At 44.7% G+C, this 144,179-nt stretch overlaps 8 protein-coding genes and 6 pseudogenes across 8 annotated transcripts; 11 read left to right on the plus strand and 3 right to left on the minus strand.

The window, feature by feature from the left end:
* The first annotated feature begins 14,392 nt into the window (after positions 1–14,392).
* Positions 14,393–15,004, plus strand: LOC109746656 (putative ripening-related protein 4). Its single transcript, XM_020305772.1, has 2 exons — positions 14,393–14,472; positions 14,527–15,004. The coding sequence occupies exons 1-2, from the start codon at positions 14,393–14,395 to the stop codon at positions 15,002–15,004; spliced, it is 558 nt and encodes a 185-aa protein (XP_020161361.1).
* Positions 15,005–16,861: 1,857 nt separating this feature from the next.
* LOC109746657 (putative ripening-related protein 4) lies at positions 16,862–30,559 on the plus strand (annotated as a pseudogene).
* A 1,244-nt stretch (positions 30,560–31,803) lies between these two features.
* On the plus strand, positions 31,804–32,415 carry LOC109746658 (putative ripening-related protein 4; annotated as a pseudogene).
* Positions 32,416–33,688: 1,273 nt separating this feature from the next.
* LOC109746659 (putative ripening-related protein 4) lies at positions 33,689–34,300 on the plus strand (annotated as a pseudogene).
* A 1,315-nt stretch (positions 34,301–35,615) lies between these two features.
* Positions 35,616–37,393, plus strand: LOC141020644 (putative ripening-related protein 4). Its single transcript, XM_073499391.1, has 2 exons — positions 35,616–35,634; positions 36,203–37,393. Exons 1-2 carry the CDS (start codon positions 35,616–35,618, stop codon positions 36,814–36,816), a joined length of 633 nt encoding a protein of 210 aa, XP_073355492.1. The 3' UTR covers positions 36,817–37,393.
* A 1,291-nt stretch (positions 37,394–38,684) lies between these two features.
* On the plus strand, positions 38,685–39,296 carry LOC109746660 (putative ripening-related protein 4). Its single transcript, XM_073498708.1, has 2 exons — positions 38,685–38,764; positions 38,819–39,296. The coding sequence occupies exons 1-2, from the start codon at positions 38,685–38,687 to the stop codon at positions 39,294–39,296; spliced, it is 558 nt and encodes a 185-aa protein (XP_073354809.1).
* Positions 39,297–41,844: 2,548 nt separating this feature from the next.
* On the plus strand, positions 41,845–65,418 carry LOC141022168 (putative ripening-related protein 4). The gene is made up of 2 exons (XM_073498309.1): positions 41,845–42,380; positions 65,231–65,418. The coding sequence occupies exons 1-2, from the start codon at positions 41,845–41,847 to the stop codon at positions 65,340–65,342; spliced, it is 648 nt and encodes a 215-aa protein (XP_073354410.1). The 3' UTR covers positions 65,343–65,418.
* Positions 65,419–66,639: 1,221 nt separating this feature from the next.
* LOC109746661 (putative ripening-related protein 4) lies at positions 66,640–67,251 on the plus strand. The gene has a single exon (XM_045228752.2). The coding sequence runs from the start codon at positions 66,640–66,642 to the stop codon at positions 67,249–67,251; it is 612 nt and encodes a 203-aa protein (XP_045084687.2).
* Positions 67,252–69,121: 1,870 nt separating this feature from the next.
* LOC141023083 (putative ripening-related protein 4) lies at positions 69,122–69,517 on the plus strand. Its single transcript, XM_073499392.1, has one exon. It carries the CDS (start codon positions 69,122–69,124, stop codon positions 69,515–69,517), a length of 396 nt encoding a protein of 131 aa, XP_073355493.1.
* Positions 69,518–70,340: 823 nt separating this feature from the next.
* LOC141022450 (putative ripening-related protein 4) lies at positions 70,341–70,937 on the plus strand (annotated as a pseudogene).
* Positions 70,938–71,568: 631 nt separating this feature from the next.
* On the minus strand, positions 71,569–72,421 carry LOC141023084 (uncharacterized; annotated as a pseudogene).
* A 10,958-nt stretch (positions 72,422–83,379) lies between these two features.
* On the minus strand, positions 83,380–85,001 carry LOC109746680 (aspartate--tRNA ligase 2, cytoplasmic-like). Its single transcript, XM_073498709.1, has 3 exons — positions 84,059–85,001; positions 83,777–83,887; positions 83,380–83,681 (listed from the first exon to the last, which is right to left on the minus strand). The coding sequence occupies exons 1-2, from the start codon at positions 84,203–84,205 to the stop codon at positions 83,807–83,809; spliced, it is 228 nt and encodes a 75-aa protein (XP_073354810.1). The 5' UTR covers positions 84,206–85,001; the 3' UTR covers positions 83,380–83,681; positions 83,777–83,806.
* A 4,323-nt stretch (positions 85,002–89,324) lies between these two features.
* On the plus strand, positions 89,325–90,456 carry LOC109746681 (probable glutathione S-transferase GSTF1; annotated as a pseudogene).
* Positions 90,457–90,614: 158 nt separating this feature from the next.
* On the minus strand, positions 90,615–91,395 carry LOC109746675 (non-specific lipid transfer protein GPI-anchored 5). The gene has a single exon (XM_020305786.4). The coding sequence runs from the start codon at positions 91,325–91,327 to the stop codon at positions 90,818–90,820; it is 510 nt and encodes a 169-aa protein (XP_020161375.1). The 5' UTR covers positions 91,328–91,395; the 3' UTR covers positions 90,615–90,817.
* Between the last annotated feature and the right edge of the window lie 52,784 nt (positions 91,396–144,179).

A 144,179-nucleotide genomic window follows, 5' to 3' on the forward strand; every position in this document is an offset into this window, starting at 1 on the left:
GGCACATGGCATGGGAGGTAGCGGTAGCGACGAGTCTTCATCGTAGGAAGGATGTCCCGAAGGCGAGCTATCGCCTCACGGACAGCCATATGCATGGCATGCCTCTCCGTAGGCATGGCCCTTCCCACAAAATGGAAGTGGCGAGCAGCAGAACGTCCTCCCTTGAACTGCACCACAGCTTGGTGCATAGACACTTCGTCACTGAGCTTGTGCTGGTAGAGTGTGAATTCCGGGCGAGCTGCTGGCCCGATCGCGAGCTTGGTGATGGAGACGAGGAGCTTGACAAACCCCTCGGGCACGTTGGTGAACACTCGGTTCTCACAGCTGCTGCCAGCCATCTACAAAAGTAGGCAAAAATTCTGAGTAGTCATGTCATAAATTTATGATGACCAACAAAAAATAGCTACAATTGCAAAATGCTGAAAAAGCACAAAAACGCTAATAACCGATTAGCGATCGCACCTAGTGGCTTCCTACAGTCAGCCTGGCTCTGATACCAAGCTTGTCACGACCGGTTTTTCAATAAAATAATTATTGAGAGACCAATCCCTTTTACGGACCAGCGAGGAAGAATTCCTTCTCACTGGTAGACAATATCTTGGTCACAGAAGAAAAATACCAGGTGTACTAAATATAATACAAGGTTGAGCAGAGACTGCCCAACAATTTATTACATGCCCGCCGCTAAAACAAGACGGTGGGTAGGGTGGCAAACTACTAACTCACGATAATAACGGTGGTGGAAATATCATCGCGAAGCGAGTGATATGATTCCAGAAGACTACAACTCTTCGAGCGTCGGAGTGAGGCTCGAGAAGACTTATAGCGGGTGGCGGAAGCGTATACAATACAAGTGACCAATATCCGGGATCGCGCAGGACTGACTGGGACTCCTCTAGGCATCGGACGCGCTATCAAACTCTTCATCCAAGAGATCGCCTTCGTCAACATCTGGCCAAATCAACAAGCCAGGTGAATACTATGAAAGTACTCGCAAGACAGTTCGGACATAAGGTATAACAAATGTAAGCATGAAGCACATGAACAAGTTAACCAGTGCGATCAGACATAGAGATAATAAATACTGGGTGCCAAGCGAGGGCCTGAATGACGCCTCGAGCGGAAACTGCAGAATAGTAATACTGGTGCCAAACGAGTGTCTGAAAGACTCCTCGAGCGGAAAATGCGGAATAATAATACTGGTGCCAAACGAGTGTCTGAAAGACTCCTCGAGCGGAAAATGCGGAATAATAATACTGGTGCCAAACGAGTGTCTGAAAGACTCCTCGAGCGGAAAATGCGGAATAATAATACTGGTGCCAAACGAGTGTCTGAAAGACTCCTCGAGCGGAAAATGCGGAATAATAATGCGGGTGCCAAACGAGTGTCTGAAAGACTCCTTGAGCGGAAAATGCGGAATAATAATGCCACAGTCGGGTGTCGAGGCGACACCACATAAAGGGCTTGCAACAGAAAATAAAGACAGTGCATGCCACAGTCGGACGTCTGTGCGACATCACATAAAGGGCTTATATTTAAAGGAAGAAACAAGTACACGCCACAGCCGGACGTCTGCGCGACGTCACATAAAGGGCTTATATCACAGCTCAATAATACAATCGTTCGGGAACATAAATTATCACAAGCATGCGACAAATATAAAGTTAGTCCATCCACAGGAATAACAATAAAACTGGATTTACCACTTGAGCTTGTTCACCGGGGACAAGTTTTTCACACGGATAGATATGGATATAATGTTTACACTACTTGATCATGGATACGATGATTTGGAAAGAATTGACTCTCCAGAGTTTGTACTTAACCACAGCCAACGGATTTCAGTAGTCACGGGGACTAGTTCCGTCTACGGTGTTTTGGAAGAAACACGTCTAACCAGTACACACCCAATTCAACCATCCGAAGCCAGGGATCACCCTCGGCAACATTCAAGAAAAACCTTGAGACGGGGAGGCTACAACCTCGCGTAGCATGGGATCAAATTTCTATACGCGCGCTTTAAGGGGGTGCCCCCCCCTCTCGGTCCCAACCGGAAACACCCATGTCCCCTGATCGGATGACTGGCTTTAATCCTGGGCCAAGGTACCATCATCCTGGCCTCTCTGTTTGGTGTGTACATGGAAAGAGGTTACCAACTTGCTAAACCGCATCCTGGCAATGAGACATGTGGTAGCACGGAAAGGGGAAAGAACGGTAACGTGGCTCCAACCACGTTAACGTCGGAGAAAGTCGGATGACGCAAGGCTGGTATGCTACAACAGTACCACCTTGCTGCCCTTCATGTCACCACATGATTAGGCCATCTCTCATTAGAGATCATCGCAACTTTGGAACATGCGGGAAAGGAATGATAACGTGGCTCCAACCACGTTAACGTCGGAGAAAGTCGGATGACGCAAGGCTGGTATGCTACAACAGTACCACCTTGCTGCCCTTCATGTCACCACATGATTAGGCCATCTCTCATCAGAGATCATCGTGACTTTGGAACAACCGGGTCGTTGCCTTACAAGCAACGAGGTATTTACCGACACTCATATGCCACGCACAAACTTTCACGCGAACATGCAAAACACCTGTCATATCAAATGTTCAGAACATGCTTGCCTGGTTCGGAGAAGTCGGAGTCTAGCTCGGCGAAGTTCGCGGCTCCTTCACCTCTTCCGGAACATACGGCAATCACGAAACGGGTAATAACGTGAAAACCAACACTTGCACAGAAACTTTTCCAAATAATTTTCAAATAAATCCCATAAAAAAACTAGACAAAATTTGAAGATTGTCAGAAAAAGAATCACTCAAAAATTCCTTTTTATTAAAAAGTTATAAAGGTTTCTGTCCAGGGACTTATCTGTAATGAAACAGAAGAGTTCCAGGGTTTTAACTGAGAAAACAGAAAACGCTTCGGTTGGGAATGCGTAAGCGCAAAGGAGAAAACGAATTTGCCGAAGGCGCCAACAGAAAACGGTTCGAAGGAGAATAAAATAGAGGCTGACAGGCGGGGTCCACTTGTCAGGTTCAAAAGGCTCGCCGGCGCCCGAAGACTGCGGTGGACGCCGGCGTCGAACCACGGCGAGTTAGGAGAAACGGAGGGTACCAAGAGCTTCAGCGTCTTCTTCCGCGTCGGTGGGTGGTGGACTCGTCCAACGGAGCACCACGTCGACGGCGACACTATCTCCGGCGGACGGCGGCTCGGGTGAGGATGGGGGACTCCGGTGGAGGGCTGCAAACAATGAATTGAGGCGCGGGTCAGAACGAGGGATGCAAGGTGAAGCTACTGGCAAGAGAATGGGGGCGGAGGAGCACACACGGGGGCGAATCGGGCTGGATCCCGTGGCGGGTCGCGGCGGCCGGAGTCGAGGAAGGAGACCTCCTCGAGGCTCTTCCAGTGGCTAGGCTTGCTCTAGGGGGAGTGCAGGGATGGTGGGTGCTCGAGTTGAAGCTCGGGGCCTCTATTTATAGGCAGATCGACGGGGTGGCCGTGAACGGAGAATCTCCGGCGAGCGATTACGGCGGAGCAGTGGATTGGCAGGAGGTTTGAGTGGCCAGGCAGCATCAGTGGAGGTTACTGGAGTCGTTTCACAGCTAAACGGGGTCGGTCTTGGCGTAATGGCGTCGGTCCACGGTGAGGTGACCGCACGGGCTCAACAGCGGCAGAGAGCGCGCTCCGCGCCCTGCGGTTCATGACGAGAGCGGCAGCGCGTTCGGGGGAGTGGAAGGCCACGCGGCGAGCTCCGGTGGTTTGGGCAGCGCTGGGTGGCGTCGTCGGCACCGTGTCTCCCGCTGGCGCCCGCAAAGCCGCCGCCGGCGTCGGTCACGGGGCAGCGCACCTTCTGCTGCTCGTCGCTGACGCCCGCAAGGCGCCAGGCATTCGTGCGGTGCAGGAACAAGAGGGCGGGGACGAGGAGCAAGGCGACGCGGTGGTACTGGCGAGATCGACGTCCTTCTCTGAACAAAACGACAGCAGGCCACTGCAGTGTTCTCTGAACTTTCTGAACTTGACATAGACAGTCCACTGCAGGTGTTCGACAGAAAGATTTTGCAATGAGATGAATTTTTCTGGAGCTGTAACTTGGTGAGGTGACCACTCAATGCACCCAGAGGCTGCCTGATTTTACTTGGAATTTTTGGAGAGGGTTTTGAATGAATTTCACCAAATTTGACAAATCTGGTTCAAACTTGCAGCAGGTGTAGTTTGAAAATTTTGAACTGAAGACCAGTGGATCTTCATGGTTCTTGACTGAGGGTTCAAAGGACTAGGAGGGGAAAAAGGTTTGGTGGCAAAAATCAAAACAGAAAATGGAGTTCCTTTGTAACTCTCCAAGTGCTAGAAGAGAAGGCAGAAATTTGTTTGAATAAGATTTAAATGGAAATAGATACATGGGGAGGTTCAACTTGCTGGATTAGGTGTAAAACATGATCCAAAGGTGAGGGAAGAGTTAGGGGAGAGGATTTGCACTAGGGCCATGGCAAGAAGGAATTTGTTGAAAGTGGCAAAGGACTTTCCAAAAGCCATAGTGCAAATTTCAAGGAGATTTTCAAAAGTCATTTCCCAAGTGAAAATATTTTGTCTTGAGTCCAAGTGAAAAGCAAGAACCTCCAAGACCAAAGACAGATCTTGGTTGAATCCAAATAAAACTTTTGCCATAAAGAAAATATTTGAGAGTGAGAGTTCTCTTGAAGAAAAATTTAAATCACTCCCCTCAAGTCAAATAAAAATCTTTAAAAAAAATCCAAATAAAAACTTGGGTGTCACAAAAATCCACGGTTAAAGAAAACGAGATATTTCTACGCAGATACAGTAATTTAGAATAAATTCTAAATTACTAAAATACGCTGGTCGCACCCGAGAGCACAGTGCTCTCTTTGGCTGACAAGTGGACCCAGGGCCCACTGTCGGCCTCTTCTCCTACCTCTGGCTCTCTCTTCTCCTCCGCGCGCTCTCCCGCGCTTCCTCCACCGGCGATTCCTATCTCGTAGGGCATCGAGGCCGTACCGTGGTAGTGCGCGGCGTGCTTGCTGCCGGTGCAGTGTGCACTCACCTCGCGGGCCAGGGCGCTGTCGGCACTGCTCGCGGACTCGCCTCCGAACACCGGCGGTCGAGCGACGAGTGGCGCTGGTGGACCTCGCCCACAGTACACCGATCTCGGGCTATAAAACGCTCGCGGTGCTCCTCTCTTCTTCCTCACACCTGGCCTCGCTTCTACTTCTCCTTCCTTCTCCTCCATAGCTGCTGGCAGGAGCTCGAGCCGAGGGTCTAATGGCGGAGGCAATGCCGGACTGGTATGTGGTCCTGGTGTGTGGAGGTTTGGCGGTGCTGCTGGGGTTCTCTGTGCTCCTGTGCGTGATGATCCTGGATGATCGTCGTGATGCTGCCGCTCGACTGTTAGCTCTTCGCGGTGGCGGCGATCACGTGGATTAGGCGCGGCATCGGGGCTGACTGCTGTCGGAGTGCTGGGGCAGCTCGCGCTCGAATGAACACTCACAAATCTCTCTTACTGAGACTGTGGTGTCCTCGAGTGTGGTTAGACAGGCGCAAAAATGTGCTCAAGGATTTGTAATAGTGCTCGAGGTCGAGTGGTGGCGGCTGAGAGTTTGCTGATACGATGTTGCGCGAATAAAAATCTATGTCGTGAAAATATATACGCAGCAGTGACTCGGGGAAAGAAATCATCCTCGAAAACATGTTGCGAGAGAAGAAATAATTAAAACCTAACTAACACCAGTAAAACTGCTCACAAAACATGAACTAACGAAAATCGGATCCGTCGCACAAAAATTTTCGAACACGCTGCAACACACAAATACAAGTACTGGGACAATAAATACATCGGAGGCACTTACAAGGTGAACGGCAAAAAGACAGGGTCCTGAGAAAATGCCTCTGGCACTGGGGCACACTCCTCTTCTATCGGGGGAAGCGGGTTGACCAGCCGATGAATGCGCCCTTCTTGGTCAGGCCTCAGTGGTCTGCCAATAGCGATCCAAGGATTTAAATCAGCGAGGCTCTGGAGATAACCCATTACCCGCTGAGTTAAACGCTCCTGGGCGATAACGTACTGGGCAAGGTTGGCCAGTACTGGATCTCTCTCAATGCGCCCACCGGGAAAAGATGCAACTTCTCCGGGTGCTGCACGACTCGGAAAATAATAGTATCCTCGCTCGCTGGCATAGGGCACTGCGAATCGAAGACGAGTGAGCGCCTCGTATGCGGCAGCTTCTATAGCCATATGCGGAGTCGGCATGGATTTCCCCACGAAGGAAACTTCCGTTGGGTCTTGGTTTGGGTACGCGGGAGGGATGTGCACCACTGCCCAATATTTCGAGGTGGAAGGTGTGATCCTTGATTTGAGCAACTCGTACTGGGGTGGACGGGTGGCACTCATGGTACTGCAGGTAAAGTCCCACAATAATTTGACAAAACTGCCCGGGGTTGCGTCTGGGGTTCTCAGATAAATACTGGGGGTCAACATGGCAAGGAATGGCTGTGAGTGCTGCGCACAAGGGTGAGGGGTGCTCGGCAAGGTCACGAAGTGGCCTTTATATAGCACCGGGGCTGGGTTATCTATCGGGGTGAAGGGTAACTGGCTGCCGATCCTGTACTCGGGTCAAAACCACCGATATACATATCACATAAATGTGACGCATTACTGTGGGTGCTGTCGGGGTTGGTCTAGGTGGCTGCGCCCGAAACTTAAGAATGCAACTGTACGCTAACGTACACATGCACAGCTACCACTCCAACAATAAGGGCGCTCAAGCAGACGGCATGAAATAAAAGCGATACAAGACCACATCATTACAAAGCGTAGGAAAACTAAGGCTCGATACAACTCGAGCGACTTAGTCTACTACGTTAATGTCTAAGTGGGCTGGCCTTGCGGACGCCGATGCTTCTCCACGGTTCTCACCGTCGGGATTTGCTGGCTGAGGCTGAGGGGCTGCAGGGTCGGGGAAATGGTGATGACCATCGCGGGGGTTGTTGGCCACAATCCCGTTGGAATGGGTTCCCAAAAGGCGACGAAGCGCTTCTGGGGTCACCAAAGCACTTTGGCTGATGGCCGGCGCAGACCTCAAGGGATCGATCGGGTGTCCGAACAGCACGACTGGGTTGTCGGTGTCGGGCTCCGTGTCTCTTCTCGCCGGGGCTCGGCGAACCAGCTCTCCACGAGCTGCGATCAGATCGAGGGTGACCTGATCGAACAGTTGCTCTAGTGCGCTTACATAGCGCACCAGATGCAATAGCGCAGGATCTGTCTCGTGATCTCCGTTGGCAACCTGGGGCGGCCTACCATACCCGTCACGACAGGGGTAGTAGTAGAACGAGCGACAGTTAACTCTGGGCGACAAGTGCCGGAGTTGAACTATAGCTTCTCGGGCTGCCAGTTGGATGGCTTGTGGCTCAAAGGAAGTTGTCCTTCCAGTGAACCTGTAGGGGCATTCTGGCGACAGACCCCTACCGTAGATGTGCACAGTGGCCCAGTACTGACAGCTCTCACCGTACATGGGTCCCTGGTACACAACATACTCAGGAGGCTCCTCTAACGCATAGGCACGGCGGGTGAGGTTTGCGAGCACGGTCACAAAACCTCCAAGGTTGGTCGCTGTGGTCTCATTGTGAACAATGGGGCCAGGCATCGTGGCTTGGTTTGGGGGAAAAGGCTGTGCTGTGCTGTGTTTGAGGCTAGCATGTCCTTTTTATAGGGAAAGGGGACGGAGTCTTACTCCACACGCTTGCGATAGAGACTGGTTGGGTGTCGGTCACTGGCGCGTGATCGACGGGCTAGGCTGATAGGTTGGGCACCGTCCGCCGAAAAGGGCGTCGGGTCACTGTGGGGCTATCTTACGCGAGAAGCTTGGCCGGGACTAGGTTAAGGTCTGGTGGTTTGGTTAACCTAAGTTTATTGACCTGGCTAAGATAGGATTAGCCAATGGTCAGCCTGGCTCTGATACCAAGTCTGTCACGACCGGGTTTTCGGGATATAATTTCCCAGAAAAACGGCCCTGTGCCCACCAGCCCCAGGATTACTGTTAGCTGATGAGGCACCAACTTGATACAAGAATTCCAAGCGAGGTACAAAAATATGTAGTACAAGACCATTAGGCCTGGGAGTACAACACTTGGTTTCTAATGGTTGAGGGCGGAAGCGGTTGGATACATCTGCGTCTATGGGAGTCCATTTCCCACAAGAACAGCTGACCAGGATAACTCCTATCTTCGCGAGGCTGCAAACGTCAACACGTAGGTTCCGAGGTTGTCACCGCGATGCTTATCTCCAAGCAAGGAATCTGGCCAAGAAAATAGCCAGGGACAAGCCAGTGAGTACGTTTGAATGTACTCGCAAACATTAAGAACACGGATATAATATATCAATCACGCCCCGGATTACTATGTGATCACACGTCTGTCACGAAATATACGAAAATCCAAGATGCACACATGTGGTTAAAAAATAATCCAAAGTAAAGTACTGGGTGCCAAACGAGGGTCTGAATGACTCCTCGAGAGGAAACTGCAAGAATAGTAATACTGGTGCCAAACGAGGGTCTGAATGACTCCTCGAGAGGAAACTGCAAGGATAATAATGCCGCAGTCGGGCGTCGGGGCGACACCACATAAAGGGCTTATAAAAGATAAATGAACAACAAGCATGCCGCAGTCGGGCGTCTGAGCGACACCACAGAAAGGGCTTATAAGAGAATAATCACGGTGAATATCCAGGAGGTAGAACCATCCCAGGGATACTCAATAAAAATACATAATATAAATGGTTAGTCCAAAATAATAAAGATCACAATCCATATGCGCCATAATCATAAACAATATTTAGTTCAGTCGTTTCTCCATCCGAAAACCGATAATCTGGTCTAATCAAGCCGTATCTCCATCCGAAAACCGTTACTATGATCCAGTTAGCCGTGTCTCCATCCGAAAACCGTCACTGAGTTCTAGTTAAATCGGTCTCCATCCGAATACCGTTGCTAGATTCAACTCAGACTGTGGTCCTTACTCAAGAACATGACTATCCAACAGGATATATCCTCTGCAGAGGGATTACCATTTTCCCACGAGTGACGGGTTTACTTAGTCCATCGGGACTAATTCCGTCTACGGTCTTTTAATTGAAAACACGCCTGACCTGCACACACCAGCTTAACTCACCGGTGTCTGGAATCACCCACGACACCTGCCAAGCAAAACTCTAAGTGGGGAGGCTACAACCTCGACGTAGCATGGGATCAAATTTCTATTCGCGTGCTCTAAGGGGGTGCCCCCCTCTCGGTCCCAACCGGAAACACCCATGCCCCCGGACCAGGTGTCCTGCCTACCGGATGCACCCGGTATCTTCCACCATGGCCTCTCTGTACGGTGTGTGCTTTGGTAAGGGGTTGACAACCTACTGAACCATACCCCGTCTGCGACCGGGGCAAGTGGTGATACCAACAAATAGGGAAGCTACTGATCAAGACTCGATCTACGACCGACACAGGTGGTCCAAGTATCCTCCAACAATATTACCACTTGTGAAATGAATCACCACTCCTCAAGCCTCACCATGCCAGACCGGACATACTCGTCTCGACGAGGGACTAGGGACAAGCTCGTGTCTACCCAAGACCACGACTCTCCCGGCTTCCTTCCAGTATGCATGAGGAGCTTACGAGGATGATCCAAGTCACTAGTGTATCCATCTCTGATCACAAAACAACTCCAAAGTGTGCTCATGTACGAGACTATGCCGATACATAATGCTAACGCATACTCCAAGTCAAAAGGTGTTGTGATCGTATCAGAACACCACAACAAAATATTATGCCAGAGTTCAGAAATGCTTGCCTTCAAGAGTATGCAAAGGATGCACTTTTTGGAAGCTTTCCCTTTCCTCCAAAATCCTATTTTGCAAAATATACAAATAACAAATATTTCAAACACAGTACCAAAAGTTGTCTCAAATATTTTTGAAATAAATCTTAAAATAAACTAGATGAAATTTGAGAGAGGTAGGAAAAAGAATCAACTCATTTGGAGCTCTATTTTAAAAGTTATAGCTGGTCAAAGTCTGGTCAAACTCTGTTTTTTAAATAAAACCAGAAAAGAAAACGATTCAGAAGAAATACGCTTTCACAGTAGAGGAGACGCACTCGGGAGTTTTGCGCCTTCACTTAAACAGAGATAGGATGGTCGCGCGGGTCACTGACAGTGAGTCCAGAGGGCCCACTGGTCAGGTTTGACCGTTCTTCCCTCCTTCTCCTCTCTTCTGCCCGACGGGGGCGGGGCTCCGGCGATCGCCGTCGACGAACGGCAGCGCCTCACGGGCATCCAAGGGCGGGGATGGAACGGCCAGACCGAGGCGGTCCCCTAGGTGGTCGCTGGGCCGTCGAAGGTGGGAGGAGTCGCCGGCGGCGAGCTCCGCGGCGGAGGGGGCTACAGTGGCGAAGTGATCTTTGGGCTCCGGTGATCCCTGATCGAGCTTGGGTAGTTGGGCAGCTCCGCATGGACTAGAGGAAACTACTGGTGGCGTTGGTTGGGCGAAAGGGTGGCTGGCTGCGACGTATCGCACCGGAGTTTGGCGGCGGCCGAACTGGCCGGAGTTGGTGAAGACGGTCCTCTCCGGTCAATCTACTGCTAGGGGAGCTCTACGAGGAGGGTCTGATGTCGCCTGAGTGCTCGGAGGGGCTCGGGGTCCCCTTTTATAGCGTGACAAGGCTGGCTCCGCGGTGGCAGAAGATAAGATCGTCGGCGACAGCCGTTTCTGTAGCTGCAGGGCGTCGTGGCGGCGACGAACGCGTTCCGACGAGCTTTGGGATAAGATCGAGCTATTCCCAGGGGCAGCTGGCGCGCTGGTGTGGTTTGGGCGGTGCCGAACATGGCAGAGGCCGCTGCCGACGCCGGCGTGCCGCCAAGGGCGCTGCCAGCGGCGCTGCAGGGCGCCAGAGATGCCGTGGAGCAGGGAGCGGGCTAGTGCGCGGTTCAGCGATGCAGTAGGGGCCAGGGACGGGTCGCGTCGAGTGCGGCAGTGCGGCGTGTCGGCTCAGTGCGCGCGCGTGCAAAACGTGCGCTCTAGGCGCGCCCAGAGCACGCACGGCAGGTGTTCGACGCAATGCCAGCGCGCTCTTGAGAGCTTGGGTGAGGCTGGCAAAGAACAGAACAAGGGTAGGGGTGGCTAGGAGCTCAGTGGACAAGGTTGTTGGGTCATTGGAGCAAGATCACAGTGCAAACAAAGAACTCATGCCAAAACAGACTGTGCACACCAGGTGTTCGACAGAATGCCAAAAGCACTTAGGCAACTCATGGAGTGGCCAAAGTCTCCAGATCAGGGTCTCTTTAGATGCAGGAGATGGTGGTAAGATCACTTGGGCAAAACAAGAAACTTGTTAGTGCAAGTTTTGCAAAACTCCAGTTTTGGACAGAAAGAAAAAGGGTTTAAAGCATGCACTTAAAAACCTCTAATGAGTCCACTCTCCTGGACTTAAGGGTTTTGAAGGGAGGGCTACAAGTAGGAAAAAGCTCAGGGTTACTAGAGGAAGGAAAAATATGGTTGCAGTACAAATCACCAAATTGGGCCAGAATGCAAAAGAGGTTGATCCACTCAAATTTTTCAAAGAACATCACTGGGTTTTTGCTTGAAGATGAATTGTATGCATCGACTGACATCTCCAAACACTTGGATGAATTTTTAAAGAAATATTTAAATGGGTTGTAGTGCAAAAGTGCCTACTGGACCAGATTGGAAAAGTTGGTGTAGAGCTCAAAATCCCCAATGGCCAAAAGGTATTTTTGCATAAAAGTGATGTGGGAACATCACATGTCATCCCCAAATTTTGGTGGAAATTTTAAATGCATTTGTCAAGTGGTTGCAGTGCAAAACAGGCTCCAAATGCAAAAGAAATCATTTTAAAAGAATAAAACTCTGAGAAAATAAATCTTGCAACATTTGAATCCACTGATAAATAATTGTTTCATCATAGAGAGTATTCAAGTTCAACATCCACTCTTTGAGATTTTTTCTACTTGAAGTAAAAATCCATAATAACAAAAGGGTAAATCTTGACAAATGGAAAAGTTTTATTTCCTGGCAACATTTTAATAGATAAAACAAGGCCAAAATTTTGGGGTGTCACATCATACGGATAGTATAAACTAGTTAGTTAGTTGCACTACTTTCCCGTGAATTTCATTCACTCGGTTATTCACAAATGACTATTAGTGGAAGCTCCATGCCAAAATTCCATTCAGTGAAACAAAGAAGGCGATTGTTTAAAAATATTTGTTGCACGCCCAATTGTTATAAGCCCGAAGGTTGCAGAACACCAACCATCGGTTGGTTGCAAAACCAAAGAAAGAGACTCAATTAGTGCAAAAGAAATTCAAATATATTGTAAAAATATCCAAACTTTTGTGACTTATTAATATCATTATTATTTTCTATGTGAGGTGTATATAAACCCACGAACTAAAGGGTATTTCCCACCAGGGCATGCTCTACCATATTTGATGATTTACAGGTAACATACTTATATTTATACCCAATAAAAGAGAATTCAAAATTCATTTGAATTCTATGGGCGGTAAAATACCGAGATTTCTGAGTTTTTCCAAAAACCGATTCTTTCGGTGCCTCCCAAAAAAACACCTGGTATGGAGAAGGGTGTGAAAGGTAGCTGCTGGAATTACAAAGCCCTTTGAGTAACACCAAATAGAAAATTACAAGAAAAATTGGATACAAGGTTAATCACAAGTGAGTTACATTTGTAACAATTCAATCTATCTTTATGTCATTCTGACGTACATCACTCTTGATATAGATAGTCTCAACTAGTTACTTACACTACTTCACTGTGCTTGTCATTCACTCGGATCTTCACGCATGTATCCACCTCGACTATTAATGGAAGCTCCATGCCAAAAGTTCATTCACTAAAACATAGACATATATTTCACTATTTATACACAAAAACATTGAATTCTTCGGGCGGTAAAACTCGATGATTTTTGAGTTGTTCCTAGAATCGGTTCTTTCAACGCCTCTTGGAAAGAAACACCAGTATTAAGAAAAAAGAGAACCCAAAGCGATGTGGATGGAGATGGTGAAATTAAAAAGCGCTTTGAGTACCACGAAATTACAAATTGCCAGTGAATATACAAAGGGAAACTCTAGTGCATTACATCTGTAATAATTTAATCCGGTGGTGTATTACTTTGATGTTGCCGAGCTACACCTTAATCTTGGTGGATTCCATCCCATATATAATATAAGAAATCTGGAAACCTATGTCGCTCATACGGATAGTATAAACTAGTTAGTTAGTTGCACTACTTTCCCGTGAATTTCATTCACTCGGTTATTCACAAATGACTATTAGTGGAAGCTCCATGCCAAAATTCCATTCAGCCAAACAAAGAAGGCGGCTGTTTAAAAATATTTGTTGCACGCCCAATTGTTATAGGCCCGAATGTTGCAGAACACCAACCATCTGTTGGTTGCAAATCCAAAGAAAGAGACTCAATTAGTGCAAAAGAAATTCAAATATATTGTTAAAAAAATCCTAACTTTTGTGACTTATTAATATCATTATTATTTTCTATGTGAGGTGTATATACACCCACGAACTAAAGGGTATTTCCCACCAGGGCATGCTCTACCATATTTGATGATTTACAGGTAACATACTTATATTGATACCCAATAAAATAGAATTCAAATTTCATCTGAATTCTATGGGCGGTAAAATACCGAGATTTCTGAGTTTTTCCAAAAGCGATTCTTTCGGTGCCTCCAAAAAAAACACCTGGTATGGAGAAGGGCGTGGAAGGTAGCTGCTGGAATTACAAAGCCCTTTGAGTAACACCAAATAGAAAATTACAAGAAAAATTGGATACAAGGTTAATCACAAGTGAGTTACATTTGTAATAATTCAATCTATCTTTATGTCATTCTGATGTTACCGAGCTAGACCTTAATCTTGGCGGCTTCCATCCCTATATATAATACAAGTAGGAAACGTACAACACTCTTGATACAGATAGTCTCAACTAGTTACTTACACTACTTCACTGTGCATGTCATTCACTCAGATGTTCACGCATGTATCCACCTTGACTATGAACGGAAGCTCCATGCCAAAAGTTGATTCACTAAACGAAAGAAGAGACGGTTGTTTACAAGTATATGTTGCACGCCCAAATGTTACAAGCCCGAAGGTTGCAGAACATCAACCATCTCTGGGTTACAAAACCGAAGAAATGAGACTGAATTAGCTGTTCCTTGGGGCTTGGGCCCTATATAAAGAACATGGATCAACCAATATATCCTCACAAATGCACAAGCACAAATTGCAGATTTGGAAGCAAGGTGAGTACCTCACAGACATGGCTAACTTGAAGAAGCTATTAGCTATGTTTGCTCTCGTGATGTTCCTGTCACAGTTCCGCGTCCATGGTGTCTCCGTGTCTGTGGGCAGCAGCGCGAACGTTACTACATAGACCAAACATCTTCGCGGCAGGTGCCACATCAGTGGCTTCCTGCATGGAAAATCCGGCGACTGCAACAGGGATCACGGCTCGGTCTGCTGTAAAGACGGTCACCGCTACCCGCAATTCAGGTGCTCACCCACGGTGTCGGCCGATACGCCGGCGATCCTAACTCTAAATAGCTTCGCACGAGGTGGAGACGGTGGCGACAAATCGTTCTGCGACAACCGCTTCCACAAGGACACCAAGCTGGTGGTGGCGCTGTCCACGGGGTGGCTGCGCCTGGACGGCAAGCGCAGGTGCAACAAGATGATTCGCATCAACGGGAACGGGCGTGCCGTGCTGGCCAAGGTCGTCGATGAGTGTGACTCGGTGTACGGCTGCGACGCCGAGCACAACTTCGAGCCACCGTGCCCATACAACGACGTAGACACGTCGCCGGCCGTGTGGAAGGCGCTGGGGCTCAAGGAGGAGATTCGAGTGTTCAAGATCACTTGGTCTGATGTGTGAGCTATGCCATGAAGACCTTGCATTAAGCTATGTACACGCAGACATGCGGAAACGTAGATGTGTGCGTTGTCCTCTTGGTGGTGGAGTTGCTGCTAATTAAAATAAGCCACGACTCGCTTGTATTTTATATTTTCACAACTTTATATATTTGTCCTGTCTCGGTGCTATATTTATGATTCACATGTATATGATATTTTTCTTGCTTTATGTATTTACCTTGTTTCCGTGCTATATGTATTATTTACGTTTATTTAATATTTTTTGAGATTTATGTATTTGCCCAGTTTGGGTACAATATGAAATGAAATTGGCAAATACATCAATTTTTAGTTCAACAAGACCTTGCATATATGACTGAATACACACACACAAACTACCATATGTGATGTTATTCTGGTCATAGACATATATTTCACTATTTATACACAAAAAAAATTGAATTATTCGGGCGGTAAAACTCGATGACTTTTGAGTTGTTCCTAGAATCGGTTCTTTCAGTGCCTCCTGGAAAGAAACACCAGTATTAAGAAAAGAGAGAACCCTAAACGATGTGGATGGAGATGGTGAAATTAAAAAGCGCTTTGAGTACCACGAAACAACAAATTGCCAGTGAATATACAAAGGGAAACTCTAGTGCGTTACATCTGTAATAATTTAATCCGGTGGTGTATTACTTTGATGTTGCCGAGCTACACCTTAATCTTGGTGGATTCCATCCCATATATAATATAAGAAATTTGAAAACGTATGTCACTCATACGGATAGTATAAACTAGTTAGTTAGTTGCACTACTTTCCCGTGAATTTCATTCACCCGGTTATTCACAAATAACTATTAGTGGAAGCTGCATGCCAAAATTCCATTCAGTGAAACAAAGAAGGCGGCCGATTAAAAATATTTGTTGCACGCCCAATTGTTATAAGCCCGAAGGTTGCAGAACAGCAACCATCTGTTGGTTGCAAAACCAAAGAAAGAGACTCAATTAGTGCAAAAGAATGTCAAATTTAATGTAAAAAAATTCCAAACTTTTGTGACTTATTAATATCATTATTATTTTCTATCTGAGGTGTATATACACCCACGAACTAAAGCGTATTTCCCACCAAGGCATGCTCTACCATATTTTATGATTTACAGGTTACATACTTATATTTATACCCAATAAAATAGAATACAAAATTCATTTGAATTATATGGGCGGTAAAATACCGAGATTTCTGAGTTTTTCCAAAAACTGATTCTTTCGGTGCCTCCCAAAAAACACCTGGTATGGAGAAGGGCGTGGAAGGTAGCTGCTGGAATTACAAAGCGCTTTGAGTGACACCAAATAGAAAATTACAAGAAAAATTAGATACAAGGTTAATCACAAGTGAGTTACATTTGTAACAATTCAGTCTATCTTTATATTATTCTGATGTTACCGAGCTAGACCTTAATCTTGGCGGCTTCCATCCCCCAGATATAATACAAGTAGGAAACGTACATCACTCTTGATACAGATAGTCTCAACTAGTTACTTACACTACTTCACTGTGCATGTAATTCACTCGGATGTTCATGCATGTCTCCACCTCGACTATTAATGGAAGCTCCATGCCAAAAGTTCATTCAACAAAATAAAGAAGAGACGGTTGTTTAAAAGTATATGTTGCACGCCCAAATGTTACAGGCCCGAAGGTTGCAGACCATCAACCATCTCTTGGTTACAAAACCGAAGAACGAGACTGAATTAGATAACCCAGTTGTTGTTCCTTTGGGCTTGGGCCCTATATAAAGAACATGGATCAACCAATATATCCTCACAAACGCACAAGCACAAATGGCAGATTTGCAAGCAACGTGAGTACCTTACAGACATGGCTAACTTGAAGAAGCTATTAGCTATGTTTGCTCTCGTGATGCTCCTGTCACAGCTTCGGTCCATGGTGTCTCCGTGTCTGTGGGCAGCAGCGTGAACGTTACTACAGAGACCAAACATCTTCGCGGCAGGTGCCACATCAGTGGCTTCCTGCATGGCATATCCGGCGACTACAACAGGGATCACGGCTCGGTCTGCTGTAAAGACGGTCACCGCTACCCGCAATTCAGGTGCTCGCCCCCGGTGTCGGCCGATACGCCGGCGATCCTAACTCTGAACAGCTTCGCACGAGGTGGAGACGGCGGCGGCAAATCGTTCTGCGACAACCTTTTCCACAAGGACACCGAGCTGGTGGTGGCGCTGTCCATGGGGTGGCTGCGCCTGGACGGCAAGCGCAGGTGCAACAAGATGATCCGCATCAACGGGAACGGGCGTGCCGTGCTAGCCAAGGTCGTCGATGAGTGTGACTCGGTGTAAGGCTGCGACGCCGAGCACAACTTCGAGCCAACGTGCCCATACAACGACGTAGACGCGTCACCGGCCGTGTGGAAGGCGCTGGGGCTCAAGGAGGAGATTGGAGTGTTCAAGATCACTTGGTCTGATGTGTGCACTACTAGGAAAAGGCCTACTAGTGGCGCACCAGTTTTGCCTACTAATGGCGCACTACTGGTGCGCCACTAGTACCACGCCACTAGTATTAAATACTAATGGCGCACCACTGGTGCCCCATTAATATCTGGTATACTAATGGCGCATCACGCCGTGCGCCATTAGTATAGACCAACATGCGCCATTAGTGTGCCTCCTAGGTGGTGATATTTACACAGGTGCTTTGCCATACTAATGGCGCACTGTGGGGTGATGCACCATTAGTATCATTTGGTATACTAATGTCGCACGTTGGGGTGATGCGCCATTAGTATGAATATTAGGGATTATTTTTTTCTTTTCTGATATTTGCACAGGTAACAAAATATATTATTGGACAGAATATAGACAGCACCACACGGCAACAGTAGATTCATCGAATACAATAGAAGAGTAGTCTCCGAATACAATTCATCATATTAGTCTCCGAATTCAAAAGACCGAACAAAGATAGAACATTACAAGTCTCGAGACCGCGAGTAGCGAGTTTGTCTTCACATTACAAGTCGATATCGATCATCTAAACTACCATCACATAGAAGAGAGTTGCGGTCATCACGATGAGCATCATCGCGATGAAACTGGTCTTCATCCGGTTCCTCCAACGCTCCCTCCTCTCTCCCGCTAGATAGCGCACGTATCTAGATTCCGCCTCCGCCCTAGTGGTGTACCCTTTGTAACTGTTACCGCTGAAACGGTGAACCTGTCTCCGACACTCCTCCCAGTCATCGTAGACTCCGGGAACCTTACCCTTGTACACAACATACGACGGCATCTCTATGCACTAGCCAAACAACAGACAATACATAAGCAATATATAAGTACACAACAAAAGGATCGGAAGAGAAAAGCAAGACATTAATAGCACGATTCATGGTCCTACTAATAAATAGCATCGATTACATCTAAGTTGAACGATTGTCCAAACCAAAGAGACATACAAGTTCATTAAAGTTTAATTACAACATGAGCTAATCGATGTTTCAGAACTACACATAGCATCACTACTTTCGACTCAACTCATGGGACCGGAGCGTGGATGAAGCCGCCGTCTGTCGTGATGGTCATGAAGTCGCGGGCGTTGTCAGCCTGCATTTGTAGCGTTGTGTCTATCTCACTGTTGGACGGTTGATATTTGAGGTAGAACTGCCCCGAGGTACGAAGGACATCTTGATGGATGATTTCTGCAAACTCCGACTGGATGCGAAAGAATTCTTGTCGGATGTCCGCGTCCTGGATTGCCGCCAAGCTTGCAGCCCAATCTTTGAGATTATTTGGTAGTAGAAGGTGATTATGGTCCCGTACGATCGCCCGCATGTGATGGAGGGCGTAGTAGGCATCCTTCTGACCGCCAGGCGGCTGCTTGACGCAGGGGAACGTTGTATTGTGGGTGAACACGTGCCTGCCGTACCTACGAGCTGGCCTCTTAAAGGTGCCTCCAGATGCGGCGTAGCCGGGGAGAGCATCATCAAGAACTTTCTTGATATTTGTGTAGTCTATCTTGGAGTCACGGTCTGGGTCGTAATACGTGGCCATCGAATATTTCGGGCTTAAGAGGATGAGTGTGCAATGTGTGTCACTGCACAGAACACGGAATGTTAGAAAAAAAAGAACGATCGAAATCTAAGAAATCATATGTTACGGGGCGGTTAGGGGATGACTTACTCGGGAAAGTAAGGCACGAGGAAGTTATCCTTATCTGGGTTTGCCAGAATGACGCCTTCGAGGTGTGAACTCGCGACTTGCCGGTCCCCAGCGCTGCCCAAGATCTTGGCACGCATGTAGAAGGGGTCGACTATCACAATGTCCGGGGTCTTGTCTCTAATGATCCGCATCTCCATACTCAGCGAAAACAGCCGAACGAAGGTGTAGTGCAGCGGATGAAGGTTAAACATAGCAAAGATGCCATCAAACCGTAGGACGATCGTACCCCCGACGACGCTATCCACAAAGCCCTTGCCCTCTGGCACCTTGGCCACGAAAACCGGGTATGCCACATCATTCTCTCTGAGACGCCGCTTCTCCAAAGAAAGAACACTGTCATGCAGACTCCGCATAGCACCGGTTGCAGCATTGGGCATATTTGTCGGGTAGCATCCCCCTACCCGCCACATGCACCCTCCTCGAGATATCCTTAGGTGAAGGTGGCCCGTCCTGAGCACGGATCATACTCGGTGCCGGCTGCCTCGCACCGGCGCCCTTGTTAGTCTTTCGTTTCCATCCCTTCTTCTTGATCTGCTGTAATGGGATCGAGTTCTGCTCACAGACCGCCTTCTTGAGCGTGTTGGGGCTAATAATATTTCGCACCTTAGCTATCTGAGGCTCGGTGAAGGCGGCAGCTGGAGGCGTCTCCTGAGAACTGAACGCCAGACGACGCCTGTTGCAATTGGGTTTCTCCGCCGTACCAGCTAGATTGCGGTCGTCTTTTTCAGGGTTGGGTTCTTGAGAAGGAGGCCCACAGAACTCGTCACCGTACCCATGTTCGGAAAAGTACTTATCGACGTTGGAAAATGTACCATCGTCGTTGTCGTCGTCGTCCGGATCCTGTGCCATATGCATGTCCGGATCCTATGCCATAGGGATGTCCGGCATGTCCGGTAGCGTTGCGGCGTTCTTGCCATGGCTTGGCGCTGGCACGACTGGCGGTCTTGTCTGTGGGGTGGTGTCCCCCGCCCCCAAATGAATCTGGCTCTTTGGCCAAAGCAGGGGCCAGCTTACGCAGGCGTTGAGGGTCATCACATCATCTTCGTCGGCCCCAGCGGGTCGAATCGGAGGTAACAACTCGTCGCAGCTTGGCAGCACCCGAACCAGTTCAACCCTATACAAGGTGGGTGGCATCGGATTACCGTGGAACACGCGGTTGCCCGGTTGAACGATTTTGCCCTTGGCGACATCGACCAACTCGCCGCCCACGAAGTGCAGGAGAGTGCAAGGAACGTCGGTGGTGCCCTGCGAAAACATGTAGGGCGTCAGGGATGCCCAGTCAAAGGCAAGGAGATGAAGTCATCGGCCGAGAGGCTTAGTTACCGTGATGCCGTCGAGCTCGGCTAATGTCGAGGCACCGCCAACGGCGGGCGTGCAACTGACGGAGGGGCCGCTTGCTGGCGAGGTGCCGGCCGGCGTACACCCGGGTGCATTAAGGTCCAATGCCCGTGTCGGCGCCGGAGACACGAATACCGCCTCCGCCGAAGACACCAATGGCGCCGTCTGCGCGTTGTGCGAGTTGCTGGCCGTGAAGCTGGGAACCGGGGGAGGCCCCTGTTGGCCGCCCGCAATCCACGTCGTCAGCCCCTGAATCAAGGTAGGCACCATGGCGGTGAGCGTCGTTCCCAGTTGTTGTTGCACTTGCTCTTGGACAATCTCTGGAATCCGTGCCACTTGTGCCTTGAGTTCTTGAACCTTGCGCGATTGGCTTTCCGAGCTGGTCTTTTTCTCCTTTCGCCCACCAGCGGTATAGTATGACGACCATTTTGTGGACAAGCCTTTGCCGGCCACACGACCAGCTGACGACGGCTTACTGAGCTTATCCTTGTTTTTCATTACGTTCAACGCCTTATTTAAAGGGGTGTCAAAAGGGGAGCTTTGAGACGACCCCGCGCTACTGCTTTCAGCCTCCTACAGAAGGAATGTGAACCATTTAGAAATTTGGCTTCATTAATTAGAATGCAACCATATGGAGCTAATTACACGGGGGTGTATTCCTTACCAGAACAAGCTCAAGTGCCCTGGTCTTCGGATCCGTGGTAAGCTCCTTTGTTACCGGGTCCTCCTTGTACCGGGCCCTGACAAAGTTCCTGGTCTGCTTGTCAAGGAATTTCTCGAAGCGGGGCGGTAGGCCTTGCTCGGCACGCTCCGCGTCCTCCTTGTCCCATATAGGCTCCGCCACTCTGTAACCGCCGGGACCGAGTTGGTGGACCCCTAAGTTCAACTGCCACATTTCTTTCCCCCACTGACTTGATTCGGAGGTTGCGCTGCTCTCGCACTTGATCTTGAACTCCTTGTAGTCATCTTCGCTGATCAAAGGATATTTCGCCTTGATCTTCTCATAACTATCACCTTTTTCAATCATTGCCTTCACCGTGCTTCTCCAAGTAGACAGGGCCGTGCTCATCCTCGTGAGGGCGGCACTGTTCACTTTATTCCCTGAGAGGCGTGTGTTTGCAAAGTCAGCGGGGAACTTGTATCGTTCGTGCAGCTTCGTGAAGAGGAGGCTGCGCAAATTCCCTCGGTCCTTATGCCTTAGGTTCTCGGTGTTGATCGAGACGGTGCTCTGGAGAATGCACCCGAGCTGAACCGAGTACCCCTTGACTACTTGTTTGGGCGCCGTTGGATGCCCGTCGAGTTCACTTCAGTAAATTCCTCCTTGACGGTGCCGAGCATGCTCGGGCGCCGGTCCTTCCGTTGCCTCTTCGGTTGGCTGCCATCTGTGCGTGCGCCGCCATCATCAGTGGTGGCATCCTCGGCGGCACCATCTGTGGTGTCATCCCCGAAGCCACTAGGGGTTGTGTAGTCAGGATCGGTGTCTTCCGCGGCGTCCTCATAGCGGTGAGGTTCTTCCTCCAGCTCCTGGGACAGCTCCCAGAATTGCTTGCCGCCCGAACCACCGGCCTCATCGTTGTGGGCCATGTTTCGCTCTAAATAGGAAAAAAGTTTGGTCAAAAAGTTGGTTATTGTCAAGGAACAAGATCATGGTCTCATCATTTAGGGTTTGTCGACACCGAGGCATCATAAAAGCTAAGCTTTTATCATTTAGGGTTTGTCGACGCCGAGGCACCCTAAAAGCCTAAGCGTACATCATTTAGGTTCTCATCGACACCGAGGCACCCTAAAAGCTAAGCTGGGAAGGAGAATTCTAAGTTGGGCCTAATCACTTGGCTCTATTGCCACCTATGGTTTAATGCAGCAAGAATAAAGGGGCAGTTGATCCTAATTAATTAAGTACTAAGACCCCGGCCCATGCATTAGTCACAAGTACCCCATATGTCCTATTTTTAGCAAAGTCATGCTAAAATTCACGGAAAATTTCAGCATGACCTTTGCTGAAAATAGGACATATGGAGTACCCGAATTTGCCGAAACGGAAGTTAATCAACATTCTAGCAAACTCAAGGGCCTCTCGGGGTACCTGCAAAATCATCACGACACGATGGTCGGAGACAAAACCCAGCAAACTAGCAAAGTTACTGACGTGTTTACAGAAATTGTTTTCGGTAAAAGATGATCATCATCTTTACAAGTCTTTCTCAATGGGATCACAAGTAATTCAGAGGCATCACAAGTAATTCAGAGCATCACAAGGCATTAGTAGTTCAGTACATGAACAAGTTTTACAAAGCACATCAATATGTACTGTATTTCATTGTGGAGTGATATACAGTATGTTACAGCAAAGAAACAGCTTAATCCATGCCTCAGCTTATCAACAGTCATTACTTGTCAAATACAGAAGAAGGAACAATTTATTTGTGACATAGTTCCAAATGATGACAGAATAAAGCAACACCCTGCACTAGCCTAAAAACAAGTGAAGTTTCACCCATATAAGAACAAGTGAATTCTAGTCACATTGACACTCCTGGTTTTCTACAAACACCAAGTACTAGGGCACACAAAAGTTCTGAAATTTGTGTGCCTAACTGAATTAACTGAATTTTCAGTAACCGAATAAACTGAATTTTCAAAACTGCAAGAAGCCATTTAAAAAAATCCTCTCATCTCATATGAGGAGTGTTAATCCTAAGACTAATAGTTTGTTGTGCAGTACAGCTACAGTGATGCCCTGTCCATTTGTCCCTCCCCAAATAGATACTATAGTAGCACTGTTGATGCCCTGTTCTTGCTGAACTTTATGACAGTATATACAACAACTTATCCTCTTAAGCCAAAACAACTTTGTAAAAGCCAGATGCAACTTGTTGAGCTAATTTTGTGCAGAACTCCTTGAGGAACTAACAGCAAGGAGTGGCTAGAACTACAAACAGTGGCTAGAACTGCAGATTTACAAATTAAAGGACACAAACTCAAGCAAGCTTCCTGAACAATACCCTGACAGAAAACATAGGACAAGCAATGAATTTCTATAACTAGCAGAGATCATGTGCAGCTGCAGTGACTATCATTTGTATTCTTGTTGCTATAACTTGCCAAGTTTATGTCTAGGAAAGGAGTATGTAAGTTTGTATTCTCTTCTCTTCTCTGAATGCACTCCTCTCTCCACAAATTCAGAATCAACACAAATCCATATTGATATGCTGCTGCGTCTGGCTGTCAAAATCCGCCATCACCAAGTCTACAGAGACTGGCGTTGAACCTCAGCGAGCTCATTTTTATCCCATGACCAAGAGGCCAAATAAATAGACGCTTAGCCAAGCTCCCAAACATATGCTTATTTTCTCAAGAGAAAGACAAAACACTGCGGCATTCAAATTCAAAATAAACAAATAAATGTACATATGCTGCAAATTATATGTTTGCCTCAAAAAAACTGTAACACGCTCTTCAGCTAAATAAAACAAGAAACTTATATGGACCATAAAAACACGCACCTAGCAAAATTAAAAGGTTGGCTATGTATGATGAACATGATGAAACAAAATTAGGAGGTTGAGTATGTATGATGAACATGATGAAACAAAATCAATGGTCCTAGGTTGTGCTAAGCTACCACCACAAACTAAACAACGCCAGAACAAAACATAAAAGACAGTATCCATCCCCTCCACTACTTCTGTAATTACACCTCAGTGACAAACTACCCTCACCCGGCAAGAAAGCTCGTCCTAAATGGGCAGAAGAGGTAAATTATCTCTAGTTCCAATCTGCACCAAAGTAGGAACCCAATCTAACAATCATCAGTTACAAAAAGGGCAACAATGTATAGGTAGCACAGCCTGCACATGTCAAATCTTGTTGCTAAATCTTCCTAAAACTTGCCAAGTTTATTGCTTACTAAGGTAGTGAACTGATCAGAACTTCAGAACAGTGAGCTTTACATACTAATTTCAGAGGGATTTGAACCTAATTTGACCTAAATTCGAGAGGGATTTGACCTAAACCTAGCAATAGAGAGAAGAAGAGCGCATGGCCGGGAGGGAGGAGAGGAGGAAGAGAGGCAGAGGGAGGAGGGCAATGAAGATTACCTGACCACGATGAGGTGGTGGCCGGAGCGGAGACGATGGAGGGCGGAGACGGCGAGCTTGGGGGAGGCGGGGATAGACGGCGGGGAGGTCGCGAGGTGCTCGGGCCTCCTCTCCTGGTGGACGTGGGGGCGTCGTCGGGGACGAAGACGTCGACGCTGTGGATGTTGCCGCCGCGGGAGGCGATGCAGTCGGAGATCCGGGACGGTGAACTACGCATGGAGGCCAGGGGAGTCAGTGAGGGGGAGGGGGGCTTACGGGCGGAGGAGGACGGGCGGAGGAGGAGGGGGCTTACGGGCGGCGGCGTAGTAGGGGCGGCGGCGCAGTAGGGGCGGTGGCGCAGTGGGTTGGGTAGTGGGTCGGAGAGATGTGAGATTGGGAGAGAAGGACGAACGCGAGATGGACAACACACACAAGGGGGAAGGTTAGTAATGGCGCACCATCTAGGGGTGCGCCATTAGTAACTTTTTTTCTGATAGCAATGGCGCACCCCCCTCTGGTGCGCCATTAGTAACTTTTTTTCCTGATAGCAATGGCGCACCCTCCTGTGGTGCGCCATTAGTAACCTTTTTTTTCATTATTTTTTGTTGCATCTAATAATTTGTTTTTTATCAAATTTATTATTTTCATGAGGACTAGAACAGAAGATATCATCAAATTTGTTTTTTTTTGAAAATATCATCAAATTTGTTTTTTATTTTTAATTGAAGATATCATCAAATTTGTTATTTGAAAATATCATCAAATTTGTTATTTAAAAATATCATCAATATTTTTTTTGGATTTTTAGTTGCATTCCTTTGTGAATTGGTAAAACATTTATGAATATTAAAAAATATCATCAAAATTTCAAAAAATATTAATGAATTCTAAAAGTGCCCATGAAATTTAAAAATATTCTTGAGTTCAAAAAATATTAACAAATTCAGACTACGATTACAATCGAGAAATTAAGGCTACAATTTAAATACAATCGATCTTAGCTAGCTATCTGTTCGCAATCTTCTTGCCCTTATTTTTCGTAAATGGAGTTCTTCTCTTCAACGGACGTCCTTTAGGTAGGGTGGTCCTGCTTCTTCTTGTGGTGTATGCTGATACTTCATCGTCGTCGTCATGTTCCATCTTCGGGTCGCCGTACTTGTCGAAGTCTTGCTCATTGGCGACTCCATCCATTCCGATGATCTTACTTTTGCCTCTCCTCACGACAACACGACTGGGCTTTGACGGGTCGGTAATGAAGAAGCATTGGTCCACTTGGGAAGCCAGTACCCATGGCTCATTTTTCGCGGTGACGTTCGCGCCTGCGGTCTTGGATTTGGCTTTGGGTATAACCATGGTGGTGAAATACCGGTCTTCTTTTATGACGCTCTTGGCCCATCTGACACGGAACATCGGGACCTTCTCTCCAGCGTAGCTCAGCTCCCAGATCTCCTCGATCCTTCCGTAGTATCTGTCCTTGTCGTTACCGGTGTAGGATTCCATCGTTACGCCGGAGTTCTGATAACCATCGCTCTTCATGTCCTTGTCCTCGGTGTAGAATGTGTAGCCGTTGATATCATACCCCTCATACGTCATCAGGTTGTGCTCGGTGCCATGTGACAAGGCGAATATGAGTTGTTCTTCCGCGGAAGAATCCTCATGTAAAGGGTATGACAGAAGCTTCTGCTTGAACCAACGCGTGAAACATGAGTTGTGCTCTTTGATTATATCTCCGTCCGTCCTCTGTTGGCCTCGGTCATTGTACGTCTTCTCAATAAAGGTTTTGTGCTCTACCACCCAAGAATCGACCACGTCTATGTGTTGTAGCGCGACTAGGTTTGCTCTTTCAAAGTCGGCGAGTCGACCCTCGAAGTCGACATGCATTTCGCGGCGACCCTCACGGTGACCCCATCCAGCGAGCCTGCCGAGGTGCCTGTTGACGGGCAGACCAACGGGGTTCTCGATGCCTAGATAATTCGTGCAGTAGGAGATGCACTCTTTGGTCAGAAAGCCCCTGGCTATGCTTCCCTCTGGACGTGACATGTTGCGAACGTATCCTTTGATGACACCATTCATCCTTTCGAACGGCATCATGCTGTGCAGGAACATCGGCCCGAGTTGGATGATATCCTCCACGATATGGACCAGCAGATGCACCATAACGTCGAAGAATGCGGGCGGGAAGTACATCTCAAGCTCGCATAGTATCACCACGATCTCTTCCTGTAGCCTTCTAAGTTGCCTCACGCCAACCGACTTCCGAGAGATGACGTCGAAAAAGTTGCATAGGCCAAATAGCATTCCACGGACGTGCGCGTCCATGATCCCACGGATTGCAACTGGAAGTATCTGCGTCATCAGCACGTGACAGTCGTGAGACTTCATCCCGCTGAACTTCTGCTTCGCTGAGTCTAGGTATCTGCTTATCTTCCCCGCGTAACCGTAAGGAAGTTTTACTCCTACGAGGCAGGTGAAAAACTGATCGATCTCCTCCTGACTTAGAGTGAAGCACGCGGGAGGGAAGTCATTTCCGGTCTTCTTGGCCTTTTTGCCTTTGCGACGACTTTCCGTGTCCTGCTTCGCCTCATCATCATCATTAGCGTGAAGCTCCTCCCTGATGCCCATTGAGTTCAAGTCTGCCCTTGCTTTCGGCCCATCTTTGGTCCTCTCTGGCATGTTGAGCAGGGTACCAAGTAGACTCTCGCACACGTTCTTCGTGATATGCATGACATCAAGGCTGTGAGGCACACGGTGGATCTTCCAGTACGGCAAGTCCCAGAAAACAGACCTTGTTCTCCATACCTTCAGCAGCGGCTCTGGCTCCTTTCGCTTCTTTCCCGGCTCTGGCGCCTTTTGCTTCTTTCCCGGCAGTGGGCAATCTTTCCAATTTTTCAACAGCTCGTCTATTTCCTCGCCGCTCCTCGTACGCGGGCGTCTTCGGGGTTCGGTTTCACCATCGAACAGATCCTTGCGTTTCCTCCACGGGTCATCGTCGCGAAGCGACCTTTGATGTCCCATGAACACGGTTTTCGAAGACCCGGGATCTCTATCTAGCTGGCGATACGTTGTGTCATCCATGCACCTGACGCATCCAGAAAATCCGTGGACCACCTGCCCGCGAGATATCTGGAAACGAGATAGTCGTGCACCGTCGTGAGCAGTGCGGCTCTCATAGGGAAATATTCTTTCTCTGCGGCGTCCCACGTATTGGCTGGCGTTTTCCACAGCGTGTCTAGCTCCTCTTTCAGCAGCCCCAGATACAGATTGATGTCGTTCCCTAGTTGTTTCGGCCCTTCAATTAGCATACTCATGTGAATGTACTTCCTCTTCATGCACAACCAGGGGGAAGGTTCTACATCCACACAAACACAGGCCAGGTGCTATGTGTCCTTCTCTGGCTGCCAAACGGATTGACTCCATCGGTGCTCGCGCCCAACACGATGTTCCTTGGATCCTTCCCAAATTCTGGGTGTTCGAAGTTCAACGCTTGCCACTAGCTCCCATCCTTAGGGTGACTCAGCATCTTGTCTTTTTTATTTATCTCCGGATCATTTGCGTCATCTTCTCGCTTCTTCTCCTCCCTATCCGCGTGCCAACGCAGGAGCTTTGCTACCTTAGGGTCCGCGAAATACCGCTGCAGACGAGGAGTGATCGGAAAGTACCACACCACTTTTCGAGGAGCTTTCTTCCTCTTCTTGTATCGAGTGACGCCGCACACCGGACATATGGTAGACTCCGCGTGCTCGTCCCGATAAATGATGCAATTGTTCATGCACACATCGTATTTCACGTGCGGTAAATCCAGAGGACACACGATTTTCTTCGCCTCCTCGAAACTGGTCGGGCACTTGTTCCCCTTGGGAAGACGTTCGTGCGAGAATGACATGTTCTAGTCGAAGCATGCGTCAGTCATTTTGTGTTTTACCTTCATCTCCAGAGCCATGAGCGTTACTTTCAGGCGGGTATCCTCGGGCCTGCATCCTTCATACAATGGAGTAACCGCGTCTATCTCCAGTTGATCCAGCTTGGCTTTCTCTCGGGCGGCAGCTCTTGCGTTATCCGTCTGCTTGAGAAGCAGCTCTTGAATATGAGGGTCCTGCACCCAGCCCATCGATGGTCCATCGTCGTCTGCTCCGCCGCCATCTTCATCTTCATGATCATGCCCTTCGTCTGCTCCGGCATCTTCCTCATCATCATGTCCGGCATCTTCTACATGATTACTGTGTACAGCATCACCGTCGTGATCATGTCCTGGAGATTCTTCGTCTTCTCGCCCGCCCGAGCCGCGGTGGTTGTCTTGCTGCCCTTCCTCATTTCTTGCCCGGCCCCCATGGACGACTTCATAGTCATCTTCATCACCTTGCCACCGATAGCCATCCATGAAACCACGCAAGAGCAGGTGGTCCCGCACCTGCCCGGAATCCGGGTCCGCAATAAGGCTGTTCAGCTTGCATCTTCGACACGGACATCTTATCTCCGTCTCATTCTTTTGAAGCATCTCGGCCTTCGCGGAGCTCAAAAACCTATTCATGATGCCTTCGGTCATCGTGCGGACCATGGTCGCCTGCGGGGTAGGGCAAAATGATATTTTAGAACCAAGAAAAAATTTGGCATGACTTTCCCTGAAAATAGGACCAAAAAGAATGCATAGTACCAAAATTCTCGCCGAAACGGAAATGAATCAACATTCCGGCAAAATATTGGCAACTATCGCATTTCAAATACCGGTACCTGCAAACACAAACATATATGCAACACCACAAACATACATAGATCTAGCTAGGCCATAAAAAGTGCATGTGCACGTTGTTGGAGGGAGAACAACATAAAGATAGCTTTCCCCTTACTTACCTATCAAAAAAAGGTAATTTAACCACTTAATTTGGATGAATTTATGGTGCAAATGAGGTGAGGAGGAGGAGGCAGCCGAGACAAGCTTGGAGGAGGAGGTGGAGAGAATGAAGTGGGGAAAGTGAGTGGATAGGTGTGGCTGTCCAAAATATCTAGCTGGTCCCAGGTTACTAATGGCGCACCACCTACAAATGCGCCATTAGTAACCTTGGTTACTAATGGCGCACCTGCTGGTGGTGCGCCATTAGTAGTTTCGCAAAAAAAAATACACTAATGGCGCACCAGCCTCATAGTGCCCTGGTGCGCCATTAGTATGTTTGGAAAAATAATATTAAAAAAATTGTTACTAGTGGCGCACCAGCACATGGTGCGCCACTGCAATATAGTAGTGGCGCACCACATGTCTGGTGCGCCATTAGTGGCCATTTCATCTATAGCCCTTTTCCTAGTAGTGGTGAGCTATGCCATGAAGACCTTGCATTAAGCTATGTACACGCAGACATGCGGAAGCGTAGATGTGTGTGTTGTTCTCTTGGTGGCGGAGTTACTGCTAATTAAAATAAGCCACCACTCGCTTGTATTTTATATTTTCACAACTTTATGTATTTGTCCTATCTCGGTGCTATATTTACGATTCACATGTATATGATATTTTTCATGATTTATGTATTTACCTTGTTTCCGTGCTATATGTATTATTTACGTGTATTTAATATTTTTTGAGATTTATGGATTTGCCCAATTTGGGTACAATATGAAATGAAATCAGCAAATACATCAATTTTTAGTTCAACAAGACCTTGCATATATGACTGAGTACACACACACACAAACACACACACACACTACCATATGTGATGTTATGCTCGTCATAGACATATATTTCACTATTTATAACAAAAACATGGAATTCTTCGGGCGGTAAAACTCGATGATTTTTGAGTTGTTCCTAGAATCGGTTCTTTCAGTGCCTCCTGGAAAGAAACACCAGTATTAAGAAAAAAAGAACCCTAAACGATGTGGATGGAGATGGTGAAATTAAAAAGCGCTTTGAGTACCACGAAACAACAAATTGCCAATGAATATACAAAGGGAAACTCTAGTGCGTTACATCTGTAATATTTTAATCCGGTGGTGTATTACTTTGATGTTGCCGACCTACACCTTAATCTTGGTGGATTCCATCCCATATATAATATAAGAAATATGGAAATGTATGTCACTCATACGGATAGTATAAACTAGTTAGTTAGTTGCACTACTTTCCCGTGAATTTCATTCACTCAGTTATTCACAAATGACTATTAATGGAAGCTCCATCCCAAAATTCCATTCACTGAAAAAAGAAAGCGGCTGTTTAAAAATATTTGTTGCACGCCCAATTGTTATAAGCCCGAAGGTTGCAGAACACCAACCATCTGTTGGTTGCAAAACCAAAGAAAGAGACTCAATTAGTGCAAAAGAAAGTCAAATTTATTTTTAAAAAATTCCAAACTTTTGTGACTTATTATTATCATTATTATTTTCTATGTGAGGTGTATATACACCCACGAACTAAAGGGTATTTCCCACCAGGGCATGCTCTATCATATTTGATGATTTACAGGTTACATACTTATATTTATACCCAATAAAATAGAATACAAAATTCATTTGAATTCTATGGGCGGTAAAATACCGAGATTTCTGAGTTTTTCCAAAAATGGATTCTTTCGGTGCCTCCCAAAAAACACCTGGTATGGAGAAGGGCGTGGAAGGTAGCTGCTGGAACTACAAAGCGCTTTGAGTAACACCAAATTGAAAATTACAAGAAAAAATAGATACAAGGTTAATCACAAGTGAGTTACATTTGTAACAATTCAATCTATCTTTATGTTATTCAGATGTTACCGAGCTAGACCTTAATCTTGGCGGCTTCCATCCCCCAGATATAATACAAGTAGGAAACGTACATCACTCTTGATACAGATAGTCTCAACAAGTTACTTACACTACTTCACTATGCATGTCATTCACCCGGATGTTCACGCATGTCTCCACCTCGACTATTTATGAAAGCTCCATGCCAAAATTTCGTTCACTAAACTAAAGAAGAGATGGTTGTTTAAATGTATATGTTGCAGACCCAAATGTTACAAGCCCGAAGGTTGCAGAAAATCAACCATCTCTGGGTTACAAAACCGAAGAAACGAGACTGAATTAGATAACCCAGTTGTTATTCCTTGGGGCTTGGGCCCTATATAAAGAACAGGGATCAACCAATATATTCTCACAAACGCACAAGCACAAATTGCAGATTTGCAAGCAACATGAGTACCTCACACACATGGCTAACGTGAAGAAGCTATTAGCTATGTTTGCTCTCGTGATGTTCCTGTCAGAGCTCCGCGTCCATGGTGTCTCCGTGTCCGTGGGCAGCAGCGCGAACGTTACTACAGAGACCAAACATCTTCTCGGCAAGTGCCACATCAGTGGCTTCCTGCATGGCAAATCCGGCGACTGCAACAAGGATCACGGCTCGGTCTGCTGTAAAGACGGTCACCGCTACCCGTAATTCAGGTGCTCGCCCCCGGTGTCGGCCGACACACCGGCGATCCTAACTCTAAACAGCTTCGCACGAGGTGGAGACGGCGGCGGCAAATCGTTCTGCGACAACTGCTTCCACAAGGACACCGAGCTGGTGGTGGCGCTGTCCATGGGGTGGCTGCGCCTGGACGGCAAGCGCAGGTGCAACAAGATGATCCGCATCAACGGGAACGGGCGTGCCTTGCTGGCCAAGGTCGTCGGCGAGTGCGACTCGGTGTACAGCTGCGACACCGAGCACAACTTCGAGCCACCGTGCCCATACAACGACGTAGATGCGTCACCGGCCGTGTGGAAGGCGATGGGGCTCAAGGAGGAGATTGGAGTGTTCAAGATCACTTGGTATGATGTGTGAGCTATGCCATGAAGACCTTGCATTAAGCTATGTACACGCAGACATGCAGAAGCGTAGATGTGTGCGTTGTTCTCTTGGTGGTGGAGTTGCTGCTAATTAAAATAAGCCACCGCTCGCTTGTATTTGATATTTTCACAACTTTATGTATTTGTCCTGTCTCGATGCTATATTTACGATTCACATGTATATGATATTTTTCTTGATTTATGTATTTACCTAGTTTCCGTGCTATATGTATTATTTACGTGTATTTAATATTTGTTGAGATTTATGTATTTGCCCAGTTTGGGTACGATATGAAATGAAATTGGCGAATACATCAATTTTTAGTTCAACAAGACCTTGCATATATGACTGAGTACACACACACACACAAACACACACACTACCATATGTGATGCTATGCTGGTCCTAGACATATATTTTACTATTTATACACAAAAATATTGAATTCTTCGGGGTGGTAAAACTCGATGATTTTTGAGTTGTTCCTAGAATCGGTTCTTTCAGCGCCTCCTGGAAAGAAACACCAGTATTGAGAAAAAAAGAGAACCCTAAATGATGTGGATGGAGCTGGTGAAATTAAAAAGCGCTTTGAGTACCACGAAACAACAAATTGCCAGTAATATATAGAGGGAAAGTCTAGTGCGTTACATTTGTAATAATTTAATCCGGTGGTGTATTACTTTGATGTTGCCGAGCTACACCTTAATCTTGGTGGATTCCATCCCATATATAATATAAAAATTTTGGAAACGTATGTCACTCATACGGATAGTTTAAACTAGTTAGTTAGTTGCACTACTTTCCTGTGAATTTCATTCACTCGGTCATTCACAAATGACTATTAATGGAAGCTCCATGCCAAAATTCCATTCATTGAAACAAAGAAGGCGTCTGTTTAAAAATAATTCTTGCGCACCCAATTGTTAGTTGCACTACTTTCCTGTGCATGTCATTCACTCGGATGTTCAGGCATGTCTCCACCTCGACTATTATTGGAAGCTCCATGCCAAAAGTTTATTCACAAAAATAAAGAAGAGACGGTTGTTTAAAAGTATATGTTGCACGCCCAAATGTAACAAGCCCGAAGGATGCAGAACATCAACCATCTCTGGGTTACAAAACCGAAGAAACGAGACTGAATTAGATAACCCAGTTGTTGTTCCTTGGGGCTTGGGCCCTATATAAAGAACATGGATCAACCAATATATCCTCACAAATGCACAAGCACAAATTGCAGATTTCCAAGCAACGTGAGTACCTCACAGACATGGCTAACTTGAACAAGCTATTAGCTATGTTTGCTCTCGTGATGCTCCTGTCACAGCTTCGCGTCCATGGTGTCTCCGTGTCCGTGGGCAGCAGCGCGAACGTTACTACAGAGACCAAACATCTTCGCGGCAGGTGCCACATCAGTGGCTTCCTGCATGGCAAATCCGGCGACTGCAACAGGGATCACGGCTCGGTCTGCTGTAAAGACGGTCAGCGCTACCCGCAATTCAGGTGCTCGCCCCCGGTGTCGGCCGACACGCCGGCGATCCTAACTTTGAACAGCTTCGCATGAGGTGGAGACGGCGGCGGCAAATCATTCTGCGACAACCGCTTCCACAAGGACACCGAGCTGGTGGTGGCGCTGTCCACGGGGTGGCTGCGCCTGGACGGCAAGCGCAGGTGCAACAAGATGATCCGCATCAACGGGAACGGGCGTGCCGTGCTGGCCAAGGTCGTCGACGAGTGCGACTCGGTGTATGGCTGCGACGCTGAGCACAACTTCGAGCCACCGTGCCCATACAACGACGTAGACGCGTCACCGGCCGTGTGGAAGGCGCTGGGGCTCAAGGAGCAGATTGGAGTGTTCAAGATCACTTGGTCTGATGTGTGAGCTATGCCATGAAGACCATGCATTAAGCTATGTACACGCAGACATGCGGAAGTGTAGATGTGGGCGTTGTTCTCTTGGTGGTGGAGTTGCTGCTAATTAAAATAAGCCACCACTAGCTTGTATTTGATAATTTCACAACTTTATGTATTTGTCCTATCTCGGTGCTATATTTACGATTCGCATGTATATGATATTTTTCTTGATTTATGTATTTCCCTTGTTTCCGTGCTATATGTATTAATTACATGTATTTAATATTTTTTGTGATTTATGTATTTGCTGAGTTTGGGTACAATATGAAATGAAATTGGCAAATACATCAATTTTTAGTTCAACAGGACCTTGCATATATGACTGAGTACACACACACAAACACACACACACACACACACACACACACACACACACACACACACACACACTACCATATGTGATGTTATGCTGGTCATAGACATATATTTCACTATTTATACACAAAAACATTGAATTTTTCGGGCGGTAAAAGTCGATGATGTTTGAGTTGTTCCTAGAATCGGCTCTTTTAGCGCCTCCTGGAAAGAAACACCAGTATTGAGAAAAAAGAGAACCCTAATGGATGTGGATGGAGCTGGTGAGATTAAAAAGCGCTTTGAGTACCACGAAACAACAAATTGCCAGTGAATATACAGAGGGAAACTCCAGTGCGTTACATTTGTAATAATTTAATCCGGTGGTGTATTACTTTGATGTTGCCGAGCTACACCTTAATCTTGGTGGATTCCATCCCATATATAATATAAGAAATTTGGAAACGTATGTCACTCATACAAATAGTCTAAACTAGTTAGTTAGTTGCACTACTTTCACGTGAATTTCATTCACTTATTCACAAACGACTATTAATGGAAGCTCCATGCCAAAACTCCATTCATTGAAACAAAGAAGGTGGCTGTTTAAAAATATTTGTTGCATTCCCTATTGTTATAAGCCCGAAGGTTGCAGAACACCAACCATCTGTTGGGTGCAAAACCAAAGAAAGAGACTGAATTAGTGCAAAAGAAAGTCAAATTTATTGTAAAAAAAGTTCCAAACTTTAGTGGCTTATTATTATCATTATTATTTTCTATGTGAGGTGTATATACAACCAGGAACTAAAGGGTATTTCCCACTGGGGCATGCTCTACAATATTTGATGATTTACAGGTTACATACTTATGTTTATACCCTATAAAATAGAATTCAAAATTCATTTGAATTCTATGGGCGGTAAAATACCGAGATTTCTGAGTTTTTCCAAAAAACCGATTCTTCCGGTGCCTCCAAAAAAACACCTGGTATGGAGAAGGGCGTGGAAGGTAGATGCTGGAACTACAAAGCGCTTTGAGTAACACCAAATAGAAAATTACAAGAAAAAATAGATACAAGGTTAATCCCATGTGAGTTACATTTGTAACAATTCAATCTATCTTTATGTTATTCTGATGTTACCGAGCTAGACCTTAATCTTGGCGGCTTCCATCCCCAAGATATAATACAAGTAGGAAACGTACATCACTCTTGATACGGATAGTCTCAACTAGTTACTTTACACTACTTCATTATGCATGTCATTCACTCGGATATTCACGCATGCCTCCACCTCGGCTATTAATGGAAGCTCCATGCCAAAAGTTCATTCAATAAAATAAAGAAGAGACGTTTGTTTAAATGTATATGTTGCATGCCCAAATGTTAAACGCCTGAAGGTTGCAGAACATCAACCATCTCTGGGTTACAAAACCGAAGAAACAATACTGAATTATATAACCCAGTTGTTGTTCCTTGGGGCTTGGGCCCTATATAAAGAACATGGATGAACCAATATATCCTCACAAACGCACAAGCACAAATTGCAGATTTGCAAGCAACGTGAGTACCTCACAGACATAGCTAACTTGAAGAAACTATTAGCTATGTTTGCTCGCGTGATGCTCCTGTCACAGCTTCGCGTCCATGGTGTCTCCGTGTCCGTGGGCAGCAGCGTGAACGTTACTACGGAGACCAAACATCTTCGCGGCGGGTGCCACATCAGTGGCTTCCTGCATGGCAAATCCGGCGACTGCAACAGGGATCACGGCTCGGTCTGTTGTAAAGACGGTCACCGCTACCGGCAATTCAGGTGCTCGCCCCCGGTGTCGGCCGACACACCAGCGATCCTAACTCTGAACAGCTTCGCACGAGGTGGAGACGGCGCCGGCAAATCGTTCTGCGACAACCGCTTCCACAAGGACACCGAGCTGGTGGTGGCGCTGTCCATGGGGTGGTTGCGCCTGGACAGCAAGTGCAGGTGCAACAAGATGAGCCGCATCAATGGGAACGGGCGTGCTGTGCTGGCCAAGGTCGTTGACGAGTGCGACTCGGTGTATGGCTGCGACACCGGGCACAACTTCGAGCCACCGTGCCCATACAATGACGTTCACGCGTCACCGGTCGTGTGGAAGGCGCTGGGGCTCAAGGAGCAGATTGGAGTGTTCAAGATCACTTGGTTTGATGTGTGAGCTATGCCATGAAGACCTTGCATTAAGCTATGTACACGCAGACATGCGGAAGCGTAGATGTTTGCGTTGTTCTCTTGGTGGTGGAGTTGCTGCTAATTAAAATAGCCACCACTCGCTTGTATTTGATATTTTCACAACTTTATGTATTCGTCCTGTCTCGGTGCTATATTTACGGTTCACATGGATATGATATTTTTTTTTATGTATTTACCTTGTTTCGGTGCTATATGTATTATTTACGTGTATTTAATATTTTTTGAGATTTATGTATTTGCCCAGTTTGGGTACAGTATGAAATGAAATTAGCAAATACATCAATTTTTAGTTCAACAAGACCTTGGATATATGACTGAGTACACACACACAAACACACACACACTACCATATGTGATGTTATGCTGGTCATAGACATATATTTCACTATTTATACACAAAAATATTGAATTCTTCGGGCGGTAAAACTCAATGATTTTTTAGTTGTTCCTACAATCGGTTCTTTCAGCGCCTCCTGGAAAGAAACACCAGTATTCAGAAAAAAAAAGAGAACTCTAAACGATGTGGATGGAGCTGGTGAAATTAAAAAGTGCTTTGAGTACCACGAAACAACAAATTGCCAGTGAATATACAGAGGGAAACTCTAGTGCGTTACATCTGTAAAAATTTATTCCGGTGGTGTATTACTTTGATGTTGCCGAGCTACACCTTAATCTTGGTGGATTCCATCCCATATATAATATAAGAAATTTGGAAACGTTTGTCACTCATACGGATAGTCTAAACTAGTTAGTTAGTTGCACTACTTTCCCGTGAATTTCATTCACTCGGTTATTCACAAATGACTATTAATGGAAGCTCCATGCCAAAATTCCATTCACTGAAACAAAGAAGGCGGTTGTTTAAAAATATTTGTTGCATGACCAATTGTTATAAGCCCGAAGGTTGCAGAACACCGACCATTTGTTGGTTGCAAAACCAAGGAAAGAGACTGAATTAGTGCAAAAGTAAGTCAAATTTATTGTAAAAAAAGTTCCAAACTTTTGTGACTTATTATTATCATTATAATTTTCTATGTGGGGTGTATATACACCCAGGAACTAAAGGGTATTCCCCACCGGGGCATGTTCTACCATATTTGATGATTTACAGGTTACATAATTATATTTATACCCAATAAAATAGAATTCAAAATTCATTTGAATTCTTTGGGTGGTAAAATACCGAGATTTCTGAGTTTTTCCAAAAACCGATTCTTCCGGTGCCTCCCAAAAAAACACCTAGTATGGAGAAGGGCGTGGAAGGTAGTTGCTGGAATTACAAAGCGCTTTGAGTAACACCAAATAGAAAATTACAAGATAAATTAGATACAGGGTTAATCACAAGTGAGTTACATTTGTAACAATTCAATCTATCTTTATGTTATTCTGATGTTACCGAGCTAGACCTTAATCTTGGCGGCTTCCATCCCCCAGATATAATACAAGTAGGAAACGTATATCACTCTTGATACAGATAGTCTCAACTAGTTACTTTACACTACTTCACTATGCATGTCATTCACTTGTATGTTCACGCATGCCTCCTCCTCGGCTATTAATGGAAGCTCCATGCCAAAAGTTCATTCAATAAAATAAAGAAGAGACGGTTGTTTAAAAGTATATGTTGCACGCCCGAATGTTACAAGCCCGAAGGTTGCAGAACATCAACCATCTCTGGGTTACAAAGCCGAAGAAACGAGACTGAATTATATAACCCAGTTGTTGTTCCTTGGGGCTTGGGCCCTATATAAAGAACATGGATCAACCAATATATCCTCACAAACGCACAAGCACAAATTGCAGATTTGCAAGCAACGTGAGTACCTTACAGACATGGCTAACTTGAAGAAGCTATTAGCTATGTTTTCTCTCGTGATGCTCCTATTACAGCTTCGCGTCCATGGTGTCTCCGTGTCCTAGGGCAGCAGCGCGAATGTTACTACAGAGACCAAACATCTTCGCGGCAGGTGCTACATCAGTGGCTTCCTGCATGGCAAATCCGGCGACTGCAACAGGGATCATGGCTCGGTCTGCTGTAAAGACGGTCACCGCTACCCGCAATTCAGGTGCTCGCCCCCGGTGTCGGCCGACACGCCGGCGATCCTAAATCTGAACAGCTTCGCACAAGGTGGAGACGGCGGCGCCAAATCGTTCTGCGACAACCGCTTCCACAAGGACACCGAGCTGGTGGTGGCGCTATCCACCGGGTGGTTGCGCCTGGACGGCAAGCGCAGGTGCAACAAGATGATCTGCATCAATGGGAACGGGCGTGCCGTGCTGGCCAAGGTCGTCGACGAGTGCGAATCGGTGTACGGCTGCGACGCCGAGCACAACTTCGAGCCACCGTGCCCATACAATGACGTAGACGCGTCACCGGCCGTGTGGAAGGCGCTGGGGCTCAACGAGGAGATTGGAGTGTTCAAGATCACTTCGTATGATGTGTGAGCTATGCCATGAAGACCTTGCATTAAGCTATGTACACGCAGACATGCGGAAGCGTAGATGTGTTTGTTGTTCTCTTGGTGGTGGAGTTGCTGCTAATTAATATATGCCACCACTCGCTTGTATTTGATATTTTCACAACTTTATGTATTTGTCCTGTCTCGGTACTATATTTACGATTCACATGTATACGATATTTTTTTTGATTTATGTATTTACCTTGTTTCGGTGCTATATGTATTATTTACGTGTATTTAATATTTTTTGAGATTTTTGTATTTGCCCAGTTTAGGGATGGCAATGGGTACCCATTACCCGCGTACCCTGTGGGTAAAAACCCTATTAGGGTAAGGGTATGGGACAAAAAATTACCCATGGGTACTTAAATGGGAAAATATCATACCCATCGGGTAGAGAGGGTACGGGTATGGGATCGTATAACCCATGCCCGCGTACCCATGTACCCATCTAAAATGTTGACAGGTGGGTTTCCGTTAATATCCCAATGTATTCATTTCCCTCCTAATCATGCTAGGTAAAAACTCTATTATGTATTCAAATTATCTCTAAAATTTATCATGATTTCGTGAACTTAAAGTGTATGCATATGTGTTGTTATTTATGATTATGTGTTGTTGTTTAACATTTTTATATGTCACTTCATAGGCAAATACTTTTGTTTATGAGAATATGTTGTTGTTACAATATGTTGTTGTACATTGTTGTTTAAGATGTGTTGCTATTAATAATTTATGATTATATGTTGCTTTTTACAACTATTTTCTACTCAATTGATGTGTTCTAAACGCGGGTACTTTTACCTGCGGGTACCCATAAACCCTGTCGGGTGACGGGTATGGGAAAAAATTGTACCCTTGACGGGTATGGGTATGGGTGATGGGTAAACTCACGGCGGACGGGTAAGGGTATGGGGTAGCTCCATCCGTACCCATACCCTGCGGGTGCCATCCCTAGCCCAGTTTGGGACAGTATGAAATGAAATTGGCAAATACATCAATTTTTAGTTCAACAAGACCTTGCATATATGACCGAGTACACACACACACTACCATGTGATGTTATGCTGGTCATAGACATATATTTCACTATTTATACACAAAAACATTGAATTCTTTGGGCGGTAAAACTCGATGATTTTTTAATTGTTTCTACAATCGGTTCTTTCAGCGCCTCCTGGAAAGAAACACCAGTATTGAGAAAAAAGAGAACCCTAAACGATGTGGATGGAGCTGGTGAAATTAAAAAGCGCTTTGAGTACCACGAAACAACAAATTGTCAGTGAATATACAGAGGGAAACTCTAGTGCGTTACATTTGTAATAATTTAATCCGGTGGTGTATTACTTTGATGTTGCCGCGCTACACCTTAATCTTGGTGGATTCCATCCCATATATAATATAAGAAATTTGGAAACGTATGTCACTCATACAGATAGTCTAAACTAGTTAGTTAGTTGCACTACTTTTCCGTGAATTTCATTCACTCGGTTATTCACAAATGACTATTAATGGAAGCTCCATGCCAAAATTCCATTCACTGAAACAAAGAAGGCGGCTGTTTAAAAATATTTGTTGCACGCCCAATTGCTATAAGCCCGACGGTTGCAGAACACCCAACCATCTGTTGGTTGCAAAACCAAAGAAAGAGACTGAATTAGTGCAAAACAAAGTCAAATTTATTATAAAAAAGTTCGAAACTTTTCTGGTTTGTTATTATCATTATTATTTTCTATGTGAGGTGTATATACACCCAGGAACTAAAGGGTATTTCCCACCGGGGCATGCTCTACCATATTTGATGATTTACAGGTTACATACTTATATTTATACCCAATAAAATAGAATTCAAAATTCATTTGAATTCTATGGGCGGTAAAAAACCGAGATTTCTTAGTTTTTCCGAAAACCGATTCTTCCCGTGCCTCCCAAAAAAACACCTGGTATGGAGAAGGGCGTGGAAGGTAGCTGCTGGAATTACAAAGCACTGTGAGTAACACCAAATAGAAAATTACAAGAAAAATTAGATACAAGGTTAATCACAAGTGAGTTACATTTGTAACATTTCAATCTATCTTTATGTTAATCTGATGCTACCGAGCTAGACCTTAATCTTGGCGGCTTCCATCCCCCAGATATAATACAAGTAGGAAACGTACATCACTCTTGATACAGATAGTCTCAACTAGTTACTTTACACTACTTCACTATCCATGTCATTCACTCGGATGTTCACGCATGCCTCCACCTCGGCTATTAATGGAAGCTCCATGCCAAAAGTTCATTAAATAAAATAAAGAAGAGAGGGTTGTTTAAAAGTATATGTTGCACGCCCAAATGTTACAAGCCTGAAGGTTGCAGAACATCAACCATCTCTGGGTTACAAAACCGAAGAAACGAGACTGAATTATATAACCCAGTTGTTGTTCCTTGGGGCTTGGGCCCTATATAAAGAACATGGATTAACCAATATATCCTCACAAACACACAAGCACAAATTGCAGATTTGCAAGCAACGTGAGTACCTCACAGACATGGCTAACTTGAAGAAGCTATTAGCTATGTTTGCTCTCGTGATGCTCCTGTCACAGCTTCGCGTCCATGGTGTCTCCGTGTCCGCGGGCAGCAGCGCGAACGTTACTACAGAGACCAAACATCTTCGCGGCAGGTGCCACATCAATGGCTTCCTACATGGAAAATCCGGTGGCTGCAACAGGGATCACGGCTCGGTCTGCTGTAAAGACGGTCTCCGCTACCCGCAATTCAGGTGCTCGCCCCTGGTGTCGGCTGACACGCCGGCGATCCTAAATCTGAACAGCTTCGCACGAGGTGGAGCCGGCGGCGGCAAATCGTTCTGCGATAACCGCTTCCACAAGGACATCGAGCTGGTGGTGGCGCTGTCCATAGGGTGGTTGCGCCTGGACGGCAAGTGCAGGTTCAACAAGATGATCCGCATCAATGGGAACGGGCGTGCCGTGCTGGCCAAGGTCGTCGACGAGTGCGACTCAGTGTACGGCTGCGACGCTGAGCACAACTTCGAGTCATTGTGCCCATACAATGATGTAGACGCGTTACCGGCCGTGTGGAAGGCGCTGGGGCTCAAGGAGGAGATTGGAGTGTTCAAGATCACTTGGTATGATGTGTGAGCTATGCCATGAAGATCTTGCATTAAGCTATGTACACGCAGATATGAGGAAGCGTAGATGTATGCGTTCTTGATACGTCTCCAATCTATCTATCTATCTATCTATCTATACCTATACTAATTAGCGACTCCCATGAAATTACCACGTTAATCAGTAATTAGGACCGTTAATCTGGTGGGACCGAGTTATTACGGTGTAGATCAACCCATCTATCTAATCCTCAACTTTTTTTTTCTTAATTCGGCAAAAAAATTGCAATCGCTTAAAAAAGAGTCGTATACCGGTTCTAAAAACAGAACCCTAAGTAGTCACGATCCAAACTCCCATCTCAGAAAAATTGTTGGCCAACACAACGTAAAAGATTAGATATTGCACGCTGCTAAAAAAAGATTTGATGGTGCACGCTCCTTTTTTTTCTTGGCTGTTGCAATCCCTAACGTGAGAAACATGGTTTCTTCAACCAATAAAACAGACCTCCATCCTAGATCTAGCGGGTGCTTTTCTCCTCCCTTTCGTACACGACCCTTCCATGGCGCTCTCAAGCTAGGCGACCGCTGGTCTCCTCTGCACGACGCTTCTGTTCGGACTCTCCGCTGCTATCCTTGAGGTGTGTTTTTCTTCTGATCTCTACTCCCATCTCCACAATTCCTATTGTCTACATACTCTCTCTTCTTTCTCTCTCGATGTCAGGTCATTGCCATCCTCTCAGATTTGTACAAAAAGCTCTGAGCTCATGTTGCTGCCGCCACAGGAAGTGCATCATACCTCCTATCTTCTCTCCCATGTTCTCACGGAGGCGCGCGTGTGTGCGCATCTCGCTGGATTTGCTACATGCTAGGTTCCTGCAGGAGCGCATTGAGAATGAGAGTAATCATTGATGCCATCATAGATGGAAGGGGACGGCCAGGATAAAGGTAATCATCACAAGAAAAAGTTCATCGCGACTAGACGTCCACCATACATGTTCCTCCCAAGCGGCATGACCTAGAACTTGCCACCGACTTCAATTAGGACGTGCTGATCACCAGCTATCCTCTGAGCGCAAAGGGGTCAGCATAAATACCATGCAGCTTTCTCCCAATTCTTCCCACCCCCTTCTAAATCCTGGGAGTTGCTCTCTATTTGTCAAGGAATTGTGAAGTTTGGTTTCTCACCTAAATCCTGGGAGTTGCTCTATGTGTTCAAGGAATTGTGAAGTTTGGTTTCTGGCCTAAATCCTGGGAGTTTCCCTCTATGTGAGGCTTTTGATAGTTGCGCATATAGAATAAACATCATCTCTTGATTTAGAGGTGATCGAATTTATGGGTTTGCTTATCAGTTGGTGCATTCATATAGTTAATATGATAAATGTATGTTCCGATAAAATTTCAGAATTGATACCCACACGACAAGCTATCTGTTCTATTGCAGAAGCATGGAAAATTAGAACGCCAAGTTTCATCATCTTAATGTGTTTATGTTTCTCTTTGTATTTTGTAGCAAGTGGTAACTGTTACTGTTGCTTTTATCCCAACAGGCATGATCAATGATTGGTGCTTCGTTTCTCAAGTAAACCAAACTGTTGTATTACATGGATTATCCTAATTAACTAGAGAGGGTTTTGTCATCTTCATGTCTTTCTCTCCCTCCTTATACCATGCAGCAAGTGCTAATTCTACTCACAAATAAACTCAACTGTGTGCTGATTTGATTTCACATATATTATGATGTCATGGTTTTTAGGATTTTTTTTCTGGATCTACCAGATCAGATTTAGGAGCTACCTACTATGTGAGGCGAATATCAAAATGATCTACAAAGAAACTGACTCCAAAAGTAGTTTACCACATCGAATTGCAAGGTAAAGCAAGAGAAACTAGCAGGTACGTGATGTTAACTTTTCTTTCTATTGTGTCGGTTTTGGTTCAGATTAAATATCCTTGCATGATGTGCAATTTTCAATGGAATGGTGCGTTCCTCAAAATTATATTTTTGTTTTACGATGCAGGATTCAGCAGAACCACACCTAGATATGGAGTGGTTCATGGCCGTAAAACATGGCTAACCTGTTATATGGCGTTCTGAATCCGAGTGTCCATCCGTTATTGCACTATTAGTTATTTATATGCAGTGTCACTGCTTGAAATGCTTCTTTTATAATTGTAATACTTAGCAATGTCGTGTCGCTACCTATCATGGCTGGGGATTCTTGGCGTGTTTGATCGTAGCATCACCTAGCGTTTGGAGGGCAATGTCGAACAAGCTCACGAGTGATATTGACTCTGTTTCAATTATCTTATGTTGAAATTTTTGTAGCTTTGAAGTACCTATGGCCCTGTGTTCGTTAGTGTTTTCTTCTTCTGAAAACCAGTCTAATTGTAACTCTGCTAATACTGATACGGTAACTCTGTATTGCCAACTTTCATATTTTATATATTTGTTATCAAATGAATTTACGTCTCATGGTCTTCCCTCTTCCCATGTTTGCATGCAGCTAACTTGGTATCTCTTTGCTGCAATATGTCACAGATTGAGCTGCAGTCTGAACTTTAAAATATGGCATGCTATCCAGGGTTTGCTATAATAGTAGGATACTACGATTTATATTGTACTTGGTTGTATCCCTGTTGTAGTATTTTTAGGCTTTCTCTAGGCTTTGTTGTTAGTTGGGGATCATGGTCATAGACTCGACTGTACCATAGGTATTGATTCAGTGTCCTTATATTTGCAAGTAGTAGTTACTCAAGCATCAACTTATGTTTTTTCCACTGTTTTGCTATGATACATTACAGCCCTCAACGTCTGTATTCTGCATACAGTGTGGGGCTGGATTTGGAGAACACCATCGAGAAACATGACACTCCAACTGTCCAACATAAAACATCTTCTACCCTTAAGGTTTTTCTTATTAGTGTATTTTTAGTTTTTTTACTTATGATTATGCACACATGCCATGTTTGGAGATAGTTATATTATATACCTACGAAAAAGAGTCCATCATGGGTGATCCGAGGAGTACCATAAATAGCCTTTTAATTCATATAGCATTGACTCCCATGCATTCGATCTGATATTCTAAAAGGTACATTTAACAACTTATTTGTTCAAATTTTCTACACATTTGGCTCAAGTATCAAATTTGAATGTTGAATTTGTCTTCTTAATATTTTGACCTATTTTGCAATGAGGTAAAATTCAGTTGTTTACTTTTATGCCTTATTGTCCTCTGAGATCTAGCCTGCTTGCGTCATTGTGGTGTCACGGCCGGGGTATCCCAACCTTTGAGACTCGGGGTGCAACAACATAGGGTAACTGTGAGAGAACCTAGCTGGCTGTCGTGGCTTGCTTGGGTAGGAAACGTGAGTTGTATGTGCTGGCCCTGCATAGTGGAGTTACGGACGATGATGATGCACTGCAACGTGTACACCACCGTGTACTGGCCAGTGCTGAAGTTCAATTTATTAGGACGAACAAGACTGCAACAGACAAGCAATACTTTGTACGTGACAGTTGCTAAAATTGAAACCCTGTTGCCGGAGAAACATAGTAACATCAGCCATGTTTTGTCCGGTGCTGAAATCATGCATGTATTTTGATGTCAATGATGTGGTTGACAATTTAATACTCACCGCAGGTACTCGCTCCTCCTCCATAAACTGTCCAGTTTCATATCTGTACCAGTTCAGTCTGTTGGACAGCTATTGTCCTAAAGATAGTAACTCTGTCCATCCTATATCTTTTGCTTTGTTTGTTTCTTTACAAGAAACTTAACGTGGTTGATGTGGCTCGGCAAGACTCAATTAGTAAATACACAAATGAAGATATTAGTGAGTATTGTCAGATTTTTTGTACTATCTTATCCTTTCATTGACATATGTATATTGTGAGTATAGGAATCGACCAGTTCTATAATATATAATAGGATAATACAATTTTAGTGTAACATATTTGGTAACCATACGTATATGCAAGTTATATGACAAAGAATTTATTCAAAAGAGTAGAACATTTTTGACACATGGTAACAAATATGCATTGTTGTATGTTATAAGTCTCAATGATCAATTACTATTTAAATGATTGTTTCAAACAAAAATTGTAGATAACAAATGTTAATAGAAGTAATCCCTCGGTTCCAGAATGTAGCTATGTGTTTGATCTCTCTCTCTCGTGTTCTTGAGGTGGTACGATCTTGATGTATCGCGAGCTTTGCTATTATAGTTGGATCTTATGATGTTTCTCCCCCTCTCCTCTCTTGTAATGGATTGAGTTTTCCCTTTGAAGTTATCTTATCGGGTTGAGTCTTTAATGATTTGAGAACACTTGATGTATGTCTTGCATGTGCTTATCTGTAGTGACAATGGGATATCACGTGATCCACTTGATGTATGTTTTGGTGATCAACTTGCGAGTTCCGTGAACTTATGCATAGGGGTTGGCACACGTTTTCGTCTTGGCTCTCCGGTAGAAACTTTGGGGCACTCTTTGAAGTTCTTTGTGTTGGTTTGAATAGATGAATCTGAGATTGTGTGATGCATATCGTATAATCATACCCACGGATACTTGAGGTGACATTGGAGTATCTAGGTGACATTAGGGTTTCGGTTGATTTGTGTCTTAAGGTGTTATTCTAGTATGAACTCTATGATAGATCGAACGGAAAGAATAGCTTCGTGTTATTTTACTACGAACTCTTGAATAGATCGATCAGAAAGGATAACTTTGAGGTGGTTTCGTACCCTACAATAATCTCTTCGTTTGTTCTCCACTATTAGTGACTTTGGAGTGACTCTTTGTTGCATGTTGAGGGATAGTTATAAGATCCAATTATGTTATTATTTTTGAGAGTACGTGCACTAGTGAAAGTATGAACCTTAGGCCTTGTTTCCTAGCATTGCAATACCGTTTGGGCTCACTTTTATCACTTGTTACCTTGCTGTTTTTATATTTTCATATTACAAAAACCTATATCTACCATCCACATTGCACTTGTATCACCATCTCTTCGCCGAACTAGTGCACCTATACAATTTACCATTATATTAGGTGTGTTGGGGACACAAGAAACTCTTTGTTATTTGGTTGCAGGGTTGTTTGAGAGAGACCATCTTCATCATACGCCTCCCACGGATTGATAAACCTTAAGTCATCCACTTGAGGGAAATTTGCTACTGTCCTACAAACCTCTACACTTGGAGGCCCAACAACGTCTACAAGAAGAAGGTTATGTAGTAGACATCAGTTGTTCTCTTGGTGGTGGAGTTGCTGCTAATTAAAATAAGCCACCACTCGCTTGTATTTGATATTTTCACAACTTTATGTATTTGTCCTGTCTCGGTGCTATATTTACGATTCACATTGATACGTCCATTTTGCATCATGCTTTTATATCGATATTTATTGCATTATGGGTTGTTATTACACTTTATGTTACAATACTTATGCCTATTCTCTCTTATTTTACAAGGTTTATACGAAGAGGGAGATTGCCGGCAGCTGGAATTCTGGGCTGGAAAATGAGCAAATATTAGAGACCTATTCTGCACAACTCCAAAAGTCCTGAAACTTCACGGAAGTCATTTTTGGAATTTATAAAAAAATACTAAGCGAAGAAAATACCAGAGGGGGCCCACACCCTGGCCACGAGGGTGGGGGGAGCGCCCTACCCCCCTGGGGGCGCGCCCCTGCCTCGTGGGCCCCCTGGCAGGCCTCCGGTGCCCATCTTTGGCTATATGGTGTCTTCTACCCTGGAAAAAATCATAAGCAACCTTGCGGGACGAAACACCACCGCCACAAGGCGGAACCTTGGCGGAACCAATCTAGGGCTCCGGCGGAGCTGTTTGATAATCCCCAAGTGCAAGGAATCATCGTAGCAATTTCCAAAGGTGGAAGTGATAAGTATGGAGTGTCGAACCCACAAGGTGCTAAAGGTAAGATCAATATTCTCTCAAGCCCTATCTGCCACTGATACGACTCTACGTGCACCGAACGTGTGCTTCCAACTAGAAACGAGAAATAAAACTACGTTGTGGGTATGAAGTGGATAACCTTGTATGATATCGGAGAGCTAAAATATAAAAGTAGGTGCTGTTATCATGAAGTTAGAATATATTACCAAATATTATAAATAGCGAGTGTGGAATAATGGTGGATCGGTGTGCGGAATTGTCCTAGGCAATTGTTAACAAGACCGATAGTTGTCATTGCAATTCCATATGAGGGAGAGGCATAAGCTAACATACTTTCTCTACTTGGATCATATGCACTTATGATTGGAACTCTAGCAAGCATCCGCAACTACTAAAGATCATTACGGTAAAACCCAACCATAGCATTAAAGCATCAAGTCCCCTTTATCCCATACGCAACAATCCCCTTACTCGGGTTTATGCTTCTATCACTCAAGCAACCCACTATAAGTGAATCATGAACGTATTGCAACACCCTACAGCGGGAATCCCTCACGCTTGCGCGACACGGAGGGCACCATAGGACAGCACCAAAATAAAACATACAACTCGTACCAATCTAGATCATCAATCAACCCAAAGACAAAGGATATCTACTCAAAACATCATAGGATGGCAACACATCATTGGATCATAATATGTGGCATAAAGCACCATGTTCAAGTAGGGATTACAGCGGGGTGCGGGAGAGTGGACCGCGTAAAAGAGATGAGGATGGTGGTGATGATGGTGATGTTGATGAAGACGATCACTGTGGCGATGATTCCCCTCCCGATGGCACTCCGACGCCACCGGAAGAGAAGAGGAGAAGTTCTCCCCCTTGTGCTTCCTCCTCCATGGCCTCCGGTGATGATGGCCCCCTCCGGCAGGGTGCCAGAGAGGGCCTAGATTGATTTCTCGTGGCTACAGAGGCTTGCGGCGGCGGAACTTCCGATCTAGGTTAATTTTCCGAGGCTTCTGTATTTATAGGAATTTTTGGCGTCGGTCTCACGTCAAGGAGGTGTCCGAGCTATCCACGAGGCAGGCCCACGCGCCCAGGGGTGGGCGCGCCCCCCACCCTCGTGGGCAGCTCGGAACTCTTCTGGCCCAACTCCGATGCTCTGTGATCTTCTTTTGGTCCATAAAAAATCATCAAAAATTGGCACATCAATTGGACTCCGTTTGGTATTCCTTTTCTTCAAAACTCAAAAACAAGGAGAAAACAGAAACTGGCATTGGGCTCTAGGTTAATAGGTTAGTCCCAAAAATCATATAAAATAGCATATAAATGCATATAAGACATCTAAGATGGATAACATAATAGCATGAATACTTCATAAATTATAGATACGTTGGAGACGTATCAGGATCCCCAAGCTTAATTCCTGCTCGTCCTCGAGTAGGTAAATGATAAAAGAAATAATTTATGAAGTGTGAATGCTAGCAGGTGCACAAGTTTGATCAATTATAATTTCAGTCACCTTTTCTAGCATCATTATATGTCATAACAGTAGCTCATCTCATAAAACTTCTCATGATAAAGTAACAAGCTATTCACATGTTAAAGTATGGATCATAAACTTTCTTGAAAACTAACAAACCGTGTTATCAGTCATCAAACAATTACAATTCATCTTATTTTCAGGAAGAGTCTATGTCAGAGCTTTGATTTAGCAAACTCCACATACTCAACTATCATTTAGTCTTTCACAATTGCTAACACTCACGCGATATTTATGGGTTCAAAGTTTTAATCAGACACAGAGAAAGATAGGGGCTTATAGATTCGCCTCCCAACCTTTTACCTCAAGGGTAATGTCAACAATAATAGTTCATGATGCCTTACATCCAATTGGATATATATATCAGAATCTTTCCAACACAATGTGCTTGCCAAAGGATAAAATGTAAAAAAGGAAAGGTGAAAATCACCATGACTCTTGCATAAGGGTAAGAGATAAAAGTAGAAGATAGGCCCTTCGCAGAGGGAAGCAGAGGTTGCCATGCGCTTTCAGGGTTGGATGCACAAAATCTTAATGCGAAAGAACGTCACTTTATATTGCCACTTGTGATATGGACCTTTATTATGCAGTCCGTCGCTTTTATTTCTTCCACATCACAAGATCGTATAAAGCTTATTTCCTCCACACTAATCAATCATACATATTTAGAGAGCAATTTTTATTGCTTGCACCGATGACAACTTACTTGAAGGATCTTTCTCAATCCATAGGTAGGTATGGTGGACTCTTTTGGCAAAACCGGGTTTAAGGGTATTTCGAAGCACAAGTAGTATCTCTACTTAGTGCAAAGAATTTGGCTAGCATGAGGGGGAAAGGCAAGCTCAACGTGTTGGGCGATCCATGACAATATACTTTATTTCAGATATAAGAAAACATAACCCATTACGTTGTCTTAATTGTCCAACATCAACCTTTTTGCATGTCATATTTTAATGAGTGCTCACAATTACAAAAGATGTCCAAGATAGTATATTTATATGTGAAATCCCTCTTCCTTCAATATTCTTTCATGATTTTTTCAAGTGACCAATTCTACGTTTGCTAACTTTCAATAAGTTTACTACCTATAATTATTGTCTGTGAAGTCATTACTCCCCATGTTATAAGCATATGAAACATATATAAATTCAGATTTATGGCATCAACTCATTCTACCAATTACTCATAGGATGTACGTGAAGCACATGAGCAAATGACAAACTACTCCAAAAGATATGAGTGAAGAACACTGAGTAGTCAAATAATTAACTAGCCATGGGAGGATTCTTTTTCATTCAATATTTCAGATCCAATGATTTTATTCAAACAGCAAGTAAAACTGAAAATACGCTCCAAGCAAAACACATATCATGTGACGAATAAAAATATAGCTCCGAGTAAGGTATACCGATAGTTTTGAAGACGAAAGAGGGGATGCCTTCCGGGGCATCCCCAAGCTTAGGTACTTGAGTCTTCCTTGAATATTACCTTGGGGTGCCTTGATCCCCAAGCTTAGGGTCTTTCCACACCTTATTCTCCTCATATCTATATCTCACCCAAAGCTTGAAAACTTCAATCACACAAAACTTAACCAATCTTCGTGAGATAGGTTAGTATGATAAAGAGTAAACCATTCACTTTGGTACTGTTAAGGACAAGTTTCATAATTGTTCTCACACAATGCCTACTGTACCATATCATTTCTACAATTTATATTGAGAAATATAAGTCATAGAAACTAGAAAACAAGCAAACTATGCAATGAAAACAGAATCTGTCAGAAACAGAACAGTCTGTAATGATCTGAACATAAACCATACTTCTGCTACTCCAGAAATTATGAAATAAATTGGTGGACTTGAGGAATTTGTCTATTAATCTTCTGCAAAAATAATCAACTCAAAAGCACTCTTCTGTAAAAAATGACAGCTAATCTCGTGAGCGCAAAGTTTCTGTTTTTTACAGCAAGATCACATTGACTTTCTCCCAAGTCTTCCCAAAGGTCTTACTTGGCACTTTATTGAAACAAAAGCTATAAAACATGATTAATACAGTAGCTTAATCATTTAAACACACAAAAACAGTAAGGGCAAATATTGGGTTGTCTCCCAACAAGCGCTTTTCTTTAATGCCTTTTAGCTAGGCATGATGATTTCAATGATGCTCATATAAAAGATAAGAATTGAAACATAAAGAGAGCATCATGAAGAATATGACTAGCACATTTGAATCTAACCAACTTCCTATGCCTAGGGATTTTGTGAACACATAATTTATAGGAACAAGAATCAACTAGCATAGGAAGGAAAAACAAGTATAACTTCAAAACTTTAAGCACATAGAGAGGAAACTTGATATTATTGCAACTCCTACAAGCATATATTCCTCCCTCATAATAATTTTCAGTAGAATCATGAATGAATTCAACAATATAACCATCACATAAAGCATTCTTTTTAGGATCTACAAGCATAGAAATTTCTCTACTCTCCACATAAGCAAAATTCTTCTCATTCGGAATAGCGGGATCACTAGTTCCTAAAGTTGACACTCTTCCAAACCCGCTTTAGATGATAGTATTATTCATACTCCAAAATATATAAGTGAAGTTCATGGAGCATTCTACAATTAATATAGACTAACCAATATCCAAGCTCAAAATATATAAGTGAAGCACACAAAGCATTCTATAAAACCATACTCAAAAGATTTAAGTGAAGCACAAAGAGCAATTCTACAAGATCATACTTAAAAGATATAAGTGAAGCACATGAAGTATTCTATAAATCAATGCAGGGCTATCTCATGCTAGCATGGTTCTTAAAGGAAAAACAAAAACACAAAGGACACACACCATGTGAACAAAACAAAAAACCGAGGTATACCGATATTTGTTGAAGAAGAAAGATGGGATGCCAACCGGGGCATCCCCAAGCTTAGATGCTTGAGTATCCTTTGAAATATTTACTTGGGGTGCCTTGGGCATCCCCAAGCTTGAACTCTTGTCTCTCTTTATTCTTCTCATATTGATAACTCCTCGTTCTTCGAACACTTCATCCACAAAAACTTTGTGAGATCCGTTAGTGTAATAAAGCAAATCACTACCTTTAGGTACTGTAATGAACTCATTCTTTTTTTATATTGGTGTTGAACTTACTGTATTCCAACTTCTCTATGGTTCATACCCCCCGATACTAGCCATAGATTCATCGAAATAAGCAAACAACACACGCAAAACAGAATCTGTTAAAAACAGAACAGTCTGTAGTAATCTGGAAGTTTGGTAAACTTCTGTAACTCCTAAAATTATGAAATAAATTTGACAATTTAAAAAAATCGTACAGAAGTAATGTGAAAAACGTTTCAGACCCATTTGACTCTCCAGTAAAAAATGTAAAATCACGCACTATAGCCAAAGTTTCTGTTTTTGTTCTGCACATAGTAAACAAGCAATCTAATCATCCTAAAACCAAAGCTTGGCACATTATTTTTATATACAATGAATATATACAAGGGGATAATTATTTACAGAGAAACTTCCATGAAAAATTCTACATTGTTTCGGTGAGCATGAACACAAGTGATCAAGGTCGACCCTCACTTCTTCAATGCATAACTTTCCAATCACTTCTCTTTTTGAAAAACTTTTTAGGCATGAGAGGCAAGTAAAAAAATTGTATTTTCATTCTTTTAAATTTTTTGTATGTTTCACCCACAACTAAACAGAAACAAAAAGTAAAAACAAAATCTACTTAGTGAAGAAAGCAAACAAGCACACACGAGAATATCAACCCCACGCTATTGCTCCCCGGCAACGGCGCCAGAAAAGAGCTTGATAATCCCCAAGTGCAAGGAATCATCGTAGCAATCTCCAAAGGTGGAAGTGATAAGTATGGAGTGTCGAACCCACAAGGAGCTAAAGGTAAGATCAATATTCTCTCAAGCCCTATCTGCCACTGATACGACTCTACATGCACCGAACGTTTGCTTCCAACTAGAAACGAGAAATAAAACTACGTTGTGGGTATGAAGTGGATAACCTTGTGATATCGGAGAGCTAAAATATAAAAGTAGGTGCTGTTATCATGAAGTTAGAATATATTACTAAATATTATAAATAGCGAGTGTGGAATAATGGTGGATCGGTGTGCGGAATTGTCCTAGGCAATTGTTAACAAGACCGATAGTCGTCATTGCAATTTCATATGAGGGAGAGGCATAAGCTAACATACTTTCTCTACTTGGATCATATGCACTTATGATTGGAACTCTAGCAAGCATCCGCAACTACTAAAGATCATTAAGGTAAAACCCAACCATAGCATGAAACCATCAAGTCCCCTTTATCCCATACGCAACAATCCCCTTACTCGGGTTTATGCTTCTGTCACTCAAGCAACCCACTATAAGTGAATCATGAACGTATTGCAACACCCTACAGCGGGAATCCCTCACGCTTGCGCGACACGGAGGGCACCATAGGACAGCACCAAAATAAAACATCCAACTCGTACCAATCTAGATCATCAATCAACCCAAAGACAAAGGATATCTACTCAAAACATCATAGGATGGCAACACATCATTGGATCATAATATGTGGCATAAAGCACCATGTTCAAGTAGGGATTACAGCGGGGTGCGGGAGAGTGGACCGCGTAAAAGAGATGAGGATGGTGGTGATGATGGTGATGTTGATGAAGACGATCACCGTGGCGATGATTCCCCTCCCGATGGCACTCCGGCGCCACCGGAAGAGAGGAGGAGAGGTTCTCCCCTTGTGCTTCCTCCTCCATGGCCTCCGGTGATGATGGCCCCCTCCGGCAGGGTGCCAGAGAGGGCCTATATTGATTTCTCGTGGCTACAGAGGCTTGCGGCGGCGGAACTTCCGATCTAGGTTAATTTTCTGAGGTTTCTGTATTTATAGGAATTTTTGGCGTCGGTCTCACGTCAAGGAGGTGTTCGAGCAGTCCACGAGGCAGGCCCACGCGCCCAGGGGGTGGGCGCGCCCCCCACCCTCGTGGGCAGCTCGGGACTCTTCTGGCCCAACTCCGATGCTCCGTGGTCTTCTTTTGGTCCGTAAAAAATCATCAAAATTGGCACATCAATTGGACTCCGTTTGGTATTCCTTTTCTGCAAAACTCAAAAACAAGGAGAAAATAGAAACTGGCACTGGGCTCTAGGTTAATAGGTTAGTCCCAAAAATCATATAAAATAGCATATAAATGCATATTAAACATCCAAGATGGATAATATAATAGCATGAATACTTCATAAATATAGATACGTTGGAGACGTATCACTGTTCTGTCGGGGAAACTTCCCTCCGGGAAGGGGAAATCATCACCATCGTCATCACCAACGATCCTCTCATTGGGAGGGGGTCAATCTTCATCTACATCTTCACCAGCACCACCTTCTCTCAAACCCTAGTTCATCTCTTGTATCCAATCTTTGTATCCAAACCTCAGATTGGTACCTGTAGGTTGCTAGTAGTGTTGATTATTCCTTGTAGTTGATGCTAGTTGGTTTATTTGGTGGAAGATCATATGTTCAGATCCATTATGCATATTAATACTCTCTGATTATGAACATGAATATGCTTTGTGAGTAGTTATGTTTGTTCCTGAGGACATGGGAGAAGTCTTGCTATTAGTAGTCATGTAAATTTGGTATTCGTCCAATATTTTGATGAGATGTATGTTGTCTTTCCTCTAGTGGTGTCATGTGAACGTCGACAACATGACACTTCACCATTGTTTGGGCCTAGAGGAAGGCATTGGGAAGTAATAAGTAGATGATGGGTTGCTAGAGTGACAGAAGCTTAAACCCTAGTTTATGCGTTGCTTCGTAAGGGGCTGATTTGGATCCATATGTTTCATGCTATGCTTAGGTTTACCTTAATACTTCTTTTGTAGTTGCGGATGCTTGCAATAGGGGTTAATCATAAGTGGGATGCTTGTCCAAGTAAGGGCAGCGCCCAAGCACCGGTCCACCCACATATCAAATTATCAAAGTAACGAACACGGATCATATGAGCGTGATGAAAACTAGCTTGACGATAATTCCCATGTGTCCTCTGGAGCGTTTTCCTTCATATAAGAGTTTGTCCAGGCTTGTCCTTTGCTACAAAAAGGATTGGGCCATCTTGCTGCACCTTATTTACTTTCATTACTTGTTACCCGTTACAAATTACCTTATCACAAAACTATCTGTTACCGATAATTTCAGTGCTTGCAGAGAATACCTTACTGAAAAACCACTTATCATTTCCTTCTGCTCCTCGTTGGGTTCGACACTCTTACTTATCGAAAGGACTACGATAGATCCCCTATACTTGTGGTTCATCAAGACTCTTTTCTGGTGCCGTTGCCGGGGAGTGAAGCACCTTTGGTAGGTGGAATTTGGTAAGGAAAAATTTATATAGTGTGCTGAAATTTACTGTCACTTGTTACTATGGAAAACAATCCTTTGAGGGGTTTGTTCGGGGTATCTTCACCTCGTCCGGAACCACAATTAGCTACCCCTCAACCTACTGAACCTACTGAAAATGTTTATTTTGAAATTCCTTCGGGTATGGTAGAGAAACTGCTAGCTAATTCTTTTACAGGAGATGGAACATTGCATCCTGATTTACACCTAATCTATGTGGATGAAGTCTGTGGATTATTTAGGCTTGCAGGTATGCCCGAGGTTGTTATCAAGAAGAAGGTCTTCCCTTTATCTTTCAAGGGAGAGGCATTGACATGGTATAGGCTATGTGATGACATGGGATCATGGAACTACAAGCGATTGAAATTGGAATTTCATCAGAAGTTTTATCCTATGCATCTTGTTCATCGTGATCGTAATTATATATATAATTTTTGGCCTCGTGAAGGAGAAAGCATCGCTCAAGCTTGGGGGAGGCTTAACTCAATGTTATATTCATGCCCCAATCATGAGCTCTCAAGAGAAATGATTATTCAAAAATTTTATGCTCGGCTTTCTCTCAATAATCGCTCCATGCTCGATACTTCTTGTACTGGCTCTTTTATGATGAAGACTATTGAATTCAAATGGGATTTGTTGTAAAGAATTAAACGCAACTCTGAAGATTGGGATCTCGGCGAAGGTAAGGATTTAGGTATAACACCTAATTTTGATTGTGTTAAATCTTTTATGAATACCGATGCTTTCCGTGAATTTAGCACTAAATATGGAATTGACTCTGAGATAGTAGCTTCTTTCTGTGAATCATTTGCTACTCATGTTGATATCCCTAAGGATAAGTGGTTTAAATATAATCCTCCCACTGAAGTAAAAGTAGTTGCACCTATTAAAGTTGAAGAAAAGAGTATCACTTATAATGATCCTATTGTTCCTACTGCTTATGTTGAGAAACCACCTTTCCCTGTTAGAATAAAGGATCATGCTAAAGCTTCAACTATAGTCAACAAAAGTAATATTAGGACACCCAAACCCCCTGAACAAATTAAAGTTGAACCTAATATTGCTATGGTTAAAGATCTCTTGGCTGATAATATTGATGGGCATGTTATTTACTTCTGTGATGAAGCTGCTAGAATTGCTAAACCTGGTGCTAAGGATAAACATAGACCTGTTGTGGGTATGCCTGTTATTTCGGTTAAAATAGGAGATCATTGTTATCATGGCTTATGTGATATGGGTGCTAGTGCCAGTGCAATACCTCATTCTTTATACGAAGAAATTATGCATGATATTGCGCCCGCTGAGTTAGAAGGTATTGATGTTACAATTAAGCTTGCCAATAGAGATACTATATCACCGATTGGGATTTTTAGAGATGTTGAAGTCTTGTGTGGGAAGGTTAAATATCCTGCTGATTTTCTTGTTCTTGGTTCCCCACAAGATAGCTTTTGTCCCATTATATTTGGTAGACCCTTCTTGAACACTATTAATGCTAGGATAGACTGCGAAAAGGATGTTGTTACTATTGGTTTGGGTGATATGTCTCATGAGTTTAATTTTGCTAAATTTCATAGACAACCTCGTGATGAGAAATTGCCTAGTAAGGATGAAATTATTAGTCTTGCTTCTATTGTCGTGCCTCCTAATGATCCTTTAGAACAATATTTGCTTGACCATGAAAATGATATGTTCATGAATGAAATAAGGGAAATAAATGAAGTATTCTTTAAACAGGGTCCTATTCTGAAACACAACTTTCCTGTTGAAATCCTAGGGGATCCTCCTCCTCCCAAGGGTGATCCCGTGTTTGAGCATAAACCATTACCTGATACTCTTAAATATGCTTATCTTGATGAAAAGAAGATATATCATGTTATTATTAGTGCTAACCTTTCAGAGAAGGAGGAAGAGAAATTATTGAAAACTCTGAAGAAGCACCGTGCTGCTATTGGATATACTCTTGATGATCTTAAGGGCATTAGTCCCACTCTATATCAACACAAAATAAATTTGGAGAAAGACGCCAAACCAGTTATTGATCACCAACGATGGCTAAATCCTAAGATGAAAGAAGTGGTAAGAAAAGAAATATTAAAGCTCCTTGAGGCAGGTATAATTTATCTCATTGCTGATAGTCAGTGGGTAAGTCCTGTCCATTGTGTCCCTAAGAAGGGAGGTATTACTGTCGTTCCTAATGATAAAGATGAATTGATCCCGCAAAGAATTGTTACAGGTTATAGGATGGTAATTAATTTCCGCAAATTAAATAAATCTACAAAAAAAGATCATTACCCTTTGCCTTTTATTGATCAAATGCTAGAAAGATTATCCAAACATACACATTTTTGCTTTCTAGATGGTTACTCTGGTTTCTCTCAAATACCTGTGTTAGCTGAGGATCAAGAAAAGACCACTTTTACTTGCCCTTTCAGTACTTTTTCTTATAGACGTATGCCTTTTGGTTTATGTAATGCACCTGCTACCTTTCAAAGATGCATGATGGCTATATTCTCTGACTTTTGTGAAAAGATTTGCGAGGTTTTCATGGATGATTTCTCCGTTTATGGATCCTCTTTTGATGATTGCTTGAGCAACCTTGATCGAGTTTTGTAGAGATGTGAAGAAACTAATCTTGTCTTGAATTGGGAGAAGTGCCACTTTATGGTTAATGAAGGAATTGTCTTGGGGCATAAATTTTCTGAAAGAGGTATTGAAGTTGATAAAGCTAAAGTTGATGCTATTGAAAAGATGCCATGTCCTAAGGACATCAAAGGTATAAGAAGTTTTCTTGGTCATGCCGGTTTTTATAGGAGGTTCATTAAGGACTTCTCAAAAATTTCTCGGCCTCTGACTAATCTATTACAAAAAGATATACCTTTTGTCTTTGATGATGATTGTGTAGAAGCATTTGAAATACTTAAGAAAGCTTTGATTTCTGCACCTATCGTTTAGCCACCTGATTGGAATTTACCCTTCGAAATTATGTGTGATGCTAGCGATTATGCTGTAGGTGCTGTTCTAGGACATAGAGTTGATAAGAAGCTAAATGTTATCCAATATGCTAGTAAAACTCTAGATAGTGCCCAGAGAAATTATGCTACTACTGAAAAAGAATTTTTAGCAGTTGTATTTCCTTGTGATAAGTTTAGACCTTATATTGTTGATTCTAAAGTAACTATTCACACTGATCATGCTGCTATTAAATATCTTATGGAAAAGAAAGATCCTAAACCTAGACTAATTAGATGGGTTCTCCTACTAGAAGAATTTGATTTGCATATTATTGATAGAAGGGGAGCTGAGAACCCCGTTGCAGACAACTTGTCTAGGTTAGAGAATGTTCTTGATGACGCACTACCTATTGATGATAGCTTTCCTGATGAACAATTAGCTTTTATAAATGCTTCTCGTACTGCTCCATGGAATGCTGATTATGCTAATTACATTTTTGCTAAATTTATACCACCTAGTTTCACATACTAGCAAAAGAAAAAGTTTTTCTATGATTTGAGACATTACTTTTGGGATGACCCACATCTTTATAAAGAAGGAGTAGATAGTGTTATTAGACGTTGTGTACCTGAGCATGAACAGGAACAGATCCTACGCAAGTGTCACTCCGAGGCTTATGGAGGACACCACGCTGGAGATAGAACTGCACATAAGGTATTGCAATCCGGTTTTTATTGGCCTACTCTCTTCAAGGATGCCCGTATGTTTGTCTTGTCTTGTGATGAATGTAAAAGAATTGGTAATATTAGTAGATGTCAAGAAATTCCTATGAATTATTCACTTGTTATTGAACCATTGATGTTTGGGGCTTTGATTATATGGGACCGTTTCCTACCTCTAATGGGTATACACATATTTTAGTTGCTGTTGATTACATTACTAAGTGGGTAGAAGCTATTCCAACTAGTACTACTGATCATAACACCTCTATCAAGATGCTTAAAGAAGTTATTTTTCCAAGGTTTGGAGTCCCTAGATATCTAATGACTGATGGTGGTTCACATTTTATTCATGGTGCTTTCCGTAAAATGCTTGCTAAGTATGATGTTAATCATAGAATTGCATCTCCCTATCACCCACAATCTAGTGGCCAAGTAGAATTGAGTAATAGAGAGCTCAAATTAATTTTGCAAAAGACTGTTAATAGATCTAGAAAGAATTGGTCCAAGAAACTTGACGATGCATTATGGGCCTATAGAACTGCATATAAAAATCCTATGGGTATGTCTCCGTATAAGATGGTTTATGGAAAAGCATGTCACTTACCTCTCGAACTAGAACATAAGGCATATTGGGCTATTAAAGAACTCAATTATAATTTCAAACTTGCCGGTGAGAAGAGGCTATTTGACATTAGCTCACTTGATGAATGGAGAACCCAAGCCTATGAGAATGCCAAATTGTTTAAGGAAAAAGTTCAAAGATGGCATGACAAAAGGATACAAAAGCGTGAGTTTAATGTAGGTGATTATGTTTTGCTATACAACTCTCGCTTAAGATTTTTTGCAGGAAAACTCCTCTCTAAATGGGAAGGTCCTTACATTATCGAGGAGGTCTATCGTTCCGGTGCCATAAAAATCAACAACTTCGAAGGCACAAATCCGAAGGTGGTGAACGGTCAAAGAATCAAACACTATATCTCAGGTAATCCTATAAATGTTGAAACTAATGTTATTGAAACCGTAACCCCGGAGGAGTACATAAGGGACACTTTCCAGAATGTTTCAGACTCCAAAAAGGAATAGGTATGTGGTACGGTAAGTAAACCGACTCCAAAACAGTTCTAAGGGCAATTTTTCTCCGTTTTGGAATATTTAAGAAAATAGGAAATTAAGAAGTAGTCCGGGAAGGACACGAGGCTTCCACGAGGGTGGAGGGCGCGCCCTACCCACCTGGGTGCGCCCCCCTGCCTCGTGGGCACCTCGTGTGCTCTCGGACTCCATTTTCTTGCACGATACTTCTTTTGGTCGGTAAAAATTCATTATATAATCTCCCGAAGATTTTGACCACCGTATCACGCAAATATCCTCTGTTTTTGTTTCGAGCTGTTTCTGTAGCAGATTTGGAGCAAGATGTCATCTCAGGATTCCGACGGAGAGAGCTATGTCTCACACCTCATTGCTGACCCAAAAACCTATGGGGATCTATCTCCGTGTGGTCGAACTATGGATGAGGAGGAGGATGCTCATTTGATGAGGATCAATGATTCAAGTTCGGAGGAGGAGGATTTCCCTCTACCTCAACCTAGGGATATGCACGTGAAGTTCAAGAAGTCTAGTCTCCCTAAGAGGGCTAAACTGTCTAACAACCGATCTATTCCTTCTCGTTTTCGGCAGAAAAGCAAAGGAGATTTATGTGACAAGATCTTGAAGCTGGAATCGGAGGTCGATGATTTAAAGGAGGAAATTGCTCTTCTCAATTACAATATGAAGAAGCTGAAAGCACAATTTACATCATCAACAACTCCATCATCACCACCCCCGAGGAAAGAGATATAATCACATGGGTATGGGCACTCCCCTTGGCAACTGCCAAGCTTGGGGGAGTTGCCCCGGTATCGTATCACCATCACACTCCTATCTTTACCGTTTTTCTTAGTTCGATCCTTTTGGTAATATCTTGATCTAGCAGAATAAAGTTTAGTATGATCTAGTTTTGAGTTTTGCTTTATGATCTTTCTATGTAATCGAGTCCGTGAGCTATAATAAAGATTAGTGTTGAGTCAAGGGCTTGATTAGCTTGCTTTGATCTTCAGGGAATAAAAGAAAAGGAAAGAATAAAAAGAAATAAAGAGATCATATTGATTTTATGAAGAGTAATGACTTCACATATAAAGAGTATGATGCATAAAAGTCGTTGAAAGTTGACAAACATAGCTTTAGTCATCGTTGCAATTAATAGGAAGTAATAAGGAAAGAGAGGTTCTACATATAAATATATTATCTTGGACATCTTTTATGATTGTGAGCACTCATTAAAATATGACATGCTAAAGAGTTGATGTTGGACAAGGAAGACAACGTAATGGGTTATGTTTTCTTATATCCGAAATAAAGTATATTGTCATGGATCATCCAACATGTAGAGCTTGCCTTTCTAGCCAATTCTTTGCACCAATTCTTTGCACCAAGTAGAGATACTACTTGTGCTTCTAAATACTCTTAAACCCAGTTTTGCCATGAGAGTCCACCATACCTACCTATGGATTGAGTAAGATCCTTCAAGTAAGTTGTCATCGGTGCATGCAATAAAAATTCCTCTCTAAATATGTATGATTTATTAGTGTGGAGAAAATAAGCTTTATACGATCTTGTGATGTGGAAGAAATAAAAGCGACGGACTGTATAATAAATGTCCATATCACAAGTGGCAATATAAAGTGACGTTCTTTTACATTAAGATTTCGTGCATCCAACCAAAAGCGCATGACAACCTCTGCTTCCCTCTGCGAAGGGCCTATCTTTTACTTTTATCTTTTACCCTTATGCAAGAGTCATGGTGATCTTCACCTTTCCGTTTTACATTTTATCCTTTGGCAAGCACATTGTGTTGGAAAGATCCTGATATATATATCCAATTGGATGTAAGTTGGCATGAACTATTATTGTTGACATTACCCTTGAGGTAAAAGGTTGGGAGGCGAAACTATAAGCCCCTATCTTTCTCTATGTCCAATTAAAACTCCATAATCATAAGTATTGCGTGAGTGTTAGCAATTTTGAAAGACTAAATGATAGTTGAGTATGTGGACTTGCTGAAAAGCTCTTATATTGACTCTCTCCGATGTTATGATAAATTGCAATTGCTTCAATGACTAAGATTATAGTTGTTGGTTTTCAATGAAGTTTCTGATTCATACTTGACATTGTGAATATATTATTACTTAAGCCTAAGAAATCATATGACAACATTCATTTATGTTGTTGTTATAAGAATGATCATGATGCCTTCATGTCCGTATTTTATTTTATCGACACCTCTATCTCTAAACATGTGGACATATTTATCGTTATCGGCTTCCTCTTGAGGACAAGCGAGGTCTAAGCTTGGGGGAGTTGATACGTCCATTTTGCATCATGCTTTTATATCGATATTTATTGCATTATGGGCTGTTATTACACATTATGTTACAATTACAATACTTATGCCTATTCTCTCTTATTTTACAAGGTTTATACGAAGAGGGAGAATGCCGGCAGCTGGAAAAGGAGAAAATATTGGAGACTTATTCTGCACAACTCCAAAAGTCCTGAAACTTCACGGAAGTCATTTTTGGAATTTATAAAAAATACTGAGCGAAGAAAATACCAGAGGGGGCCCACACCCTGGCCACGAGGCTGGGGGCGCGCCCTACCCCCTGGGCGCGCCCCCTGCCTCGTGGGCCCCCCGGCAGGCCTCCGGTGCCCATCTTTGGCTATATGGTGTCTTCTACCCTGGAAAAAATCATAAGCAACCTTGCGGGACGAAACACCGCCGCCACGAGTCGGAACCTTAGCGGAACCAATCTAGGGCTCCGGCAGAGCTGTTCTGCCGGGGAAACTTCCCTCCGGGAAGGGGAAATCATCACCATCGTCATCACCAACGATCCTCTCATCGGGAGGGGGTCAATCTTCATCAACATCTTCACCAGCACCATCTTCTCTCAAACCCTAGTTCATCTCTTGTATCCAATCTTTGTATCCAAACCTCAGATTGGTACCTGTAGGTTGCTAGTAGTGTTGATTACTCCTTGTAGTTGATGCTAGTTGGTTTATTTGGTGGAAGTTCATATGTTCAGATCCATTATGCATATTAATACTCCTCTGATTATGAACATGAATATGCTTTGTGAGTAGTTACGTTTGTTCCTGAAGACATGGGAGAAGTCTTGCTATTAGTAGTCATGTAAATTTGGTATTCGTTTGATATTTTGATGAGATGTATGCTGTCTTTCCTCTAGTGGTGTCATGTGAACGTCGACAACATGACACTTCACCATTGTTTGGGCCTAGAGGAAGGCATTGGGAAGTAATAAGTAGATGATGGGTTGCTAGAGTGACAGAAGCTTAAACCCTAGTTTATGCGTTGCTTCGTAAGGGGCTGATTTGGATCCATATGTTTCATGCTATGGTTAGGTTTACCTTAATACTTCTTTTGTAGTTGAGGATGCTTGCAATAGGGGTTAATCAGAAGTGGGATGCTTGTCCAAGTAAGGGCAGCGCCCAAGCACCGGTCCACCCACATATCAAATTATCAAAGTAACGAACGCGAATCCTATGAGCGTGATGAAAACTAGCTTGACGATAATTCCCATGTGTCCTCGGGAGCGTTTTCCTTCATATAAGAGTTTGTCCAGACTTGTCCTTTGCTACAAAAAGGATTGGGACATCTTGCTGCACCTTATTTACTTTCATTACTTGTTACCCGTTACAAATTAACTTATCACAAAACTATCTGTTACTGATAATTTCAGTGCTTGCAGAGAATACCTTACTGAAAAACCGCTTATCATTTCCTTCTGCTCCTCGTTGGGTTCGACACTCTTACTTATCGAAAGGACTACGATAGATCCCCTATACTTGTGGGTCATCACACATGTATATGATATTTTTCTTGATTTATGTATTTACCTTGTTTCAGTGCTATATGTATTATTTACGTGTATTTAATATTTTTTGAGATTTATTATTTGCCCAGTTTGGGTACAGTGTGAAATGAAATTGGCAAATACATCAATTTTTTGTTCAACAAGACCTTGCATATATGACTGAGTACACACACACAAACACACACACACACTACCATATGTGATGTTATGCTCGTCATAGACATATATTTCACTATTTATACACAAAAACATTGAATTCTTCGGGCGGTAAAACTCGATGATTTCTGAGTTGTTCCTAGAATCGGTTCTTTCAGCGCCTCCTGGAAAGAAACACCAGTATTAAGAAAAAAGAGAACCCTAAACGATGTGGATGGAGCTGGTGAAATTAAAAACCGCTTTGAGTACCACGAAAGAACAAATTGCTAGTGAATATACAGAGGGAAACTCTAGTGCGTTACATTTGTAATAATTTAATCCGGTAGTGTATTACTTTGATGTTGCCGAGCTACACCTTAATCTTGGTGGATTCCATCCCATATATAATATAAGAAATTTGGAAACATATGTCACTCATACGGATAGTCTAAACTAGTTAGTTAGTTGCACTACTTTCCCATGAATTTCATTCACTCGGTTATTCACAAATGACTATCAATGGAAGCACCATGCCAAAATTCCATTCACTGAAACAAAGAAGGCGGCTGTTTAAAAATATTTGTTGCACGCCCAATTGTTATAAGCCCGAAGGTTGCAGAACACCAACCATCTGTCGGTTGCAAAATCAAAGAAAGAGACTGAATTAATGCAAAAGAAAGTCAAATTTATTGTGAAAAAAATTCCAAACTTTTGTGACTTATTATTATCATTATTATTTTCTATGTGAGGTGTATATACGCCCAGGAACTAAAGGGTATTTCCCACCGGGGCATGCTCTACCATATTTGATGATTTACAGGTTACATACTTATATTTATACCCAATAAAACAGAATTCAAAATACATTTGAATTCTTTGGGCGATAAAATACCGAGATTTCTGAGTTTTTCCAAAAACCGATTCTTCTGGTGCCTCCCAAAAAAACACCTGGTATGGAGAAGGGCGTGGAAGGTAGCTGCTGGAATTACAAAACGCTTTGAGTAACACCAAATAGAACATTACAAGAAAAATTAGATACAAGGTTAATCACAAGTGAGTTACATTTGTAACAATTCAATCTATCTTTTTGTTATTCTGATGTTACCGAGCTAGACCTTAATCTTGGCGGCTTCCATCCCCCAGATATAATACAAGTAGGAAACAGATATAATACAAGTAGGAAACGTACATCACTCTTGATACAGATAGTCTCAACTAGTTACTTTACACTACTTCACTATGCATGTCATTCACTCGGATGTTCACGCATGCCTCCACCTCGGCTATTAATGGAAGCTCCATGCCAAAAGTTCATTCAATAAAATAAAGAAGAGACGGTTGTTTAAAAGCATATGTTGCATGCCCAAATGTTACAAGCCCGAAGGTTGCAGAACATCAACCATCACTGGGTTACAAAACCGAAGAATCTCTGGGTTACAAAACCGAAGAAACGAGACTGAATTAGATAACCCAGTTGCTGTTCCTTGGGGCTTGGGCCCTATATAAAGAACATGGATCAACCAATATATTCTCACAAACGCACAAGCACAAATTGCAGATTTGCAAGCAACGTGAGTACCTCACGGACATGGCTAACTTGAAGAACCTATTAGCTATGTTTGCTCTCGTGATGTTCCTGTCACAGCTTTGCGTCCATGGTGTCTCCGTCTCCGTGGGCAGCAGCGCGAACGTTACTACGGAGACCAAACATCTTCGCGGCAGGTGCCACATCAGTGGCTTCCTGCATGGCAAATCCGGCGACTGCAACAGGGATCACGGCTCGGTCTGCTGTAAAGACGGTCACCGCTACCCGCAATTCAGGTGCTCGCCCCCGGTGTCGGCCGACACACCGGAGATCCTAACTCTTAACAGCTTCGCACGAGGTGGAGACGGCGGCGGCAAATCGTTCTGCGACAACTGCTTCCATAAGGACACCGAGCTGGTGGTGGCGCTGTCCACGGGGTGGTTGCGCTTGGACGGCAAGCGCAGGTGCAACAAGATGATCCGCATCAACGGGAACGGGCGTGCCGTGCTGGCCAAGGTCGTCGACGAGTGCGACTCGGTGTACGGCTGCGACGCCGAGCACAACTTCGAGCCACCGTGCCCATACAATGACGTAGACGCATCACCGGCCGTGTGGAAGGCGCTAGGGCTCAAGGTGGAGATTGGAGTGTTCAAGATCACTTGGTCTGATGTGTGAGCTATGCCATGAAGACCTTGCATTAAGCTATGTACACACAGATATGCGGAAGCGTAGATGTGTGGGTTGTTCTCTTGGTGGTGGAGCTGCTGCTAATTAAAAAAAGCCACCACTCGCTTGTATTTGATATTTTCACAACTTTATGTATTTGTCCTGTCTCGGTGCTATATTTACGATTCACATGTATATGATATTTTTCTTGATTTATGTATTTACCTTGTTTCGATGCTATATGTATTATTTACGTGTATTTAATATTTTTGAGATTTATGTATTTGCCCAGTTTGGGTATAGTATGAAATGAAATTGGCGAATACATCAACTTTTAGTTCAACAAGACCTTGCATATATGACTGAGTACACACACACACACAAACACACACACACTACCATATGTGATGTTATGCTCGTCATAGACATATATTTCACTATTTATACACAAAAACATTGAATTCTTCTGGCGGTAAAACTCGATAATTTTTGAGTTGTTCCTAGAATCGGTTCTTTCAGCGCCTCCTAGAAAGAAACACCAGTATTGAGAAAAAAGAGAACCCTAAACGATATGGATGGAGCTGGTGAAATTAAAAAGCGCTTTGAGTACCACGAAACAACAAATTGCCAGTGAATATACAGAGGGAAACTCTAGTGCGTTACATTTGTAATAATTTAATCCGGTGGTGTATTACTTTGATGTTGCCGAGCTACACCTTAATCTTGGTGGATTCCATCCCATATATAATATAAGAAATTTGGAAACGTATGTCACTCATACGGATAGTCTAAACTAGTTAGTTAGTTGCACTACTTTCCCGTGAATTTCATTCACTCGGTTATTCACAAATGACTATTAATGGAAGCTCCATGCCAAAATTCCATTCACTGAAACAAAGAAGGCGGTTGTTTAAAAATATTTGTTGCACACCCAATTGTTATAAGCCCGACGGTTGCAGAACACCCAACCATCTGTTGGTTGCAAAACCAAAGAAAGAGACTGAATTAGTGCAAAAGCAAGTCAAATTTATTGTAAAAAAATTCCAAACTTTTGTGACTTATTATTATCATTATTATTTTCTATGTGAGGTGTATATACACCCAGGAACTAAAGGGTATTTCCCACCGGGGCATGCTCTACCATATTTGATGATTTACCGGTTACATAAATATATTTATACCCAATAAAATAGAATTCAAAATTCATTTAAATTCTATGGGCGGTAAAATACCGAGATTTCTGAGTTTTTCCAAAACCGATTCTTCCGGTGCCTCCCAAAAAACACCTGGTATGGAGAAGGGCGTGGAAGGTAGCTGCTGGAATTACAAAGCGCTTTAAGTAACACCAAATAGAACATTACAAGAAAATTTAGATACAAGGTTAATCACAAGTGAGTTACATTTGTAACAATTCAATCTATCTTTATGTTATTCTGATGTTACCGAGCTAGACCTTAATCTTGGCGGCTTCCATCCCCTAGTAATAATACAAGTAGGAAACGTACATCACTCTTGGTGCAGATAGTCTCAACTAGTTACTTATAATACTTCACTGTGCATGTCATTCAGTCGGATGTTCACGCATGTCTCCACCTCGACTATTAATGGAAGCTCCATGCCAAAAGTTCATTCACTAAAATAAAGAAGTGACTGTTGTTTAAAAGTATATGTTGAACGCCCAAATGTTACAGGCCCGAAGGTTGCAGAACATCAACCATCTCTGGGTTACAAAACTGAAGAAACGAGACTAAATTAGATAACCTAGTTGTTGTTCCTTGGGGCTTGGGCGCTATATTAAGAACATGGATCAACCAATATATCCTCACAAACGCACAAGCACAAATTGCAGATTTGCAAGCAACATGAGTACCTCACAGACATGGCTAACTTGAAGAAGCTATTAGCTATGTTTGCTCTCGTGATGTTCCTGTCACAGCTCCGTGTCCATGGTATCTCCGTGTCCGTGGGCAGCAGCGCGAACATTGCTACAGAGACCAAACATCTTCGCGGCAGTTGCCACATCAGTGGCTTCCTGCATGGAAAATCCGGCGACTACAACAGGGATCACGACTCGGTCTGCTGTAAAGACGGTGACCGCTACCCGCAATTCAGGTGCTCGCCCCCGGTGTCGGCCGACACGCCGGCGATCCTAAGTCTGAACAGCTTCGCACGAGGAGGAGACGGCGGCGGCAAATCGTTCTGCGACAACCGCTTCCACAAGGACACTGAGCTGGTGGTGGCGCTGTCCACGGGGATGTTCACAAATGACTATTAATAGAAGCTCCATGCCAAAATTCCATTCACTGAAACAAAAAAGGCGGTTGTATAAAAATATTTGTTGCACACCCAAATGTTACAAGCCCGAAGTTTGCAGAACACCAACCATCTATTGGTTGCAAAACCGAAGAAAGAGACTGAATTAGTTCAAAAAAAGTCAAGTTTATTGTAAAAAAATCAAAACTTTTGTGATTTTTTTTCTATATCAGGTGTATATACACCCAGGAACTAAAGTTTATTTCCCACTGGGGCATGCTCTACCATATTTGATGATTTACATGTTACATACTTATATTAATACCCAATAAAATAGAATTCAAAATTCATTTGAATTTTTTGGGCGGTAAAACACCAAGATTTCTGAGTTTTTCCAAAAACCGATTATTCTGGTGCCTCCCTAAAAAAAGCACATGGTATTGAGAAGGGTCTCGAAGGTAGTTGTTGGAATGACAAAGCACTTTGGGTAACACCAAATAGAAAATTACAAGCAAAATTAGATATAAGGTTAATCACCTGTGAGTTACATTTGTATTAATGGAAGCTCCATGCCAAAAGTTCATTCCCTAAAATAAAGAAGAAACGGCTGTTTAAAAGTATATGCTACATGGCCAAATGTTACAAGCCTGAAGGTTGCAGAACATCTACCATCTCTGGGTTACAAACCCGAAGAAACGAGACTGAATTAGCGTACCCAGTTAGATGAGCTGTTGCTGCTCCTTAGGGCTTGGACCCTATATAAAGAACATGGATCAACCAATATATCCTCACAAACGCACAAGCACAAATTGCAGATTTGCAAGGAACGTGAGTACCTCACAAACATGGCTAACTTGAAGATGCTACTAGCTATGTTTGCTCTCGTGATGTTCCTGTCACACCTCCGCGTCCATGGCGTCTCCGCGCCCGTAGCAAGCGCGAATGTTACTACAGAGACCAGCCACCGTCATGACAAGTGCCACATCAGTGGCTTCCTGCGTGGCAAATCCGGCGACTACATCAGGGATCACGGCTCGGTCTGCTGTAAAGACGGTCAGCGCTACCCACAATTCAGGTGCTCGCCCCCGTTGTCGGCCGACACGCCGGTGATCCTAACTCTGGACAGCTTCGCACGAGGTGGAGACGGCGGCGACAAATCATTCTGCGAGAACCGCTTCCACTAGGACACCGAGCTGGCGGTGGCGCTGTCCACGGGGTGGCTATGCCTGGACGGCAAGCGTAGGTGCAACAAGATGATCCACATCAATGGGAACGGGCGTGCCGTACTGTCCAAGGTCGTCGACGAGTGCGACTCGGTGTATGGCTGCGACACCGAGCACAACTTCGAGCCACTGTGCCCATACAACGACGTAGACGCATCACCGGCCGTGTGGAAGGCGCTGGGGCTCAAGGAGGAGATTGGAGTGTTCAAGATCACTTGACCTGATGTGTGAATTTTGCCATAAAGACCTTGCATTAAGCTATGTACACGCTCACATACAGAAGCGTAGATGTGTGCGTAGTTCTCTTGGTGGTGGAGTTGCTGCTAATTAAAATAAGCCTGTTGGCGCAGCCCTAGCTAGCTCTCTCTCACAGCTGGACGGAGGTAGAAGAAAGAAGAACGAGAAGGACACAGCAGGATTTTGCCCGGCGCACGAACACCGCCGGCCGCACGAACGGCCACTTAGTTTTATTTCCTGAGCATGAACTCAACTACTAAAACCACCTGCCGATACACAGAGGCTAGCGAGCCTTTATACGTGCGCTCGTACGCACGCCACGCCGCTCCATACGGCGCTCCCAGTCGCCCACATCCCGCGTTCCACGCCATACCTGGCCTGCGCTCCCGTCGCGCCCGTACGCGGACGACGCGGCCACCAACAGCCCTGGACGCGTTCTCCTCCGGCTCCATCGGCAACAAGCTCACACGCGCGCACGTACACGTGCTGCTACACACACGCAGCTGCGGCCCTGACTATGCCCGGCTCGTCTGGCACCCGCACGCACGCGCGCCTGACTCGCCCTGGCCGAGCCACGGTTTATTTGTCTAACATTCACCCCCTAAGCCGTGGCTCAGAGGAGTCCGCCGTCTTCGACCCCGACGACGTCCGCCAGCGGCGCGCGCTCCGCCGCCGGTTCCCTCCGCAGCTGGGGGCAGTCGCGCTTGAAGTGCCCGCGCTCGCCGCACTTGTAACAGCGCCCATGCCGATTGCCGCCGAAGCCCGACGCCTGGCTCCGCATGTCGTCGTCGTCCTGAGCTCCGCCGTGCCGACGCTCCCGCGCTGCCCACTGCGCCGCCGTCATGAGAAGCTGCTCCCCGCCGCGCTCGCCGCCGTCTTGTCCACGGCGCCGAACACGCTCGTCGAACGCGCGCAGCCGCCCGAGCGCCTCGTCGAACGCCATCGTCGTCACGTCGTGGAACTGCTCGATGCCGGCGACGACGGGGAAGAGGCGATCCGGCACCGTATCCAGCAACTTCTTGACAAGTGCTGCGTCGCCCAGCGTCTCCCCGAGGTTGGCGTACCTCGCCGCCATCGCCGCGAGCCTCCCGCCGTACATGTCGAGCTCCTCGCCGTCCGCCAAGGCGGTCGAATTCGCCGCGCAGCGTCGCCAGCCTCGCCGCGCGGCCCCGATCGGCGCCGACGAACCTCACCTTCAAGGAGTCCCATACCTCCCTGGCGGTGAGCTTCATCGACACCTGCAGCAACACGTCCTCCGGTAGTGCTCCGAGCAGCAACGCGCGCGCCGTCTTGTCCTTCCGCGCGTTCACCGCCGCATCGCCCGGCGCCACCGCCTCCCACACGGTGTGCACGTCGAGGATGGCCTGCGCCTTGATCGCCCAGACGGTGTAGTTGTCCACCGTGAGCATCGGCATCGCCATCAACGCCGATCCGCCCGCGCCTCCGCCATATGGGACGAGCGCCATGGTCGTCGGTGATCGCCCGAACCGAAGCTCTGATACCAATTGTTGGCGCAGCCCTAGCTAGCTCTCTCTCACAGCTGGACGGAGGTAGAAGAAAGAAGAACGAGAAGGACACAAACAGGCTTTGCCATAGGCTCTCTTCCTTGGCTATCACAATGGCTACATTTTTGCTTGTGCCAACACGGCTGCTACACACACGCAGCTGCGGCCCTGACTATGCCCGGCTCGTCTGGCACCCACACGCACGCGCGCCTAACTCGCCCTGGCCGAGCCACGGTTTATTTGTCTAACAAAGCCACCGCTCGCTTGTATTTGATATTTTCTCAACTTTATGTATTTGTCCTGTTTCGGTGCTATATTTACCATTCACGTGTATATGATATTTTCCTTGATTTATATATTTACCTTGTTCAATGTTATATGTGTTATTTAGGTGTATTTAATATTTTTCCAGATTTATGTATTTGTCCAGTTCGGGTACAATATGTATTTTCCACGTGTATTAGGGCATCTCTAACGCCTACCCGTAAATCCCCCGCAACCATTCCGACCGCGGAAGCCATTCAACGCGGCACTGTAACAGTCCGCAGAGCGGTCCGGACACAATTTTTCCCGCAAATTGGAGACAAAAGTGTGTGTGTGTTTGGGGGGGGGGGGGGGGGGGGGGGGGTTGGGGGTTGTGGGAGTCCGAACCGATTCCAAGCCAGTTTCTGACCACCTTGGCCCACCAAAACCCCCTCAACCCTCCCGCGTGTTTTCAGTCAGCACTCCTGCAGAGCGTCAGGGCTCGGATTCATGCCCATCCTGAGCGGCCGCGGCCGCGGCCGCTCACTGGCGCCGGCATTGAAGCGGCTTGCCAGCCGAGAGAGCGCCGCGAGCGTCGCTTCCCGATGCAGGCGACTGATGCGCGTTCAAATGACACAACGGCCGCCCATCCGTCCGTCTGCCGCCCGCATTGATGGCAAGCGGTTCCGAGGCGTCTCCTTCGACGCCACCCATCTGTCCGTCTGCCTCCCAGCGGTTGCCGAAGCATACTAATAGATGTCTTCGTTCAACTGCCTTGCCAGTAAACTTCATAGGCGCCACTTCACGATATATGGCATATCATGATTTCTGTATAGACAATGCACTTGCGATTCTGTACCTTACCCTTCTTAAAGCCTATGCAAAATACAGAACAGGAAAGGCAAACCGCATAACACGACAATCCAGCAAGAAAAAATTAGATACACCAGCGAACCACTGTATGCATTGTACAAAGAATAATGGCCGAAGGTAGTCGTATTTACAATCCATTCAGCAGACTGCAAAGGAAATCCCAAGGACAATCTATAGACAGGGGCGCGGCTTGCCGCGCGTTGTCTGGCCAAATGTCGGGCGAGCCGGTTGGGGAAACGGCGTGAAAATAGATATAAGGAAGCACTCTTAAATTACGTCAATCACCGCGAACAGAAAATCAAATATTATTATTGTTTTGAAACACATGACAGATTTTAAATTTCAAGAGCATTTAAAAAAGGTAGTTGAACATGTTTTAAAATCACCTAAACATTTTGAAGCAAATGGATACTTTTAAATTATCTATATGTTTTTTAGAAAAGTGCACTGTTTTTCAAGTTGCAAAAACATTTTAAAGAATATGCATGAACATTTGTATAGAGATGTGCAGACACTTCTAAAATTGGGCGAACATTTTTTAAACATGTGAACAGATTTCGAAATTACAGTAATATTTTAAAAATATGTTACACTTCTTAAGTTAGACAGAAAAAAGCTATAATAGTCAACAATGCAAGTCTCTTCAAACAAGAAACCCAACCCGTCCAACACTTTGAATAAGAACGAGATTTATCCATCGCCACGAAGTGCTCTGTAGTAGAAATATCAGCCAAAATATGCACTACTGATTATCTGAACTGGAGCAAGATCCAACGGAGCATCACATTCTGAACAAGAAACAGGAATATATTTGATAAACAACGTACTGAACCTGGTTCACAGGACATGACATTCCTTATGATCTGAACCTTGTAGAGAGAAAAGCTGTATTTACTATATCATCTGATCATTCTAGCACAGCGAGTACAGCCTTAAGATAAAGAGACGATTCACGATGAAGTTGACAGATGCAATGAGGACGATCAAGAGTACATAATCAGTTGGGCTACAAAGCAGCAGAGCAAGTCTGTGAATAGATTGTACAACCTGCTTTCATATTTACAAAGGGAAGAATCCTGGTACAACGACTTTGTGACCCTGACAAAGAACGGACAAATGGATGGGCTTCATCTGTGGATAAAAAAAAAACAGATTCAAATAAACATCAGGAAAACAGGCTACAAGACACAATATCTAATGACAGAGGATAACAATACACAATGGAAATCTAATGATCATAGAGAATAACCTCTTTCCCAATAGAACAGACTGTACAAACAATATCATACAGAGGAGAGATCGCATCATCCGTACTGGATATATTTATTGTAGAACAGGCATTCTCCAAAATGCAGAAGTATCCTAAAGTAATTTCTTAAAATATGAAGAATAGCAATAAAATTCAGTAGCCAAAGAGAAAAGAAAAAAAATTATGTATCCGAGGATATACTGTTAAAGACAATACAACGCAGGCTACTACTAATTATTATAGGGCCATGTCCATAAACTTAAAAGGGGGCAGTTGAGGCAGAAACCTGGGAAAAAATGTTCTGAGTCTCCATACATTTTCCATCTTTATCTTTCATAAGTAATTTTAGGGACTTTTTCAATATGACCCGCGACACAACAACATACAACTGTCCATGGATAGAACATGATTGTTCAGATATATATTCCAACAAAGGACAATGTCTAACCCTGATTCATATTTATTGTCATGGAATAACATAGTCGGACAGGAAATCATCATCTTTTCAAAGTGAAAGGCCATTTGGTTTTCTAAAGCATCAATTATATCTGGTATGCAAACAACCTCTCCTATAGCTTGAATGTACAATCGGCAAGCTCTCTGATGATAACAATACGTTAGGTTCAAGAAAATTGATCAGAGAAATAGCATTCAGAACTCAGGTGGATGTAACACAGTGCTTTCTTTTAACATCATCGGAATTAGCCATTGAATCAAAGCTCAAATACTCTCGTCTGTTCTGAGGGACCATTGACAGGATAAAAAATATTGACTTTGACAGCCACATAAATGGTTGGGAGTTATGATAGCTCGCTCATGAAGATAGACATGGATCTTATAGTTTAGAAGGAAATCTGTATAGTCAACGAAACTATAGCAGAAATGTTATCATCGTCAGTGAATAAAATGACCATCAGATTCATTTTTTATCCTTGTGGCTTTAGAAACCCTAAGAAAGACAATGGGCACAGAAAACAGGCCATGTATTTTCCTGACCGAAACAACTATATCATTTATAGGCCATGTATTTTCTAGGCATATTTTAGTATAGCACAACAGACTGTAGCTAAGATATGGATTGAAGTGAACATACTTTTCAGTGGAACCTTAAACAGCCAAAAGCCCTTTTATACAGAGCTAGCTTCGGTTGCAATAGCAGTAAACAATTTTACAGGCACATACAATACAGACCACAGAGTCTGCTTCCCCAGCAAAATACCCTGTCCTGAAACAACTTCTATCTATCTACCAGCAAAATACCCAACACATACAGAGAAGAGGAGGAGGTGTTCGTCACCAGATGATCCTTTTCGTTGGAGGCAAAGATGAGGAACTGTGCTTGTTGCCGGCGCGGTTTGTCCAGCTCCAGCCACCATCACCGTTCCAACCTGGACATGGACACACGCATGGCATGACAGCAGGCCAAGTCAAGAAAAGGCGGCATCTCCCAAAGAAAAAAGATGCAGGGAAAGGAGGAGGGGGCTCACCTCGGCTTGTTGCCAGTCCAGCGTCCGCTCTCTCCTCCTGCAACGCACAACACGTTGGACAGGGATGGAGGCTGCACAATTTCTCCTTCATCTTCTCGTGCTGGGTAGAGGAATCAGGCGAGCTGGCAGCGATAGTGGAGTAGTTACAGTATCAGAAAAATTGGGAACCTTCTCATTATTCAGTAAAGCATCCTGTTTTCAATATATAAGATTTATATCAAAACTATTATACTGTCAAGAATTGCAGAGCAATGAGCATCATTAAGCCCATCAAAATGAATAATGTCTCAGATGTCTAACCTTACAGTTTTCCTTTCCAATGTTTCTGGATTTTTTTAACTTGGAACACCTCTGTAACACGAGTGTTGATATATTTGGGTATTTTTTGGTTGTTCCGTATTCCGAAGCCCGTTGCTTGGCCTAAACCCACAAGATAGGTGTCAAATTTTTTATCAAGCACAATAAGAACATCAATATATAAATACAACAGATTTACCTATCAAATGGCGCAGAAGAAAATAACTGATCATCAGCAATCTTTTCAGATGTGCATCTCTTATATTGTTCTCCCTACGGAAACTAATCGTTGGAATAAATTTCAATGCTTAGAACAGGGGCTAAAGTAGAGTGATATTTGCAACATTCATGTATAATGTGGAGACATAACACGACAGAGAAACATGCTACAACAGGACATGCCTATGGTTCTCAAAGGTCACCATTGATAGACCTTGGATCGGTGTAGGCTAGTAGATCCGGTGAACCTACCTTCTCCAAGTGCGGATAAGCTCGGTCCAGTGCCGGCCATGGTGAAGTAGGGGCCGGTGACGATGTGGACAGAGAGTGGACGGCGGCGGTGGTGGAGCTTCCCGTGAGCACCGCGCTAACCCTAGATCGGTAGGGATTGTAGGTGAGGATTGTGGCAGCGATTAACCTCGTAAGTCGTGCCCCGGCCCCCACCTCTGTTTATATAGCGCGGGTCACAGGGGCCCACCAACCATGGTTTGGTTGGGCGCCCCCGATCAGGGCGCGAGTCAGGGGCCCGTTCGACCCGTTGGGTTCGAACGGGAGAGAGATCAACCTAACATTCTCCCCCTTGATCTCAACTTTACTTTTAACTTTATACTTTCTAGTTTATTTGTTTCATCACATATTGGTACATAGAGCATGTTTCATCGTCACAGCTTAATTGCCGATAGAATCATACAGGTACAACATACGTTATGTTTAGAAACAAATTCTGTTCCTTTTGGGCCTATCCAGGAATCATAAGGCTTTCCCTTAAACCCATGCCGGCTAAATGTTCCTTGAACACACTGGGTGGTAAGCCTTTCGTTAGCGGATCCGCAAGCATATCTTTTGTCCTTATATGCTCGAGACTTATAGTTTGATCCTGGATTTTATCTTTCACAACATAATACCTTATCTCTATTGTTTTGGCAGCATTACTCGACTTGTTGTTGTGAGCATAGAATACTGCGGGCTGGTTATCACACTACATCTTTAGAGGTTTGTGAATACAATCTACCACTTTCAAGTCGGGTACAAATTTCTTTAGCCATATCGCCTGCCCCGTGGCTTCGAAGCATGCTATGAATTCTGCATACATCGTGGATGATGCAACTATCGACTGTTTGGAGCTTTTCCACGAAATAGCTCCCCCAGCAAGGGTGAATATGTATCCTGACGTGGATTTTCTATCATCTCTGTCCCCCACAAAATCTGCGTCTGAATACCCTTTTATCTCTAGGGAATCACTTCTCCTGTATATTAGCATGTAGTCCTTCGTGCCTTGCGCATAACGCAATGCTTTCTTTACCATCTTCCAGTGCTCTAGGCCTGGATTCTCTTGATATCTACCGAGTACCCCGGTGATAAAAGCTAAGTCAGGGCGAGTGCACACTTGTGCATACTGTAAGATGCCAACTGCCGAAGCATATGGTACTGCTTTCATTTGATCGATCTCATACTGGTTCTTGGGACATTGGAATTTCCCAAAACTATTGCCCTTGACTATTGGAGCAGGTGTGGCTTTACTCGCATGCATATTATACTTTTTAAGAACCTTTTCTAAATATGCTTTCTGAGATAGTCCTAAGACTCCATGGTTCCTATCTCGGTGAATTTCTATTCCCAAAACATATGATGCTTCACCAAGATCTGTTATGTCAAAATTTAAGGATAAGTATTTCTTTGTTTCTTGTAGTAGACTAACATCACTACTAGCAAGCAGGATATCATCCACATACAAGATTAGGAAAATATATTTCCCATTTTTAAACATTGCATAAATGCAATTATCCTCAATATTTTCTTTAAATCCAAAACTTTTAATCGTTTGATTAAACTTTAGATACCACTACCGAGAGGCTTGTCTTAATCCATAAATGGATTTCTTCAGGCGGCATCCCATATTTTCCTTGCCTTCCATGATAAAACCCTTGGGTTGTTTCATGTAGACCTTTTCTTTTAAATCACCATTCAGAAATGCCGTCTTAACATCCATTTGATGTAACTCTAAATCAAAATGAGCAACTAATGCCATTATGATTCTGAAGGAATCCTTACATGAGACTGGAGAAAATGTCTCGTTGTAATCTATCCCTTCTCTTTGTGTAAATCCTTTTGCCACGAGTCGTGCTTTATACTTTTCTATATTCCCTTTAGAGTCATACTTAATTTTGTAGACCCATTTACAGCCTACTGTTTTTGGCTCCTTTGGGAATTTCCTCTAAGTCCCAAACATCTTTGGAACTCATCGATTTCATCTCGTCTTCCATTGCCTTCATCCACTTCGATGAATGAGGGCTTCTCATGGCTTCTTCATATGAGGTGGGATCTTTTTCCATATGAACCATTTCTGTGTTATAAACTTTAAAGTCAGTAGAAATAGCTGACTTTCTTGGTCTTGTAGACCTTCTAAGGGCCTCAGTTTCAGGCACATTTTGTGCCTCAACTTCTGGCACTTCTTCTAAAATTTGCTGTTGCACCTCCCTTTCATGCTCAACAACGGGTTCAGTCGGCTTCTGACGGACAGGTTCCGGGTCTTCCCCCATAGCTGTCATGGGTGGAGTTGCAACTGGTAGTGAGAAAAATGGCTCCTGAATCATCGGATTAGGTGCATGCACCCTCTTCTCCTCAAGATCAATTTTCCGAGCTACCAAGCTCCCCCTCATCATTTCGTCCTCTAAGAAGACTGCATGTCTCGTTTTTCTACAAACTTTGTATATCTGTCAGGGCAGTAGAAACGAAAACCTTTTGATCTGTCTGGATAGCCAATGAAGTGGCAACTTACTGTTTTTGGATCTAACTTTGCAATGTTTGGATTAAACATTTTGGCCTCAGCAGGGCACCCCCACACCCTGAAGTGTTGTAGGGAGGGCACCCTTCCTGTCCATAGCTCATATGGTGTTTTGGGCACCGACTTGCTTGGTACTCTATTGAGAATGTGAATGGCGGTTTTAAGCGCCTCCATCCATAATCCCAATGGCAAGTTGGAATAACTCATCATGTTGCGCACCATATCCATAAGTGTATAGTTGAGCCTTTCAGCTACTCCATTCTTTTCTCTCAGAGTGGGATACATTAAAAGCACATGAGTTATCATATCTTTCTCTTGCTAGAATTTCTCCCGCCATACGGGATTTTTGACATAATATTATGTTAGCTTTACCCCATTACACAGGTATTTTCCCAGACTTTTCCCGCCATGCGGGTAATTCCCTGTAAGGGAATATGAATGCCAGAATTGGCTCTTTTGACTGCATATTCAATCATCAAATTTAGGAATAAATCTGAATGCTCTTTTACACACATGCTTAATCCGACATTGGTCACATTAAACACGCATGTTGCTTGTTTCATATATAATCATGTTAACTGAAAAATCTTTTCATAGAGAGTACATGAAAGACATTCATTAACCAAGACTCTCAATGATCTATCTCTTTTCTTTTGATGCCATTCTTTAGAGAGAACATACTCCCTCACGTTATGACCTTTCTTGGTCAACTTTCGTGTCACAAGTACCTAGTCATTTGCTTTCACGAATGAAAGCATGAAAAACTTTTAGTCTGAGAAAACTTAGCCAATAATCAACAATAATGGGCATAAAAATAACCCTACGTTGGTCTGGTTAAAAGAAATGCACATTAAACTTTTAAAACTTTCTTTTATATTCTAAATCACTGTTGTGGTAGAATTAGAATAAACATCATCCTTCTACATTAATTCCATATCACCGTTGGGCGGAAATGGAAATAATGCATATAACTCATAAACAATGTGATGATAGTATTTGTATTAAACAACTTTGCTAAGAATTAATCATCATCATCAACTTTATTGTAGCGGGAACAAGAAATATAAATTTCTCTAGTTCAAGAGCATTTCTTGATCTTTATTCATTCTCTGAAAATTGGTCACCTTGATACAAAATTTATCAGAGATTTAAACTTTGAACATAAGACTCATAGAATTATAGCACTGTTATCATCAACGTTGGTCAGAAAATAACAATACCATATTTTCTTTTGTCATAGCGGAAACTATCTGCATCTTATTTCACCCATAGGGGAAAAACATTGCTAAGAACATTTCTTCCAATTAAATTTTCCCGTTGGTTCCAATTTAATTGGAGGATAAAACTTTTATTTTGCAACGGAAGCTTTACAATATTCTATTCAAAAACAATTCTCTACTCTTTTACTCTCTAAGAAATTTTAACCGCTTGGTTCAAAAATGCATTAGAGAAGCAACAATTTAATCTTTTACTTTAGTTCTATTCACTTTTAAAAGAGCACTTTTATTTTAAATAATAAAACATGATCATGTTATTAACAACGTTGGTCATAAAAATAACATAATCATATTCATTTTAATAATCACTTTAACATGCTCTTAAAAACATAATTCTTTCTAAACTTTTATTTTCTTTGTAAAAGAGCACTAATAATTATTTACGCAGCGGAAAAACATGAATAAAAATTCATGAACTTTTTATTCTTTACAGAAACTTTTCTTTTATTAAAGAAGAATTAATGAACTTTATTATTTTCTTTATAAAATTCCTGAACTTTTCTTTTTCTGAAAATGTTCTATTTTCATTTTCAGAAACTTTTTGTGTTTACTTTTATTTTCTAAACAAATTTTCGTTGGATTAATTTGAATAGAAAATCTATATGAAATTTGCCCAAGACTGGACAGAATAAGAAAAAAGAATACTGAATCTGCCGCCCGCGCGACACGGACGCAGCCAACCGGGAGCGAGTGATCCGGCCCACGGCCCGCAGCAAGTTCCAGCGCTGGCGGTCTAATGGCCTAGGGCCCCCTTCTCTTTCGGCCCAGTGGCCCGGGTGGAGCTAGGGTTTTGATCTGTACCGTTCGATTGGATCGGAGGAGGCGGTTGTTTCGCTCGAACAAAACGGGGCAGTGCCCCCCGACCGAAAACCCTAGCGCCCCATTCTCTTGATCTCTTCTCTCTCTCCCGCAGCGGGAACCAGGGCAGTGCCCCGGCCGCCGCCGCCGGCGGCGGAAGCCAGCGCGCCGCGCGCGCCTCCTTTCCCTTCCCCCTTCTTTCCTTTGACGGAGAGAGAGAGAAAGAGACGCCTGCAGCGCCGTCCTCTGTTCCCCTTGCGCCGTCTCGTTGTGGCTCTCCTCGCCGGAGACCGCAGGAAGAGAGAGGGGTTCGCCCCGGCCGCCGGCGACGGCGGCGCGCCATCGTGCCGCACGAGCACCCTGTCCCCTTCCCCTTCTTTTCTTTCTCCACCCAGCGCTTCCTGTAACAGAGAGAACGAGAGAGGAACGCCAGTGCCCTCCTCTGCTCCCCTGCTCTTGACCGCGATCTAGATGGAGCGGTCGGTGGCGGCGCCGTGGCCTCCCCCCTCGCCGGCTGTGCGTCCACCTCACGGTGAGCGCGCCGCCGTCGAGCGGTTAGGCTGTGGTGCCCTTTGCCCCTTTCGGGGTAGTGTTCTTCGTCCCGGATCCTCGGCGTGCCGATGCGATTCGGGACCGAGAGGAACGGCGTGGCCGGAGCGGCGGCGCAACTTTTCTTTGAGATGGCTTTGCCCTCTTTTTGCTGTTACGGTTCTTGAGGAAGGGGATCTCTTTTTCTTTTTCTGTTTTTGTTTCTTTGTACCGAAATCAACTAGCCCGATCTGGCTGATACCATTGGTAGACCTTGGATCGGTGTAGGCTAGTAGATCCGGTGAACCTACCTTCTCCAGGTGCGGATAAGCTCGGTCCAGTGCCGGCCATGGTGAAGTAGGGGCCGGTGACGATGTGGACAGAGAGTGGACGGCGGCGGTGGTGGAGCTTCCCGCGAGCACCGCGTTAACCCTAGATCGGTAGGGATTGTAGGTGAGGATTGTGGCAGCGATTAACCTCGTAAGTCGTGCCCCGGCCCCCACCTCTGTTTATATAGCGCGGGTCATAGGGGCCCACCAACCATGATTTGGTTGGGCGCCCCCGATCAGGGCGTGAGTCAGGGGCCCGTTCGACCCGTTGGGTTCGAACGGGAGAGAGATCAACCTAACAACCATCACTTCAATAAATGAACTAAATAAAGACTTATTTCCTCCAGACCTTTCTCCTTACCTCAAAGTAGTGCTCCGTGATCTCCATCTCTGCATCCAACCCAATAAACTCACACAGATGCCTGTGAGTGTTTTTCTGCTCTAAATACAGGACCAACCTCAAGCACGCAGCCAAAGCCACCATAGAGGCTCATCTGCTTGTATAATTGGGGAGATTGTGCTAAGCAAGCAGGCTGCCCATTATACTCCAGATTGAATACAGATGCGCCACCTTCACTTGGACCACCAATCAACTTTGGACTGTGCTGGATCCCGACAAAATTCTCCGTAGAACGAAAATTCCCTGAATTTCTGCATGTGTATCTAGCAATCATTCCATGTATGAACCAAAAGAAGAAAATAAGCACTGCATGCTACAGAAATACATAACAAAATCAATCTGCATGATATGCAACATGAATGTCACGAGCATAAGCATAATCTCGATGAACAATATCTCATGCTGCATGTTAAATATAGGTTTGTGCAAGGTCCTTTTGCAGCTTGGTAGATGGAAATACTAAGATGAAAGAATAAAAAGTGATCGGACCTGCTTTTATTTAATAATAATAACAATACACATGGTGCTAGCCGTAACAGAAGATGTCATTTGTTATAGCAGTGTGCCTTACTGCATGAATGGTGACAGTCGGTCAGTGCAAACAAGGAGAAATACTACTCATGTTCTCAACATGGCATTGGATGCAAAAGATTGGTTGATTCGCAGGTGTCCGCAGATCGATAGCTCGGTAGTTCAAGCGTATGTCCTTGAGATCAAGTACCAACTTCTCCTTAGCCTGCAACAATGGCAAGAATAAGAACCATAGAACAAAAACGGAGCTCTTCCTGCAAAGAGAAAGGAGGCAAATGAAATAATTTGAAACGGACATACTTTTTCAGCCTTGTCGAATTCTGCTTCGCTTCAGGCCGCATCCTCAAGGTTGATCGGAAGTGTGGGGATCGCCCTATTTATGCAGTAGACCTTCCTAACCTGCACCTTGACCTGCCAGTCAAAACGAACACACAAACAATTGATCAGCTAGGCACAGCATAACACCCAAACAAACAGAAGATGTAACAAGCATGCACTTCACGTTCTAAATTAGACGACAATAATTTCGAAACAAATAAGAAACCAGCATCTAACATGGGCGTGACGGCCGAGATGACTAACCTGCTGTGTGGTGGCCTTGAGGGGTTCCTTGGGGTGGGTGACGATGCTCTCGACATCGACGACGCTCTCCTTGCTGAGGGAGGTGGCAAAGCGCACCATCTGTGTGCTGACGCCGGCGTTGGCCCTGGCGACGTGCAGGGCGTTCATGCTCTACCGCAGCACGACGAAGGCCATCTTCTTGCTGACGGGGCGCAAGATCTACGCGGACCCGTGGATGAGCACGGAGCGGCCCGCGGTAGCCTCGTCGAGGCCGCCAATGTTGGTCCAGGAGGGGGGCGGACCTACGGGAAGAGATGGGAGACGTCGAGGTCCTGCGCGATGAGGGCAAGGAGGTGGTTGAGCGCGTCAAACTTGTGGCCGTCGAAGGAGCAGGCGAGGAGCGCCGAGACGACGGCGTCGTTGGGGTCGCTGTAGAGGTGTGCGTCTATGGCTCCGTGCCTATACGCACGCCACCCATGATGCCGTCCGCTGGACCTTGACACTGACGGGAAGGAGAGGAGAGGGCACGGCCAGGTCCGGTCGTCACCGCCAGCGTCAGCTGTCAGCAGCGAGTGTGTCGGCGGTGAGGCTGCCGCTCGCCTCCTTCCGGCCGCCTTCCGGTGCCTGCGGGATGTGATGGAGCTGCTGCTGCTGTGGAGGCAGCCGTCGGGCTGCTCCTCCTGCCAGAGAAGGAGCCGTGGGGAGACGTGGACAGGAGGGCGGGTCGCGGCGATGGAGATGGCACTCTCCGCCTGGATCTCCTCCTTCGCTCCGGCCATGGACAAGCCCTTTGCGGGGTCGGAGCAGGAGGGCTGGGGAGCCGACGGCGCGCCCTGAGATGCGGGCGTCAACGACGGCGGCGGCGCAATGGCAGGGGGTATGCGGGCGGCTTGGAAAGGAGATGGAGCAAGGGAGAGAGAGGGGGGAGGCGGGCGAATGGGAGGACAAAGAGGCTGCTGTCCTCGGAACTGGATCCTCTAATAACATTAAGAAGGAAAGTTAGAGAAGCTATAATACTCTAACTTTTCTTCTTTCAATTCATACGATTAAGAGCAACTTCAACGGGCCGACCCAAACGGAAGGCGCTTTTGTCTTTTTTTTTCGTTTGGGTCGGCCCGGCGGACACAAACGTCCGGCGCTGTGTTTGGGTCGGCGCGTGCGCCCAACGCTGGCCTGGCCCATTTCATCGGCGCGCCAAAAAAAAGTATTGCAAGCATTTTGAAAATAAATATACGCATTTAATTAAACATAAAAGCCGACCACGAAGGTCGGCGAAAGTCCACATTACATTAACTAAAACACTAAAAACTAGACGACGCGCTGCCCTAAGCGTCCTTGTCGGCGGCGGCGTCTGCGTCGGGACCGGTGAGGTCGATCAACGTCGGCGCAGGGCCGGCCCAGGGGAACGCCGTGTTCCAGACGGCGGTGATGTCGGGCTTTGCCGCCGCTGCCTGGGCCTGGCGCGCCTCCTCTTCGGCCTCGCGCTCGAGCATCTGCAGGCGCTCGCCCTCCCGGCGCTCCTCGGCCAGCCGAACGCGACGCCAGTGGTCGAGGTAGGTCGCCTCCTGCTTCTCCGTCGCCCCGAGCCAGATCGGCGGAGCGCTGACCCACTCGCGCACTACTTCGGTCCAGGAGTAGCGCTCGATGTAGGCCGGCTCCTCCGGCTCGGCTTTGGGCAGGGATGGCGGGGCCACCGGCGGCACGACGCAGTCGCCCGCCGCGGAGAGGGCCATGGCCTCCGCCATGGCAGCCTCGAAAGTTGCCTTGTCCGCCTCCCTCCACCGCTCCTCCTCCTCGCTCTCCTTGATGGCCGCCTGGTAGGCGGCCTCGGCCTCCTGGTCCTCGTCGCGGACGACGAGCGCAGGCGGCGGCAGGCTGTGGTCGACGCCGCGGACGCCGCGTCGCCTCGCCTCCTCGTGCTCGCAGGCGAACCATCGAGCCCAGTTGGGCGAGTCGACGGCGAAGTGCGGATCGGCGCGCTGCTCCGACGTCAGCAACGCCCGCCGGCGCCGCACCTCCTCCGCATGGGCCCTCGCCATCCGCGGTGCCGCCGACACTGGGATCCTCTCCAGATCCAAATGCCAGTCATGCAGCAGCGTCACGTCCGGGTACGGCAGAGGCACACGGTGGTGCCAGTGCCACTCAGCCTGGTGCAACGGCACGTTGATGCGCTGCCTCTGCCGGGGAGCGTGCGCCGGCGCGGGAAGGGCGGGGAGGGGGGAATGGCGGGCGGGGGCTTTGCCCTTGCGGCTGCTGCCGATGCCGGAGAAGAAACCCATGCTGGCGGCGGCTAGGGTTGTTGCCGGCGTGGGGGCAGGGGTGGCCAGATGGGGACGGGGGGCGAGTGGTAGTGGATGAGGACGGCCCCGCCGCACGCCCGGCTTAAAAAAGGACGACCGCCGTCGCTGACGCGTGGGCCCAAAGTGGGCGGTCGTCATAAATTATGTTGACCGTCGTAGTTGGACGGCCGCCAGGTGGGGACGCGGCGGACGGCGAGGAGACGCGCGGCGCGTCCGCTTCGCGTCCGCACCGACGCATTCCAGGCGCAATTTTGGACCGGAAATGGGTCGACGCGGACGCCGGGCAGACAAGATTTGAGTTTGGGTTGGCGCGTTGGGCCGCCACTTTTGTCCGCGCCGACCCAAACGGATGCGGGCGGACGAAATGGGTCGCCCCATTGGAATTGCTCTAAGGCTAAAATAATTTAAATTAATTTGCAAATTACAGATTTAATGTGTACATTCATAATCATTGCTTAGAAACAATTCGATGGTGAAATAAGATTAATTATAGACTATTTAAATCTACGGTAAATATTAATAGTAAATAATCTACTAAACGTCTCTAACATTCCTTCTTCATTTTGCACTAGGATTGTACTATAGCACCGTGACATTGCTTCTCTAAGTTAGAGGATCCGGCTCCGCTGTCCTCACCTCATCCACCGACGGGGCAACCAACGACGACCACGCAACGGGTCAACACGTGAAAAGACCATAACGCCCTCGGCGGGGCAATGGAATTACGGTGGTGGCAGAAGATATTTACCTCTCTCCCTCCAACAACGAATCAGACGCCGACACGTAGTAGGCCAGGACGCGAAATACCATTTATGCCCTCGGCGGGGCAAAAATTTACACGCGGTGGCATGAACGAGAGGTAACTATTCATTGCAATAGTGCCGTGTTTCGATCCGGCGGCCCAGATCGTCCAGGAGCGAAATCGAACGGCCGGAAATCCATGATGCCAACACAACGAATGGCCGGATTCGTCTGAACTCTCACAAGGCTCGGGAGAGCCTGTCTTTCTTATTTCTCGATTTTCCTTGAACTTGTGCACGGCAAGACCATCTGTTTTTACTCGTATCAAAGGTAAATCGGTCACTACTATAGAAAGAGAGACCAAAGTGGGAGTGATGCTACGTCTACGGAAAGGAGGTCACGGGCTGCCATGGCCCAACTAAAATCACGGAATAGGGTCTATTAAGATCAAGAAAGGAGCAATTAGTTGACGAGCGCTTCTTCAAAGGCCTTATAATGATCGGTGCCATTTGGCGCGCTCTCAACCGCCTGCCACGTGTCACGCTCTAGACGCTCCCTCCGGATTTTTTTTTATTTTTTTCACACGCCTTTTGGCATTTTAAACGGTTTTTTGTTTTTTTCGATGTTTCTGTTTTCCACCGGTCTTCCTTAGCTTTTGGATCAATTTTTTTTGAAAAAACGCATGCGAAAAAACGTATTTTAACGCGTTTTATTTTTTTTCTTTACGAGAGTCACGGTTTTGCTTTCGCCAGAGTCACGGCCGTGCCTCTCGGAAACGGAAAAAAAATGTGTTTTCGGTTTTTATTTTCTTCCACGAGAGGCACGGTTTTGCTTCCGCGAAAGGCATGATTGTGCTTTCGCCTCTCGGAAACGAAAAAATGCGTTTTTTATTTTTTTTTTCTTCCGCGAGAGGCACGGTTGTGATTTCGCAAGAGGCGTAGGCGTGCTCTTTCGGAAAGGGAAAGAACCCGTACTCCCGGTTCGGTTTATTTGTCCGTTTTTTTATGAAAAAATGTTCATCAAAATCTATCAACATGGGATCTAGTTTTGAAGATCTTGACGCGAGGAATCCAACGGTGAAAACGGTTCAAGATTTGGATGCACGGTTTAAGAGATAAAACATTTTGAATAAACGGATCTACGAAAAAGGAAAAACTCCCAGGTTGCGACAAATGGCGCACATGCAGCGCGCCACTTGTCGCAACCTGAAAATGTGGGAGTAATCTTTGTAATGAGCACTTCTCAATTAGTGATTTCGGAAAGTATTTATGGTGAAATGGAGGACATTCCTCCTGTAGAATCAGCCCATAGCAGTATTTTCGTGAGCCATTATTTGGAAGGTATGAGAAGCAACATTCAAACCCAAGAAACAGAGCAAGATGATTAAATCATGCCAACATGGTTCGAACGTCCGTCAGCCAAGATACAGCGCTCCAACCACTGGGCCAATTTTTTTACTAAATTTTCCATGCTATCACTACAAAATTTCTATATCTGCCATGCTTGCAGAAAACAGAAAAAATCTACATTTTTCACGTGATTAGCACAAACATTTTTTTACAAATTTGCAATGCTTTTTCCACCACATTTACGCAGCCAAACTAAAATATTTCTATGTGTTGCCATGCTTGTAGGAAAAGTGATTAGCGAAAAACAAAATTTGCGCAGGTTTCGGATGTTTATTTATTAAACTTTCAAGTGGAGCATAGAAAATTTGTACTTACATAAATGCCAAATTTGGAAATTTGATTTTTTTTCCTGCAATCATGACCATCAGATATATATATTTATTGTACGATGTTTTTTTATCTCGCCATGTTGAAATTTCTTGTTATGTATCATGGCAATTCGTGGGCTATTTGTCCCCTTAGTTTTTTGTGTTTTTCTGAAACTAATAGTTTCGGCTTTTTTTTTGCGCGGTAATTGTGTTGTTCATCATGGCAAATTTACCATCCATCATGGCACAAGAAATTTAATGCTTACTTTTATGATGCTCAATCCCGGGCCTCTTTTGGCCCATTATTTTTCTTTTAGCACGTGACGCACTCATCCACACATCCCTGCCGAAGTGCCGAGCGAGTAGAGGCATGTCCTTCGTAGAAGCTGCTTATTAATCAGGGCTAGTGCTGGTAGACAAGACAATTCAGACGACGACTAGTTGTCCACACTATACGTACGTGTCACCTCACTTCAACTAGTCAAAGCACCAAGTCTCATGGTGTACGACGTGTTGGACCTTCCCTTCTTTCTCCTCTCCCTCCCATGCTGTATAAATCAAGGGGCAGGGCCGTGAGAATTCCGCATAAACCAGTGGAGGGGAGGGAGCACCGTCATCCATCAGCAGAGGAGAGCAGAGCATGGCGCCGGTGAAGGTGTTGGGGTCGGCGGCGTTCACGAACGTGGCGCGGGTGCTGGTGTGCCTGGAGGAGGTCGGCGCCGAGTACGAGATCGTCGACGTCGACTTCCGTTCCAAGGAGCACAAGGGCCCGACCACCTCGCCAGAAACGTAAGCACACCCAATCCTCAGCTTGCAGCAGAGTTTGGAGAAATCCCTAAGTTTTGGTGCATAGAACTACCGCCGGATGCTGATTGATTCATAACTCTGCTTTTCTCCGGCCAGCCGTTCGGCCAGGTCCCGGCGTTCCAGGACGGGGATCTCACGCTCTTCCGTGAGTTTTCAATTTCCTATTGATTTTCAAATCCCTATACTCCGTACTGATTTTGAGATCACGGAATTATATATGCATCTCCGTCTTCTCAGAGTCCCGCGCGATCTCACGCTACGTGCTCCGCAAGCACATGACCGACGAGGTCAACCTGCTGAGGGAAGGCGACCCCAAGGAGTCGGCCCTCGTCGACGTCTGGCTGGACGTGGAGGCCCTCAGCTTCGACCCCGCCATGCGCTCGGTGTTCTACCAGCACCGCGTCGCGCCGGCGCTGGGCGGGGCGCCCGACGAGAAGATCATCGGCGAGAGCGTCGAGAAGCTGAGGAAGGTGCTGGACGTGTACGAGGCCCGGCTGAGCAAGCACAGGTACCTGGCCGGGGATTTCCTGAGCCTCGTGGACCTCAGCCACTTCCCTGAGACGCACTACTTCATGGGGATGCCGTATGCGGCGGTGTTCGACGCCTACCCTCGTGTTAGGGCGTGGCTCGAGGAGCTGTTCGACAGGCCCGCCGTCAAGAAGGTCATCGCGCTCATGGCCAAGGACTTCAATTAGTTATACTTCTGAGTAAAGGTTTCGCCTGCCAGGTTACATTATGTGGTGAGAAATAAGAAGGGGCCCTATGCAATAAGACCAAGGTTGACTGTATGTATTGTCTTTACATCTCACCACAGACTTTCTTATCAATCTAGATTTGCCGCTACTATTTGATAACTTGTCAACGTGCTCTGTTTTCTGAGTATCACTACTCTGTTTTATGCTCTGTTTTCGTACATGCATTGGATTGCTCTGCGCCCTCTCTCGACCAACTGAGCTTTCTTTGCAAAGGCACACATGACACAACGATAATAAGCATCAATGGGAACAAGACGAAACAGCCAGTAGCTCTTTATTTCGACTGCAGCAAGAAACCAAATAATGCTATAGTACAGATGTGGAACACAACAATGACCAACCCTCCTCGCCAATGCTCAATGCTAAACCAATATGGAAATCAAATCGTGTCACACAGGAAACGAATTTCTGAGTCGCCAGCCAGCTACCGCTTCAGTCCAGCGTCCGAGACGCTCGCTCACTACACGGCGTAGACCGCAGCAGCCGCGAGCGCAAACACCAGACCCGCCGTGCCCCTGAGTGACGAGCCGCCGTTCTCCTGCAGGTACGCCGATGGCGTCGCCTTCGACCCAGAGCCGGCAGGTGTCTGCCCCTCTGGCGTGGTCGGCGTGGCGGCGCCAGGAGCACTGCCACCACCGTTGCACTTGCTCGCCGGCGGGGTCTGCACGTTGCACGCCTTGGGCAGCTCGAGCGCGCGCGTCTTGTTGATGGTCATGCCGCCGAGCGACGACGAGTCGCCGCCGAGCGCGCTGCAGAGGCACTGCGGCTGCGACTCCACCACGGAGCCAAGCTGCGAGCAGCAGGACTTTGTGGGCGCCGTGTCGTTGCCGCTGATGTAGTTCATGCACGGGTACAGGCCGACGAGCGCCGCCGTGCACCCGGACTGCGCCGACGCTGTCGCCACCAGCAAGGCCGCTGCCACCGCCGCGGCCAAGAATATGCTGCTGCCGGACATAATTCTCGCCGCCATTGATGGATTGATAGTGGAAGCAAGAGGCTTTTTCTTGGGTTCGACTCAGCTTGCTTGCGCTGATCAGGCCGGCCGTTTGTGCTATTGAAATTCGGGTTAGCGTGATTTTATAGGAGTGGTGTTTGTTGGGGAAGGTGGAATTAGCTGGGCATGTTGGTGAGCTGCATGTCCCTACTTCCTAATCTTGTCAAGAAATGGTTTCTTTCTCGGAATTTCTGGAGTTGTCGTACACTGATAGTTCAGACAAATATTTTGGATATGTGGCTGCTATAACCAGGTGTCATCGTCGATGCCGTGTTGGATGAACCCAGCAACGGTACTGACTGTCACGGTGTAGTTTTGTTGGTTGTAACAAGGGTTTCCCGGTTTGGATCAAGTAACTTGCTTTTTTTTTTTGACCGTAAGTAACTTGCTTGTTGGATCAACCGCAAAAGAACTTGCTTGCTTTTTCTTTCCCATTGAGTTGACTTGCTTACCTACTTCATACTTTGAGGAGGAGGATCCTTGAACTTGCGAGGTGCTATTCGCTTATGTGCTAATAATGCAAAGGACTTAGAGCAACTCCAGGAGTTCCCCTAAAAATCTTCCCGTAAAACCAATTCTTTTGCCGATCCGGTGCTCTCAGGAGGAAATGCAAATCGTTCAGGATATGCTGGGATGTTCTACCGCTGAGTTCCCGTGCAAATACCTTGGCCTACCCCTCACTTTCCGGAAGCAAACCGTAGCACAACTACGTGGACTCGTGGACCAGCTTGCCGGGCAGTTGCCGCACTGGAGGGCAGCGACACTACCGAAGAGCAGCAGACTCCTTATCCAATCTGTCCTCACGGCGATCCCCATCCATTCCATGTTGGCTCTAGGATTACCACCAAAAACGCTCACGGCAATGATCAAGGTCTGCCGCAGTTTCCTTTGGAGTGGCAAGGAGGAGGCAGGAGGAGGCGCATGTGCAGTGGCCTGGGACGTCATATGCCGGCCAAAGTGGGCTGGTGGCCTAGGCGTGCTGGACATGTGCTGGATGAATGTGGCCTTACAAACCAAATGGATTTGGCTCCAGAAGACGGACACCTCCAGGCCTTGGGCAGAGTTCAACATTCCTGTACCCAAAGAATCAAGGCAGCTTTTCCAGGCGGCAGCGCGTGTACAACTCGGCGATGGCAAGAGCACGCTATTCTGGGAGGACCAGTGGCTCCAGGATCTCGAATCCAAGATCTTGCGCCGCGCTTGTATAATCGCATCTCCACACGCGCAAGGAACTCCAGAACCGTGCATGATGCGCTAACCTCTGGCGCATGGGCGCGCGATCTCGGGCCGTCCATTGATCATGCCTCATTGGAGCAGTTCATGTCGCTGTGGCCGTTGGTGACGGCCACCCAATTGCAGGAGCAAGGTAGCGACGTTGTCACTTGGGCCTGGAGCAAAGAGGGGCAGTTCTCGGCCAGTTCGGTCTACCAGGCCAAGTTCTGGGGACTTCAGGTTTCACCCACTGCTACACTCACTTGGGAATCGAAATCACCGTTACGATGCAGGGTCTTCTCCTGGCTGGCCGCCAAGGACAGATGTTGGACCTCGGACAGGCTGGCGTGACGAGGCTTACCACACCAGATAGCCTGCCCACTATGTGATCAGCATGAAGAAACGATAAACCACCTGCTTCTGCATTGCACCCTCACTCGACAAGTGTGGGCTAGAGTGTTGCCCGCGCTGGCCATCGGGCATGTAGAGCCACGCTCGGAGGAGTCGCTATCGGAATGGTATTCACGCAGCGGACTGGACAGCCTACCGAAGCAAAGAGCGAGGCTAATTCGCGCGGTCTGCTTGTTAGTCTTTTTGGAGGTATGAAAACACCGAAACGGCGTTGTGTTTGATGGCAAGGCCCCTTGCTTACGGGACTTGTTACGGAAGATCGCTAGTGAATACGTACTATGGAGGGATGCGGGACTGCTACGAGGTGATGAGGACACGCATCGGGACATGGAGGTAGCATTAGGGTGGACGCACGGCGAGTAGTCACTTAGTCACGTGGGTGGAGAGATATGTGGACGTTTTGTAGCCATACCTTGGAACACTGCAGTGGGGCTCTTTTCCCCCTTCCTTCTTTAATAGATGATACACACACTCGTGCGTATTCGAGAAAAAAATTGCTTCCCGTAACTTTTAGAAGAAGTTGTCTGGACGCAATTTTTGTCGGTTCGCGTAAACTTCGTCTAAATATTTTCTATTTCATCTTCATTAAACATAACTAGCTAAATGACCTAGCGGCCGCTAGCCAGTGACACAAATGACGGCCACCGGCACATTGGCAGAGCCGGCGGCATGAGCGACGGGTGGTGGTGCGACCGGCGGCTCGGCGGCGGTGTTCTGACATGTTCGGTGGCTGCGCGACGGCGTTCAAGCGAGGTTCCCGTGGGGCGGCGGCGTTCCTGCGGGCCATGTGTGGGAGTTTTAGGCGGTTACAATTCCGCCAAAAGATATAGGAAGGTCATCTTCTCGTAAACTTGCGGGGATAAATTTCACTTTTACCGGATTTCTATAGTTAAGGCTAATTTGCGGGATCTGTTCAAGAGGTTTTCTTGCCTCTAACTTTCCGTGAACGACGCTTAATTTAGAGGTAGGGAATTTCTTGAAGTTGCCCTTCATAAGCATCTAAAATCAGACCCCCATCCTTTCCCATGTACGTCTGATTGAACAACCTAGAGAGAGAAGAAAAGAGTCCATCCTCCACTTCTGGTCCATATATATCCGGACTGTGCGGCATCCTTGAAACTAAGCTCATATAGGGACGGATATGAAAAGGCCTCGGACATATCCCCCATGTCAGCCCAAATATCACCAAACTCGTCTAGGCCCCACCTGCAACCACCCAACCAACTTCTCTTTCCTCTCTCACGTACATGAGATTATCGAGGTCGTCCAACACACCATCGGAGCTCATGCCACCTAGCCGCCCGCCGCTCCCTCTGATACGGCATGCTTGCGCGGCTCCCTCCCGAGGTTGCCCTGCTCCCACGATGGCCGATTCGTTTCGCACGCGTGGTGCATGTTGTAGCTGCAGTAATGGAAGCCCACGATAGGCGCACCAGGCCGCCAGTAGGGCGACACGGTTTTTCCTCCTCCACCCATACTATGGAGAAGAGGTTGCCGACTGGAGTTGTGGCGATTTCGGCATGACGCACCGGCGTTAGCTTCTTGTAGGACACAATCATGGTTCACACGATGGCGACGACAAACAGCGGACGGTGAATGACGATCTACATGGGCTCAGACACTTCCGGAGCAGCACGTCCGCCGATCACCTCCGCTTCTCACCGGAGCAACACCTCCGCTACCAATTGCCTTCTGAATTGCAAAGAGTGGTGGGGAGAGGAACGAGACTGTGATTTGGAAGCAATTAGTTTTTTTTTGCAAATATGCATGTTTGGTCCTTTTGCCTCTTGGGCCCCGTGTCGACGTGGATGCAGTCGAAGCACCAGGCAGGCAAGTCAACGAGGGCCGGAAGGATTTAGGACCTCGGATGTATCACTTAAAAAATTGGGACTTGAATGTGCATTTTGAAAGAATAGGGACTCGGTTGACACTTCGGTGAATAGAATTAGGACCACCCCTTGCATTGTACTATTTTCGGTAAAACAAACAGGCACAGGGAAATCCAATTTGGCGCTCGGGTCCAGATGCTCCCGCAATCTGGACCACACATGTGCCTTGCGATTCACGCATAGGGAAGTATTCTCTTGCGTATTTGGGTTTAGAAAATGTACCCTGGCCCACGCGTGAAATCACGTGGCTCGCTAACGCCGTTTCGATACAGACCGGGGGGTGACGGACAGATTCGGGTTCATCTGGACCCGAGAGCCAAAACGCCACTCCCAAGCTGCGGGCCTTCCTTTTAGCTGATTAAGATCATGGTTAATATTATAGCCAACAAACGGCTTCGTCTCTGCTACGCCGACATGTTCTCCGGTGTCGATGGGAAGCCGGTGGAGTCCTGCACAGGAGTGCTCGGGGCGGCATTGGTCACCCGTGCGGTGGCCGCGGCGGCTGGCGAGAGATTTGGTGGCCCGGCACTCGGGTGGTGGTTTGTGGCGGCAGATCTGGTGATTCTCCCTCGACTTCGTCGATCGGAGGTGCCGAAGCTGGAGCCGAGGATTTGCACGGGGACGTTCCCTGGTCGACGTGCCACAGCGGTTACGCCTCACCATTCACGGTGGAGCTCATCTTCGACTCAGAAAGCCGTCTATGGTGATGGTGTGCCCTTAGTTTAGGGCTTGGTGGTTTTCGGTGTCTTCCGTTGCTGTTCGGCTCGACGGCGGCTGGTGTTGGCTCTTTCTGCGTTAAGGCCCCCCGGAACCGGATTGTACTTTCTCTTTCTTTGCGGGTCTTTTTGCATTTATGTTGGCACACCTGCGGCCTTGCGGTGATGCTGCGTATTTTCTATGTTTGTAACCTCTGCTGGTTAAGAAATATGCAGTTATCCTAAAAAACGGCTATATGGAGTTGTCATGTCACATACAGTCAATCTAATAGCCAACATGTATAGTAGCTAGTTGCTAAGTAGTACTACTTTGTTAATACATGGTCCACCGTACACTCTCACAATGTTTGTTGGAACCCGTGCTGCAGCTGCTTGTTAATCTATAGCCCGCTTCCCTTCTCTATTCTCTTCTCTCTCATCCAACTCAACACATATATAATTGTTTAAACCTTGTAGCCCACGAAATTTTACCTTATTATACTTGCTCTAATGGTCCCTAGATCCAATGGCGATCTTTGCTACGACAGCCATGACCCATGATGTCTTGTTTTTCCTTGGAAAACAAGGTGCCTTTATTATTGGACGGTGATAAGTACCACACGTTCGGTTTGCGCACCTCTCAGACGAAACGATTGTTCAGTACGAGGGGATCGATCCCCCGAACGAATTTGTTCGGTAGGGGGAATCCACAGCCCAAATGCCTCCCTCACACCAGGTCTTTTCCGTGTAAAAAACAAAAAAGAACAAAATTCCTGCTAATAACGAATTAAATGAAAAAGACCAGATTTTGATTTTTTTTCCTATGACAGAAAAGCCCAGATTTTGGTTTTTTTTTTGTGACAAATAAAAGCCTAGTTTTTGCTCAGCTATGAAAAAATGGCATCAGCTTTAGTAGCATAAAAATGAAAATTGCCATTCGAGTTTGACCAAACTATTTATAATTTGCCATGATATATTTTTTACAATGGCAAGGTTTATAAAACATATTTGATTCCCTAATGAAAGCATGGAAAATGTGCCATGACAAAAAATCAAAATTGCCATGGCAAAATATATGTTCGGAAAATGACATGGCGATTTTCCATGTGTGTCCAACACCAAACATTGCCGTGGAAATTTTGAAAAACACAATGCATGTGTGTCCAGGATCAATTTTGCCATGGCGAACTTCAGAAACACCATGCATGTGTGTCCATGAAAGTTGCACAAACAAAAAAGATTGATCAAGTTAGCACAAAACCTATCCAAATCATGGCAAAAATGCCATGGGAGAAAAAACTAAAGTGGATCACAATTTTGCATGGCAAAAAATCATCAGTAGTTGACGCTGTGTTGTTATAAACTTTTCTAGAATTCCCATGGCAACAATATTATATCATGGCAAAGAAATAGAATAAATAAAAATAAACATTACATGAACTATATTTGCCCATCTATGTGAAAAAAAATTGCCATGACAATAAAAGGTAAAATTGCCATGGAAGTTTAATTAAAAATTTCATGTTTTTAATGAGGAATTTTCCGTGTGTGAGAAAAACAGAAAAAGTTGAAAATGAAGTATGAAAACAAGAAAATTGCCGTGGAAGGTTCGTATCAAAAATTGCCATGGCAGATTCATATCAAGAATTGTCGTGTTTTGTATGAGGAATTTGCTGTGTGTGAGAAAAACACAAAGAGTTGAAAATCACATATGAACAAGAAATGGCCATGGCAGATTCGTATCAAAACTTGCCATGGTAGATTCATATCAACACTTGCCACGGTGAAATTTATGTAAACTAAATTTGCCATGATTTGTAAACTAAATTTTCCATGATCAATAAACTAAATTTGCCATGGTTAAGTAAGAGAAAAACATAAAGATTACCATGAGAGTGTTGCAAAAAAACCTAAATTTTCCATGTTTAGAATACAAAAAATGTTGTGGATTTACCGTGTGAATTTAGAAAATATTTCTAAGTTTTCCATGGGTAGAAAAAAATTGACATGTGAACATTACAGGAAAATAATAATTAAAATTGCCATTTGACAAGTTTTAAATATTGTCATGTGAACATTCCCCATGTATTTTCCCATGGTCTAGTTACTAAATTTGCCATGGTATAATTAAATTATTTGCCATGTTTGAGAAATTGCCATAGTGCTAAATTTGTGTGGCCACCTCTAAAATAGTTTACATGTGAGAACATTTATACAATTTGCCATGGATGATTTAAAAGCAAAGTGCTATGAGTTTGCCATGGGCAAATATAAGAATCAATACGATGAAGTTCCCTAAAAAAGAATCAATATGATGAAGTCACTAGTGATGTAAGCAAGCAGAAAAGTCAAACATTTTGTGTATCCTCCATGTGTTCTCCATCGGAACCAAGGGAGGAAGGAACTAAAAGGATTTATGCAGATAAATGTTATACATCATCTATGGTCTTAGCATAGATAACTTTATGTTGGGCATGTGGATGCCTCAAACTACTTTTTGTTATGGGCCATCCAAAACAATAAGGTACGCATCATGGGCGCCTCCTCGCACTAGCCACAACATCACGCCCGCACTGTTTGTGGTGGCCAATGGCGAGAGAACTTTGCGCTGGCCAATAGACAAGATGGGCGTGTCCACGTCAGACTAGATAGAGACAAAAACGCGTTCGCTTCGTCCAAAAGAAAGACCGAGGAGCCTCTGCCTCTCCACCCCCACACGCAATCTCTCCTCGTTTCTCTCCTCGGCCTCTTCCTCCGGGCATCGCGGGGCGGGGGCGGGGGGGGGGGGGGGGGGGGGAGGTGGCAGGATGGGCGGCCAAATCTCCGCCGGATCCGGCAACGCCGGTGAGTAACCAACTAGTTTCCCAATCCTTCTTCCCCTCCTCTCTTGATCTGTCTTCATGCCCATCTAGTGGAGGCCCGGGGAGTGGCGGCTGTGGCCAGGCCTGGTGTTGACGGGATGATGAAGTGGTCGGAGGTGCTACATCGGCGGCCAATCAGTTTGCAACGACAGCAAGACGGCATAGATTGGGCACCAGCGGTGCTAAAGGTGCGCTGCCTTCCCCATATCCCCTTCCTCGCCCTCCATGCTCGCCTGCCCACGGTCTCCTTCCTGCCAGCCTCGGCCACGTCATCCCTGCCGGCGAGTCCGGCCTCCGCGGAAGTAGCTGAAGGAAATATGCCCTAGAGGCAATAATAAAGTCATTATTTATTTCCTTATTTCATGATAAATGTTTATTATTCATGCTAGAATTGTATTAACCGGAAACTTGATACATGTGTGAATACATAGACAAAATAGAGTGTCCCTAGTATGCCTCTACTTGACTAGCTCGTTAATCAAAGATGATTAAGTTTCCTAGCCATAGACATGTGTTGTCATTTGATGAACGGGATCACATCATTAGAGAATGATGTGATGAACATGACCCATCCGTTAGCTTAGCATAAGGATTGTTTTGTTTTATTGCTATTGCTTTCTTCATGACTTATACATGTTCCTCTAACTATGAGATTATGCAACTCCCGAATACCGGAGGAACATCTTATGTGCTATCAAACGTCACAACGTAACTGGGTGATTATAAACATGCTCTACAGGTGTCTCCGAAGGTGTTTGTTGAGTTGGCATAGATCAAGATTAGGATTTGTCACTCCATGTATCGGAGAGGTATCTCTGGGCCCTCTCGGTAATGCACATCACTATAAGCCTTGCAAGCATTGTGACTAATGAGTTAGTTGCGGGATGATGCATTACGAAACAAGTAAAGAGACTTGCCAGTAACGAGATTGAACTAGGTATGAGGATATCGACGATCGAATCTCGGGAAAATAACATGCCGATGACAAAGGGAACAATGTATGTTGTTATGCGGTTTGACTGATAAAGATCTTCGTAGAATATGTACAAGCCAATATGAGCATCCAGGTTCCGCTATTGGTTATTGACCGGAGAGGTGTCTCGGTCATGTCTACATAGTTCTCGAACCCGTAGGGTCCGCACGCTTAACGTTCAATGACGATTTGTATTATGAGTTATGTGATTTGATGTACCAAAGCTTGTTCGGAGTCCCCGATGAGATCACGGATATGACGAGGTGTCTTGAAATGGTCGAGACGTAAAGATCGATATATTGGAACGCTATATTCGGACATCGGAAAGGTTCCGAGTGATTCGGGTATTTTTCGGAGTACCGGAGAGTTACGGGAATTCGCCGGGGGAAGTAGTGGGCCTTAATGGGCCATACTGGAAAGGAGAGAAGGGCCTCAAGGGGTGGCCACGCGCCCCCCATGGGCTGGTCTGAATTGGACTAGGAGGGGGCGGCGCCCCCTCCTTCCTTCTCCCCTCTTCCTCCTCCCCTTCCTTCTCCTAGTTAGACTAGGAAAGGGGGAAATATACTCCTACTAGGAGTAGGAATCCCCCCTTGGGCGCGCCCCTTGTGGCCGGCCCTCCTCCTCCTCCACTCCTTTATATACTTTATATACGGGGAAGGGGGCACCCCATAGACACACAAGTTGATCATTGATCTCTTAGCCGTGTGCGGTGCCCTTCTCCACCATAATCCACCTCGGTCATATCGTTGCAGTGCTTAGGTGAAGCCCTGCGCCGGTAGCTTAATCATCACCGTCATCACGCCGTCGTGCTGACGAAACTCTCCCTCGACACTCTGCTGGATCGTGAGTTCGTTGGACGTCACCGAGCCGAACGTGTGCAGATCGCGGAGGTGCCGTACTTTCGGTGCTAGGATGGTCGATGGTGAAGACGTACGGCTACATCAACCACATTGTCATAACGCTTCCACTTATGGTCTACGAGGGTACGTAGACAACACTCTCCCCTCTCGTTGCTATGCATCACCATGATCTTGCGTGTGCGTAGGAAAATTTTGAAATTACTACGTTCCCCAATAGTGGCATCCGAGCCAGGCCTATGCGTAGATATTATATGCATGAGTAGAACACAAAGAGTTGTGGGCGATAATAGTCATACTGCTTACCAGCATGTCATACTTTGATTCGGCGGTATTGTTGGATGAAGCGCTCAGACCGACGTTACGCGTACGCTTACGCGAGACTGGTTCTACCGACGTGCTTTGCACACAGGTGGCTAGTGGGTGTCTGTTTCTCCAACTTTAGTTGAATCGAGTGTGACTACGCCCGGTCCTTGTTGAAGGTTAAAACAGCACACTTGATGAAAAATCATTGTGGTTTTTGATGCGTAGGTAAGAACGGTTCTTGCTAAGCCCGTAGCCGCCACGTAAAACTTGCAACAACAAAGTAGAGGATGTCTAACTTGTTTTTGCAGGGCTTGCCGTGATGTGATATGGTCAAGACGTGTTGATATATAAATTGTTGTATGAGATGATCATGTTTTGTTAAAGTAATCGGCAACTGGCAAGAGCCTTATGGTTGTCTCATTATTGCATAAGATGCAAGCGCCATATAATTGCTTTACTTTATCGCTATGCGATAGCAATAGTTGCAAAAGCAATAGTTGGCGAGACAACCATGTAACGACATGTTGATAGAGATCAAGATTATGGAGATCATGGTGTCATGCCGGTGACGATGGAGATCATGATGGTACTTTGGAGATGGATATCAAAGGCACAAGATGATGATGGCCATATCATGTCACATATTTTGATTGCATGTGATGTTTATCTTTTATACATCTTATTATGCTTTGTTCGGCGGTAGCTTTATAAGATGATCCCTTACTAAAATTTCAAGGTATAAGTGTTCTCCCTGAGTATGCACCGTTGCGACAGTTCTTCGTGCTGAGACACCACCTGATGATCGGGTGTGATAAGCTCTACGCTCACATACAACGGGTGCAAGCCATTTTTGCACACGCAGAATACTGGGGTTAAACTTGACGAGCGTAGCATATGCAGATATGGCCTCGGAACACTGAGACCGAAAGGTCGAGCGTGAATCATATAGTAGATATGATCAACATAGTGATGTTCACCATTGAAAACTACTCCATCTCACGTGATGATCGGACATGGTTTAGTTGATATGGAACACGTGATCACTTAGATGATTAGAGAGATGTCTATCTAAGTGGGAGTTCTTAAGTAATATGATTAATTGAACTTGAATTTATCATGAACTTAGTCCTGATATTATTTGCATAACTATGTTGTAGATCAATAGCTCGCGATGTAGCTCCCCGTTTATTTTTGATATGTTCCTAGAGAGAAAATATGTTGAAAGATGATAGTAGCAATGATGCGGACTAGGTCCGTGATATGAGGATTATCCTCATTGCTGCACAGAAGAATTATGTCCTTGATGCACCGCTAGGTGACGGACCTATTGCAGGAGCAAATGCAGACGTTATGAACGTTTGGCAAGCTCGGAATGATAACTACTTGATAGTTTAGTGCACCATGCTTTACGGCTTAGAACCGGGACTTCAAAAACGTTTTGAACGCCATGGAGCATATGAGATGTTCCAAGAGCTGAAATTGGTATTTCAGACTCATACCCGAGTCGCGAGGTATGAGACCTCTGACAAGTACTTTGCCTACAAGATGGAGGAGAATAGCTCAACCAGTAAGCATGTGCTCCGAATGTCTGAGTACTACAATCGCTTGAAACAAGTGGGAGTTAATATTCCAGATAAGATAGTGAGTGACAGAGTTCTCTAGTCACTATCACCAAGTTATTGGAACTTCGTGATGAACTATAATATGCAAGGGATGACGAAAACGATTCTCCAAGCTCTTCGCGATGCTGAAATCGGCGAAGGTAGAAATAAAAAAAACATAAAGTGTTGATGGTTGACAAGACCACTAGTTTCAAGTAAAACGACAAGGGAAAGAAAGGGAACTTCAAGAAGAATGGCAAGCAAGTTGCCAATCCCATGAAGAAGCCGAAAGCTAGACCCAAGCCTGAAACTGAGTATTTCTACTGCAAAAGAAATGGTCACTGGAAGTGGAACTACCCTAGATACTTGGCGGATAAGAAGGATGGCAAAGTGAACAAAGGTATATTTGATATACATGTTACTGATGTGTACTTTACTAGTGTTTATAGCAACCCCTCGGTATTTGATACTGGTTCAGTTACTAAAGAGTAGTAACTCAAAATGGGAGTTGCAAAATGAACAGAAACTAGTTGAGGGCGAAGTGACGATGTGTGTTGGAAGTGATTCCAAGGTTGATAAGATCACCATCGCACACTCCCTATACCTTCGGAATTGGTGTTGGACCTAAATAAATGTTATTTGGTGTTTGCGTTGAGCATGAATATGACTGGATCATGTTTATTGCAATACAGTTATTCATTTAAGTTAAAGAATAATTGTTGTTCTATTTAAATGAATAAAACCTTCTATGGTCATACACTCAATATAAATGGTTTATTGACTCTCGATCGTAGTGATACACATATTCATAATATTGAAGCCAAAATATTCAAAGTTAATAATGATAGTGCAACTTCTTTGTGGCACTGCCGTTTAGGTCATATTGGTGTAAAGCGCATGAAGAAACTCCATGCTGATGGGCTTTTGGAATCACTTGATGCTTGCGAATCATGCCTCATGGGCAAGATGACTAAGACTCCGTTCTCCAGAACAATGGAGCGAGCAACTAACTTATTGGAAATAATACATACTGATGTATGCGGTCCGATGAGTGTTGAGGCTCGCGGCAGGTATCGTTATTTTCTGACCTTCACAGATGATTTATCTACTTGATGAAACATAAGTCTGAGACATTTGAAAAGTTCAAAGAATTTCAGAGTGAAAATCATCATAACAAGATAATAATGTTTCTACGATCTGATCGTGGAGGAGAATATTTGAGTTACGAGTTTGGTCTTCATTTGAAACAATGCGGAATAGTTTCACAACTCACGCCACCCGGAACACCACAATGTAATGGTGTGTCCGAACGTCGTAATCGTACTTTACTGGATATGGGGCGATCTATGATGTCTCTTACTAATTTACCGCTATCGTTTTGGGGTTATGCTTTAGAGACGGTTGCATTCACGTTAAATATGGCATCATCTAAATCCGTTGAGTCGACACCATATGAACTGTGGTTTGGCAAGAAACCTAAGCTGTCGTTTCGTAAAGTTTGTGGCTGTGATGCTTATGTGAAATAGTTTCATCCTGATAAGCTCAAACCCAAATCGGAGAAGTGCGTCTTCATAGGATACCCAAAAGTAACTGTTGGGTACACCTTCTATCACAGATCCGAAGACAAGATATTCGTTGCTAAGAATGGATCCTTTCTGTAGAAGGAGTTTCTCTCAAAAGAAGTGAGTGGGAGGAAAGTATAACTTGATAAAGTAATTATACCTTCTCCCGAATTGGAAAGTAGTTCATCACAGAAATCAGTTTCAGTGATGCCTACACCGATTAGTGAGGAAGTTAATGATGATGATCATGAAACTTCAGATCAAGTTACTACCGAACCTCGTAGGTCAACCAAAATACGTTCCGCACCAAAGTGGTACGGTAATCCTATTCTGAAAATCATGTTACTAGACCATGACAAACCTATGAACTATGAGGAAGCGAAGATGAGCCCAGATTCCGCAAAATGGCTTGTGTAACATCTCAAATTTTCAATTTGGAATGTTATGCATTAGATCATCATTGCATATCATATTTTGTTTCATTTTGCTTTGATCCTAGAAATTCTACGCAACTCAAGGACCCACAGAGAGAGTTGGGAATTTCGTTATTTTCATATTTGAGTTTTTCTCAAATTTGGAAAAGAGGATCGTTTGATTTTAATTATTTTCTCTTCGAATATTCCCTTTTATAAAAATAAAAGAGAGAGGATAAAATGACTTCCTCAAAATAAAGAAATATTGGAGAGTTAATATTAAAATCGAATAAGAATTTTATTCGGAGTTTTATCGCTATTTTATTTGAATTAGGAAAAATATGCGTTTTCCAGAATTGCATTAGAGTCCCAAATAAATGTTCACCTTGTCCGGTAGATTTTTAGAGGACGGGGAAAATTTATTTCAGGATTTTTAGAGTCCGTTTAGTATTTCTTTTATTCGTTTTTATGCGCGGAATAATTAAAAAAAGAAACCGACCTTGGGCCGTATCCGCCTGGGACTCCGCCCGGGGGAGGCTTTATAAGCCGCCGAGGCGAGCCCCGCAGCCCATCAGCCCGCCGCCGCCGAAACCCTAGCCGCCGCCCGCGCCAGCCCGCCGCCGCCACCACCGCCGCCTGCGCCGCCCTCCGCCGACGCCGACGCCGCCTGTCGCCCCGCCGCCCGCGCCGCCGTAGCCGCCACCCGCCGCCGTAGCCGCCACCCGCCGCCACCCGACCCCGCCGCCGGAGCCGCCCCCCGCCGCCGCCGTCTCACCGGACTTCACCGAAGGTAGCCGCCGCCGCCTTGGTTTTCGAGAGAAAACCGATTGGTTTTTTTTTTCAAAACCCTAGATGCGTTTTTTAATTTATTTAGATCATTTTTTGGTTTAGTTATTTAGCGAACGCCCATTCGTTCGTTCGTTTTAACGAACGATTTTCACCGATTAGCCGCAGACAGCGAACGTTCGTTCGTTAGCCTGTTCGTCAGTTTTTCTTTTTTCTCGGATTTTCCGCGATTATTTTCGATCGCGGTTTCTGATCCGATTTTTGTTTTAGTTTAACTTTTCGCTCGTTTATCGGAATCAGGCGATTCAAGCGCCTAGAGTTTCGTCTCGAAGCCCTCTTTCTGTTTAATCAACTTAAACAAGTTTTTGCTACTGTAAAATTTGATTTTAGTCCAGATTAGAAATCGAAGCTTGTTTCTTTCGCAGTTTGAGTTTCGTTGCTTCGTTTGATTTGATTCTTTTTACCCGCGCATCTTGCTTGATTGCTTATTGTATGCTTGTTTGTTTGCGATAGAGTACCCGGAGTGCGAAGCGTGCTACTACGAGTCTCTAGGTTTCACGGATCATCAGCAAGGCAAGTAACACTTTGATCATACCTCTTTACTACCCAGTTTTATTGCATTAGATCAATCCTCAAACATTTGCATGGTTAGGATCTGAATTAAATTGTGGGTTTGGGAAGTAGATGAGGTAGTACCTATTCACCTGTTTATTATCAAACCATTGGGAGTTACTTCTACGTTGCTTATATTGCTATGCTATGCTCGTAGACGTGGATTGGGTTTGAGTGTATTCATGACAGATGTGAGATTGTTACTTAATGGTTCAACTTAAGGTGGCAACTTGAATACACATCTGGGTGGATTGAGGCACCTGGGGAATCCAGTGATTGCCTGTATTTTTGGAAATCCCGGGGTACCGTGTGATTCTCCTATGGACTGCCACCCAGGCTCAAAGGGATCATAAGATTATTCATGCTAGAAACTTCCGTGTGCAGCCACATGCCATTATGGGCTCTGGCATAGTTGAGTAAGTTGTGGGAAACCTTTCCATGATGGGCTAGCAGATGTAGGGGATTGTAGGTGTACAAGCCTATCTATCGGTTAAGGGGACCTCTTCGGAAAGACTGTGTCTCGGTCATCCGTTTCTCAAACATCATGTAGTGCGAGAAATCAAATGGAGGAGATCGAGTCTTGTGGGGAAAAGTGCACAAACCTCTGCAGAGTGTACAAACTAATCATGGTTGGCCGTGTCCCAGTTATGGACATCTTGAGTATCTAGTTCTTGGATTATCATGTGGATCTCATCATTCTTAATATAATGTTGGTTGGGTTATTAATTACTTTTAATTGGGATTGAGATGGGGTTTACCATGCTCAATGTTTTCAACCAACTTTGTAGTTAAATAAAATTTATTCCTTTGTTGTAGGGAAAGATTGGCTTTTTGCAAAACATATTAACCATACAGCCTCCACCAGCCATATATGCATATAGTGATAGCTTTATTCTGTTCATTACTCTTTTGTGTTACATTGCCAGCATATTCCATGTGCTGACCCATTTTTGGGCTGCAACGTATCATGTTGCAGACTTTTCAGACGACGAGTAAGGAGCCTTAGGTCATGGTCTTTCACTCAGTGATGCCGTTGGAGTTGATGGACTCACTTTATCTTCCAAGCCTTCCGCTGTTATCGTATGAGATGGCCTTAAGCCATATTTATTGTAAAGTTCTCTTTTGAGACATTCGGTGTAATAAGTGTGTGATTGCTACTCTGTTATAAATCCTTCAAGTACTGTGCGTGTCAGCATTACCGATCCAGGGATGCCACTGATGCACAGAGATCAGACTGTTTGAGGTCTGGTCGCTACAAGATGGTATCAGAGCACACGCTGACTGTAGGACACGACCACTAAGCTAAAGCCCTAGATCACTACTCTCTTCTCATTTCTGACTCCTCCCCATTTTCTACTCTTTAGGATGGCAGATGCAAGGATCAAGTTCACGCAACCGGATGAAGACACACCTTTTGGACGCCACTTGAAGGAAGTCACTAGGTACCTGAACATCGGAATACCAAGCTTCACCGGGACTTACAACGCCACTTTACCAGAAGAGGAGCGCTGGATGATTCAAGTTCAAGTTCCAGGAAGGACATTCACGCCAGTCACTGAGCCCATAGAGTTTTCCTTTGATGCACCAACCTAGAGTCTAGGAAAGAGTATGGCAGCCCACATCGCCATGGGACGCATTGGAGAAGTTTACCACAAGGATCTCAAGGATACTATCTACCAGATTTGTGGGCGCCGAGATGAGCAATGGGAGATGATCAGCACCAAGAAGGATAGATCAATTGCAGCTTTCATCCAGGAGTTAAACCAGAACATTAGACGCCAGGAGAACCAGATGTGCGCAGGCATGACAGATTTGAAGAAGGCAATGACAAGGATCACGGAGCTGGAGGAAGAACTCAAGGCTACACGCCAAGATTATGAGGAGGAACTCATCGTACTAGTGGAGAAGAATGACGACCTGACGAGGAAGATCGGAGTATTCATGGGAGATCCCGCACCAGGAGGAGAAGATGATGGTTCCACTTGCCCGGAGAACTACATCATCATCGACGACACCGACTCTGACCCTGACGATAGCGATGATGACTATGTTGATGAAGCTGGAGCGGATATCATGGAGTCTTCGACCGATCAATTTTTCTAGTCGACCACCATATCAGTAGTAGTATTCCACCATGTCCGAGCACTTTTGTAATGATAGTTCTAGACCGATTGTATGCCCTTGCTTGATTGATTGAGTGATATGTTTGTGTTTGTCTCATGTGCATATGGGTAGTGTTTTCCCCCTAGACCTCATTCTACTCTGTTTTTTCATCTTTTCTAAACCCAGCAGATGCCTCCGAGACGCGACAATGGATTTGCTTTCCCACCGGAGCTCACTCCAGTTGATCCAGCAGCAGAATGCATTGATGCAGATATTAGTCCAGAATCAGAATCAGTGGAACAACAACAACAACAACCCACCACCACCACCACCTGTTGATCACTTAGCCCGTTTTCTAAGGCTGAATCCGCAGGTGTTCTCCAGTAGCACCGAGCTGATAGTTGTAGATGATTGGCTCCGCAAGATTGAAAGGGAGTTGACCACTGCAGGATGCACAGATGCGGAGAGAGTGCGCTTTGCCGCACATCGGCTTGATGGACCCGCAGCATCATGGTGGCAGAATTTCACAGCCACTTACCCCATCGACACTGTTACATGGGACCAGTTCCAATAGGCTTGTCGCACTGCCCATGTATCAACAGGAGCTATGGCCATGAAGAAGCGTGAGTTTCGCAACTTACGCCGAGGACACACCGTTGGCCAGTATGTAGATGACTTTAGTAAGTTAGCACATTATGCCCCAGATGACGTCGCTACAGATGCAGCTAAGCAGGAGAAGTTTCTGGAAGGACTGAATGATGAGCTGAGCATGCAGTTGATGGTGGCAAATTTCAATAACTACCAGGAGTTGGTAGATAGAGCCCTCATGATTGAAGGGAAGCAACAGCAGATTGACAACCGCAAGAGGAAGTATGGACAAGGGAAGTATAATTCTGGAGCCCAACAGAGACCCCGTTTTACCCCGAACTCGGGAGGACCCCTTCAGCATAACCATGGAGGTCACAACCACACTGGAGGGAGTTCGCATAATCATAGTGGCCCCAAGAACAGGAATGGTAATGGAGGAAGCAACGGACAGAACCGTTCCAACCCGGCAACGCCCGCCAAGAAAGATCTAAGCCACGTTACTTGCTACAAGTGCCAAAAAACTGGACATTACACCAATGAATGTCCTGAAGCTAAGAATGGAAACGGCAATGGAAGCTCTAGGAAGAAGCCCAACCCATTCAACAGGGGACAAGTGAACCACGTTAACGTGGAGGAGGTTGAAGCCCAACCAGATGCAGTAATAGGTAAGTTTTTGGTTAAGTCATTTACTGCAGTCGTACTTTTTGATACTGGTGCATCGCATTCATACATATCAAGGGGATTTGTGGATAAATATAAACTTCCCACCAAAGTTCTTAGTACACCTATGTTAGTGAGCTCGCCAGGAGCAGAGTATATGGCAAGCCAAGGATATTTTCAGATGCCATTGACCATAGGTAGGCATGTTTTCCCCTCATATCTAATAATTTTGGAGTCGCAAGGTTTGGATGTGATTCTAGGTATGAATTGGCTATCGATGTATGGAGGAAACATCGATTGCGCCAGTAAGACGATTTTGCTCACCACCCCAGAAGGAAGAAGGAGCAAGTATGTATCCCGGCATGTGCCGAATAGGACTCAAGTAAATTGCTTATCAAGAGTTGTACAGGAGGAAGTACCAGTGGTGAAGGATTTCCCAGACGTATTTCCAGAAGAGTTGCGAGGCATGCCACCGGATAGAGACATTGAGTTTTTGATTGAGCTTTTGCCAGGCACAGGGTCAATATCTAAGAGACCGTACAGAATGCTCGCAAAGGATTTGGAGGAAATTAAGAAGTAGATTAAGGAGTTATTGGATAAATGTTATATTCACCCAAGTTCGTCACCTTGGGGATCACCAGTGCTTCTAGTGGATAAGAAGGATGGATCGTTAAGGATGGTTGTTGATTATCGAGGATTGAATGAGGTGACGATCAAGAACAAGTACCCACTGCCGATGATCAATTATTTGTTTGATCAGTTGCAAGGAGCTAAAGTGTTTTCCAAGATCGATCTGCGATCAGGGTACCACCAGCTGAAGATTCGAGAGAAGGATATACCTAAGATAGCTTTTACCACAAGGTATGGGCTATATGAGTATACCGTTATGTCATTTGGTCTGACTAATGCACCTGCCAATTTTATGAACATGATGAACAAGGTGTTTATGGAGTTTTTGGATCAATTCGTTGTGGTGTTCATTGATGATATTCTGGTCTACTCGAAGAATGAAGAGGAACATAAAGAGCATTTGCGTTTGGTACTTGGGAAGCTCAGAGAACATCAGCTATATGCCAAGTTCAGCAAGTGTGAGTTTTGGTTGAAGGAAGTTGGATTTCTTGGACATGTTATATCCGGAGAAGGAATAGCGGTAGACCCCACCAAAGTTGTCACTGTGACAAATTGGGAAGCACCCACGTCAGTTGGAGAGATCCGGAGTTTTCTTGGACTCGCAGGATACTACCGGAGGTTCATTGAGAATTTCTCGAAGATTGCAAAGCCTATGACGGAGTTGTTAAAGAAGGACACCAGGTTCAAATGGACTGAGGAATGTGATGCCAGTTTTCAGGAGTTGAAGAAACGCTTGGTTACATCACCAGTGTTGATTCTGCCAGATCAACGCAAGGATTACGAAGTGTATTGCGACGCTTCTCGTCGAGGACTTGGAGCCATGCTTATGCAGGAGGGAAGAGTTGTTTCATATGCCTCACGACAGCTTAAACCCCATGAGTTGAATTACGCTACCCATGATTTAGAGTTAGCAGCCGTAGTGCATGCGTTGAAGACTTGGAGACATTTTCTCATCGGAAACCATTGTGAGGTATACACGGATCACAAGAGTTTGAAGTATATCTTCACGCAGAAGGAGTTGAATCTCAGGCAGAGGAGATGGTTGGAGCTCATTAAGGATTATGATATGAGATTGCATTATCACCCCGGAAAGGCTAACGTAGTAGCCGATGCGTTGAGCCACAAGAGTCATGTAAATACACTCATGACCGGAGAATTACCCAAGGAGTTAGCAGAGGATCTTCGCGAGCTATGTTTGGAAATAGTTCCGAGAGGCTATGTAGCAGCTTTGGAGATTCAATCTACTTTGATGGATAAGATCAAAGAAGCTCAGAAGACGGACAAGGAGATTGCCGAGATAAAGGAAAGGATGAGCAAAGGAAAGGCTAAAGGTTTTCGTGAGGATGAGCACGATACCTTATGGTTTGAGGACCGCGTATATGTGCCAAATGAACAGAAGATCAGGAAGTTGATTCTGCAAGAGGCCCATGATTCGCCATATTCGATTCACCCAGGAAATACCAAAATGTACTTGGATTTGAAAGATAGTTTCTGGTGGACCGAAATGAAGAAGGATATTGCGGAGTATGTAGAAGTTTGTGATGTATGTCAGAGAGTGAAGGCAGAACATCAGAAGCCAGCAGGATTGCTACAACCATTGCCGATACCCGAATGGAAGTGGGATAAGCTAGGCATGGATTTTATCACGGGATTGCCCAGGACTCGTTCAGGCTATGACTCGATATGGGTTGTAGTCTATCGTTTGACGAAAGTAGCTCATTTCATCCCAGTGAAGACCACTTACACCAGTGCTAAGTTGGCAAAGATATATATGACCAGGATCGTATGTTTGCATGGAGTTCCGAGGACCATTGTATCAGATAGAGGAACCCAGTTTACCTCAAAGTTTTGGAATCAGTTGCACAAAACTTTGGGAACCAGGCTAGAGTTCAGTACAGCTTTTCACCCGCAGACAGATGGACAGACCGAGAGAGTCAATCAGATTCTGGAGGACATGTTGAGAGCTTGTGCGCTAGACTATGGATCTAGTTGGGACGACAATTTGCCTTATGCAGAGTTCTCTTACAACAACAGCTACCAAGCCAGTTTGAAGATGGCCCCTTTCGAAGCATTGTACGGAAGGAGGTGCAGGACACCGTTGTTGTGGGATGAAGTTGGAGACCGACCGTTGTTTGGACCAGATTTAATTAAAGAGTATGAAGAGAAGGTTAAGCTGATTTGCGATAGACTCAAGGTATCCCAGTCCAGGCAGAAGAGTTATGCAGATTCTAAATGCAAGGAGACAGTTTACGAAGTTGGAGACGGAGTGTATCTTCGTGTATCCCCACTTCGAGGAGTGAAGCGCTTTGGAGTTAAGGGAAAGTTAGCACCATGTTTTGTGGGACCATACAAAGTTTTGGAACGTATGGGAGAAGTTGCTTACAAGTTGGAATTGTCCGAAGGATTGTTAGGAGTTCACGATGTGTTCCACGTTTCTCAGTTGAAGAAGTGCCACGCAGAGATGGCTGTTATCCCTTTGAGAGATACAGTGCCGCTGGAAGCGATACAGTTGGATAGCGATTTGACCTACGAGGAGAAGCCAGTCAAGATTCTCGAGTTTGCCAGCCGAGTTACACGCAGCAAAGTTATCAAGTTTTGCAAGGTTCAGTGGAGCCACCTTACCGAGGATGAAGCCACCTGGGAACGAGAGGAAGACCTACGGAAGGATCACCCTCACCTATTTTCTAGCCAACCCGAATCTCGAGGGCGAGATTCATCTTAAGGGGGGTAGGTTTGTAACATCCCAAATTTTCAATTTGGAATGTTATGCATTAGATCATCATTGCATATCATATTTTGTTTCATTTCGGTTTGATCCTAGAAATTCTACGCAATTCAAGGACCCACGGAGAGAGTTGGGAATTTCGTTATTTTCATATTTGAGTTTTTCTCAAATTTGGAAAAGAGGATCGTTTGATTTTAATTATTTTCTCTTCAAATATTTCCTTTTATAAAAATAAAAGAGAGAAGATAAAATGACTTCCTCAAAATAAAGAAATATTGGAGATTTAATATTAAAATCAAATAAGAATTTTATTCGGAGTTTTATCGCTATTTTATTTGAATTAGGAAAATATGCGTTTTTCAAAATTGCATTAGAGTCCCAAATAAATGTTCACCTTGTCCAGTAGATTTTTAGAGGACGGGAAAATTTTATTTTAGGATTTTTGGAGTCTGTTTAGTATTTCTTTTATTTATTTTTCTGCGCGGAATAATTAAAAAAAAGGAAACCGACCTTGGGCCGTATCCGCCCGGGACTCCGCCCGGGGGAGGCTTTATAAGCCGCCGAGGCGAGCCCCGCAGCCCATCAGCCCGCCGCCGCCGAAACCCTAGCCGCCGACCGCGCCAGCCCGCCGTCGCCGCCGACGCCGGCTGCCGCTGGAGCCGCCACCGGAGCCGCCCGCCGCCGCCGCCGTCTCGCCGGACTTCGCCGGAGGTAGCCGCCGCCTCGGTTTTCGCGAGAAAACCGATTGGTTTTTTTAAATCCTAGATGCGTTTTTTTAATTTATTTAGATCGTTTTTTTCGGTTTAGTTATTTAGCGAACGCCCGTTTGTTCGTTCGTTTGAACGAACGATTTTCACCGTTTAGCCGTAGACAGCGAACGTTCGTTCGTTAGCCTGTTCGTCAGTTTTTCTTTTTTCTCGGATTTTCCGCGATTATTTTCGATTGAGATTTCTGATCCGATTTTCATTTTAGTTTAAATTTTCGTTCATTTATTGGAATCAGGCGATTCAAGCGCCTAGAGTTTCGTCTCGAAGCCCTCTTTCTGTTTAATCAACTTAAACAAGTTTTTGCTAATGTAAAATTTGACTTTAGTCCAGATTAGTAATCGAAGCTTGTTTCTTTCGCAGTTTGAGTTTCGTTGCTTTGTTTGATTTGATTCTTTTTGCAAACCGGAGTTCTTAAGTTGAACTTTCTGGTTAGATCTTCGTATTTGAGTTTTACTTGTGCATCTTGCTTGATTGCTTATTGTATGCTTGTTTGTTTGCGATAGAGTACCCGGAGTGCGAAGCGTGCTACTACGAGTCTCTAGGTTTCACGGATCATCAGCAAGGCAAGTAACACTTTGATCATACCTCTTTACTACCCCAGTTTTATTGCATTAGATCAATCCTCAAACATTTGCATGGTTAGGATCTGAATTAAATTGTGGGTTTGGTAAGTAGATGAGGTAGTACCTATTCACCTGTTTATTATCAAACCTTTGGGAGTTACTTCTACGTTGCTTATATTGCTATGCTATGCTCGTAGACGTGGATTGGGTTTGAGTGTATTCATGACAGATGTGAGATTGTTACTTAATGGTTCAATTTAAGGTGGCAACTTTAATACACATCTGGGTGGATTGAGGCACCTGGGAATCCAGTGATTGCCTGTATTTTTGGAAATCTCGGGGTATCGTGTGATTCTCCTATGGACTGCCACCCAGGCTCAAAGGGATCATAAGATTACTCATGCTAGAAACTTCCGTGTGCAGCCACATGCCATTATGGGCTCTGGCATAGTTGAGTAAGTTGTAGGAAACCTTTCCATGATGGGCTAGCAGATGTAGGGGATTGTAGGTGTACAAGCCTATCTATCGGTTAAGGGGACCTCTTCGGAAAGACTGTGTCTCGGTCATCCGTTTCTCAAACATCATGTAGTGCGAGAAATCAAATGGAGGAGATCGAGTCTTGTGGGGAAAAGTGCACAAACCTCTGCAGAGTGTACAAACTAATCATGGTTGGCCGTGTCCCAGTTATGGACATCTTGAGTATCTAGTTCTTGGATTATCATGTGGATCTCATCATTCTTAATATAATGTTGGTTGGGTTATTAATTACTTTTAATTGGGATTGAGATGGGGTTTACCATGCTCAATGTTTTCAACCAACTTTGTAGTTAAATAAAATTTATTCCTTTGTTGTAGGGAAAAATTGGCTTTTTGCAAAACATATTAACCATACAGCCTCCACCAGCCATATATGCATATAGTGATAGCTTTATTCTGTTCATTACTCTTTTGTGTTACATTGCCAGCATATTCCATGTGCTGACCCATTTTTGGGCTGCAACGTATCATGTTGCAGACTTTTCAGACGACGAGTAAGGAGCCTTAGGTCGTGGTCTTTCACTCAGTGATGCCGTTGGAGTTGATGGACTCACTTTATCTTCCAAGCCTTCCGCTGTTATCGTATGAGATGGCCTTAAGCCATATTTATTGTAATAAGTTCTCTTTTGAGACATTCGGTGTAATAAGTGTGTGATTGCTACTCTGTTATAAATACTTCAAGTACTGTGCGTGTCAGCATTACCGATCCAGGGATGACACTGATGCACAGAGATCAGACTGTTTGAGGTCTGGTCGCTACAGCTTGAGGCCATGAAATCTGAGATGGGATCCATGTATGAGAACATTGTATGGACTTTGGTTGACTTACCCGATGATCGGCAAGCAATAAAAAATAAATGGATCTTCAAGAGGAAGACGGACGCTGATAGTAGTGTTACTATCTACAAAGCTAGACTTGTCGAAAAAGGTTTTTGACAAGTTCAAGGTGTTGACTACGATGAGATTTTCTCACTCGTAGCGATGCTTAAGTGTGTCCGAATCATGTTAGCAATTGCCACATTTTATGAAATCTGGCAAATGGATGTCAAAACTACATTCCTTAATGGATTTATTAAAGAAGAGTTGTATATGATGCAACCAAAAAGGTTTTGTCAATCCTAAAGGTGCTAACAAAATGTGCAAGCTCCAGCGATCCATCTATGGAGTGGTGCAAGCATCTCGGAGTTGGAATATACGGTTTGATGAGTTGATCAAAGCATATAGTTTTTATACAGACTTGCGGTGAAGCCTGTATTTACAAGAAAGTGAGTGGGAGCACTACAGGCTTTCTGATAAGTATATGTGAATAACATATTGTTGATCGGTACTGATGTAGAATTTTCTGGAAAGCATAAAGGAGTGTTTGAAAGGAGTTTTTTCAAAGAAAGACCATGGTGAAGCTGCTTACATATTGAGCATCAAGACCTATAGAGATAGATCAAGACGCTTGATAAGTTTTTTCAATGAGTACATACCTTGACAAGATTTTGAAGTAGTTCAAAATGGAATAGTCAAAGAAGGAGTTCTTGCCTGTGTTGCAAGGTGTGAAGTTGAGTAAGGACTCAAAACCCGACCACAGCAGAAAATAGAAAGAGAATGAAAAGTCATTCCCTATGCCTCAGTCATCGGTTCTACAAAGTATGCCATGCTGTGTACCAGACCTATTGTATACCCTGCCCTGAGTTTGGCAAGGGAGTACAATAGTGATCTAGGAGTAGATCACTGGACATTGGTAAAAAATTATCCTTAGAGGACTAAGGAAATATTTCTCGGTTATGGAGGTGATAAAGAGTTCATCGTAAAGAGTTACGTTGATGCAAGCTTTGACACCGATCTGGATGACTCTGAGTCTCGATCTGGATACATATTGAAAGTGGGAGCATTTAGCTAGAGTAGCTCCGTGCGGAGCATTGTAGACATAGAAATTTGTAAAATACATACAGATCTGAATGTGGCAGACCCATTGACTAAACTTCTCTCACAAGCAAAACATGATCACACCTTAGTACTCTTTGGATGTTAATCACATGGCGATGTGAACTAGATTATTGACTCTAGTAAACCCTTTGAGTGTTGGTCACATGGCGATGTGAACTATGGGTGTTAATCACATGGTGATGTGAACTATTGGTGTTAAACCACATGGCGATGTGAAGTAGATTATTGACTCTAGTGCAAGTGGGAGACTGAAGGAAATATGCCCTAGAGGCAACAAAAAGTTATTATTTATTTCCTTATTTCATGATAAATGTTTATTATTCATGCTAGAATTGTATTAACCGGAAACTTGATACATGTGTGAAAACATAGACAAAACAGAGTGTCCCTAGTATGCCTCTACTTGACTAGCTCGTTAATCAAAGATGGTTAAGTTTCCTAGCCATAGACATGTGTTCTCATTTGATGAACAGGATCACATCATTAGAGAATGATGTGATGGACATGACCCATCCGTTAGCTTAGCATAATGATCGTTTAGTTTTATTCCTATTGCTTTCTTCATGACTTATACATGTTCCTCTGACTATGAGATTATGCAACTCCCGAATACCGGAGGAACACCTTGTGTGCTATCAAACGTCACAACGTAACTGGGTGATTATAAAGATGCTCTACAGGGTGTCTCCGAAGGTGTTTGTTGAGTTGGCATAGATCGAGATTAGGATTTGTCACTCCGTGTATCGGAGAGGTATCTCTGGGCCCTCTCGGTAATGCACATATGAAAGGATCGAGAAGAGGTGTCTAGAGGGGGGGGGGGGTGAATAGACTCTAAGAAGAAAAGTTACAGTTTTTCATTTCCTTAAATTGATGTGGAGTTTTGGGACAAGTTTAACCATTCACAATACATATCAAGCAAGCATGACAAGAGTATATGAGCAGCGGAAAGTAAAGCATGCAAGTTGCAAGAATGTAAAGGGATGGGATTGGAGTGTGCAAACGCAATTCGGAGACACGGAGATTTTTTATCCGTGGTTCCGATAGGTGGTGCTATCGTACATCCACGTTGATGGAGACTTCAACCCACGAAGGGTAACGGTTGCGCGAGTCCACGGAGGGCTCCACCCACGAAGGGTCCACGAAGAAGCAACCTTGTCTATCCCACCGTGGCCGTCGCCCACGAAGGACTTGCCTCACTCGGGTAGATCTTCACGATGTAGGCGATCTCCTTGCCCTTACAAACTCCTTGGTTCAACTCCACAATCTTGATGGAGGCTCCCAAGTGACACCTAGCCAATCTAGGAGACACCACTCTCCAAGAGGTAACAAATGGTGTGTTGATGATGAACTCCTTGCTCTTGTGCTTCAAATGATAGTCTCCCCAACACTCAACTCTCTCTCATAGGATTGGATTTGGTGGAAAGATGATTTGAGTGGAAAGCAACTTGGGGAAGGCTAGAGATCAAGATTTATGTGGTTGGAATGGAATATCTTGACCTCAACACAAGTGTAGTTGGTTCTCTCTCAGAAAATGTATGTTGGAAGTGTAGGCATGTTCTGATGGCTCTCTCCATGAATGAAGAGTGGGTGGAGGGGTATATATAGCCTCCACACAAAATCTAACCGTTACACACAATTTACCAAACTCGGTGGGACCGAATCATGAAACTCGGTCAAACCAATTTAGTTCATAATGTGACCGTTGGGCATTTCGGTGGGACCGATATGATCAACTCGGTAGGACCGATGTGCTAGGGTTAGGGTAAAACCTGAACTCAGTTTGACCGATTACACAAACTCGGTGGGACAGATTTGGGTAATAAGTGAAACACAGAGTTGGCCAAGCAAACTCGGCGGGACCGATTGCATATCTCGATGGGACCGAAATTATTGCAATAGGCAACAGAGAGTTTGCAAGCCCATCTCGGTGAGACCGAGATCCCATCGGTGAGACCGAACTGATTAGGGTTTCTGGCAGTGGCTATGTCAACTGAACTCGGTGGCGCCGGATAGGAAGTTTCGGTGGGGCCGAGTTTGACTTTTGGTTTGGGACATATGTGGATGTGATAAAGTAGTTGAGGGTTTTTGGAGCATATCACTAAGCACTTTGAGCAAGAAACTCATTAAGCAACACCTGACCCCCTCTTGATAGTATTGGCTTTTCCTATGGACTCAATGCGATCTTGGATCACTTAAAATGAAAAATGTAGAGACCTGAGATTTGAGCTTGAGCCAATCCTTTGTCCTTAGCATTTTGAAGGGGTTGCACATCCTCTAGTCCATGCCACTCCATTTTTGAACTTATCTGAAACATACTAGGTAGAAGCATTAGTCCAACAAGAGATATGTTGACATTAATTACCAAAATCACCCAGGGAGCACTTGTGCTTTCAATCTCCCCCTTTTTGGTAATTGATGACAACATACATCAAATCTTTAGATAAAGATATAGAGAATAACAAGTAAAGCTTTGGAAAGACATGTAACATGCATAGGCTCCCCCTACATGTATGCAAACATGTAAATATGGATATAGGAGCATGTGAATGCATAAGCATGACAGAGTAAGCAATGTGTTACATGTATCTTGGCTATATGCATCAGAGAAAATGATGTGAATATGGGAAATGTACCTTCATGCTCATGAGTCCTTCTTGCAAACAGTATGTACAATAGCAAGAAATCCTCATACACATGACTGTGATGCATATACTTACCTTGTGGTCTTGAGTTCGCTTAGGAAGGAATGAACCTGAGTAAACAAGGTTAGATAACACAGATACACCTACTAGCCACAGCAAACAAAAGAAACCACAAGAGTACCAAGACTGGGATGACATGTAGAGAGTGAGTACTGAGTACTCTATTGGATATAGACATGTCCCCAAAGGTAAAGATGCGCAATGAATTCAAGAATTTCCTTCCCTTAGATGTCTTGCTCCCCCTAAATCTAGCATGGGATACTGGGAGAAGATAGGGAACGGAAAATCAGAGCAAAGACAAGAAACAGAGCTGATGCAAACAATCAAATATGAACATGTCTTTCCCCTCTTAAAGACATGTGACTTCTCTCCTCTTGAACACCAAGAATCTGGGGTTTCTACACTCTCCCCCTGAGCATTCTCTCCCTTTATAAAAATGATTGAGCTTTGATGTGATCTCTCTCCCCCTTTGACATCAATTTCCAAGAAGGGTTCTTCTGGATTTTTGTTTCAAATGGGTTTGGTCCTTGAGTCACAAAGCAAAGCAGCAAGTCGAATATGATGCTGGTAGAGGACAAGAACCATTGAGTGGAGCTGGAGTAAAAAGAATGCAGGAACAAGTGGCAAGCTGTCTTTTCTGCAGTGAAATCGGTAGCACCGAGTTCTGTGCTTCGGTGGCACCGAAAGAATTCGGTTGGACCGAAGAAAACAAACCGGTGTGACCGAGTTCATCACAGTGAAAACACTTGTCACCTTAGCTCACTAGGCAATTAAGATCTCACAAGGATTTGCAAGGAATTAACTAAAAGATTTGCAATGAATTGGATGCAGGGAATGTAGAACAGAAAAGAAATGAAAAGATCTAGATGAAGTTTTTTTTTTTGCGTTTGGAAAGGGGAAACAAATATGCATGAGACAAATGCAAGAGCACGGAGAAACACAAGAGAACTTCATCTAGAATTGGTCGGTGAGAAAGTCACCTATGTTAGTGTATATTGACTTAGGAGTCAAGTGAGGTCACTTGATCATAGGTCATACTCATCGTTTAAGCTCAAAATGGGGTTACCATTTTTCGTTTAAGCATCTTGGTGTATTCACATCTTGTTGAGTTTTTGACCCATGACTTGGAGTAAAGCTTCTCTAAGATGGAATAACATACCTTGGGTGGTGGTGTTGATCTTGATCATGTAGTTGAGCTTGTGTGGGTTGCTCAAGGTTGATGTAGCTTATCAAGAATTGGGAGCACCACTTGGAATTTGAGTTCATCTACCTACATGGGTTAGTCTTGCAAGGAAGAGCACTTGTATATCCAAAATGACAATCATAAAATTTAATATAGAATTTGTCAAAGGATATGTTTGAAGGGTTTCGTGCTTCCTTGTCTTCAACCACCATTGTGTAGAGACTTGGTGATGTAGAAATTGCTCAAGATGTGAGTGAGTTGCAATCTCATAGATTTAGATTCATCCAAGTACCTACAAGGGTTAGATAGCATGCAAGGGTGCAAATATATCCAAGACATATAAATAACATCATGAAAGAAATATCAAGGATTAGTCAAAGGCTCATGCCTTGCATGTATCCAAATGGAGTTCCTACTCCAAGTTTGAAGCATCAATGATGTTCAATTCTCCTCTCAAACGGCAAAAGACTTTCTCATCAAGTGGTTTGGTGAATATATCCGCCAATTGCTTATCAGTGCGAACATGCTTAAGATCAATGTCCCCTTTGGCAACGTGATCTCGAATGAAATGATGACGAACTTCAATATGCTTAGTTCGAGAATGTTGCACGGGATTGTGAGCAATCTTGATAGCACTCTCGTTGTCACAAAGCAATGGAACAGGTTTCACATATATCCCATAATCTTTAAGAGTTTGGGTCATCCAAAGTAATTGAGCATAACATGAACCAGCGGCAATGTATTCCGCTTCGGCGGTGGATAAGGATACCGAGTTTTGTTTCTTGGAGGAACAAGACACAAGAGATCTACCAAGAAATTGACAAGTACCCGAAGTGGACTTTCTATCAACCTTGTCTCCGACATAGTCCGAATCGGAGTAACCAACAAGATCGAAAGAAGACCTCTTAGGATACCAAATGCCAAAATTTGGTGTGTGTATTAAGTATCTCACTATCCTTTTCACAGCCTTAAGATGACATTCTTTAGGGGCTACTTGATATCGTGCACACATGCACACACTTAGCATAATATCGGGACGAGAGGCACATAGATATAACAATGAACCAATCATGGAGCGGTAAACCTTTTGATCGACCGGTTCACCATCTTTGGTCAAATCAAGATGTCCACAAGTAGGCATGGGTGTAGTCATACCTTTGCATTCTTGCATATTGAACTTCTTGAATAAGTCCTTGGTGTACTTTATTTGAGAGACAAAGGTACCTTCCTTAGTTTGCTTGATTTGCAAACCGAGAAAGAATTTGAGTTCACTCATCGTAGACATCTCAAACTTCTCCGACATTAGCTTTCCAAACTTCTCACTAAAGTGAGGGTTAGTCGAGCCAAATATAATATCATCAACATAGATTTGGCACACAAATAGTTCTCCATTAACCCTTTTAGTAAAAAGAGTAGAATTTATTTTTCCAATTTCAAAGCCTTTTTTAATAAGGAACTTGGTCAAGCATTTATACCACGCTCTAGGAGCTTGTTTAAGACCATAAAGAGCTTTGTGAAGTTTGTAAACATGATTAGGTTTCTTAGGATTGACAAAGCCGGGATGTTGCTTAACATAAACTTCCTCCTCAATTTCACCATTTAGAAAAGCACTTTTAATGTCCATTTGGTACAAGGTGATATCATGGTGATTAGCATAAGCAAGTAAGATGCGAATGGACTCAAGTCTAGCAACGGGGGCATATGTCTCACCATAGTCCATACCTTCGACTTGAGTGTAGCCTTGGGCGACGAGACGTGCTTTGTTGCGAACTACTTGTCCATCTTCATCTTGCTTGTTGCGAAACACCCATTTGGTACCGATGATGTTGTGGTTGTTGTCGGGCTTCTCAACCAATGTCCACACTTGATTTCTCTCAAAGTTGTATAGCTCTTCATGCATAGCGTTTATCCAATCCGGATCTTCCAATGCTTCTTCAACCTTCATAGGTTCAATGCTAGAGATGAATGAATAATGTTCACAAAAGTTAGCCAAACGAGTTTTAGAGCGAGTGATTCTCCCGGTTTGGATATCATTATAGATTTGCTCAACGGGATGGTCTTTGGCGACTCTTGCTCGAACTCGTGGGAGCTTTTGCTTTGCTCGGGGTGGAACATCTTCTTCATCTTGTTCTTCTTCTTGGCCTTCTTCATTGTTGACGTTGTCATTCTCTTGTCGTGGTGGAGAAGGAGGTTGTTGATGTTCATCTTGGTGTACTTCCTCGTTTTCTTCGTCTTGGTGTGTCCCACTTGTGGATGCTTCCGTATCAACTCTTGGTTCACCTTGTCGTGAGGTGGAAGCTTCCACTTGGACGGATGAGGTACTCTCCTTCACCTCCATTGGACGAATCTTTCCAATAGACAAGTCTTGGATTGCTTCCGAAGGGTCTTTATCTCCTACATCAATTGGCAATTGCTCTACTTGCGAGCCGTTAGATTCATCAAACTTCACATCTATCGTCTCTTCAAACTTTCGGGTGAAATTGTTGTAGACACGGTAAGTGTGAGAGTTTGAGCCATAACCAAGTAGGAAACCTTCATGAGATTTAGGAGCAAATTTAGAACGACGATGCTTATCAAGAATGTAACACTTTGAGCCAAATACTCGAAAGTATCCAACTTGGGGTTTGTTACCGGTGAGGATCTCGTATGCCGTCTTGCCGAGTAGCTTGTGAAGATACAAGCGATTTGTTGCATGACGAGCTGTCTCAACCGCTTCCTGTCTTGTACTCATCAAGCATCGTTCTTGCCATCTCAATAAGAGTCCGGTTCTTCCTCTCAACAACTCCATTTTGTTGAGGTGTGTACGTAGCCGAGAACTCGTGTGAAATCCCCTCTTCTTCAAGAAAGGTATCCACATTTGCGTTCTTGAACTCCGTTCCGTTGTCGCTCCGAACCTTCTTGATCTTCACTTCAAATTGATTTTGGGCCTTCCTAGTGAAGTGTTTGAAGATCTTTTGGACCTGCGATTTGTCATCAAGAAAGAACACCCACGTAAATCTTGAAAAATCATCGACTATGACTAGACCAAATGAGTTACCACCGAGACTCTTGTAGGCATTGGGACCAAAGAGATCCATGTGAAGTAGCTCGAGCGGTCTTCTCGTGGTCATGATGTTCTTCACGGGGTGACTTCCTCCAACTTGTTTTCCTGCTTGACAAGCACTACAAAGTCTATCCTTGTCAAAAATAACATCTTTTACTCCAAGGATATGATCACCTTTAATAAAGCTTATCAAGATTTCGCATGCCCACATGACCTAACCTTCTATGCCACAACCAGCCTTTAGAAGATTTAGCAATTAAGCAAGTTCTAGGTTGAGCCTTTTTAGTGAAATCAAAAATGTAAAGATCACCTCTACGTATACCGGTAAAGACCATTTTATGATTGTCTCTTCGAAACACTTGGCAATCTACTTCAGTAAATAGGACATTGAAACCGAAATCAGCAAGTCTAGACACTGAAAGTAAATTGTACCCAAGAGATTCAACGAGCATGACGTTTTGTATGGAGCTATCATGTGAGATGGCCAACTTACCGAGGCCAACCACCTTACCCTTTGAGTTATCACCAAAAGTGACACACTTTCGAGGGCCGTCGTTTTCAGCAAGCTCACGAAACATATCTTTGTCTCCGGTCATATGATCAGTTCATCCACTATCAAGGACCCATTCCTTTCCTCCAGCCATGTAGCCGCAAAGATTAGCCATAAGACCAAAGTATCTCATCGCATCGTCAAGATCATAGTCACTATTATCATCCTCATCATAGTATCCATGGTCAACATTGTCTTGTATTTGATCCATTCCTAGAGAGGGTAATTCATTAGATAAATGATCATCACATGGTCACCTTTATGAATTCTAATAGCTTCGGATATGATATTGCTAATGATTCCAACATTTCCTTTGGCACGCATGAGATTTGTAAGCTCAAATAGACAATCACCAAAGCTAGGATCACTAGAATTCATCTTACTCAAGGTAATAGACTTATGAAGAATTTCATCTAGGTTTTGCAAGGAATAGTTTGGAAATCTTTCCTCAAGAAATCTCCATATAGTGTAGGCACAGTCAAGAGTAGGCAAACATCCAATCAAGTTTCTAGGCAAGCCTCTAGTGATAAAATTAACAGTTCTAAGGTTGCGGATCATGTCAATAGACTCATCAAGGGTAGGATGCAAAGGATCAACATGAGGTGCACAAGGGCTAGTAATGTACTTGTTCAAATGGTATTTGTTGGGGATATCACTACTAGTGTAACCCGCCCAGGAGGGGCCGGGTTACGTTATAGTGATTCATCAGATGAAGTCCAATATCAAGCTTGAAGATGGCGGTTCAGTCAAGGGCCCCAAGCCCAAAGGTGACTTAAGGCCCGTGGTAATAAACCGCCATAATAACATGACTTGCATTGTAAGGCAAGATTAACTAGTCACCGAGCCGGACACTGTTTATGAGCCGGCCGGGACTTTGTAGGCCGCGTGGGGCAACCCGTATATATAAGGGGACGACCCGCCGGCGGCTTAGGGCAAGTAACATCAAATCGAGAGCCAGGCATAGCGGATTCGCTCCCTGGTCATCGAAACCCTAGCAATTCCACCTCAACTGGATTAGGCTTTTACCTTCACCGTAAGGGGCCGAACCAGTATAAACCCTCGTGTCCTTTGTCCCACTTTAACCCCTTTAAGCTTCCTAGTTGCGATGGCTCCACGACTAAGTCCTTTCACAAGGACATCTGCCGTGACAATTCCACGACAGTTGGCGCCCACCGTGGGGCCAGCGCACGGTGGATTTGAGTTCTTGAAGGGCAGCTTCGAAGGGCTCAAGGGATACGCCGTGGGCCGGATGACCAAGAGTCGCCGCGGCAAGCTCTACATCGATGATGCCGGCTAGGGCCCCGACGCCGGCTCAATTGAGTACGGGTACCGGGTCCCCTTCGACGGAATACACGTCTTCATCGGCCGGATTGGTGAGCCGGGCCCTGAGCCGGACATCTGCACCGACATCATCGAGACGGCTCAGCGTGCGAGACCCGCCCGGGCTCATCCCGCCATGAAGCGTGCCTTCGTGGGTTGCGTCCACGGAGGGGAATTTTCTGAAAGATCTGTGGATGGTGGTGAGACGGCCGTCTACTCTGATCGTGAGTCGTCCACTGGTGAGACGGATTCGTTATACCAATTACAAGACGGTGGGATTGGGGGCTGTTCCGATGGCAGCAGTATTCCGGACCCCTTTGAGCCGCCAAGCAGAGTAGGGATCTTCACGGCTGGCACTCAACGCGGTCAAAAATCTACGGCTGCGGCAGCAATAACCTACGGGTCAGGAGCGGACGGGGCAGGAGGCCCTGTGCGCCCGCCGGCTCAGGTGCTGATTGATCTCATGGACAGATTGACGGCCCTGTTAACCGCCACAGTTATTCCGGCGGATCAGGCTGAGCATGATGCAGAGGTGGCACGAGTACGGGAGGAGGTAGCCCGAGCCAAAGAAGCCCTAGCTGCTGAGGACACCAGATTGGCCGCGAAACGGGCGGCTTTGGATGCTCGAGCTTAGCAGATCCAGTCAGAGGCTTTCCAGCTTACGACGAATCTGAACGCGTCCAATGAGGTGATGAGGAGGAGGCACCAGAAGGCTCAATCCCGTCTTCCTCCGGTTTATGATCCTCGGAATCTCTTCTGCACACCCGGAGCCGGCCCTGGTAACCCGCCGGAGGCAAACCGGTTTATAACACCCGGAGCGGGGGCGCCGGTTCAGCCCTGAGTGATGGAACCTCCTCACATGAATACTGCCCCGCCTCGCTACATACCAACACCACCGGGTCATTTTTCCAACCCTTTGGAAAACCTGATCGCTGCGTCGGCGCGTTTGGCAGCTCTCCCGATGGATGGCGATTCTCCAACAACAGTTGAGACGCGAAGGGTCAGAGAACTTCTTCAGACGGCTCTGGCGCAGCAGGAGGCTTATTCTTATAGTCGAGACAGGATTCATTCGACTCCTCGCCCAAGCCGGAGCCCGAGTTACGTCAGACATATGGATTCGGCGGCCGAATCAAGCAATGATAACCCACAAGTATAGGGGATCACAACAGTTTTCGAGGGTAGAGTATTCAACCCAAATTTATTGATTCGACACAAGGGGAGCCAAAGAATATTCTCAAGTATTAGCAGTTGAGTTGTCAATTCAACCACACCTGGATAACTTAGTATCTGCAGCAAAGTATTTAATAGCAAAGTAATATGGAAGTAACGGTAACGGTAGCAAAATTAATATTTTTGGGTTTTGTAGTGATTGTAATAGTAGCAACGGAAAAGTAAATAAGCGAAGAACAATATGTGAAAAAGCTCGTAGGCATTGGATCGGTGATGGAGAATTATGCCGGATGTGGTTCATCATGTAACAATCATAACATAGGGTGACACAGAACTAGCTCCAATTCATCAATGTAATGTAGGCATGTATTTTGAATATAGTCATACGTGCTTATGGAAAAGAACTTGCATGGCATCTTTTTTCCTACCCTCCCGTGGCAGCGGGGTCCTAATGGAAACTAAGGGATATTAAGGCCTCCTTTTAATAGAGTACCGGACCAAAGCATTAACACATAGTGAATACATGAACTCCTCAAACTACGGTCATCACCGGGAGTGGTCCCGATTATTGTCACTTCGGGGTTACCGGATCATAACACATAGTAGGTGACTATAGACTTGCAAGATAGGATCAAGAACTCACATATATTCATGAAAACATAATAGGTTCAAATCTGAAATCATGGCACTCGGGCCCTAATGACAAGCATTAAGCATAGCAAAGTCATAGCAACATCAATCTCAGAACATAGTGGATACTAGGGATCAAACCCTAACAAAACTAACTCGATTACATGATAAATCTCATCCAACCCATCACCGTCCAGCAAGCCTACGATGGAATTACTCACGCACGGCGGTGAGCATCATGAAATTGGTGATGGAGGATGGTTGATGATGGCGACGGCGACGGATTCCCCTCTCCGGAGCCCCGAACGGACTCCAGATCAGCCCTCCCGAGAGGGTTTAGGGCTTGGCGGCGGCTCCGTATCGTAAAACGCGATGAATCCTTCTCCCTGATTTTTTCTCCCCGAACACGAATATATGGAGTTGGAGTTGAGGTCGGTGGACCGTCAGGGGGCCCACGAGGCCGGGGGTGCGCCCCCACCCTCGTGGACAGGGTGTGGCCCCCCTGACATGGATTTTTCTTCCAGTATTTTTAATATTTTCCAAAAATATGTTCCGTGGAGTTTCAGGTCATTCCGAGAACTTTTGTTTCTGCACATAAATAACACCATGGCAATTCTGTAGAAAACAGCGTCAGTCCGGGTTAGTTCCATTCAAATCATGCAAGTTAGAGTCGAAAACAAGGGCAAAAGTGTTTGGAAAAGTAGATACGACGGAGACGTATCAACTCCCCCAAGCTTAAACCTTTGCTTGTCCTCAAGCAATTCAGTTGATAAACTGAAAGTGATAAGGAAAAACTTTTACAAACTCTGTTTGCTCTTGTTGTTGTAAATATGTAAAGCCATCATTCAAGTTTTCAGCAAAGATTATAACTAACCACATTCACAATAACACTTAGGTCTCATGTTTACTCATGTCAATGGCATAATCAACTAGCGAGCAATAATAATAAATCTCGGATGACAACACTTTCTCAAAACAATCATAATATGATATAATAAGATGGTATCTCGCTAGCCCTTTCTGAGACGGCAAAACATAAATGCAGAGCACCTTTAAAGATCAAGGACTAACTAGACATTGTAATTCATGGTAAAAGAGATCCAGTCATAGTCATACCCAATATAAATTAATAGTAATGGATGCAAATGACAGCAGTGCTCTCCAGCTGGTGCTTTTTATTGAGATGGTGATAAATCAACATAAAAGTAAATAGATAGGCCCTTCCAGAGGGAAGTAGGGATTTGTAGAGGTGCCAGAGCTCGATTTTAAAGCAGAGATAAATAATATTTTGAGAGACATACTTTCATTGTCAACATAACAACCAAGAGATGGCGATATCTTCCATGCTACACACATTATAGGCGGTTTCCAAACAGAATGGTAAAGTTTATACTCCCCCTCCACCACAAGCATCAATCCATGGCTTGCTCGAAACAAGGAGTGCCTCCAACTAACAACAGTCCCAGGGGGAGTTTTGTTTGCAATTATTTTGATTTAGTTTGCATAAAGCATGGGACTGGGCATCCTGGTGACCAGCCATTTTCTCGTGAGTGAGGAGCGGAGTCCACTCCCTCTTGAGAATAACCCGCCTAGCATGGAAGATACAGACAGCCCTAGTTGATACATGAGCTATTCGAGCATACAAAACAGAATTTCATTTGAAGGTTTAGAGTTTGGCACATACAAATTTACTTGGAATGGCAGGTAGATACCGTATATAGGAAGGTATAGTGGACTCATATGGAATAACTTTGGGGTTTAAGGGATTGGATGCACAAGCAGTATTCCCGCTTAGTACGAGTGAAGGCTAGCAAAAGACTGGGAAGCGACCAACTAGAGAGCGACAACAGTCATGAACATGCATTAAAATTAACAAACATTGAGTACAAGCATGAGTAGGATATAATCCACCATGAACATAAATATCGTGAACATGTGCCAAGTCGAGTCACTTAAATCATTCAAAGGAGGATACCACCCCACTATACCACATCACAACCATTTTAATAGCATGTTGGCACGCAAGGTAAACCATTATAACTCATAGCTAATCAAGCATGGCACGAGCAACTATAATATCTAATTGTCATTGCAAACATGTTTATTCATAATAGGTTGAATCAGGAACGATGAACTAATCATATTTACAAAAACAAGAGAGGTCGAATTCATACCAGCTTTTCTCATCTCAGTCAGTCCATCATATATCGTCATAATTGCCTTTCACTTGCACGACCGAACGATGAGAAAATAATAAGAGTGCACGTGCATTGGACTAAGCTGGAATCTATGAGCATTCAATAAACAGGAGAAGACAAGGCAATATGGGCTCTTGGTTAAATCAACAATAATGCATATAAGAGCCACTTCAACAATTTCATTATGGTCTTCTCCTATCGACCCCCAAAGAAAAGAAAAGAAATAAAACTATTTACACGGGAAAGCTCCCATCAAGCAAAAGAAGAACGGGAAATCTTTTTGGGTTTTCTTTTAATTATTACTACTACAACAAGAAAGGTAAACTAGCTAAAAGCTACACTAATTTTTTGGGTTTTTCTTAAGATTTATTAAACACACAAGAAGAAAGCAAGAAAAAGGAAAATAAACTAGCATGGATATTACAGTGAAAAAGTATGAGCACCGACATCTAGCAATAAGTGTGTGAACATGAATGTAATGTCGGTGGGAAATACGTACTCCCCCAAGCTTAGGCTTTTGGCCTAAGTTGGTTTATTGCCACGGATGGCCTGGCGGATATCCATAGTTGTAGTTGGGGTCGTACTGAGATGCAGTGGCCATTGCATCGTGTGCTGTAGCTTGGAGGCGAGCTATCTCAGCCCTCCTCTTATACTCCTCCGCCTCCTCTCTGGTTATGTAATGTCTCCCTTTTCCCTGAAAGTCAAAGAAAGCGGGAGCAGGGAGGACAATATTGACAGCGTGACGCCTGTCAAAGATTAGTCGGTACTGGAGAGGCGGTTCATTCCTCTCAACAAACTGGTGGTGAACCATAGCATTAAAGTCTAGATAAGTAGGAGGCAATTCAATATCATCATCATGTATGGTTACACCAAGAAAATCAGCTAAGCGGGTTGCATAAATTCCACCAAAGAAATCTCCACTAAATCTATTATGATGCAACCTACGTGCAACAATGGCTCCCAAATTATAAGATTTATCTCCTAACACAGCACTCCTGAGAACACTGAGGTCAGGGACACACATATAACATGCTTCATCTTTACCATTTATGCACCTACTTATAAAGAGAGCAAAATAATGTATGGCAGGAAAATGAATGCTCCCTATGGTAGCTTGTGCTATATCTCTAGATTCCCCCACAGTTATACTAGCAAGAAAATCTCTAAATTCAGATTTGCGAGGTTCACTAGCACTACCCCATTGTGGAAGTTTGCAAGACGTGGTAAAATCCTCTAAGTCCATAGTATAAGATTTTTCATAAAGATCAAACATGACAGTTTGAGAATTGCGTGAAGATGAAAATTCAAACCTCCTCACAAATGAACTAGTGAGATAGTGGTACCGGCGGCACTTTTCCTCCTCGAAGCTCACAAGATCAGCGTTACGCAAATACGCGTTAAATTCTTCCTTGATTCCCGCTTGATCCATAAAGTCTTCTGAAGGCCATTCACAAGGCCGCACTCGAGCGTTCCTTGGTGGCTCATCATCGGCATCGCACATTGCGAGCCTGGGTCCTTGTTTCCTTGAAGGGCCTCCTTGGTACATTTTCCTAAACATATTTCTTCCTCTAAAAAATTTCTGAATTTTTTAGTAACTTCAAATAAAAGTGAACCAAGCTTAACAAAATTGATAGCAACTACTCCTACAAGTGCCTAGAGCCTATATCATGCATTAGAACTACTTGGAACTATATAAATTTGACATGCAAGCTCAAGAACATGGTCACCTAGGCAGCACAAATTTGCAATGAATAAAGCACTAGAACAAAAACTAATTGGACCAACGGAGGAGTCACATACCAAGGAACAATCCCCTCAAGCAGTTTTGTGAGAGGTGCTTTGAGCAAGGAGATCGAAAATCGCAGCAAAATGAGCTAGAACTCGTGCTTGAGTTGGATGGTGATTTTTTTGGGAGGAAGAAGACGTGTGTGGGTGCAGGAATAAGTGGAGGGGAGCCACCGTGGGCCCACGAGGCAGGGGGCGCGCCCTATAGGGGTGGGCGCGCCCTGGACCCTCGTGGCCAGGTGTTTGCTCCCCCTGCTGTGTTCTCAGTTCCAGATATGCTCAAATATTCTAGAAAAAATCATATTAAATTGGCAGGGCATTTGGAGAACTTTTATTTTCGGGGTATTTTTATATTGCACGGATAATTCAGAAAACAGACAGAAAATACTATTTTTACTTTATTTCAACTAAATAACAGAAAGTAGGAGGGTACAGAAGGTTGTGCTTTCTAACTTCATCCATCTCATGCTCATCGAAAGGAATCCACTAACAAGGTTGATCAGGTCTTGTTAACAAACTCATTCCGAATAACATGGAACCGGAGAAATTTCGAATAACACTATGTTACCTCAACGGGGATATGCACATCCCCTATAATAAGAATATCATATCTCTTTTTGACAGTAGGTAGAGGAAATTCAAAACCTCCAAAAATAATCGATGGAATTTTTCCAATAGAGCTGATACTATGAACGTGAGGTTGTTTCCTCGGAAAGTGTACCGTATGCTCATTACCATTAACATGAAAAAAGACATTGCCTTTATTGCAATCAATAACAGCCCCTGCAGTATTCAAAAAGGGTCTTCCAATAATAATAGACATACTATCGTCCTCGGGAATATCAAGAATAACAAAGTCCGTTAAAATAGTAACGTTTGCAACCACAACATGCACATCCTCACAAATACTGACAGGTATAGCAGTTGATTTCTCAGCCATTTGCAAAGATATTTTAGTAGGTGTCAACTTATTCAAGTCAAGTCTACGATATAAAGAGAGAGGCATAACACTAACACCGGCTCCAAGATCACATAAAGCAGTTTTAACATAGTTTCTTTTAATGGAGCATGGTATAGTAGGTACTCCTGGATCTCCAAGTTTCTTTGGTATTCCACCCTTAAAAGTATAATTAGCAAGCATTGTGGAAATTTCAGCTTCCGGTATCTTTCTTTTATTAGTAACAATTTCTTTCATATACTTAGCATACGGATTCATTTTGAGCATATCAGTTTATCGCATACGCAAAAAGATAGGTCTAATCATTTCAGCAAAGCGCTCAGAATCCTCATCATCCTTTTTCTTGGATGGTTTGGGAGGAAAAGGCATGGGTCTCTGAACCCACGGTTCTCTTTCTTTACCGTGTTTCCTAGCAACAAAGTCTCTCTTATCATAACGTTGATTCTTTGGTTGTGGGTTATCAAGATCAACAACAGGTTCATTTTCTACATCATTATCATTACTAGGTTGAGCATCATCATGAACATCATCATTAACATTTTCACTAGTTTCATGTTCATTACCAGATTGTGTTTCAGCATCAGAAATAGAAATATCATTTGGATTCTCAGGTGGTTCAGCAATAGGTTCACTAGAAGCATGCAAAGTCCTATCATTTTTCTTTTTCTTCTTTTTAGAAGGACTAGGTGCATCTATATTATTTCTCTGAGAATCTTGCTCAATTCTCTTAGGATGGCCTTCAGGATACAAAGGTTCCTGAGTCATTTTACCAGTTCTAGTAGCCACTCTAACAGCATAGTCATTATTCTTATTATTCATTTCATTGAGCAAATCATTCTGAGCTTTAAGTACTTGTTCTACTTGAGTGGTAACCATAGAAGCAGGTTTACTAATGAGTTTAAGTTCACCTTTAACTCTAGACATATAATCACCCAAGTGTTCAATCATATAAGCATTTTGTTTTAATTGTCAACCAAAATAATCATTAAAATCTTCTTGCTTAACCATAAAGTTATCAAACTCATCCAAGCATTGGTTAGCAAACTTAGTAGGAGGGATCTCAGCTTTATCATATCTATAGAGAGAATTTACCTTCACTACCTGTGTCGGGTTATCAGGACCGTGAGTATCTTCAATAGGTGAAGGATTAAGTTCATATATTTCTTCAACAGGCGGTAAATTAAGACCATGTATTTCTTCAATAGGAGGTAAATTCTTAACATCTTCAACTTTAATACCCTTTGCTTTCATAGATTTCTTTGCCTCTTGCATATCTTCAGGACTGAGAAATAGAACACCCCTCTTCTTCGGAGTTGGTTTAGGAATAGGCTCAGGAATTGGCTCAGGAAGTGTCCAATTATTTTCATTTGTCAACATATTATTCAATAGAATTTCAGCTTCATCCGGTGTTCTTTCCCTGAAAACAGAACCAGCACAACTATCCAGGTAATCTCTGAAAGCATCGGTTAGTCCATTATAAAAGATATCAAGTATTTCATTTTTCTTAAGAGGATGATCAGGCAAAGCATTAAGTAATTGGAGAAGCTTCCCCCAGGCTTGTGGGAGACTCTCTTCTTCAATTTGCACAAAATTATATATCTCCCTTAAAGCAGCTTGTTTCTTATGAGCAGGGAAATATTTAGCAGAGTAATAATAAATCATATCCTGGGGACTACGCACACAACCAGGATCAAGAGAATTAAACCATATCTTAGCATCACCCTTTAATGAGAACGGAAATATTTTAAGGATATAAAAGTAGCGAGTTCTCTCATCATTAGTGAATAGGGTGGCTATATCATTTAATTTAGTAAGATGTGCCACTACGGTTTCAGATTCGTAGCCATAAAAAGGATCAGATTCAACCAAAGTAATTATATCAGGATCAACAGTGAATTCATAATCCTTATCAGTAACACAGATAGGTGAAGTAGCAAAAGCAGGGTCAGGTTTCATTCTAGCATTAAGAGACCGCTGCTTCCATTTAGCTAATAACTTCTTAAGATCACTTCTATCATTGCAAGCAAGAATAGCTCTAGCGGATTCTTCATCCAGAACATAACCCTCAGGCACAACAAGCAATTCATATTTATTAGGGGGAGAGTCTTCATCATCACTATCTTCAATATTATCAGTTTCAATAATTTCATTCTCTCTAGCCCTAGCAAGTTGTTCATCAAGAAATTCACCAAGTGGCACAGTAGTATCAAGCATAGAAGTAGTTTCATCATAAGTATCATGCATAGCAGAAGTGGCATCATCAATAACATGCGACATATCAGAATGAATAGCAGAAGCAGGTTTAGGTGTCGCAAGCTTACTCAAAACAGAAGGTGAATCAAGTGCAGAGCTAGATGGCAGTTCCTTGCCTCCCCTCGTAGTTGAGGGATAAATTTTTGTTTTCTCGTCTTTCAAGTTGTTCATAGTGACCAGCAGATATAAATCCCAAGTGACTCAAAGAATAGAGCTATGCTCCCCGGCAACAACGCCAGAAAATAGTCTTGATAACCCACAAGTATAGGGGATCGCAACAGTTTTCGAGGGTAGAGTATTCAACCCAAATTTATTGATTCGACACAAGGGGAGCCAAAGAATATTCTCAAGTATTAGCAGTTGAGTTGTCAATTCAACCACACCTGGATAACTTAGTATCTGCAGCAAAGTATTTAGTAGCAAAGTAATATGGAAGTAACGGTAACGGTAGCAAAAGTAATATTTTTGTGTTTTGTAGTGATTGTAACAGTAGCAACGGAAAAGTAAATAAGCGAAGAACAATATGTGAAAAGCTCGTAGGCATTGGATCGGTGATGGAGAATTATCCCGGATGTGGTTCATCATGTAACAATCATAACATAGGGTGACACAGAACTAGCTCCAATTCATCAATGTAATGTAGGCATGTATTTAGAATATAGTCATACGTGCTTATGGAAAAGAACTTGCATGACATATTTTGTCCTACCCTCCCGTGGCAGCGGGGTCCTAATGGAAACTAAGGGATATTAAGGCCTCCTTTTAATAGAGTATCGGACCAAAGCATTAACACATAGTGAATACATGAACTCCTCAAACTACGGTCATCACCGGGAGTGGTCCCGATTATTATCACTTCGGGGTTGCCGGATCATAACACATAGTAGGTGACTATAGACTTGCAAGATAGGATCAAGAACTCACATATATTCATGAAAACATAATAGGTTCAGATCTGAAATCATGGCACTCGGGCCCTAGTGACAAGCATTAAGCATAGAAAAGTCATAGCAACATCAATCTTAGAACATAGTGGATACTAGGGATCAAACCCTAACAAAACTAACTCGATTACATGATAAATCTCATCCAACCCATCACCGTCCAGCAAGCCTACGATGGAATTACTCACGCACGGCGGTGAGCATCATGAAATTGGTGATGGAGGATGGTTGATGATGAGGACGGCGACGGATTCCCCTCTCCGGAGCCCTGAACGGACTCCAGATCAGCCCTCCCGAGAGGTTTTAGGGCTTGGCGACAGCTCCGTATCGTAAAACACGATGAATCCTTCTCCCTGATTTTTTTTCTCCCCGAACATGAATATATGGAGTTGGAGTTGAGGTCGGTGGAGCGTCAGGGGGCTCACGAGGCAGGGGGCGCGCCCCCACCCTCGTGGACAGGGTGTGGGCCCCCTGACGTGGATTCTTCTTCCAGTATTTTTAATATTTTCCAAAAATATGTTCCGTGGAGTTTCAGGTCATTCCGAGAACTTTTGTTTCTGCACATAAATAACACCATGGCAATTCTGCTGAAAACAACGTCAGTCCAGGTTAGTTCCATTCAAATCATGCAAGTTAGAGTCCAAAACATGGGCAAAAGTGTTTGGAAAAGTAGATACGACGGAGACGTATCAAGCAACACCCAACGCTGTAACCAGCCAAGTGGGCATAATCCGGTACAGGACAAGATACGTTAAGAGGCTGAGCGGGCGGCTCAGCAGGCGGCTCATCAAACCTTCCCGGATTATCCAGCGACTTCTACTGAGGCAGGTGTGGCCACGAGAACCGGCGATGTTCCTTGTTTGATACCGGCTTTGCGTAATGAGCGTTTGCCCAAGGATTTCAAGGGACCTCGAAAGGTGCCGAATTACGCAACCGATTTACAGCCTCGGGCGTGGATTGAAAGCTATGAGATGGCCATGGAATTGTTGGAGGTCAGTGATGCGGCAATGGCCAAGTACTTCACCAGGATGTTGGATGGAACGGCCCGCACTTGGCTGAAGGGGCTTCCGCCTAACTCCATTGGTTCATGGGCAGAGTTAAAGGCCCGTTTTATTCAGAACTTCAAGGACACATGCAAGCAGCCCATGTCAATTGTGGATTTAACTAATTGCAAGCAAGAGGAAGGTGAGTCCACGACCCATTGGGTGCGTCGGGTCAAGGAGATAATACACTCATCTGATAAGATGGATGCCGGCTCTACGGTCTTAATGTTGGAGAAAAATTGCCGATTTGAACCCCTGAAACAAAAGCTGGGGCGGCTCAAGCGTGATTGTAATGACATGGGCCAGCTGATGGTGGCTCTAGTCAAGTACGCCGATTCTGATAGTACCAAGGATCCCGCGTCTGATGAAGAGAAGACAGGGAAGGGAAAGAAGAACGGCAATGGAAAGGGTCATCAGCATAACCCGGCGAGTCAGGGAGGCAATAAACGTAAGGCCGACGGTAACCCGGAGTTTGTGGCTAACACCAATTCACAGGGTAACAATCAACGACGCAAGGGGAGGCCGTCCCCTCGGTCTGGCGGGTCAGGTCCTACTCTTGAGCAATTGCTCAATGAGCCCTGTCCAAGACACGACACTCGAGAAAGGCCAGCCACTCACCTATGGAAAGATTGCGCGATCATGAAGGCTTTAAAAAATTCTAACATGTTCGACAGCAACCATGGGCCTGGTGGTGGCTCAGGTGGAGGCGGTTTTCATGGCTCGGGCGGCTCAAATTCCGGCTTTCAAGGAAGTCAAGGTGGTTATAATCAAAAGTCTGGCCAGGGAGGTCAGCAACAGCAGCAATCGGGTTATCAGAGCAATCCAAAGCAGCTGAATAGTGGACAGTATCATGTGTTCACCACTAGTCTGTGCAAGCGAGACCAGCAGCTTCACAAAAGGGTTGTGAACGCTGTTGAGCCGGCAGTCCCTCGTTAATTGAGGTGGTCAGAGCAGCCCATGGTATGGAGCAGGGAAGATCACCCTCCCCGAGTTGACAATCCGGGTTAGTTGGCGTTGGTGGTGGCACCTCAAGTTGGTGGATATAAATTCACTAAAGTACTCATGGATGGAGGCAGCAGCATCAACATCCTCTATTATGAAACCTTCCATCGTATGGGGCTAACTGATAAAAATCTTAAGACATCCAACACTGTTTTTCATGGAGTCGGCATACCCAGTGGGTAAGATTGAACTGGAGGTGGCCTTCGGAGATGAGCATGACTCTAGGGCTGAGAAATTAACCTTTGAAGTGGTCAAGATCAAGAGCCCGTATCACGCTCTATTTGGACGGCCGGCTTATGCCAAGTTCATGGCGCGGCCGTGTTATGTTTACTTGCAGCTCAAGATGCCGGGTCACAAGGGCACCATCACGGTACATGGGAGTCGGAAGATAGCCCTAGAGTGTGAGGAAGGCGACGCTGCTTATGCTGAATCTGTCTGTGCAGCAGAGGAGTTGAAGTTTTATAAAGATAATGTTGACCCGGCAGACATGACGTCTCTGAAGAAGCCAACCACGGAACACGAGCCGGTGATGAAATTTAAGTCGGCTGACGACACCAAGCTTGTTGATTTCATTCCAGGCGACTCATCTAAGCAATTCAGTATCAGTGCCAATCTAGATCCCAAATAGGAAAGCGCGCTCATCGAGTTCATCCGTGAGAACCGGGACATCTTTGCATGGAAACCTTCTGACATGCCGGGTGTACCGAGAGAACTCGCTGAGCACACTCTCAATATTGATCCAAAGTTTAAGCCGGTCAGGCAGTTTCTTCGGTGGTTTAACAAGGAGAGGCGCAAAGTTATCGGTGAGGAGGTGGCTCGGCTCTTGGCGGCCTGGTTTATTGTTGAAAATTTTCACCTGGAGTGGTTGGCTAACCCGGTGCTCGTACTTAAAAAGAACGGCACCTGGCGTATGTGTGTGGATTACACGGACTTAAACAAGGCTTGTCCAGCTGATCCTTTCGCTCTCCCCCGTATAGATCAGATCATTGATGCTACGGCGGGTTGTGAGCGTTTGAGTTTGTTGGATGCTTATTCTGGTTATCATCAGATCAAGATGGCAATTAAGGACCATGAGAAGATGGCTTTCATCACTCCGTTTGGAGCCTTCTGTTATGTGTCTATGGCTTTTGGGCTTAAAAGTGCCGAGGCGACTTATCAACGATGTGTGCAGAACTGTCTCCATAATCAGATTGGACGTAATGTTCATGCTTATGTGGATGATATTGTGGTGAAGTCCAGAGAGAAGGAGACCTTGATAGATGATCTAAAGGAAACCTTTGATAATCTCTGGGTCTACAAAATGATGCTTAACCCGGCCAAATGTGCGTTTGGCGTGCCAGCAGGCAAGCTTTTGGGTTTTCTGGTTTCTAACAGAGGCCTTGAGGCTAACCCGGAGAAGATCAAGGCAATCACCTCTTTGGCTAAGCCGACGTGCGTCAATGATGTTCAACGACTGGCGGGTCGTATTGCTGCTTTAAGCCGGTTCATAAGCCGGTTAGGTGAGAAGGCCATACCGCTGTATCAGATGATGAAGAAGACAGACAACTTTGTCTGGAGTGATGCCGCTAACGCTGCCTTTGAAGATTTAAAGAGACAGTTATCTGAACCGCCGGTCCTTGCGGCTCCCATTGATAAGGAACCCTTATTGCTGTATGTGGCTGCTAACTCACGTCCTGTCAGTGTTGCAATTGTGGTGGAGCGCAAGGAGGCTGGCAAGGAGCATTCGGTTCAACGGCCGGTTTACTACATCAGTGAGGTGCTTATTGAGTCTAAGCAAAGATATCCACATTGGCAGAAGCTCGTTTATGGGGTGTTCATGGCGAGCCGGAAGCTTAAGCAATACTTCCAGGGTCACCCCATCACTTTGGTAAGTTCTGCTCCTTTGGGAGACATCATTCAGAATAGAGAGGCCACAGGACGGGTTGCCAAGTGGGCCATTGAACTTGGGCCTCATGGCTTAAGGTATGTGCCACGCACTGCTATTAAGTCTCAAGCACTAGTGGACTTCATCAACGATTGGACAGAGCTGCAGACGCCTGAGGAAAAGCCGGACAACACATATTGGACTATTCACTTTGATGGGTCCAGGCAATTGGAGGGCTCAGGGGCTGGAGTCGTTTTAGCTTCCCCTCGAGGTGACAAATTTTGTTATGTGCTCCGGTTGATGTTTCCCTGTACTAACAATGCAGCTGAGTATGAGGCCTTGCTCCATGGTCTTCGGATGGCTAAGGAGATGAACTTAAGCAGGGTAAGGTGCTTCGGCGACTCGGATTTGGTGGCTCAACAGGTGTCAGGCAAGTGGGATTCTAAGGATCCTCTCATGGAGGCTTATCGCCGTGAAGTTGATGCTATCGCTGGACACTTCAAAGGTTATCAAGTGGAGCATATTGATCGAAGAAAGAATGAGGCGGCTGATGCTTTAAGCCGGCTGGGATCTCAGCATAAGCCGGTGCCGTCTAACACTTTCTTAGATATTCTACATAACCCTTCTGTTAAGTTACCCACAGAGGAAGACTTAGCTGTCCCAGACCGAGAAGTGCAATTGGTGGCAGCTCTTCACGTCATCCCAGATTGGACAGTACCATATTTGGCTTACATGACCCGGGGCGAGTTGCCTGAGGACAAGACCTTGGCTAGACAAATCGTCCGGTGGTCTAAGTCGATGACAATTGTTAATGGTGAGTTGCATCATCATAGTGTTACTGGGGCGTTTTAACATTGTGTTCCGCCTGAGGAGGGTCAAGAAATCCTTCGTGAGATCCATGAAGGCGATTGTGGTCATCATGCCGGTTCTAAATCTCTTCTGGCCAAGGCTTACCGCCATGGTTTTTATTGGCTGAGGGCTCATGCTGATGCGGAGGATCTGGTCAGTAAATGTGATGGTTGCCAGAAATTCTCACGACGAGCTCATGTGCCGGCTCAAGAATTGAGGATGATTCCAATTACTTGGCCGTTTGCAGTCTGGGGCTTGACATGGTTGGGCCTGTCAAAAGGTCCAAGGATAAAAAGACACACCTGCTGGTGGCGGTTGATAAATTCAAGAAGTGGGTTGAGGCAGAGCTGGTCAGTAAGTGTGATGCAGCCACGGCGGTTCAATTCATGAAAAAGGTGATCTTTCGTTTTGGTTTTCCACACAGTATCATAACTGACAATGGTACTAATCTGTCCAAAGGTGCCATGGAAGAGTTCTGTCAACGTGAGCATATCCGACTCGATGTTTCATCAGTAGCTCATCCTCAATCCAATGGTCAAGCTGAAAGAGCCAATCAGGAGATCTTGAAAGGCATTAAGCCCCGGCTCATGGTCCCTTTACAGCGGACGCTGGGTTGTTGGGTGGAGGAGTTGCCTTCTGTGATATGGAGCATCAATACTACACCTAACAGATCTACGGGTTATACGCCTTTCTTAATGGTTTATGGAGCATAGGCGGTTCTACCAAGTGACATTCGTCATGACTCGCCCCGTGTGGCGGCTTACGTTGAAGCTAATAACGAACAAGCCCGTCAAGATGCACTTGATTTGTTGGATGAGAAGCGTGACTTAGCAGCAGCCCGCTCGGCGATTTACCAACAGGACCTGCGTCGCTATCACAGTCGCCGGGTTAAGTCCAGAACCTTTCAAGAAGGTGACTTAGTGCTCCGGCTTATACAGGATCAGTCTGATGCGCACAAGTTATCCCCACCTTGGGAAGGGCCCTTTGTGGTCAGTAAGAATTTACACAACGGGTCATATTACCTCATCGATGTTCGAGAGAGCAAAGACTCACGTGGTCGGAGGAAGAGACCCGCCGGCCGTGGAATATCGCCCATCTTCGGCCTTACTATACTTGAGCCGCCGGCTCTTATGATGTACATATTTTGACGATGTATCTACTACGATAAGCAATAAAGCAGGACCTCTGTCCTTTTCATCTTCAGAAGTTTATATGTCCTCATTATTATATCTTTAAAATGACCAACAGGGAGTTGATCATATTTGAATCTGGCTATCCTTTTGGTCCGGCTCAGGATCGCATTCCAATCTAGCCGTTAAATATCATGATCACTAGGGGGCTTCCTGTTCAAACATAGGTCGTATTCGAACCAAAGAGAACATAGCTGTCGATACCCTTTTGATTGGCACACTGCCAAACCTACTAGGGGGCTTCTTGATCGTATCTGAATCATAGCTTAACCCCTCTTGGGTCCGACGTGGATCGTATTCAAATCAGCGTCATTAAAGAACTCTCAAGGTGATTTGGGGGCTTCCTGTTCAAACATAGGTCGTATTCGAACCAAAGAGAACATAGCTGTCGGTACCCTCTTGATCGGCAATGCCAAAGCCACTGGGGGCTATATGATCGTATTCGAATCTTAGCTTAACCCCTTTGGAACAGTTTACTAATCGTATTCAAATCAGAAGCCTCAGAATTTTCTCTGTTTCTTGTAAGTTTTTGTAATCACAATTTTTTGGATTTTACTTGAAACTTGTTTGATCATATCTAAAGCGTATATGAGTGGTTTCTGTTTTGCCCGGCTTAACCTTGATCAATAGGTTGTCAGCATATAACAAACATCATATGTGCTGGCTTTTTACAGAATTAGGTTACGACCCTCATTACCCGGGTCACATAAACCGGCGGTATCATTCAAAGGATCGCAGGTATGATATCATCAGTTGTATTTCAAGGTTATAATTGATAAACAAGTTTATCTATCTATGACCCGCCTTGCAGTAAGCCGCCGAGGATCTTGTGATGTCTTTCTGTACGTAGGGCGGTGCAATGGCTTTCTTAAGCATAAAGAAAACAGATGATAAGCACAATACGGATAAATATAAGATGGCGGCTTAACAGTATTGAGCATCAAACGCGTGCACAAAGGCACGGCAAAACCAAGTTATGTCTATCCTATTACATGACTCCCCGAGTACAAATGATTAATATTGTTTTTTCAGCAAAATATAAATATGACCCGCCCGACGGATCAATTGTGTTGATGGCCTGAAGCTTCCGGATCATCCCATTCCGCTCCTCCATCATGTTCCATGTCCTGGAAGGTTGATGATGACCAGTCAATGCCACTCAAAGCCTCAAATTCAGCTTCATCATCAATTAATCCGGCCGGGTCAACTTCAGGGGCGAAGGTATGCTTACGAATTGGAGGGATCAGGCTGATCACTTCATAATGCGGCGTTGGAATCCTCCGAGTTTCAGCGTCATAACCCGGATGATACTTGGTCAGATCCGTGTCATCAGCAATCAGGGTCGCCACAGGGCGTATCTCCTTAACACAAGTGGTGAAGTCCTCCTGTCCAAAAGGTGTGCCGTCCTCCTTTAAGCTTGGATACCCAATGGCGATGTCGGTCGGGTCTAGCTCTGGTAGCCACGCCTTGGCCCGGCTTAATGCAGCTACGGCTCCAGCTCTCGCAGAAGATCACCCTAGTTCCTTAAACCGCTGAGGTAGCACAGCAAGCCGCTTTAATACATCTAACAGGAGAGTAGGAACTTCATTTGACAGGGCCACTGCGGCTAAAGCACGTTGAGACCCGGTGTAGAGTTGCTCCACCAGCGTATAAACCGCCTTCAGCTTTATCAACATGCTTTGGTTCAGATTGGAACTCCTGGGCCCTGCATTGTAATGTTAGGTGAGTTGATGACAATATTATGCTCATTTGACAGATTCACATATCTAACGCTAGTAGAATAGCTTACCAAAGATTGCTGAGACCATCTGAGATATATGGCGTTTTAAACCAGATAGTTCGGCGGTTGCTTCTGTAAGAGCCGCCTCTGCCTTCTCAGCCCGATTGATCAAAGCGATCTTTTCATCAGCCCAGGCCTTCTTTTCGGATTCAAAGCCTTTTTTCAGTTTCTCTTGTTCAGATACACTGAATTCAAACTTGGAGTTGGCTTTTTGGGTTTCAATCGCCTGTGCTTCCAAGCGATTCTTCAAATCAGATATTTCTGATTCAAATTGATTAATGGTGGCCTGCACAAATGCCAGGTTAAAGTCAGGATTATCATAATGCCACATTAAGACCAAAGCCTTTGGCAAGCAATGACACTTGGCACTTGGGGGCTAATGTGTGTTGAAGAAATCTGCTTACGGTGGCGGTTCATAAAAGTAAGTCCCAAGCATTTTGCACGCAAAGATACTTGGCACTTGGGGGCTAATGCATATTGCTGTTACAAGAACTTTTTGATTTAAACATGATAAGGACTGGTTCAAACATACTGTTTAAGCCGGCCCTTGGGAGCTACAGGGTAAGCCGGACTTCTTACACATATTACTAAGCTAATCTTAATTCTACAACATATTTCATCATAAACAATAGACTTGGGGTTTGGTATGGTAAGGATAAATAAAGTACAACAAGAAGAGTTATACCTCAGATTTTTGGTGCATCTGCTTCACCATGTCAATTTCCATGTCACGGCTGTTGTGCATGGCTCATATAGCCAGAGAAGATTTCTCCAATACTCATGTGAGAATAATCAGTAACATCCAGTTTAGCCCTGCGGCATTCCAGAAGTTCTTCCTTGGCGGAGCACTTGGCCAGCACGGTTGGTCTTCCCGGCTCAACAAAGCCGGTCTTGATGATTTCGACATCGGGGTCATCTATCTTGGCCGGGCTAGGGATCTCCGGATTTTCAGAACCATCAATGGCTTGCTCGACAGGCGGATCAGCAGTAGGCATTGGAATATCGTGGGCTGGTTCAGGCGGCGGTTCATGAGTGGAGGTGTCAGGAGCAGCCGTTCCGAGCTTCGGTTCATTTAAGATCGACTCTTCGGCCGTTTGTTTTTCTTCGCCCTTTTGATGGGCTTTACTTGTCCACTACATCAAATCAAAAAGTCAGGGCAAGAGTAGCAAATTGAAATTAACGCAGGGTAAGCAGGTTATCATTACCCTGGTGCCATTTTGAAAGCCGGCAAATTGGATTGCATTGACTCGCTAGAGGTAGGTGAAGTTCCCTGCAAGTTTGAATCAGAAGAGTTGAGTGGTTGACGAGTGGGACCCGCCAGGGGATAAAAGGAATTTAAATCTTAGATGACCTCGTTCCGACGTTTCCTCGGTGTATTGGGCAAGCCGGAGGAGAGTTCTGCATCTTTGCTCGTCCGGGTCTGCCTCCGGCTCTCATGAATCTGTCGCTTCAAAAGAAATTGAGGATCTTGGTAAGCTAAAGGATGTGAAAATCTTACTTTCTGGGTTACTCTTCGGACTTTCCGTCTTGGCAAAGGCTCGGAGTCGGAGGAAATGATAGTTACCTCTTCAACCGCTGCGTGACTCGCTCCTGTATCCTCCTGAGGATAATCAGTGTCAATAAGATAGTTAAAAGGAGCCTAGAGAATCAAGAGCTACCTCTGATTCAGAGGTTT

Source organism: Aegilops tauschii, chromosome 5 (genome assembly GCF_002575655.3).
Source record: "Aegilops tauschii subsp. strangulata cultivar AL8/78 chromosome 5, Aet v6.0, whole genome shotgun sequence".
In the NCBI taxonomy this organism is placed as follows: Eukaryota; Viridiplantae; Streptophyta; class Magnoliopsida; order Poales; family Poaceae; genus Aegilops; species Aegilops tauschii.

Bases quoted from the DNA above. Each gene is read 5' to 3' on its own strand.
- LOC109746661 (XM_045228752.2), top strand. From the start codon at position 66,640: ATGGCTAACTTGAAGAACCTATTAGCTATGTTTGCTCTCGTGATGTTC.
- LOC141023083 (XM_073499392.1), top strand. From the start codon at position 69,122: ATGGCTAACTTGAAGAAGCTATTAGCTATGTTTGCTCTCGTGATGTTC.
- LOC109746675 (XM_020305786.4), bottom strand. From the start codon at position 91,327: ATGGCGGCGAGAATTATGTCCGGCAGCAGCATATTCTTGGCCGCGGCG.
- LOC109746680 (XM_073498709.1), bottom strand. From the start codon at position 84,205: ATGAACGCCCTGCACGTCGCCAGGGCCAACGCCGGCGTCAGCACACAG. The intron at 83,888-84,058 runs GTTAGTCATCTC...TTTGACTGGCAG, and splicing joins TCAAGGCCACCACACAGCAG to GTCAAGGTGCAGGTTAGGAA.
- LOC141022168 (XM_073498309.1), top strand. From the start codon at position 41,845: ATGGCTAACTTGAAGAAGCTATTAGCTATGTTTGCTCTCGTGATGCTC. The intron at 42,381-65,230 runs GTTACCGGCCGT...CGGTTCTTTCAG, and splicing joins CCATACAATGATGTAGACGC to CGCCTCCTGGAAAGAAACAC.
- LOC109746656 (XM_020305772.1), top strand. From the start codon at position 14,393: ATGGCTAACTTGAAGAAGCTATTAGCTATGTTTGCTCTCGTGATGTTC. The intron at 14,473-14,526 runs GTCTGTGGGCAG...TCTTCGCGGCAG, and splicing joins CGCGTCCATGGTGTCTCCGT to GTGCCACATCAGTGGCTTCC.
- LOC109746660 (XM_073498708.1), top strand. From the start codon at position 38,685: ATGGCTAACTTGAAGAAGCTATTAGCTATGTTTTCTCTCGTGATGCTC. The intron at 38,765-38,818 runs GTCCTAGGGCAG...TCTTCGCGGCAG, and splicing joins CGCGTCCATGGTGTCTCCGT to GTGCTACATCAGTGGCTTCC.